The 144,179-nt window shown below is 36.6% G+C and overlaps 9 protein-coding genes, 2 long non-coding RNA genes and 1 other non-coding gene across 21 annotated transcripts; 6 read left to right on the top strand and 6 right to left on the bottom strand.

Annotated features, from left to right (window-relative positions):
• The first annotated feature begins 15,588 nt into the window (after positions 1-15,588).
• Positions 15,589-20,991, top strand: LOC110864587 (serine/threonine-protein kinase D6PK). 2 transcript variants are annotated; one of them, XM_035974384.1, is made up of 3 exons: positions 15,589-15,759; positions 17,437-18,624; positions 19,924-20,991. In XM_035974384.1, exons 2-3 carry the CDS (start codon positions 17,486-17,488, stop codon positions 20,792-20,794), a joined length of 2,010 nt encoding a protein of 669 aa, XP_035830277.1. In that variant the 5' UTR covers positions 15,589-15,759; positions 17,437-17,485; the 3' UTR covers positions 20,795-20,991. The 2 variants fall into 2 exon arrangements, with proteins under 2 accessions (XP_035830277.1, XP_021969380.1); XM_022113688.2 differs by lacking the exon at positions 15,589-15,759 and adding an exon at positions 16,040-16,325.
• Positions 20,992-23,962: 2,971 nt separating this feature from the next.
• On the top strand, positions 23,963-24,035 carry TRNAA-AGC. Its single transcript has one exon. It is a non-coding gene; the product is annotated as a tRNA-Ala (tRNA).
• Positions 24,036-28,409: 4,374 nt separating this feature from the next.
• LOC118479492 lies at positions 28,410-29,456 on the bottom strand. The gene is made up of 4 exons (XM_035974038.1): positions 29,114-29,456; positions 28,950-29,039; positions 28,827-28,860; positions 28,410-28,752 (listed from the first exon to the last, which is right to left on the bottom strand). Exons 1-4 carry the CDS (start codon positions 29,454-29,456, stop codon positions 28,707-28,709), a joined length of 513 nt encoding a protein of 170 aa, XP_035829931.1. The 3' UTR covers positions 28,410-28,706.
• Positions 29,457-30,460: 1,004 nt separating this feature from the next.
• LOC110863727 lies at positions 30,461-33,152 on the bottom strand. Of its 2 annotated transcripts, none has more exons than XR_002549322.1 (3): positions 33,027-33,152; positions 31,960-32,037; positions 30,461-30,681 (listed from the first exon to the last, which is right to left on the bottom strand). It is a non-coding gene; the product is annotated as an uncharacterized LOC110863727 (long non-coding RNA). The 2 variants fall into 2 exon arrangements; XR_002549321.1 differs by having other exon boundaries at positions 31,960-32,032.
• Positions 33,153-36,017: 2,865 nt separating this feature from the next.
• LOC110863728 lies at positions 36,018-38,751 on the bottom strand. Of its 2 annotated transcripts, none has more exons than XR_002549324.2 (3): positions 38,584-38,751; positions 37,516-37,593; positions 36,018-36,238 (listed from the first exon to the last, which is right to left on the bottom strand). It is a non-coding gene; the product is annotated as an uncharacterized LOC110863728 (long non-coding RNA). The 2 variants fall into 2 exon arrangements; XR_002549323.2 differs by having other exon boundaries at positions 37,516-37,588; positions 38,584-38,745.
• A 1,228-nt stretch (positions 38,752-39,979) lies between these two features.
• Positions 39,980-47,549, top strand: LOC110864588 (COP9 signalosome complex subunit 7). 4 transcript variants are annotated; one of them, XM_022113691.2, is made up of 9 exons: positions 39,980-40,397; positions 42,504-42,579; positions 42,926-43,014; positions 44,039-44,125; positions 44,231-44,275; positions 44,347-44,417; positions 44,495-44,633; positions 45,535-45,640; positions 47,230-47,549. In XM_022113691.2, the coding sequence occupies exons 1-8, from the start codon at positions 40,239-40,241 to the stop codon at positions 45,604-45,606; spliced, it is 738 nt and encodes a 245-aa protein (XP_021969383.1). In that variant the 5' UTR covers positions 39,980-40,238; the 3' UTR covers positions 45,607-45,640; positions 47,230-47,549. The 4 variants fall into 4 exon arrangements, with proteins under 4 accessions (XP_021969383.1, XP_021969384.1, XP_021969382.1 ...); XM_022113690.2 differs by having other exon boundaries at positions 39,981-40,397; positions 45,532-45,640; XM_022113689.2 differs by having other exon boundaries at positions 39,983-40,397; positions 45,552-45,640.
• A 3,013-nt stretch (positions 47,550-50,562) lies between these two features.
• On the bottom strand, positions 50,563-52,477 carry LOC110864589 (ethylene-responsive transcription factor 1). The gene is made up of 2 exons (XM_022113693.2): positions 52,026-52,477; positions 50,563-51,659 (listed from the first exon to the last, which is right to left on the bottom strand). Exons 1-2 carry the CDS (start codon positions 52,371-52,373, stop codon positions 50,907-50,909), a joined length of 1,101 nt encoding a protein of 366 aa, XP_021969385.1. The 5' UTR covers positions 52,374-52,477; the 3' UTR covers positions 50,563-50,906.
• Positions 52,478-87,129: 34,652 nt separating this feature from the next.
• LOC110864591 (protein ABC transporter 1, mitochondrial) lies at positions 87,130-92,772 on the top strand. The gene is made up of 8 exons (XM_022113694.2): positions 87,130-87,775; positions 88,036-88,261; positions 89,759-89,911; positions 90,149-90,307; positions 90,603-90,762; positions 90,851-90,960; positions 91,068-91,184; positions 92,215-92,772. The coding sequence occupies exons 1-8, from the start codon at positions 87,222-87,224 to the stop codon at positions 92,572-92,574; spliced, it is 1,839 nt and encodes a 612-aa protein (XP_021969386.1). The 5' UTR covers positions 87,130-87,221; the 3' UTR covers positions 92,575-92,772.
• A 4,581-nt stretch (positions 92,773-97,353) lies between these two features.
• Positions 97,354-102,089, top strand: LOC110864592 (charged multivesicular body protein 7). 2 transcript variants are annotated; one of them, XM_022113695.2, is made up of 8 exons: positions 97,354-97,599; positions 97,700-97,759; positions 99,300-99,461; positions 99,564-99,746; positions 100,029-100,159; positions 101,025-101,193; positions 101,269-101,398; positions 101,642-102,089. In XM_022113695.2, exons 1-8 carry the CDS (start codon positions 97,402-97,404, stop codon positions 101,884-101,886), a joined length of 1,278 nt encoding a protein of 425 aa, XP_021969387.1. In that variant the 5' UTR covers positions 97,354-97,401; the 3' UTR covers positions 101,887-102,089. The 2 variants fall into 2 exon arrangements, with proteins under 2 accessions (XP_021969387.1, XP_035830276.1); XM_035974383.1 differs by lacking the exon at positions 97,700-97,759.
• Positions 102,090-106,900: 4,811 nt separating this feature from the next.
• On the top strand, positions 106,901-110,462 carry LOC110864594 (PSME3-interacting protein). The gene is made up of 7 exons (XM_022113699.2): positions 106,901-107,140; positions 107,256-107,330; positions 108,235-108,292; positions 108,356-108,411; positions 108,970-109,032; positions 109,229-109,300; positions 110,136-110,462. The coding sequence occupies exons 1-7, from the start codon at positions 107,081-107,083 to the stop codon at positions 110,319-110,321; spliced, it is 570 nt and encodes a 189-aa protein (XP_021969391.1). The 5' UTR covers positions 106,901-107,080; the 3' UTR covers positions 110,322-110,462.
• Positions 110,427-114,775, bottom strand: LOC110864593 (peptide chain release factor 1). 2 transcript variants are annotated; one of them, XM_022113696.2, is made up of 11 exons: positions 114,548-114,775; positions 114,187-114,293; positions 114,007-114,105; positions 112,819-113,002; positions 112,684-112,732; positions 112,101-112,179; positions 111,919-111,993; positions 111,720-111,797; positions 111,437-111,595; positions 111,267-111,362; positions 110,427-110,752 (listed from the first exon to the last, which is right to left on the bottom strand). In XM_022113696.2, exons 1-11 carry the CDS (start codon positions 114,663-114,665, stop codon positions 110,552-110,554), a joined length of 1,245 nt encoding a protein of 414 aa, XP_021969388.1. In that variant the 5' UTR covers positions 114,666-114,775; the 3' UTR covers positions 110,427-110,551. The 2 variants fall into 2 exon arrangements, with proteins under 2 accessions (XP_021969388.1, XP_021969390.1); XM_022113698.2 differs by having other exon boundaries at positions 114,007-114,109; positions 114,548-114,762.
• An 18,055-nt stretch (positions 114,776-132,830) lies between these two features.
• Positions 132,831-141,202, bottom strand: LOC110864595 (WD repeat-containing protein 6). Of its 2 annotated transcripts, XM_022113700.2 has the most exons (17): positions 140,941-141,202; positions 140,581-140,858; positions 139,826-139,934; positions 139,626-139,708; positions 139,317-139,516; positions 139,059-139,191; positions 138,859-138,941; positions 138,561-138,764; positions 137,357-138,029; positions 137,076-137,264; positions 136,508-136,600; positions 135,885-136,069; positions 135,318-135,788; positions 134,739-134,819; positions 134,517-134,602; positions 133,448-134,014; positions 132,831-133,324 (listed from the first exon to the last, which is right to left on the bottom strand). In XM_022113700.2, the coding sequence occupies exons 1-17, from the start codon at positions 141,029-141,031 to the stop codon at positions 133,098-133,100; spliced, it is 3,753 nt and encodes a 1,250-aa protein (XP_021969392.1). In that variant the 5' UTR covers positions 141,032-141,202; the 3' UTR covers positions 132,831-133,097. The 2 variants fall into 2 exon arrangements, with proteins under 2 accessions (XP_021969392.1, XP_021969393.1); XM_022113701.2 differs by lacking the exon at positions 140,941-141,202 and having other exon boundaries at positions 139,826-139,937; positions 140,581-140,719.
• Positions 141,203-144,179: the final 2,977 nt, after the last annotated feature.

The following is a 144,179-nucleotide window of genomic DNA, read 5'->3' as shown; positions in this document are numbered from 1 at the left end:
TATTGGCTTGCTTGTTAGGGACGGTGGCAGAGTTAATGGGCAGGTTTCTCTCAGGTGGCAGAAAAAATTGTTCCGAGTATGGGTTGTAGAAGAATACAGCGAATGGTTTCCGGATTCCGTGGGTAGAGTGGACAGCCCGGTGTCGCATCAGGTTAACATTGCTGTTAATCTCCAGTCTGACGGTGATCCAGCTAGTTGCCCACCGGAAGTTCTTCGTCCGGTTGGAGAAGCCGAGAAGGTGGGATTGGAAGGGGTGGAGGGTTCCCAAAGGGCGGCACGTGATGTGCATGGGGAAGGAGAGAATGCTATTATGAAGGATCTTAGGAATGTTCCATATTCCCAAGGAAGTCAGGAGCCGCCGTTTCTCTCTCATAGGGACAATTTATCTAGTGGGTCGGTTCATATTTCTAGGTCCCAGGATATTCTTTTTTTCAAAGTCGGATCGTCTAGTAGGCCAAGTAATAAGAAAATTAGACTGAGGTCCAACCTCAACAAGCCCAATAATAGAGGAGCGAGGAGCCCACAGTCTGGTGAAAGACCAAAAAAAAGGCTTAGAGACAATGGGGATTTTTTATTTGATCTCAACAGGCATGCTAATTCAACCGGTTCTGGGGTGCCTCTAGAGGATCCTTTTATTTGTAGCCAGGAGGATAGAGAGAATAATCGGGAAAGGGAATCGGGGTCTGTGAATCCCGATCTTCTTTTATCGCCAGGAGAAGAGGCGAGAGAGGTAGGGCAGATTGTCTGTCCTGTGGAGGAGGTTTTGGATTCCCCAGTCCAGCAGATCGAGGAAGAAGTTCTGGCAACGATCAACATCGGCAAAGTAGTGGGTGTCGACCTCTAGGAGCACTGTGATCTGATCAAGAAAACCATCAATGGAGAAGGTAATAATGTGGTTCAACCATGAATATTTTATCTTTCAATATTAGAGGAATTAAAGGAGGAAGTAAGGCTAGGTGGCTGCAAGATTTGAAAAAAGTTAACAATATTGGTATCATGGCGTTTGAAGAGACGAAAATGGAATCCGTTCCTAGAGAGGCTATCACAGGTATATGGGGGAAGAGTAAGTTCGAATCGGTTTGTGAAGCTTCGGTGGGCCAATCCGGGGGGTTACTTTGGATTTGGGACCCAAGTATTTTGAATATCAGTGCCGTCTCCAGAAATAGATCTTATTTGTGTATTAGTGGGAACCTGGTTGGATGCGGCACCCCTATCAACCTGCTGAATGTTTACGCGCCGCAGAGCACGGTGGAGAAAAGGAATCTTTGGAATGAGATCTCGAATTTGATAGACCCGTCGGTTGGGTTATGGATCTTGGCTGGAGATTTTAACGCTGTCAGGAACGCGGAAGAAAGAAGACATTCTAAGTTCAAGTCGGTATGTGCGAACAATTTTAATGATTTTATTTTTAACAACGGTCTGGTGGAATACCCTATGCAGGGTAGACGGTTTACCTGTAGTAGGGAAAATGGGAAAAAGCTCAGTAAGTTAGACAGATTTCTTGTCTGCCCCGAATTTTTCAATAAATGGGCAACGGCCTGCGTCAGGGTTTTTCCATGTATCCTGTCCGATCACTTTCCTATCTTGCTCGAATTAGTGGATATGAATTATGGAGCGCGCCCATTCAGGATTTTCAGTTCTTGGATTGGAAAACAAGGTTTTGAGGAGGTCGTTAGGTCGACAGCGGAGGAAGTAGGGTATTTTGATCCTCCCGATTCTTGTTTAACGGCCAAATTCGCCCGCATTAGAGCTAAGGTGAAGGCTTGGAGAGATGAGTTCCTGGCTAAAGAAAAGGAGAGTGTTCGTTTGGCCCTTGCTGAATTAGATCAAATGGAATTGGAGATGGAACAAAGAGATCTCTCGGAGGAAGAGGAATGGATCTTGGCTGAAAATAAAAAAGTTATTAGAGAAGCAGAGTATAGGAAAAATCTGGATCTTATTCAAAGATCGCGTGTTAAGTGGGCCACAGATGGGGATGAGAACTCCAAGTTCTTCCACTCTACGATAAACTTCAGGAAGGCGTCCAATACGATTCACGGTATTAATATTAATGGGAATTGGTGTTCGAAGCCGTCTCTTGTTAAAAAAGAGGTGTTCTCGTTTTTTCGAGATAAATTCAAAGACGATTTAAGCAACGGTCCTCCGTTTAACAGTGTCGACTTTAAGAGGATTTCAGATGTTGATAGTGCCATGTTAGTGGAGCCGTTTACTAGAGAAGAAATAAAAGTGGCGGTTTTTGAATGTGGTGCGGATCGGGCTCCGGGTCCAGACGGTATGAACTTCAGGGTGATTAAACATTTTTGGGATTTATTTGAAGATGACTTTTCGAGAATTTTTGACCATTTTCACTCTTCTGGGGAGTTCTCTATTGATAGTAGCTCGTCTTTCATAGTTCTCATCCCTAAGGTAAAAGACCCCGTTTCTTTAAGCAACTTCCGTCCTATTAATTTGGTGGGTGTTATTAGCAAGGTGATCTCGAAGGTTATAGCTAATCGGATAAGGAGGGTGCTGGATAGTGTCATTTCGGAACATCAATCGGCGTTCATTTCGGGAAGGTTTATTTTGGATGGCCCGCTTATCGTTAACGAAATTATTACTTGGATCAAAAAGAAGAAATCGAAGGCCTTCTTTCTCAAAATTGATTTTGAGAAGGCCTACGATAATGTTAGATGGAGTTTCATTTTGAACGTCCTTGCTCTAATGGGTTTTCCGAGTACTTGGTGCAAGTGGATATCGGGAATTCTCAAGTCGGCTAGGTCTTCTATATTGGTTAACGGTGCCCCTACGTTCCAGTTTCAGTGTGAGAAAGGCATGAGACAAGGCGATCCTCTATCTCCATTCCTCTTCCTTGTCGTGATGGAAGCTCTTTCTTGTATGATGTTTCGGGCGAGGGAGGCGGGAGCCATAAAAGGTATTGTGACCCCTAATAATGGTCCTATTATTTCTCACCTCCTGTTCGCGGATGACGCTATTGTTATGGGAGATTGGTCAAAGAGTGAATTGGAAAATGTTCTTAGAATTTTGCGTTGTTTTTATGTTACTTCGGGCCTCAAAATTAATCTTGATAAGTCCAACCTCTATGGTATTGGTGTGAGCTCGGAGGACACGGGGATTTTGGCTAACTTGATCGGTTGTAGGCCGGGGGTTTTTCCGTTCAAATACCTTGGCCTTAAGGTGGGAGCTAACATGAACCGGGTGGCTAATTGGCAACCTATTTTTGATACTTTTCAAAATCGGTTAGCTTCGTGGAAGTCCCATCTCCTATCGATCGGGGGGAGAGTTGTGATAATCAAGTCCATTTTGGAGAGTCTGCCATCTTTTTACTTCTCCTTATATAAGGCGCCTAAGAAGGTGATTATGAGATTAGAAGCTATGATAAAAAAAATTTTATGGGGTGGTTCTTGTGAAGAAAGGAAATTGCATTGGGTAGCTTGGGAGCGGGTTTCGTGTAACAAAAAAGATGGGGGTTTGAGTCTGTCTAAACTGGCGGATGTTAATGTTTCTTTGTTGTCTAAATGGGTTTGGCGGTACAAGACGGAAAATGATAAATTATGGAAGAAGCTTGTGGATGCTTTTAACCACAGTAGGAACGGTTGGGAGTCCATCCCTTTCAAAAAGTCTTATAGTGGAACCTGGAGTAATATCGCCAAAATCACTAATAATATTAAGGTAGACGGTAGGCCTCTTCGGTATTCGTTCAAAGGTATGGTCAGAGATGGTAAAGAGATTTCGTTTTGGCTCGATCCTTGGGCCTGCAACGAACCGCTTAAGCTTCGTTTTCCGGAGTTATTCAGACTTGATTCGGATAAAACCTGCAAGGTTGCTGATCGCGTGGTCAGAACCGAGTCCGGCATCGGCTTTCATTGGAATTGGAGATCTCACTTTATTTCGGAGGAGACCAACAACAGCTTGCTTCTTCTAATCTCGATGATTGAGGGAGTTCGGTTCAGTGACAGACGAGATAGATGGATATGGCGGGATAGTTCATCGGGAGATTTTAGTGTTAAAGCTGTTAAATATGCGATTAATGAGAACCAGTCGGTCGGGGACAGATTTGTTTTGGATTGGTGTCGTTGGGTTCCTGCGAAATGTAATATTCACGTATGGAGAGCCGAGATGGATAGACTCCCGACCTGCGAGGCTTTAGCTAAAAGGAACATAGCTATAGAGGACGTTTCGTGTCAATTATGTGGTTCGGATGTAGAGACGGCCGAGCACGTGTTTATCTCATGCAACATAGCTACTGTTATATGGCAAGGTGTTTCCTCATGGTGCAAAATTCCACCCATTTATGCGTTTTCCATTCCAGACCTCCTCAATAGCCACAGGTTTTTAAGAGCGTCGGAGAAAAAGAAAGAAGCTTTAAAAGGTATCATTATGATTACGTGTTGGAGCATTTGGCGCGCTAGGAACAACCTTCGTTTCTCAAACATTCCGGTCAAGATTGAAGGCATTTTAAGCGAAATTAAGGTTCTAGGTTTTCTTTGGTTCTCTAAAAGATCTAGATTTAAAGTTATCGAGTGGGGTGAGTGGTGCTCCTTTGTAAATATGTAATTGTTCGGTTGTTTTGTGTCGGCCTGTCTTGGGCCGGCGGTTTCTAATGAAAGTCACGTTTCAAAAAAAAAACTATAATTTTATAACTACACTAGTATCAAGCCTCTGTGTTGCAGCGGTTGTCATAAAACTGTGTTAAGTAGTAGCAATGCTATACCATTGTCAGCGACCACCAACACCGGAAAAGCTCGTAAAAACAAAGTAAACAAAAACGGGAAAAAATAACGCCGAGCGAAAAGCAGATGTAAAATCTTTGAATCACGCACGCTCGTTGCTGAGAAATTAAACCTAAACGTAAAACATAGAAAAAAATAACTAAGTCCATCCAGGACCAGCGTGTTGGACGAAGTTGTCAAACTCAGAAAAATAGATGTGACGCGACGGGCCAGTCAAACGGGAAAAAATATACGAAAAAATGTTGAACCCCACACGCACGTTTCGGTGCGTTAACTCACAAAATTTAGAATGAAATGAAAAACTTGGGAAAGATGAAAAGTATGGTGGACCAAAATTAAAAATAAGACTTTCACCGTTGGTGACTTTCTCCCAACCTAGGTTGTACAAATAAATTTAAGAAAAAGAAAAATTCTATTTTTCTCCACAACCTGGTTGGCCAAGCAACCCAAAGTTGCAAGAGGTTGCACATGCTCTTTTGTCACTTGTCATAATTGGATTGGTTCCATCACCTAATTTTCTTTTTTGTATTTTATTTTCTAACTAACAATTCCCCCAATAATTTTATTACTCAAATAATTTTTAATATTTAAACTGAATAACAAAACTAAATACACCGTATTTCCTAAAATAAATTTCTGAACATTATGATATAAAGTATATTAAAAATGGAGTTCGTTTGAAAAATATATTTTCCAGTATATTATATATATTGATTGTTTAACTTTTTAATTTTTATATTAAAAATAAGTAAGTTTTATTTGTTTTTTAAAAAATAATTGTTTAATTATTATTTACATTTATTTAATAAAAATTGAGGTTTGGTTGAGTTGTGAATATGTGTTAAAAAATTGAGTTAGGTTGGGTTGGGTTGGGTTGTGTATGTGTAAGAGAGAGAAATTAATTTTTTATTAAAGGTTGGGTTGGGTTGTGAATGTGGGTAGTGTAAAAAGAGTTGGGATTAAATTGCAAAAGATGAAAAACTTTCGGTTAAAAGTAAAAACACAAAGGGTCTAAATTATAAAATTGAAGTTAGTTATTAATTTTAGATATAGATAAGGATAAAAATAAGTGATATCTATATATTGGTTATTAATTAGTATTAATATTAAAAGAAATTTATTAAACAAATATAAATTAAATTTATGAGGTTGAAGGAGAAAATGGAATGTGGGATTATTTATAGTCTTTTATTATAAGTTAGATTCATATTTAATTTCTCAAATGTAAGTTTTTAAAATTTTAATATATACAATTCATATCTATATACTTAAAATTTATTTCTAGACTTATAATAATGTTCTTAAGTATCAAAATCTAATGTTTGATTCTAACTTAGTATCATTATACTAGATCTTTATTATTAATTCATTCTGTATTTTTTGGTTTTTAATTTTTTTGTTATTACAGATATTATTTAAATATTATTTACATTATTACATATGCTTTTTGCAGTTTTGCAGTAAAGTAATAAGTAGTCGATAGATTTAATCCGAAATGGAGAAATCTTACTAAAAATAGAATATGGTTACTTGGTTAGGAAAAAATATATATCAAAATAAAAGAAAATTTGATACAAAATTGATCATTAAGGGAAATAAATCCAATTGTCTACACACAGTCCCAACATGGTAACATTGGAAAATAATGCAAAAAAATAAATTGGGCCGTGGAGTTGTAAAATTAAGTGTCATATTGGGCTAAATGTGTAAATGGGTTATTAATGAGCCCATATGATATGATTAGCTCGTTCTGTAGAGCCCGTAAAATTGCAGACTAAATAAATCCAATTGTCGACTTGTGTCTTCATGACTTCATCTGCCTATGGCTGTAAACGAAAGCCGAGTCAAGCCTGGTTGGGTTCTAGAGCGAGCTCAAAATTAAATGAGCAGCTCGGCTCGGCTCGAGCACGAGCTTGAAGTTAAACAAGCTTAAGAGCCAACAACCCGAACCGAGCTTGGCTCGGTTATAAAATGAGCCGGCTCGGCTCAAGTTGTTTCAAATCGAGTTTTTTTAGCTAGTTTTTTTCGAGCTTTTTTCTAGCCAAGCTACGAGTCACGAGCTTTTTGAACAACCCTAAATCTGCCCCATCCAAGTTTTATCAAGAATTATTTTAATTGAAACAACTTTTCTTGGTTTGCAGGTGAAGTCTAATAAATAATAGTTGGTTAAATCTTAAACCAACAATTGAGTTTTTCTTCTTAGATTCTACTACTTATATACAAAAAAAAGTTACTGTGTGTTCCACAAAAGTTCAATTTAGTCTCTTATTTTCATTTACAAAGCAGTGGCGCAGCAGGAATTATTTTCTGATGATGCGAATGAGAGGTTCAACCAAACTTTCAAGGAATGCAATCAGGGTTTTTGTCTATAAAATGCACTATTTTTTTAAGGGGGTGTACTTGGGTCCGCCCCTGATACAAATAACTGTCACGATCATATCCAATCGATGAACGCCTTTTGCACCAGCTTAAAATTTTCCTAAATACTTCGAGACTTGAAGGGGTATGGTCCCAAAAATCCGCGCAGACCAATCAGGTCGCGCGCGAGACCAATCAGGGGGCGACGACACCTGCCCCATGATCTCCACTCACCTGCTCCTGCTGATGTCAGGGAGACAACAAGGACGACAACCCGGACACGTGGCTCCACTCAAGCTGCGCCAGCTCCGGTGACCTTCTAGAAACACTAACGGTTGTCATAGAAGAGACAGAAGGGATATTCTTTGTTGTCGACTCTAAGCCCAAGGCCCATCAGCCCATCTCCTTCCACACTACTCCGGCTATAAATAGGGACCTTCATACACAGGTTAATTCATTCTATTCTCTACTCTCTCACTCTTAAACACACACTTATTTCCTCAAAAAAAATATTTATTCTCACGCCGGAGAGTGGTGGTTAAGAGGGAAACCCCCATATTCCCTTCTTAACGAGCTTAACGGGGTGTTGATTGTTTTGCAGGAAGGATCAAAGCTTTAGCTCAGGAAGGATTAAGAAGATTAACCTCTATGGTTGAAACATAAACCAAACTAATAAACCTAAATTTAGTTACGTGTTTCTTCAAGACTAGTGCTGAACAAAAACACGATTAACCGAATTGAAACCATTGACCTACAAAACCTCACCAAATAATTAACCATAACCGATGCATAGGTTTTGTTTTTGTACTTTTTCTAAAACCGAAATATACGGTTCAATTTCGGCTATATCTTGTTTCAAAACCGAATCGAACCGTACGAACTTGTTTGAATGCTTGTTAATGGAATTGTAGCCCAAATTTATCACTTTCGGCAAAAAAAAGTTCAAGTTCGTATTAGTGGTTAAAAATTAGGCCAAATTTTTAAGCCTAAATCCATTTTTTGTGTTATTTAGGCCCAAACATTTCAAGACCAAATGTAAAACCGATACCAAACCAATATGTAAAACCGAAGGTTACATTTTCGGTTTTGGTTTAGTTTGATCCTGAAGGGGTATGGTCCCAAAAGGCCGCGCAGACCTTCATTCAGGTCGCGCGCAGGACCATACTCCTTATTCATCAAATTGTTTACTGCCAACCTCGCGCAGGTTATGTCATCATGCATCAAATTGTTTACTGCCAACCTCGCGCAGGTTATGTCATCATGCATGAATCTCCCACCTGTACGCGCTCTTACTTTGTTATACTGATTTATGTCAATAGCAACAGATACATGCATTAGGTTGGTTTGATCGTTTATTTTCTTTTGACACAATAATTTGCATAAAAAAGTGTTTGTGTGAAACAGTTAAAGCATATATAGTCAAAGCGATTTACAAGATGAAAAAGAAAAATATATTCTTCTAAAGAACACATGAAACACGTACTTATTTAAATGTTAATTTACTAAACTTTCTCGACGTAATACAAAAGTTGTTTAGTGTACATATAACTAATAATAAATAAGGAATTGTGACATTTTTATTAACAATTAAGCTTATTATTTTATTTGTAATAGATAAACGTATTTTTTGAACTGCCAACAAAAACTTTATTCGAAATCTAGCAAGGCGCTAGCATCAAACTACATCCACCAATTACATTTGCTACATCAAAACAGAAAGAAATACAACCTAAAATAGGAAACAAAGGCTAACAATTAGCTAAACCCAACCCAAAAAAACTTCAACCATCATCTCCAAATATATTGAATCTACACCAATCTTCCCATATCAGTGTTTGGTCCTTGGCCCCTAGATTTTATCCAAAGGAAACTCATGCTTTTAACCTCTTCGCTTACCTTACTAGCCGATGCTTGGTGACCCATGGACATCATTAATAGCCTTCCAAATGCTCCATATAACGACAAGTACTTTGGCATGAAAAGTTTTCTTCTTCTTGGCCGAGCCGTAGAGGAACGAGTGATCATACAAAGTGATTTGAGATGGAAGTCTGCTCCACTGAAAAAATTGCAGCCCAAACCATCTGAGCCAACCCGCAAGATGTGAAAATACGCTCACATGTCTCTGATAGTCGCCACATAATACGCACTCCAATTGTTGTATCGGAACCCCTCTTCTCTATAACACCACTCTTGTCGGCAGCCTTTAACCCACCGCTCTCCAAGTGACCATCCCGACCTTTTTTGGAGTCCAATAATTCCAGCGGATCACATAGTTTGACGGTACCCTACCATGAGTTCTTATGACCTCTTTAATACTCTTGACCGAAAAATTACCTATTTTCCATGTCCACATGTTTGATTGTACCGGTGAGTGTTATATTTTGCAACAGGATCGTCAAGCTCTGCAACTCGACCTGTTCTTCATTTATCTAACTTATATAACTCACTTTGTTATACCTATTACAAGTGGTTGTATTATTATAGAGAACATCCGACTAGTAAAACACTAGTTGAGACAAGAACGACATATTGCATAAACATGTGTAGATTTTGTAATCACTCGACCAATGACATCTTTGTAAGATTAAATATATTAATCATGTGATATTTAATCTTGTAGCCATATAATCATTTATATAATATATAGATCAAAATATATTATACCTATTATATAATTAGTTGGTAATTGTTGATGGACCATACTACCCTTATTAACTACTTAGTTGATGGACCATATTACCCTTATTAACTAATTAGGTTTCCTCTTGGGTGTGTATATATAAGAAGATAATTAGAGAGATTAAAGGTTACACACTTATCATAACATCATAATTTTCGTCCCTTTCTACACCTCTCTCTCTCCAAACGAACTCAAACCCTACAGTTCGGTATTACCATCAAGAACTTACACCCTAAGGAGGAACTAGATCATCCTGACAACTATGTCGAACTCCATGGCTGTGTCTCTGACTGGATTCTCTGCTGGTATGTCTGCTATTACAGTTATTTCTACATGTTTTCCATTATGTTTATACAGAACTGATCAACAATCTTATACTTTTAATTTCTACTAGTAACCACAAAAGGGAAACATTAACAATAACATCAAGAAAAGATTCTTTCTTAAATCCATTAGCCTTGTTGAGAATCTCTTTCTTGGATCTATTAAATGTGATTCATAAAACTGAAATTTATTAAACCTTATAAAATATAAAAGAATTTTGGGAACATGAAATTGGGATCGAATCTAAAAATGATGTTACACATGGAAAGGAAGTTGGACAAACGTTTGTATATAGTCCATGAAAAGCCGTGCAGTGTAAAGCAATTTCATTATTGGCCCCATATCCCGACACTTTGACGACGTATCCCTACAAAATGTACCATATATACTTTTTACGTCTTTATGACATAAATGTTTTATTTTGTAACACATTATAATATAATCTAAAATACAAAATAAGGAGAAAAATATCTTAACATATGTTACTGTCTTTTAATATAAAAAAGAACAATCAAACATGAAAGATATAAGTATATACTACTAGGGGAAGCTTCAAATGAAAACCGATTGTGAAAACTCAAAAACTAATTAAAAAAGCCAAAAAAACATACCAACAATTTTTTTTTTTTTTTTTGCATAATAATTTTCGCAGGTTTTTTTATATAAAAAAATTTTCAAAAAAAAAAAATTGTGTAGTGCACATGTGTAATACTACACATATGTATGTGTACTACACATGTGTATTATTACACATGTGTACTACAAAAAAAAATTGAATTTTTTTTTTCATATATAAAAGCCAGCGATTTTTATAAAAAAAATTGAAAAAAAATTTATGTGTTTTTTAGGCTTTTTTTAGTTAGTTTTCGAGTTTTCACAATAAAAATGGTTTTCATTTAAACCATCCCCTATACCACTATGCACTATGATATAAATTGATATCGTAGATACACTCACTCTTAAGTCTTAACACACAATTATAGAATTCCAAACAAATATCAAAGAGTTAACTGTCATTTTTGTCCCAGTGGTTTGTTCAATTATGTCAGTTTTGGTCAAATTTCAAATTTGTATCATTTTCGTCCCTCTCTGACATTCTTGAAAAATGTAGTTTCGTCCAAAAAAACATAAGTTAACTGTCATTTTTGTCTCTGTGGTTTGTCCAATTATTCGATTAAACCTTAGTTTTTTTGGACGGAATTGACATGTTTAAAAAATGTTAGAGAGACAGAGACGAAAACGATACAAATTTGAAATTTGACCTGGACTGACATAATTGAACAAACACACAAACGAAAATCACATTTAACTCGATATTAAATCATAAAGCCCGATCTATTAAATTTATTTCCACACAAAAAGATGATTATGATGATAGTAATCATTCATAGACTTAATATTATTTTAATTACTACCCGAGGTATTTGGATTATTTATTTATTTCTTGAAAACTTTAGTTTTAAAAATTTGAGATACATCTTAAAAATACAACAGTTTAATAATTTTAGTGAGTTTTCTAATCAGGGTTTAGATGAGATTCAAGAATATATCTTAATCAGAAACCAGACCAATTATTACATGAATTAAAATATTGTTTCAATAAAATCTTAAGTACTCAAATCAAATCTTGTATAAACAAAATTTTCATCCACAACAATTGTTCAGCCCCGGGGGCAGTAGTTTGTCTTTAGAAGGATATAATTTGCAATTTAGAAAAAGGTGGCGGCGCAGCTTGTTGCTCATTTACCTTCTGTTTTGATGTAACATGACAAGTTTTTTAGTGAAATAATTGAAATACAAAATTTATAACAAAAAAAAAATCCTGAATATAATAAACATTATTGTCAGACCAGATTATTGCCAATATGTGCTAAACTATAATCTTTTAAAGAAAGGATGATGAATATACCGAAAAATAAAATATATATGATGATTAATTTGATTTTAACAAATCATTGTACTTCATACAATATTTGTGAAAAAAAGTTAACAAGCGGTAAACATGTTTAAATAATAGTTCGTACTAAAATACAGGTAACTAAATTAACACTGAACTATCAAATTAGAGATCAATATGATTGAATGTTTAACTGATTTGTACTCATAAATCATGATGGGTGTAAGTCAATAAGAGCATTCCCACAACATATTCTTTGGCGTTTTGGGGCTCACAAGGAGAGATGGAGGAGACGTTTAGTGGGGCGGGGGATGACGGACAACGTTGGCTAACCCATACCGTGCAAGCGTTGGTTATGGCGTTGCCCTACTAGCGTGGCTTTGAAGCCGGCGTTGGGTGCGCGCGCGAGGAGGGGGGGGGGGGTTGAGCTGGCTAGCTAAGATTTATTGTTGAAATTAGACCGTTTTGGGTAGCCGTTAGGCATGTCAGTTTCAATGTAAAAAAACAAATTTAAAAAAAAAAACTTACAAATTTTTACCTATAAATACCCCACACACCTTCATTGTTTACCTACAAATTTTTTCAAATCTTCTTCAACCAATCTCACACCAAACAACAAATTTTTTTCAACCAAAACAACATCAAAAAACCGAACATGGTGCATTGGACGGAGGAGGAGGAGATCGCACTTGTCGCATCGATCGCCAATGCACAACGTATGTTACAACGCGGTCAAACCGTGTATTGGGCACAAGCATTCCAGCAATACCAACAACACGTTGGGTATGCTCATCATAATTTAACGTTTGCCATCACAAGTGGCGTGAACTAAACCATAGCTGGATCGGTTTAAAATTTGTTTCGACCGTGTCCCTGGGGGGGACCTGAACACGACGATCGAATGGAGATCGTGAAGATCGAGTGGAGGTACGACGGGAATCCGGAATTTAAGTGGGTTCCCCACTTTAACATTTATCAAACTCTGTAATTTTTTAGGAATTATTAACTATTTTTTTATTTTTTAGGATTTAATAAGTAGCTTTTTAAAATTTTTAGGATGTTATGTAACTTTTTTTTAAATATATATAAGTTTGTGTTTTATTTTATAAATCTCAAGTGTATAAAAAAATATAAAAAAGCCAACAAGGACCACCAACGCCGATAACTCACGCTGCTTCCACATCCCACTTTTTTGGGTGGTTTTGTGAAGCCCACAATTGCCACATGTCGAGCAAAGCCCCCAACCTAAACACCCCTACCCCACATTCTAATACGGATGAGAGGCATTTTTGTGAGAAAAAAAAAACAAAGGAAAAAAATAATCCAGAAATGGATTATTCGCGAGGTGTTTCTTAAAGCTTCCATTATGGGTGAGGATATATTAGGAAATTTATTTAGGTAGAAAGGCTAAAAAGTAATCTTGACTATCTATTAAATAACAATGACTAATATTAAATTGGTGAAACTGAAAAAAAAAAAAGCGCGTGAATTAGTTTGAGGGTATTCTAGTCCATTCAAGTCAATAGTTTCTATCTCCTCCAATTCCCCATCGTTTTTAAAACGTTAATACTTTTTTCGTACGACAATATTTTTTTATAAAAATTGCACCATAAAAACGAGTGTTTTTTTATCTTTAAAACGAGCATATTATTGTTATACTTTTGAAAAAAATCGAAAACCCAGATGCGTAAAACGCAATGGATAGAACAACACACTATAACTCAGGTTCTAAAACGCAATCGGGTTTCATATGGTCGTGATTATGTTTTAACATGGCCATGCCTCTATTCTAACATGACCATGTTTATGTTTTAGCATGATCATGTTTTTTGCACTCAAATTCTGAAGAAAACGTACGTAAAACGCAATGGGTTTCATATGGTCATGTTTCTCTTTTAACATGGCCATGCATTTGTTTTAACATGGTCATGTTTTTGTTTTAACATGGCCATGCATTTGTTTTAACTTGGTCATGCCTCTGTTCCAACATCAAGCAATGGGTTTTAACATGGTCATGTTTATGTTTTAACATGGTCACGTCTTTGTTCCAACATGATCATGCTTCCCTTTTAACATGATCATGTTCTTTTACACTCCAGTTTTAAAACACAATGAAACCCAAAATCAAGATTTTGCACTATAGATTCTAAAAATCAATGAAGTTTTAACATGGCCATGTTTATGTTTTAACATGGTCATGCTTTTGTTCCAACATGACCATGTTTCTATTTTGGCATGATTATGTCCTTTGCACCCCAGGTTGTAAAACGCAATGAAACCCAAAATCAATATTTTGCACTGTATGTTCTGAAAATCAATAGAGTTTTAACATGGCCATGTTTATGTTTTAATATGGTCATGCTTTTGTTCCAACATGACCATGCTTTTATTTTAGCATGATCATGTTCTTTGCTTGCAAAACACAATGAAACCAAATATCAATATTTTGCACTGTAGGTTCTAAAAAGCAATGGAGTTTTAACATTGTCATGCTTTTGTTCCAACATGACCATACTTCTATTTTAGCATGATCATGTTCTTTACACTCCAGGTTGTAAGAAGCAATGAAACCCAAAATCAATATTTTACACTACGGGTTCTAAAAAGCAATGGAGTTTTAACATAGGTTCTAAAAAGCAATTTAGTTTTAACATGGGTATGCCTTAGTTCCAACATGATCATGCCTCTGTCTTAGCATGATCATGTTCTTTGCACTGCAGTTTCTAAAACACAATGAGTTTTAACGTGATCATGTCTTTGTTCCAACATGATCATGCTTCTATTTTAGCATGGTCATGCCTATACTTTAACATCCAGAAGAACAAAAATGAAAAAACTCTAACTAAAAACATAATGAGGTGAAAAACGCAATTGAGGTTTGATAACCTAAAACACAATGGAAATAAAAAATAACACAACTTACAAAATAACTCTGATTAACGACGGTGGACGGAGAAAGAACTCTGATACACCGTGAGGAAACTGGTGGCGGTGGAATGGTGGTGTCAGACCCAACAGGTGGTTGAAGGTGGTGGTGGTTTCAAATCTAGTTTCCGGCAAAATGGTGGTGATTGTAGGTGGTGGTGGTGGTGGAGGTGGTGGTGTTGGTTGTGATGTGGTAGTTTATGGTTTTGAAAATGGTGGATTTGAGTATACGGGGAAGAGAAATGAATTACAGATATTGGGTTTTTTTAAGATGGTGAGTTTTGACCAAAATACACCTCCTTATGTTTTTTCATCTTTGTCATATGTCATCCTCTTATTGCTTGCTATCCTTTTTACCCAAACTAAACTTTCCTATTTGATATTTCCCCCCTGTGATATTAGAATGTGTATATATTTTTCAACCCGTCACTCTAGATTGGTACGAAGAATACCTAATTAAGAAAAGGGTATGTTTCTTCAAACTCATACTCTTACAATAAAAACACTCAAACGCTATCAACACTATCAAATGGAGGTTTGTTACATGTATTTATCTAAGGTATATGGATAGTTCATATTTCAATATTATTACCTAAGCACCGGCGATATTTTATAAGGGAGATCACCGGTTGAAGTCTCATTCGTGACAAAATATCACGTGTAACGGTGTGAGCCCCTTGTTTTATCAAAAGTGGGTCTTCGAGCGATGGATTTCCTCTGGATTTGGTGATGGGCATGTGACCAGCGCTATCTGCGATCGCGAGGCGTGTGTGACCTTTTGCCAATAATTGTAACCGGATGGCTGGGCTTTATTGGACATTTAAAAAAGAAATATAAAACTCGAGGTAAATGCTTTTAGTTTTTTTAACAAAAATTTGAATCACTGACGGATCACTAGAGTATCATCGTGCCACCAGCGTAATCACCCGTTCATATCCATCTCCATTAGGCTATAATGTTTATACACAAATTAATGAAAAAACCTAATAAATTTGAGAAAAACCTCTTATGAAAATCGAAATAAAGAACTAATGCTACAAAAACCTTTTGAATTATTAATGATAAAAAAAGTTTAGTGCTCAAATTTTGATGTTAATTTAGGAATGAAATACAACATTTTTGTTGTATTCAAACGGAAAAAGCAAAAGAGGTGGAAAGAAAAAGATAAAGCAAAGTGTTGAGTCAGTCAGTCAGTCATGCTAATGCTATTGCTACCAGAATTTGCCGTTCTGCATCTCTATACTTACCTTTCATTTACGGCAACAACACAACACTCTATCACCAAACCCTAGATACTACCGATAACGGTCGATTATCTCTTCCTCAACTTCTACATTCATCACTCTTACACAAATCTCTCATCCAGCTGTTAATTTCCTTCTGGTTAACTTACTTTTACTCAAAATCAGAGGTAATTTTGATCTTTATGTGATCGTTATTATTGTAAACCGACTCTGATACCATGTTAAAATGTAAAATGTTTTTAAGAAAAATTTTACTCAAAATCAAAGGTAATTTTGATCTTTATGTGGTTATTAATTGTGAATGTTATTGTAAACCCGCTCTGATACCACGTTAAAATGTTTTTTTTTTTTTTTTAATTACTCAATAATAGCAGAGGTAATTTTCATCTTTATGTGATTATTTTGTGAATTTTATTAAATGTTTTTTCTAAGAAAATTTCAACACCCACTAGCAGTGGGGACTGGGGAATGAATACATATTATAAAGTAACTAATATTACAGAATTGTTACATGAAAATAAAGAAATTAAAAGAAGTGTTACTGAATTAACTCTAATAGTGAAGAGCGAATTGAATGAATTGTAGCTTGTTTATTGTTTTTGGATTACGACGTGACGATGATTTTTACAGTTTTTCCGCTTTCTTATTTTGTAATTTACGTTTGTTTTGCCTTTTCAGCTGTTAATTGCGACTTTGTGGTGTGATAAGTTTGAATATCTTATTATTATAATTTGTCTTACATGATTGTGAATGAAGTTAGGGATCTGATAAAGTTGTTTTTTAATTATTTATTATTTTATAGATTTTATTATAAGCATTTTGCAAACATTCCGGTCATAATTTTAGTAATAATTATCGGAAATTGATTGCTGGTTGTGTGTTGGTTTCTAAAACAAGCTTTTTATAAAGTTTACAGGCGTTATTGACACTCACAGGCTGATCCCAGTTGTACATTCATGTATCACATTTGGTATTTTCACTAAATAAATATGTTTTTTGAACTTTGTTTTCTAATATAAACTGTTTTAGGTTGAACATAAAGATCTTGTTTATATGTCACATGTAGATAGATATGTGCGCGTGTGGAAGAATGATTTCGGGTTTAATTTACGTTATTTTGGAAAAAAAAAAAAAGATATCTTTGATCTGTTTTATTATGCTTGGTGTTTGCTTCATTTATCATTTACATGTGTACAGAAGCATGAAATGATCGGTTTGTTTATTTGCTCAAGTGTTTACGTGTGATGTTATTGTTAACTGTTCGTTTTGGCTTTACAGAGTTTCATCGGTTACAGTATCGGCATTTGATGGTGTACAATAAACAAAAATGAAAAGGATTTATGAATCAAGAAAGCTTCCGGATCACCAACAATCGTTTCGTATGGACAAGTTACCACACACACAATACATTTCGGTAGAAGACGACGGTTATCTTGACTTTTCCGATTTACCCGTGCCCGTGAAGCCATGGAAGGGGAAAGACTCACTCCTTGACAACGAGCTTATTTTAGATATTAGCACGCTAAAAAGAACCGACGATTCTCTAGATGATATCGGTTCCACATCATTCTCGGGAGCTAGTCATCCCCCAGAGCCCATTGACATCGATTTCATGAGCCCGGTGCGTGTACCCATGGGTCAAACCAAATCACCCGATCCACAATGCTTACTGAAAACCTTGTCAGTAAAGGGCCCATTTCTAGAAGATTTGACGCTTCAAGATTCCGAAATCAAACAAAGCCCGTTAGGCCCATTACTTGGCCCGTCACCCGAGAGCTCCCCGTTACAAGATTCGGAAAAAGAGTGCGTTTGGGACGCTTCTTTACCTCCTAGCCCGCATAGTAGCATTGATAGTACCGGTATTATCACGGGTATGAGCGTTGCGAACAGCTGCTGTACGAGCAATGGGGTTACAAGTGACGGAATGCTTAGTGTTGATAAATTTAACGAAAGTACAAAAGGGAGTGTACGAGGGGATTCACTAGAAAGCGGAAAAACAAGTGTTAGTCGAGCGAGTGATAGTAGCGGGCTAAGTGACGATAGCAACTGGAGTAATTTCACCGGGAGTGTTAACAAGCCTCACAAAGGGAATGATCCGAGGTGGAAAGCGATTCTTTCTGTTCGGGCCCGAGACGGGCTTTTGGGCATGAGTCATTTTAAGTTGCTGAGACGGCTCGGTTGTGGTGACATTGGTAGTGTGTATCTTTCTGAACTGAGTGGGACCTACTGCTGCTTTGCAATGAAGGTGATGGATAAAGCATCCCTTGCTAATAGAAAGAAACTGTCACGAGCTCAGACCGAACGAGAGATATTACAACTGCTTGATCACCCGTTTTTACCGACTTTATATACTCATTTTGAAACCGATCGGTTTACTTGTTTGGTTATGGAATATTGTCCCGGTGGTGATCTGCACACGTTACGGCAACGCCAACCTGGAAGACATTTTTCAGAACATGCAGCAAGGTATGGTATTTAAACTATGTATTAATTTCATATATACCCTTACAAACTTTAAAAAGTTGATATATACGCAACCGAAACTAAAAATATCATATATATGCCCTTAGAAAGTAATTAAATATCAAATATACCGAATTTATCAAAAACAATCTAATAAATGATCATTTAATCCTTATTTTTATAACTTCAAGTTTTCATATATACTAATCTTTTAACTTCATATTTTTATATAACACATTTTTAGCTTAAATCTATTTTTACCGATTTTTTATTAATTTATTTTTTTACCCATAAACAACAGTAATATTCGCCATATATAATATTTCAGCTAAATAAATAATGCTAGAAATGAGTAAATATAATGTTTGAAATTAAAGGTCATATATGAGATTTCAAAGTAATAGAAAAATAAGGGTAAAATTGTCATTTATTACATTGTTTTTAATGAATTGGTATATATATATATATGATATTTTAACTACTTTGTAAGTAAGGGTATATATGATTTATAATTTTGCATGGGTATATATGAAATTTTGCAAGTTTGTAGGGGTATATATGAAATATAGGGTAAAGTTCTTGTACAAATAATCTTAACATACTAAACATACAAATTGAAGGAAAACTCAAAAAGACAAGGTGGCATTTTTGTAATTATCAATAACTATCAAAGTTACTCTACAAATATACCTAAAAAAACCTAACCACTCCCCCCACCCCCAAAAAAACCTAAACCCCCACCCCCCAAAAACCTAAAAAAACCTACCCCCCCCACCCCCCAAAAACCTAAAAAAACCTACCCCCCCCCCACCCCCACCCCCAAAAACCTAAAAAAACCTAACCCCCCCCCCCCCACCCCACCCCCAAAAACCTAAAAAAAACCTAACCCCCCCCCCCCCACCCACCCAAGCTAAAATGCTAAAAACTAAACCCCCAAAAACCTAAAAAAATAAAAAAAAAACACACAAATTATTTTATTTTATTTTTTTAACATTTTTTATTAAAAAATCGCTACTTTTAGTAGCAGCCAAAAAAAATAATTTTTTTTTTTTTTTTTTTTTGCTAACGAAATGTAGCGATTTTTTAATAAAAAATGTTAAAAAAAAAATTGTGTTTTTTTAGGTATTTTTGGTTGTAACTTTGATAGTTGGTGGTAATTACAAAAATGCCACCTTGTCTTTTTGGGTTTTCCTTCAATTTGTATGTTTAGTATGTTAAGATTATTTGTATTTGATCTTTTGCCATGAAATATAATCGACATTCATGAAGCCATGATAATCAACTTTTGTTTTCTTTAAACAGGTTTTATGCTGCTGAGGTTCTATTAGCGCTCGAGTATCTCCATATGCTGGGAGTCGTATACCGAGACTTGAAGCCCGAGAACGTGTTGGTACGTGATGACGGTCACATAATGTTATCCGACTTTGATCTTTCTCTAAGGTGTGCGGTTTTGCCTACGCTCGTGAAATCATCTCAAAACTGCGACACGTCCAAACGACAGTCATCGTGCATCGAGCCCACATCCGTTTGCATCCAACCCACGTGTTTCCTCCCGCGCATTTTCACTCCAAAAGCCAAAAAACGAAGCGCTCACAAATCCCGAGCTGACCTCACCCCACTATTCGGAGCACTGCCGGAACTCGTTGCCGAGCCGACCGCTGCTCGGTCGATGTCATTTGTCGGGACTCATGAATACTTGGCACCCGAAATTATCAAAGGGGAAGGGCATGGGAGTGCGGTAGATTGGTGGACTTTCGGGATATTCTTACACGAGTTATTATACGGTAAAACCCCTTTTAAGGGTTCGGGAAACCGAGCCACTTTGTTTAACGTAGTTGGGCAGCAGTTAAAGTTTCCGGAATCACCGGCTACGAGTTACGCGAGCCGGGATCTAATCAAGGCGTTGTTAGCCAAAGAGCCGCAAAACAGGCTTGGAGTCAAAAGAGGAGCCACTGAGATCAAACAACACGCGTTTTTTGAAGGTGTTAACTGGGCTCTGATCCGTTGCAGTACCCCGCCTGAAGTGCCGAGAGCTATGGAGGTGGAACCGCAACCTGTGAATTTCCGGGAAGCCGCCCCAATTGGGGCGGGTGGGGCGGGTAACGATAGCAAGAGAATGGTGGATGTGGAGACGAAGCCTGGGGGTAATTTTGTGGACTTTGAGTTCTTTTAACTACCCTTATATAGATTTTTGTTTATGTTGTTATCGCCGACTATTTATTCTCACCGTGTGATCAAATGTTGTATTTTGGTTCGTTGCATGCAAGTACTGTTGTGGTTTTGTCTACTTAAATGCGTTATACTTGTTCACTTTCTTCGGAAAAATTTTTAACATAGCGATCGTAATGTTCAATGTGATAGTCGACTTTACATGTTTGTGTCCCAAAACCTGAATGATTTGAAGCTGTAATAGTGTTTCAAAATCGTTTGATTTACTCAAAATCTACACATTTGAGGCACTTTTATAATGTGTTTTAACATGTATGTAATGGTACATCAAAAGTTGCATATGTTTGAAGCTGTAATAGTGTTTCAAAATCATTTGATGTACTCAAAATCTACACATTTGAGGCACTTTTATGTGTTTTAACATGTATGTATGTATGTAATGGTGCATCAAAATTTGCATATGTTGACCAACCATTAGTCAACCTTTGATCTTATAACGGTGTGTTTAAGTTAGGGGTAAGGGTGCTCCACTCACCACACCCAATCATGTTCTGCCACGTCATCGAACAGTGGCGGATCTAGGATTCTCGCCAAGCCGTAACGTTTTAGAAATAAGCGGTAACGAAATCGAAAAAACGTCAAATTTTTTCAAATTTTACACTAATTTTACACTACCGTCGGAACGCCAAGCCGTAGCGAACGCCACCCCTAACTGTATGCTACATCCGCCCCTGTCATCGAACCTGGTTCCATCACTAGTGATGGATTTTAGTGGGGGTGCCCATCACTCATCACACCCAACAATTTCCCTCAATGGTAACAGTCTGCAACTTTTCACGCGTTATGGCTACACTGCTTTATGAGTTTAACGAGTGATGGAATTAAGCGGCGGCGGTGTTCCACGTTCTTCCACGCGTGGTTCTTCTACCACCATGTAGCGCCCCGTCTCCTCTTATTATAATCTCTCAACTTTGTAAGTTTGCTTCACTTTTGTAGTGAGTTTTGGTACATATGTATATTAATTATGGTGCGTCAAACCTGTTAGAATGATTCAATGTTGTAATGAGCTTTGATGCATAAGTTTATACCGTTGTGTCATAGTGTGTTGAACTATGCAACTTTGATTCATTGTTGTAATAATGCACAAGTTTGGAATCATGTGTAAAATCATTTTAGCTTCATTTCAACTTTATCACTTGAAAAAGGTTAATAAGCTATATATGTAATATAATGAAAAAATTGCACATAAGATATATACCATTGTCATTATTCTCATATGCAAAACAGCATACAAATTGTGAGTAAAAGCAAATAATATAACAGTTCGTGTCAACTTATTTTCACAAACTATGGCATAAAAACATTATAATTTATAATTTATAAACTATAAATTAGGAACAAAATGTTGCTTTATAGAATTGTACCTCATGCATGGGGAGATTTTTTTAAAAAAAGTTGATTTTTCATTTCTAACCCAATGTTTTTTTTTCTTTTGCAATTTAACCTTAACACTTTTCATTTTCATCTTTGGCCCCTTATAAGTTTCATCTTACACAAATTATTCGCTTTATGTTTCGCTCTAAATTTTGCAAGATAACACGCGCAACATGTGTGTGGGGTTCACCGTTTTTTGGTATATTTTTTTCAATTGACAGGTTCGTCGCAACACATTTATTTTCCCCGTTCGACTTAGTTATTCTTTTCTACGTTTTACGTTTTGATCTAATTTCTTCGCATTAACCCACAACAACGGGCGTGCGTAGTTCAACGATTTTACGTCTACTTTTCGTTCGCTTTTTTTTCCTTTTTTATTTATTTTATTTTTACGAAATTTTCCAATGTTGGGGTCACCGGCAATTGTGTTGCATTGGTGCTAATTGGTACGGTTTTACGAACCTTTTAACCTATTAAGTTTTTTACCTATAATTTGTTTCGAGTTTACCCCTACCTTTACTTAAAAAAACTATTTTTTACGTGCATATTTTTATTTACGTGTTGATATAAATATGATTTGCTCTATGTGTTGACGTAAACTTTTTCTGGAAAACGATTTAGGTCAAATATAATACTTTTTCAATCAAAAAAAAAATTACGTGCATATTTTTATGTACTATAAATTTGAGTTGGTCTACGTTTTGATTTGGGAGATGAGGCAGGACAAATATAATATGTATTCGTGCGTACTTTATGTATGTTTCGTAAATTTTTTTTCGTACGTGTGGAGTCAAATTGTAGTTTCTTTTCTATGTATGAGAGTCGGGTCACATATAAATTTGATTTACTTTACGTTTTGATCCAATCGCAATGCTTATATAGGTTACTTTGGGTTCAATTCGATACGTCAAAATGCACATTTCCATACAGTTAACGCATCACACGACGTTTAGACTAATTCATTCGATGTTTGCGATGTTCTCGCGCTGCAACACACGCCGGTTTTATTGCTAGTTTCAATTAACTACCAAGATTTAGCATAAGTTTCAAATTGCATCATTTACCTATGATGCCACGACGTCGCATAAGTTACTCTCCAACGCAATTCTCATATTTCTCTACATAAACACATTTTCGAAAACCGCTTCCCGTTTCTCATTCATTTCTTTTCCTTTAGTACCCCGAAATCCCAAATCAAACTCAATCTTTTCTTGGCCAAATTGAAAACACCAACATGAAATTTCACACATGATGAAACTTCAGAGTTCATTCCAGTAACGATACATCTGATTACATCGGTTATTCTGCTAAAAATATTTTTCTTGGCCAAATTGACTTATAAAATCCTTCAAATAGTTAGATAACCAAATAAGAAAAGGTATTAAGTTTAACAACTATCCGTTTTGTTGTGAACCAACCTAAGCCCAACTAATTCAGTAAAGAAGCCCATTCAAATGGCCCAACAAGGTGGACAGAACCTCGATGCTTGATATAAGCCGCTGAAAGAAGAGTAAAGTTTATTATGAATAATAATTTGTTGATGTCATGATGTGTATCTTCTTCTTCCCATCTATACTCACGTTTAAATATTATAAAATATAAATCATTTTGGTTTAACGAAATTGTGACTTTATTTGTCAAATAATCAAATATTGTAGAACAAAAAAGGTTTTAATAAAACTAACTAAAATAAAATACTTTCAGTGATGAAAATAAGCTTTCGGTAACCAAACAACATGGGGATGTAGCTCAGATGGTAGAGCGCTCGCTTAGCATGCGAGAGGTACGGGGATCGATACCCCGCATCTCCATCCTTTTTTTTTACTCCAAATATGTTTTCTGTTGATGACGTCGAGCTTCTGACGCAATGGTGTTTTTACCGTTTGGTTTTCAATGGGAAGATGGAATGTATGTTGAAGAAACTCAAAGAATGTTGAATGCGAGATTGCGAGGTATACATCACAACTATTTAATAGACTTAACATGTAAGAATATGCTAGTAATCTATACGTATAGCATGGATTATGCATTGTGAAACTTTGGAAGAACTCGGGATGGTAAACATTGAATGGGAATTTGAATCGTAAGACCTGTAGATGGGGTATTATACGCTCACTGGCGTATTTACGCCAGCCTGCGGGTGAAATATGTTCTTACAGACGCCAACCAAATACGTTAAGAGATGGGCCAACATAAAATACGTCGACCGACACATTTTTCGTCAGATTGGGCTTCGGTTGGTTTTTCTTACGTGTTAACGTGGGTTTGTTTTATTCATATTCAATTATTATGTACACCCACTTAGTTATTGGTAACATGTATGTTCCGTATTTATCAGTTAAGAACGTGGTTACCAGAGGTCGATCGCGATTGAGATCGAGTTTGGCTGATCAAACATTACAATTGTACACATGGAATGTAACTAGACGTAGTGTAACTTAAAAACTATGTTCTTTTCAGGATGTTGAAATGTTAAATGACCAAACATATTCGATACTCTATGAAATTAAACTTGTTAAGTTCAGTCAATAATAATAATAATGATTGAAAAACTTGGGACCAATTTCAACACTTAATTCCCTATATAATCTTCTCTTAAAAAATGTGCTACAGAAAGTTGATGTGGAGAGTCCGTCCGTAAAGGAGAGCTTTATGTGAGAGGAAGGAAAAAAATCCATCATTACGGATGCATTAAAGATAGGCAATCACATGACTAGTTAGATCCTAGTTTGGAAATAAAAAGACAAATTTCATAATTTAGAATCATCGCAAACCACATATCTGACCCGAAACATGAAACCTAAATCAATGTTGCTGATAGAAGATGACGAGTCATCATCGATTCAATATTGATAAGAGTGGAGGGAATGCATCCTCGCTATCATCACACTCTCTTTCCTTCACATCATCTCTACATCAGATTTAGTTAATCACTTAATCATAAGGTTTACATCTCCAAACCATGGAAATGGATCCTCACCATCCCCAAACTTTTTTTTAAATAAATACATTTCGACAAATAAATGTATAACATTTGTAAATAAAATAACATTTCATTAATTACTAAAAATTACAAGTCTAAATAAAAGAACACTGTATTTCTAATTTTTGGAATTGATATGAAAAAAATTGCATGCCCATATAAGGATTCTCATCCATTGGGAATAGCCCAATGGTATTAATGAGTTAGATAAGATGTAAGATAGGTGGACGTCATGAGTTCAATCCTCATGATATGCAACTTTAGACATTAAAAAAAACATAATGATTCTCCATATTTGATACACAATATCTCCACTAGATTTTAAGTATTTTAAGTACCCACTAAATATTAAATACCCACTAAATATTTTAAGTACCCAAAAACATTCAGGATGATTGGGAGCATGATTCGGATTCCGGATGTTTGCCTTGGTACCAAACAACCCGGGGTGGTGTTCCTCTAGATACCGAAATGCCACAGAGGCATCTTCATCTAGGGATGAGCATCCGAAAACAGGAAAATGGGTACCAGTACCAAAAATAATCGGTACGGTACCGGTATTTACCGGGTAATCAACCAAAATACCGGTACCGGTCCCTAAAAACGGAAAAAATAGGTACCATTAACGAAAATGATCGGTACGATACCTGGTACGAAATACTCATCCCTGTCTTCATCCTACATTCTTATGTCTTGTGCATTCCGTGCATAACCTAAGGAAAGTCGGCATCTTCGTTGAGAGAGTGACCAGCATCGAAGTACCGATCAAATAAGAAGAATGAGTGTCTTAATCACCTTAATCGGATACGGTACGAAGAGTTAGTGATTGATGTGTAACATCTTGCAAAACATAATGAAAACTTTAAAATTATATAGATTGTTGTGACTCATACAATTAATATTATAGAAGAAATGGAAATACAAGTATTTAAACAATGAACACAACCAGGTTCAGATTTGATAGCACAATTAGTAAACCGAGTTTTAAACCAAAATGAAAAGTTATATATATATATATATATATATATATATATATATATAGGGAGAAGATCATGCGAGAACCACCTCTTATTGTGAGAACCGCGAGAACCAATGTGAACACACCAAAAATGCCTAAAAATAGCTAAAAATCACATAAAAAAATTTTTTTTGATTTTTTTAATATTTTTTAGGTTAAAATCGCTACTTTTCGAATCAAAAAAAAAAAAAATTTTTTAATTTTTTTTTTTTTTTAAAAAAATTTTTTTTTTTTTTTTGCTTCGAAAAGTAGCGATTTTAACCTAAAAAATATTAAAAAAATCAAAAAAAAAATTTTTAGATTTTTTTTTGATTTTTTTAGATTTTTTTAGATTTTTTTTAGATTTTTTTAGGTTTTTTGGGGGTTTAGTTTTTAGCATTTTAGCTTGGGTGGGGGGGGGGGGGGGGTTAGGTTTTTGGGGGGTGGGGGAGGGGGGTTTAGGTTTTGGGGGGGGGGGGTGGGGGTTAGGTTTTTTTTAGTTTTTTTTAGGTTTTTTTTAGCTTGGGGGGGGGGGGGTTAGGTTTTGGGGGGGGGGGGGGTTTAGGTTTTTGGGGGGGGGGGGTGGGGGTTAGGTTTTTTTTAGGTTTTTTTAGGTTTTTTTTAGGTTTTTTTAGCTTGGGGGGGGGGTTAGGTTTTTTTTGGGTGGGGGGGGGGGTTGGGGGTTAGGTTTTTTTAGGTTTTTTTTAGGTTTTTTAGCTATTTTAGGTTGTGTTCACATTGGTTCTCAAGGTTCTCACAATAAGGGTGGTTCTCGCATGAGCTCCTCCCTATATATATATATATATATATAGGGGAGCGCTAAAATGAAAACCACCTCCAGTTGTAAAAACCGCGTGAACCACTTTCTGGCCATTAGATCAAGTAGATGGATGGATGAGATTAAAAGTATTTAAAAAATAATATTAAGTATTTTTTGTCTTATTATGTCTTTAATATTTTAATCAAAAAGGGTAATTTAGTAAAATTACTTTTTTTGTCTTTTAGTCTTTATTATTTTTTTATTACATTTTTGTTTTATTATATTACTTTTTATTTTTTAATCAGAATCTTTTTATTAAAAATCATTTTTAAATTCAGATTTTTTAACAAAACAATTTACGTTTTTTGCGAGCCGAGCTTTTTCAAACGTCGTTTTTTTTACACGCCGTTATTTACGCCGTCATTTACGTTAAAAAACTTTACGTTTTGCGTTAAAAATTACGTTTTCCGTTTTTTCGCCCGGCTTTTTCACGCCTCGTTTTTTGATGCGCCGTTTTTTCGCCCGGCTTTTTCACGCGTCGTGTTTTCAATGCGCCGTTTTTGCGTTTTACGCCCCGGTTTTTTACGTTAACGTTATTTACGTTTTACGCGCCGGTTTTTGGCGTTTTACGTCCAGGTTTTTTACGTTAACGTTATTTACGTTTTACGCGCCGGTTTTTTGCGTTTTACGTCCCAGTTTTTACGTCAACGTTTTTTTTGCGTTTTACGCACCGGTTTTTTTCGTTAACGTTTTTTTACGTTTTACGCGCCGGTTTTTTACGTTAACGTTATTTACGTTTTACACGCCGTTTTTTAGCGTTTTACGTCCCGGTTTTTTACGTCAACGTTTTTTTTACGTTTTACGCGCCGGTTTATTACGTTTAACATGCCGGTTTTTTACATTAACGTTTTTTACGTTTTACGCGCCGGTTTTTTACGTTAACGTTTTTTACGTTTTTACGTTTAACACGCCGTTTTTTACATGCCTTTTTACGTTAAACTTTTTATGTTTTTAAATGTTAAGTTTTATGTAAAACTTTTTACGTTTTAAGTTTTACGTTTTACTTTTTTAAGTTTTACGGTAAGCTTTTTACGTTTTAAGTTTTACGTTTTACTTTTTTAAGTTTTACGTTTTAAGTTTTATGTTTTACTTTTTACGTTAACGTTTTTTTCGTTTTAGTAAAAAAAATTTACTTTTTTACGTTTTACCTAAAATTATTTACGTTAAAAAGTTTACGGTTTAATTTTCTTACCTTTTACGTTGTACGTTTTACGGTTTACGGTTTACGGTTTTACACTACATTCTACCAACTCAACTTTTTACACTACAAAAAACAATTCATTTTCTTCCGATTCTGACTCAAACTACCATGATCACCAAATTGTGCAGCAAAGATTGTAAGAAAATTATAACCAGTTTAAATAATTAGATGACTATCATTTCAAAACTTAGAAAATAGCCCTGTACAAACCCCAACATACCAACAAACGGACTTTAATTTCAAAAAACCAAAATTGGGTCGGGTCGGCTCTGCCATATCCACGGTTCCTCGCCACAAAAACAGTGGCTATCTACCGTTACAACCACCACCGTATATCACCATTGCCATTGCAGGTTAGATGCCGAAGGGAGGTTGAAGGAGGTGGATTCGGTGTGGTTGCCATCAAGAGTGAGAGAGGCGGTGGTGGAACTGGGTTTTTTTATAGAGAGAGACAACAAAGTCAAAAGACCCAAACCGTTATTCAGAAGCTCCTCCCTCTACAAACTAGAGCTATTCCTTCTACAAATCTACAATTCAAATAGCAATAAAAATAATATCTACAATAATACACTTCATGTCTTTTGTATGTATAGAAACTTACCCAACACATGGACGGTCAATAAATGAATAATCTTCTACAAAACAACAATAACAATTTGTGAGAAATAAGAAATTCAAAAATAAACCTACAATCAATTACCCAAATAAAAGATATGACAAGTACCTGAGAAAAATGGTTGACACCATTGACGCGCCGTAGAACACCACCACCACCGCAACCCCACCTTCAACTTCCGGCAGCGGCGTTTTTGGCCTCCAGTAAACCAAAATCATCAGTGGCAAAATCTAAAAAGAGGGAACAAGTTATTGAGTTTTGTGTTGTCTCACCGGAAAAATCATTAAGTACCATCCGTCGCGCCGTAGAACACCACCACCACCACAACCCCACCTTCCGGCAGCGGCGTTTTTGGCCTCCGGCAGCGGCGTTTTTGGCCTCCAGCACCAGAGAAGGAGGGGGTCGCCGGTGGTGGATGAGACAGAGATTTCTTGAAGATGCATTTGGTTTCTTGAAGATGGTGGTGAACCATTTTAAGAGAGAGAGAAAATCAGTAGATGTATTTGAATTTTTGAGGAGTGTGATTTGATAAAGTGAGAGATGATAAGTGAGAGATGATAAATGAAAAGAGAAGGTCTGGTGGTTTAAATGAAGAGAGAGAGAGAGATTTGACATATAGCGTAAATGACCAAAATAACCTTTAGGTTATAAAATAATATTGTATATGTGGCAAAGTCTGATTGGTTAAAAGTGGTTCTCGCGGTTCTTACAACTGAGAGTGGTTTTTATTTTAGCGGCTGCCTATATATATATATATATATATATATATATATATATATATATATATATATATATATAGACATAAGTTGAAATATAACAAGCATCAGATGTGAATTGAAGGACTTGCAATTTTATGCATGAGCTTCTAATTAATGACACTAATATAATTAGACTATACAAAGTGATCCTAGTCAAATACCAACATCTTAACATAACCTTTTTTCTTATATCTAAACATTTAACGAATAGATCCCGATAAACTAAAGATACATGAAGTGATTTTTGTCAACACATCTTTGAACAAACAAACACTTGAATAAATCACATAAAAACGTCAAATTCGTCGATGGCCTTTAAAAAACACAACCTAATCATGTTTAGCATAGATTGATAAAATCAAAATGAACTAAACGGCACACAAGCCCTAGGATCGTTTGTGATCACGAGGGTTTTAGCCATACATAGTCAAGCTTGAAGAGGACATGTCGCGATTTCTGTATGCAATTGGAACAATTTTGGCGTTGTAATACTCTGCCTTTAAGTCTCCAATAATGAATAATGGTCGAAAACCACCAAGATAAACCTTTAGATATCGTCCAACGCAGAAATAAACTATGCAAAACCATCATTTGGGCGTAATATATGTAGGTTGAAGTCCAAATACACCATATGCAACTTCTCAACATTTTGACTTCTTACCTGCAACATGCATCCATGGTTCATTCCTTGGTGTTCCTAAATGAAAGGAATCTTCACCAACACCATTAGGGGTGTTAAAAAAAATCTGAATCCGAAAATCCGTATTCGAAATTTCGGATATCCGAAAACCTGATACGAATTTTCGGATTTGGATATGTGTAAGACCCTAACACGTTTAACCTTAAAACGACGCAGCGGAATTACGAACCTTAAAATTTATTTCTTTGGTAACGACATTACTTACATGACGGTTCAAGTTACAAATTGTCAAACGTTTCATAAAAAGTAATCGCAACATTCGTACTCAATTTTAAGACTTCAAGGCAATACATAACCTAACTATGTGACCGCACTTTCCGTACAATCCTTGCTCTTGACTTGATCGCTACTCCTCTTGATGATAATCTGTGATGCGTACAACCTGCACCCACCATATACATTCGCAGCATTAGCATACATCATATACAAACAAGGTTCATAATCATGTAGTCTCGTTACGTTCTATCCACGTATACTTTCCATCCGTTATCTTTCTAGATTTAAACGGTTAATAACGTCAATGCTTAAATGTATTGAAACCATGTATACAATACGTACATATCTACGAACATACATACATACACGTATACATACCTGCATACCTACCTACATACCCACTCACATATATACATTCCTAGACGCGATTGCCTATGGATTCCCTTTACTAATCAAGTAAGTAATTCCATACTTATACTTACAAATACCTCTATACTTATTTCGTTCCATTTTAAGCTTGCGTACATGCTCATTGCATCTCATAAACACTCTATAACAAACAAGCAAAACAGGAAAATCGGATAAGGAGGGGCCGCCGGGTGAAGGGGTACCGTCGCCGACGGTCTCTGCATTGTGCATAAGTTAAAAGGTGTTCTGTTGAACTCCTCTTATGTTAAGATGTGTTTCTTTTGCACTCCTCTTAAGTTAAGATGTGTTTCTTTTGCACTCCTCTTAAGTTAAGAGGTGTTTCTTGCTGCAGATTCGTTTCGTCGTCCGAAAACGCTAAAACTTGCGTAGCTTTTAAACCGTTTACCCGTTTAACCTCCCGTTTCTTCCTACATGCTTGTAAATTCACATTCTATGATAAGGACTTGGAATCCCATATCCGATTTAAGGAAATTCCTATCTTACGCGCTTTCGGCTTATTAGTCATTTTCTATTTATTCGACCCGTTCATGTTTTCATCAAACCACTCATTTGTTCTAACCCGAATCATACACAAACATTATAGCCATAATATTTTTACCTTATCCGGAGTTCCGCACTTGGGGTTTACGCACCCGACACCCGGTATTCATTAAACTCATACGTTTCATTCAAATCTACGAATCTAACTTTGTTACTAAAATTTCCACTTACATAGTTGTTTATTTATTAAAACAAACTCACATCCGATTCTTTTGACTATTAAACCGCATCTCCGATTCCCGGATTGCGTACTTATAAGCAATTCTACCCATTAACCGGTTATAGTACCGGTGTAGCCATTTCTTATGCAACATTTCAATATAATCATAAGACCTTATTTTGACCCATTGGTCTACTTAGCGAAATTCACCGATTTCATACAATCTAATCCACATTTAACTTTAAACATCATGTTTTATTAGTTAAAACGCTACATTACTTAAACAACTAAGAAGTGAATACGGAAATCACTTACCTTTTTGCGTCCTTTCCCTTGCCTCCTTTTGACCCGTTTGCCTTTCTTGCTTGAGTCCATTTCCACATGATCCCTATGCTTTCACATCACACAATCACATTCTTGTTAGTATGCATGATTGTACGCTTAAATGATCATGTCAAATGCATGGTTCACGTTTGACTTCCAAAAGTCAACGACCCATCTTATGGACTTTCGACTTAACCCCATATATCCGTGTCATCACATTAAGCTATAACAATGGCATTATATACACTTCATATCCATGATGTAATATGCTTACAACCACATGATCAATCCATTACATACACACCCATACATAATATCAACACTACATATAATAAAGCTTTCGGGATCCCATAAAAGACGGCCATATTTGGGATACACAACCAACATGATTTTACCATCCTTACTTGCTATACATTAACGCCAATTTCATTTCGTAATCTCAACTAAACCACCGACTAAACACATAATGTGTACCATACAATGTGAGTGAACAATGAAAGATACTAGTGCACATTTCTACCCAAACAAGACATCAATAAAACCTCCACATGGATTCAATCTTACACATGTTCCTTATATAAGTTTACTAACAATTTAATCATTTACACATTGTATGTATGTTCATACACTACTTGCATACATTTTCATCTATTAATCTCACCTAGGCATTTCATCAAACACTTGGTGTGCATGCCACAATTTATGCATAATGTACAAGTGTTTCATGCTTTACTTCCTAATTCATGCTTTACTTCATCAATTAACATAAAAACATCAACAAATTCATATCACATCCAATCTACCTAACAAGAACGCATCACATGCAACATAGCACAACAAGATTTGAACAAGGATTGGACATAGGTGACACACCCATGTCGCCATCTTCACCACAAGAAGTGGGTTTCACCTCCAAACATCAAATTAACCCAAACCATGCATAATCCACATTCTATATGATGATTCTAACACATACTCATACTAAATTTCATACGAGTTTGCGATTTACAACATAACCCACTTCATACATAATCACCAACCTAGGTTTTAAGACATACCTTATGATCCCCTTGTGAAGGTGATCATTAATCCATGCTCGGTTATGAATTTAAGCTTCATCTTGCCTTTCAATTTGATGAAATGGATGGAAGTTAGGGTTTTGAGCTCATGGAGCTCCTGCTCTATCTAGAACACACGCGAAGTGTGTGTTTGTGTGTGTTAAAATTTCATAAATAAAACCCATGTTTCCATCTTAACGGTTTTGGTCCCTTAAATTTCGTTTTGATTACATATGGGACTAAAACTCACCATCTTGTTACTTATATACATGACACCACTAGGCTAATTTATTCCTAGTTATTTTTGTTTATGGGTTCACTTTTACTACTAACGGTACTTTACCCATTCCTTTATCTTAACCGGGTTCTAAATTACCAAACCCGTTTTTGGGGTGTTACAAGTCTACCCCCCTTAAATGAGGTTTCGTCCCCGAAACCTTTCTCATTTCCATTAACACTAATTACCTTTCCCTTCCGCCCCATCAACATGACTATGAGCCCATCTAATGACGACCTTCTATCATCAAGGACCCGTCCCAGAGTTCTTATTAGTGTCACCTTCTCTAGCTGACGCTAGTTTCTAACGCACTTCATAGCTAGCGGTTTATTCATCATTCCAATACTCGTATATCACGCACAATATACCATTTTGTTTGCTTGAAACAATTCCAACATCCCATTAATAACATTCCTATTATTTTCATCAACCATACGATCCAAATTCGTAATTTATACATACACATCTATGTTTAATTTCGACAGGTACATCATAATACTAAGTAACTATCCATTCTCGATTCATAAATATTCATATAATTGACTTCTTTCTAACAAGTCCATACTTTTCATACTTTACTTTTACATAACATTCTCATTTCCTTGGCCCATTTGTAGTGGGTCAATATACATACTTCTTCACACTTATTATCGTACCTACATTCGTGTGATCCGTTATAACAGATCTAATGCCTTCATCCCACCTCTTAGATTATATTCTATACATATATCATATAACATTTAGTTCTTGTTTTGTTATCGCAACAAAACTACTATTTCATAGTCACATATACACGCTTAACTCCAAAGTTAACATCATTCTACGTTTCCTATAGTTATTTGTACTATACGTACCCTTACGTTAACTTCAACTCACCTCATTCATTCTACATTACTATTCCTCTCAATTCATGCATTACTTAATTTGCCTAAGCAAGCTATCATGCAGGTTCTTCATACAAGAGTTTAACCAATACTCGAAATTTTCTCTCAAAACTCTTAAGATCTAGTTCTTAGTGACATAGTTCTCTTCTTACGTCAACTATTAAAAGTCAAACATTCCATACCTATTCCATCATTCATCTTGTAAGTCGCTTTCAATTTTACAAATCTATATCTATCCGGTATGAGTTAAAACATTATACTTACCTCGATTTTATTTCATACTTCAGCGGTCCGTAAACCAGAGCGATCCGTTCCTTCACGAGTACTAACCGTACCACGCCAGCTTTCATTCATCATTGTAATGGGCTTCCACTTGTGCATAATATTTCACCAATTCGATTGGTTTGATCACATTCAGAATTCTACCATTAACATCTACAAAATCAGTGGTTAGCACCTTTCATTCAAACATTCATTATACTAGGTGATTACTCACCCATAATCCTTTTACATCTTCCTACATACATGCTATAACACATCTCACATTTCATTCCTTACATGCAATTCTTTTATTCTGGTTACTTATTTTGTCGATCTTTGCAGTTTGACTTTTCAAGGTCAAACCGACATTTCTTACTTATCGTAGATGTATTGAGGTACACATTCGTACTTCTTTCCCTTCATGCCTACTTGCAAAGGCATTCATTACATCAGTTTGGTATTCTTAACAAAACTTACCTTTCTCATTCATACTTAAATTATTGTCCGGGTCGTAGCTCGTTGTTCATTATGACTCCTAAGAGTCGATTACTAACACATCTAACATATAACTTGTTCAAAACTTCTTTGTTTCGTATAAAATTTAGATTTGTGTGCCAATTACGATTATTCTTTTGTTCATTTGCTTTATATATTTACTTATATGACTCGTTTGACGCAACCATGGTCAAACTATCGACGCATCCTGAGGTGGGTTAATTTCATCCTTTTTATGTTTTAAATCCGTCCAGCGAATTCAAGTGTAACATCCATACCCTTCATTCCTTTTATGTTTGAACCCGTCTAGCGGTTTCAAACATATCATTCATACCTTTCATTCCTTACATGTGTTGAATCCGACTTGCGGATTCAAACAGGTCATTCATACTTCATTCCTTTCATGCTTCGAATCCATCTCGCGGATTCTAACACATCATTCATACTTTCCTTCCTAAAAGTCTTACATTTCTATTCACCCTCACGTCCACCTACTACCTAATTCTAACGGACATACCTGTAACAATTATCACGGTCTCACGAACATCATATGTTTCTTGTGTACTGGCCAGGTACACAATCCACATACTAGTTTCGTGTCTTCGTGTAATCGCCACCTTATGTACGAAGAATTAAGTTTCGGCACGTGTAATATTTTCAAAACTTCTTTACCATGTTATTATTATATTTCATTTAAAACTTTCTTTCACTTGCTAGATTATACCATTACGTGCGCCTACACGTTAAATTTACGTACCTGGGTCAATTTGTCTTATTACATGCCTTGATGCCGGTCCTAGACCCCATTCACAGATCATCCTTTCCAAGCAATTATGCTTACCTTACACATAACATACTGTTAGTTTTCTTCGAATACATACTTAAGCACATACTTACCCTTACTTCTACCCTTAGATCTTGATCGAGTCTTGGATTGTACGGTTTCCTTGTCACAAGAGCACACAGGTTTGAGTTCAGGTATTAATCTCCTCATACTTGATTTCACTCAAACCATGGCTCTGATACCAACTTGTAAGACCCTAACACGTTTAACCTTAAAACGACGCAGCGGAATTACGAACCTTAAAATTTATTTCTTTGGTAACGACATTACTTACATGACGATTCAAGTTACAAATTGTCAAACGTTTCATAAAAAGTAATCGCAACATTCGTACTCAATTTTAAGACTTCAAGGCAATACATAACCTAACTATGTGACCGCACTTTCCGTACAATCCTTGCTCTTGACTTGATCGCTACTCCTCTTGATGATAATCTGTGATTCGTACAACCTGCACCCACCATATACATTCGCAACATTAGCATACATCATATACAAACAAGGTTCATAATCATGTAGTCTCGTTACGTTCTATCCACGTATACTTTCCATCCGTTATCTTTCTAGATTTAAACGGTTAATAACGTCAATGCTTAAATGTATTGAAACCATGTATACAATACGTACATATCTACGAACATACATACATACACGTATACATACCTGCATACCTACCTACATACCCACTCACATATATACATTCCTAGACGCGATTGCCTATGGATTCCCTTTACTAATCAAGTAAGTAATTCCATACTTATACTTACAAATACCTCTATACTTATTTCGTTTCGTTTTAAGCTTGCGTACATGCTCATTGCATCTCATAAACACTCTATAACAAACAAGCAAAACAGGAAAATCGGATAAGGAGGGGCCACCGGGTGAAGGGGTACCGTCGCCGACGGTCTCTGCATTGTGCATAAGTTAAAAGGTGTTCTGTTGAACTCCTCTTATGTTAAGATGTGTTTCTTTTGCACTCCTCTTAAGTTAAGATGTGTTTCTTTTGCACTCCTCTTAAGTTAAGAGGTGTTTCTTGCTGCAGATTCGTTTCGTCGTCCGAAAACGCTAAAACTTGCGTAGCTTTTAAATGTTTACCCGTTTAACCTCCCGTTTCTTCCTACATGCTTGTAAATTCACATTCTATGATAAGGACTTGGAATCCCATATCCGATTTAAGGAAATTCCTATCTTACGCGCTTTCGGCTTATTAGTCATTTTCTATTTATTCGACCTGTTCATGTTTTCATCAAACCACTCATTTGTTCTAACCCGAATCATACACAAACATTAAAGCCATAATATTTTTACCTTGTCCGGAGTTCCGCACTTGGGGTTTACGCACCCGACACCCGGTATTCATTAAACTCATACGTTTCATTCAAATCTACGAATCTAACTTTGTTACTAAAATTTCCACTTACATAGTTGTTTATTTATTAAAACAAACTCACATCCGATTCTTTTGACTATTAAACCGCATCTCCGATTCCCGGATTGCGTACTTATAAGCAATTCTACCCATTAACCGGTTATAGTACCGGTGTAGCCATTTCTTATGCAACATTTCAATATAATCATAAGACCTTATTTTGACCCATTGGTCTACTTAGCGAAATTCACCGATTTCATACAATATAATCCACATTTAACTTTAAACATCATGTTTTATTAGTTAAAACGCTACATTACTTAAACAACTAAGAAGTGATTACGGAAATCACTTACCTTTTTGCGTCCTTTCCCTTGCCTCCTTTTGACCCGTTTGCCTTTCTTGCTTGAGTCCATTTCCACATGATCCCTATGCTTTCACATCACACAATCACATTCTTGTTAGTATGCATGATTGTACGCTTAAATGATCATGTCAAATGCATGGTTCACGTTTGACTTCCAAAAGTCAACGACCCATCTTATGGACTTTCGACTTAACCCCATATATCCGTGTCATCACATTAAGCTATAACAATGACATTATATACACTTCATATCCATGATGTAATATGCTTACAACCACATGATCATTCCATTACATACACACCCATACATAATATCAACACTACATATAATAAAGCTTTCGGGATCCCATAAAAGACGGCCATATTTGGGATACACAACCAACATGATTTTACCATCCTTACTTGCTATACATTAACGCCAATTTCATTTCATAATCTCAACTAAACCACCGACTAAACACATAATGTGTACCATACAATGTGAGTGAACAATGAAAGATACTAGTGCACATTTCTACCCAAACAAGACATCAATAAAACCTCCACATGGATTCAATCTTACACATGTTCCTTATATAAGTTTACTAACAATTTAATCATTTACACATTGTATGTATGTTCATACACTACTTGCATACATTTTCATCTATTAATCTCACCTAGGCATTTCATCAAACACTTGGTGTGCATGCCACAATTTATGCATAATGTACAAGTGTTTCATGCTTTACTTCCTAATTCATGCTTTCATTCATCAATTAACACAAAAACATCAACAAATTCATATCACATCCAATCTACCTAACAAGAACGCATCACATGCAACATAGCACAACAAGATTTGAACAAGGATTGGACATGGGTGACACACCCATGTCGCCATCTTCACCACAAGAAGTGGGTTTCACCTCCAAACATCAAATTAACCCAAACCATGCATAATCCACATACTATATGATGATTCTAACACATACTCATACTAAATTTCATACGACTTTTGCGATTTACAACATAACCCACTTCATACATAATCACTAATCTAGGTTTTAAGACATACCTTATGATCCCCTTGTGAAGGTGATCATTAATCCATGCTCGGTTATGAATTTAAGCTTCATCTTGCCTTTCAATTTGATGAAATGGATGGAAGTTAGGGTTTTGAGCTCATGGAGCTCCTGCTCGATCTAGAACACACGCGAAGTGTGTGTTTGTGTGTGTTAAACTTTCATAAATAAAACCCATGTTTCCATCTTAACGGTTTTGGTCCCTTAAATTTCGTTTTGATTACATATGGGACTAAAACTCACCATCTTGTTACTTATATACATGACACCACTAGGCTAATTTATTCCTAGTTATTTTTGTTTATGGGTTCACTTTTACTACTAACGGTACTTTACCCATTCCTTTATCTTAACCGGGTTCTAAATTACCAAACCCGTTTTTGGGGTGTTACAATATGAATTTAAAAAATTTCGAATCATCCGATCATCCGATATCCGAAAACTAATTATTTTTTATAAATATATATAGTATATGAACATTATATTTAGTTTGAATTATTGTAAAAAATAGTAAATAATCGGAATCGAATGTGAATTTATGATTGTTTTTAGTTTTAATTGTCGGAAATTTGGAAAATCGAATATAGGTTTAGTTTTAATCTATGCACGAAACGGATTTTTTGATTTTTTTTTTTGTAAATTCAGATATCCGTTTGGATATCCGAATTCGTATCCGAAATTTCGGATATCTGAAAACTGGATATCCGAAAATTCGGATACGGATTCGGATATCAATATTCGCTATCCTAAATTTTCGGATATCCGATTTTCGGATATCCAAAAATCGGATAATTTGATCTTGAACACCCCTAAGCACCATGTACAGATAAACATGAAAAAAACTCTGCTCGAAAAAAACCTCGGATGGAAATGAGCTGGTTCGGCTTAGGTCGATTTGTAAAAATAATACAAATAGATACAGGTGTAGTTTTTATTATTCTTTGTTTTTCTATGTTATCAATGTTTTAAAAAATTATAAAAATATTAACGAGCTGAGCTCAAGCTCGACTTTTCAACCTGATAAAATAAACGAGCTGAGCCGACTCGTTTATGTTCGAGCTCGAGCTCAACCTGGCTCGGCTAGACTATAACCCTAGTAATATTCGACCCTTCGACCCTCCCTAAGGGCCAACATCCTCATTGGTCACGATCGGTTCCCCACAGACCACCACTTTGAGTTTGGTTGTAACACCATTGTTACATCCCAAACACCATAACTCACTCCAAAATATAACTTTTTTGTGGTTTATTTTTTTTTTTTATCATGAGGAACCAAATACCGTCTGAACAATTTTCGGTTGCAGTAGCGGTAGCGGTAGCGGTATTCGGTTTTTATGTATCCGGCAAATTTTTTGTTGAAATAGAAGTTGTATCTAATATTTTTTTGTATCTTAACTCTTAAGCTATAAGCTATAGCGAGTGACACCGGCACCACTCACAAACACAAATCTTGTGTAATGAACTAGTAGATCTGTAGATGCAGTAGAAGAGTAAAATTCCAATGAACACCGAAACACTTTCTCCAATCCCTCAAAATCCCTGATTCTGATTTCAAACCCTAATTTTAAAACTCCAAGATCTACCCAAAAGTTCCATTAATCTGATCATCAGTCCACTGCAAGTTGTATGATCCTAGAAGTTGATCATCATGGACATCGAGCAAAAGCAAGAAGAACTGATCCAACACTTCGTGAATCAAGCATCCAATTCCAAGGGTTCTTCACTCGCCAACGTCATCGGTGACGCCACTTCACATCCTTCACTCTTTGCTTTCTCCGAGATTCTTTCCGTACCTAACGTTATTCAGGTCCGAATTCTTCGTTTCTTATATAACTTGTGTCAACTTTATATATTAGTTTAGGGTTTTGGTTGATTGATAGTTTTTCTTATAACCTGTATGATAGGGATTTAAACATTGTGTTGGATGATTATGGATCAATATTTGAAACTCTTTGATTGATGATTTTGTAATAGAACTTATAATTTTCTATATCATAATGAATTAGAAGAGGGGTGCAGGGTGCTACCCCTGTTAGGATCAATCGAGTAACGAACACAAACAAACAGAAAAACAGTAAATGAACACGAGAGATTTTATTAGGGCTGGCAATTTCAGACACGGACACGAAAACACGCATTTACATATTTCGTGTTCGTGTCTTAACAAGTCGTGTCTGACACGGTATGCCAGCCCTAGACTTCACACACCACCCCTCCAGGGCGAGTTCGTGTCTTAACCTTGGTTTAGAAAAGCGCGCCTAGGCACGAGGCGACCTAAGGCGCAAACCAAAACGCCTTGTGTGACACAAGGCGCAGCGCAGAGTGTACAAAAGGCACAGGTGAGGCGCGCTTTTTAGGCTAAAATTTAACCTGAGGCTCAGGTGAGGTGCGCGCCTTTTGTACATGGGTTGTTTCTGTGCAGCTGAGTGATGTACAACAGGTTTTTTATGCTGTACATTTATGTTTTTTTTTTTCATTTTAAAACATATATAAAGCTTAATTATAGCTAAATCATAGGCAGGGGATGCTAAAAACCTATGGGATATGTAAAATAATTTATATAATCACTTTGCGCCTTGCGTACGGAAAGCTCACCGCTTTTGCGCTTTGCGCCTCGGTTTTAGACCTCGTCGCTTTTGTGCGCTTCCTGCTTTTTTAAACCAAGGTCTTAACAGGTCGTGTTCGTGTAACCTGTTTATTATCAGGTTCGTGTTTGTGTTTAGAAAAACTGACACGATTTCAAGAGGATTTGCGGCATGTCAAGCCCTGGTAAGGTTCTTCGCTTTGCATCGAATTAAACCACATGCTCCACCGCTTGTGCGGGCCCCCGTCAATTCCTTTGAGTTTCATTCTTGTGAACGTACTCCCCAGGCGGGATACTTAACGCGTTAGCTACAGCATTGCACGGGTCGATACGCACAACGCCTAGTATCCATCGTTTACGGCTAGGACTACTGGGGTATCTAATCCCATTCGCTCCCCTAGCTTTCGTCTCTCAGTGTCAGTGTCGGCCCAGCAGAGTGCTTTCGCCGTTGGTGTTCTTTCCGATCTCTGCGCATTTCACGCTCCACCGAGATTTTGTGTTGTGATCGTGTGTACCTGTTTGTTGTCCGTGTCTTAACAGGTCGTGTCTGACTTGATATGCCAGCCCTAGATTTTATGGCCGCGGTGTGAAACCTACATCCATGGGGGCAACTAGGGTTTTTGTATTATTGAGTGATAAATGATAATACAGTACATGAGATATATTTATGGACTAGAATTAGGGTTAATCCTTTAGTGAACAATTTAACTATGATTTTATTATTAGTGTTAAGATAAGTTTATGGAGAACCTTTCTGCTACTGTACCAGCATATGAATTTACTGTCATAGGTGAAAACAGATGTCATATGTCTCGTACGAAAACTAGAATTCTTTTTGCGTCATATATGGTGCATGAGTGATGGTGAAATACATGTTTCTAGATGTTCTGATTCTCGGACAAATAGTGGATACATTGCTAACAAATGAAAGCCTTATTGTGGTTTGATTATGCGCTTCTGTGATTGTGGCATGATGACATCTGGTTCTGGACTTGTGGCAATGTTTTCAATGATTTTTATATACTTGCAAACTTGTGGTTGGATGAAAGATTTGGTTCTAGCGACACTTCTTGCAGGGTCCAACTAATTATCAGATGTTGATTTTTGTTGCCTTGTTTTATTCTGTCTTTTACTCTAGGGCACAGTCAGTCAAGAGTCAACATTTTATTATATTTATTTAGAAGGAATAATCAGTCTTCACTTTGTTTTTAGATTTACATCTCCCTCATATATTGTAGTTTGATTATAGGCGTCAGTTTACATCATCATTTGATCTCTTTTATGCAAGTGTATCAATTTCTTTTGTTTCTCATGTCTGATTTTATGCAGCTTCAAGGCACAGAACATTCTATTTACCTTGATTTGCTTCGAATGTTTGCTCATGGAACATGGAGTGAATATAAGAGTACGTTTCTCGGTTTTATTTCACTTTTCTTTTTGTAATTTATTTATAATCATTTCACATGGCACTTAAGGATGATCTTCTTCTTTGTATGTCTTTTAATTACAAAACCTCAAGGATTTGAACATATGTTACATGCAAAGAAAGATCGTATATATTTGCTTATAAAATATAGAGCTGCGTGTTGTTGGGGGGGGGGGGGGGGGTCTATCATATGGAGGCTGCATTTTTAGACTATGATGGCTTTATTGACGCATAAAAATGTTTGTTTGTGTATGCTATTCACCTGAATCACTTGTTATGATACATTATCTGATGGGTAAAGTTACTTTATGTCTATGATATGTAGGAAATGCTATTAGTCTTCCACCGTTGGCTCCCGATCAGGTTCTCAAGTTAAAACAACTCACCGTGCTTACGCTAGCTGAGGCAAACAAGGTAACGTATTCTTTCACGTGATTAGTCTTGCTATCAGTAGTGGCAGTGATTTTGTTAACGAGTACAATATAATGAAATCCAATAAATGAATAAGCACAGTTTACAGTTGATTCATCAAAAATTAGTTGGAACCCCAGTTTACAGTTGATCGATGTATTTTTTTGTGTGTCCATTAGGACCAATATGTTAAAGTTTCTCATTGTTGTTGGACTCTCTAAGTTAAAATCCAAATTGGATTAGAAAGGTAGTTTGTGACTCTGTTATAAAGACATGTTTTTCAACTGGTTAACCCATAGTTATCGATAGCGGCCATAGCGACCGCTATCGCGAATAGCGTTGCGAATCGATGGACCTGCGCTATTTGGATCTCGCGGCTGAAAAGAGTGAAAATAGCGACCTCCGGCGATGAATTCCGGCGCCGGCGCTGCTTTTTGGCCGGAAACATGTGAGAAGAAGATGCGACCAGGAGAAGAAGATGCAGAGTAGCAGCGTGTTTAACACTCCTAGGGTTAAATAACTTCCTAGGGTTAAATAACTTTAGGTATTTTAACATTTAACCCCTCTATCTTTCACCAGTTTATATTTAGCCCCTAAAACTTATAACTTTTACATAAAAAGTGTAAAATTAGTTTGTGTATTTAAACGTTTAACCCCCTCTATCTTCACTAGTTTACATTTGGTCCTTAAACTTCTGAATTTATGCATAAAAAGTATAAAATTAACATTATATACATATATAAATTATAAATATCTATATTTTTTATTTTTAAAATTTTCTACTACCTTATCGCTATACATGAAATAGCGAGTGCTATTTCATCGCTATCACTACGTAGCGTATAGGTACCTTGTCGCTATTTGTCGCTATTCGCTATCGATAACTATGGGTTAACCAGTTTTTAGGAAGCTAAAAAAATGATACAATAACAAAGTTTATTTTTCATTTTCTTCTTTTAGAGCTACTTTGCTTTTGTAGTTTTGTTTGTACTTGATTCTTGACTTTCTAGTTTATGGGTCCTTTCAGGTACTCTCATATGACGTGCTGATGCAAGAATTGGATGTTATAAATGTCCGTGAGCTCGAAGATTTCTTGATCGAGTGCATGTATGTGGTAGGTACTTTCCATAACCTCCGCGTGGATTTTATTCAGCTTATTACGCCTTTTAATGGTTTAATTGATCAAATTGGCAATTTATTTATTTTTTCATCTTTATAGGGTATAGTTAGGGGCAAGCTGGATCAGTTGCGAAGATGTTTTCAGGTATAGTTCATTGTCGGTTGCTTATCAGTAAGTTTATGAAGGCTTTATTAATTTTCTTGTCATCATCATAGGTGCAATTTGCAGCCGGGAGGGATCTAAGGCCTGGACAATTGGGGAGTATGATACATACGTTATCAAACTGGTAACGCTTGTCATGTTTTTTTGACTGTTATACGTTACGGTATTAATTTGTCTTGACATATTTTGGGCATTCCATAGGTTAAGTACATCAGATAATTTACTTATTACAATTCAAGATAAGATAAAATGGGCTGACACTATGAGTGAGCTGGACAAGAAGCATAAGAAAGAAGCCGATGAAAGAATGGAAGAAGTGAAAAAGACACTTTCCCTGAAGGTCAGCTGTATTTATATTTTACTATGCAGTTAATATCGCGATGTATCACTGATATATCGATTATCAGTTCCCTAGTGAGATATTGGTGCAAAATATCGGTTAGAATATCGGTACCGATATTATCGGCGATATTAACGGACATATCACCGATTTTCTCGATATCAGTACCTTTCATCTTAGTTATACCATTCGTTTTCCTTCTTATTGCTGCTATTAGTGTTTGAAGTCTTAATTGTTAGTGTTTTGCAAGTTACAAAAGGTTAATTTGTTAAAGGTAGGAAAGTATACTGAACTGTTAGGCTAGGGGCTTTATCACGCCACGTCAGATCCACGTCAATGCCACGTCATGGAATAAAGCCCCTTTAACTTGCATGGTATGGTATAAAGCCCCCTATTAAACAAAATAAAAAAAAAAAAGATTCTATTGGTTGAAAAGATGTGGCCCCCACCTGCACACACCTTTATCCTCCGCTATCACCTTGGCGAACAAACAATGGCGCCCCCTTTTAATTCGCTGGGTATGGACGGTGGCGCCCCTCCGGCGCTATCGGAGGTGAGGTGGCAGGGGTGGCGCCCTCCACACCCTCCGGCCTTGGTGTTAAATTGCTACATATAAAAATTCAGCATGATATTAAATATCCCACCGATTTGGTACCGCAATAACTGATATCTCAAAGACCGATATCCGATCTTTGTGTGTGTTTTTTACACCATTTTCATTTCTATACGTTTGAGAATAATGAGGACCGATTTAACTATACAAAATATATATTCCAACAAAAAAATCATACTCGTGTTGAAGTGTTTCATCAATTCATTGCAAGTCTTGTTTCCATTGGTGGCATGTCCTGTAATTTTGAGCAATATTTGTGTATGCATCTTACTTACGTTGTGGCAGAAGTCACAAACTGTGAGCAGGAAGACATTGACTTCCGAGGGCACGAAGAGATGTTCCCTGAACCTGGTGGAGTGATGGATTATGATGAAGACCGGAGCCGACCTAAGAGGTAGGTCCCACCATCTTATACGCTCATACTTTCATGACTGCCAAGGTCAGCGTTATAAAATTTCTATTGCCCGGGTTCCATTTAAATGTTGTGAGAAGATATGAGTAAGTGATAGCGCAAATATCAACATATCGTATTTACCCTTTCAAAACACTCGAAATGAAAGCTGTTAGCCTGTTACTTATAATCGTCCTTTCATAATAAACGAAGAGAACACTTTGCTGAGATGATTTTTAGTAATAGTGCTATTTGAGTATTTTCTTATTCCTTTATTCAGTGAACTGTTATAACTTATAAGTAGTTGATTTAATGTTATTTAGTTCGAAATGTGTAAATATCTTTTTAGTGTTACGGGAATATAAATATGATACTATGAAAATTTGGGGAATATATGTGTGTGTGTAAATTTTTAAACTTTTAGAAGGATATATATGAAGGGTAAAGTTAACGTACAAAGTGTCTTATCGTACAAAACGTACGAAAGGCATGAAAAAGCCAAAAAAACGCGGTGACATTTTCGTAATTATTTACTCGCAGAGTAATTATCAAAATTACTCTACAAATGATCCTGTAGAGTAATTTTGTAAAGTGACCTGTAGAGTAATTTTGATCTTGTAGAGTAATTTTGTAAAATGTTCTTGTAGGGTAATTTTGATCTTGTAGAGTAATTTTGTAGAGTATCATAATTACTCTACAAATGATCTTGTATGGTAATTTTGATCTTGTAAGGTAATTTTGTAGAGTATCGTAATTACTCTACAAATGATTTTGTAGAGTAATTTTGTATTGTATGTTGTTTGATAAACTTGCGGAGTAATTTTGATACACTTGTAGAGTAATTTTGATGCAGAGTAATTTTGATACACTTGTAGAGTAGTAATTTTGATAATTACCATACAAGATCAAAATTACTCTAAAGTTGTAGAGTAATTTTGATAATTACCCTACAAGATCAAAATTACTCTACAAGATTTTGATAATTAAATTACCCTACAAGATCAAAATTACTCTACAAGATCAAAATTACTCTACAGGACCATTTGTAGAGTAATTTTAAAATTACTCTACAGGACCATTTGTAGAGTAATTTTAAAATTACTAATAATTAGGAAAATGCCACCGCGTTTTTTCAGCAAAACCTTCAATTCGTTCGTTTTGTACGTTAAAGTTATTGTATTTGATCTTTTGTCTATATATGAAATTGCCGCAAATGAAGTTATGAAGTATTAATTTCGCTGTTGAATGGTCATTGTAAGAGGTTACAATTTCATCACATTTACTTATGAATGTGTTGGTTTGGGTCGTTGTTGCTCATACTTGTTGAAAATAGAGTGTGTATGCGTCAACCAAACGCATCCTACCGTCCCATTTTGACCCGGACTAGTAAAATGCCTTGTTTCAATCTGAACCTGCTTTGACCCATGTGACCCAACCTACTTATGTAGCATACTCTAGTCTTTTTGTTCCTTACCCAACCTACTTATATAGCAAACTTAGTCCTTTTGTTGTTCCTTACATTTAATCCCTAACTAACAACTTTTTGGACCATTATATGTGCTTTTTTTTTTTAACATAATATCTTTTTACAGGAGACGACACCCATTGGGCTAGTGAGCGATCAAGCTTATGTGACGGGGATTGTTGCACAGGCTAGCTAGTTTTTTCAATGGGCATTACACGACACGACACACCTGATTTCCTAGAGCGAGAGATGGTTTTATTTTTTGAACTTGCGAGTTAAAAACGACTATGAATTTTAATCTTTGAGGAATCCTTTGCTGGGATGGTTATGGATTGTTTTTGAATATTTTTTGGTGTGGGAATTTAATGTTCCTCAGAAAATGGATCGTCGTATAAACGATCAGGCACTCGTTATATTTATATTATTTAACATTTAAAATTTTAAAAATTGGTTAAATTCAAATTTAAGTCTTGGAATTTAAGAAATATGAGATTTTTTTTAAGTGAGGTTTAATTGTTGGCTTGTTGCTTCTTAAATATGAAGAATAACTTTAAATTTTGAAAATTAAATAAGCGAATAAGATTTTCTAGTAATGTCAAAGTATAAGTGGTTGTTGAAAGGTATTGCCAAAAAAAAGGTAATAATAACAATGACCTACAAATAAGATTTTCTAATAATGTCAAAGTATAAGTAGTTGTTGAAAGGTATTGCCAAAAAAAAAAAGTAATAATAACAATGACCTACAAATCCCTATTTATTCAAATCGATATACACTCATAAACTCATTTTGTTGCTCAATTACATGTCCTAATACAAGAATTCTCAAGAAAGTTAAATTTCTAATATCAACATACACTCATAAACTCATTTTGTTGCTCAATTACATGTCCTGGTACAATGTTTCTCAAAAATGATAAAGTTTCTAATAATTAAATTAACGGATTAAACAGGCTCAGTCTTTAGTTAGGGGTATGACTGTCAGGCCGGTATGGATGGTTGGACCATGGTGGATTGAATGTAAACATGCAACTATCTTTCTACCGGACCTGTTAGGAAGGTTGGTTTTCATCAAATAGGCGAACCAAGACCAAACCGTTTACTTCTTGCCACTTTTGATTCTGGTCTTTGGTTCAACCGGTCTAGAATGGTTTTTAAACACCTCTAGTTGCTACTTGCTAGTGATTTGGATACTATGATGCAATGAAAATATGACGATACACTTCACTCTATATATTTTAATTGAGTAAACTGCTAAAATCGTCCCTGTGGTTTGACTCAAATTGCTAGATCAGTCCAAAATCAACTTTTTTTGCTAAAACAGTCCCCGAGCCTAGTTTCTGTTGCTATTTCAGTCCAATAAATTAACACCGTTAGAACCTCCGCTAATGAATGGGTAAAACTGCTAAATTCGTCCCTGAGGTTTAATTCAAGTTGCTAGATCAGTCCAAAATCAAGATTTTTGAATTTGTTAATTATAAACTTATTTAGGTATATAATTTTTCTAGACTTGCATTAATTTTTTGAATTTGTTAATTATAAACTTATTTAGGTATATAATTTTTCTAGACTTGCATTAATTTTTTGAATTTGTTAATTATAAACTTATTTAGATTATAAACTTATTTAGGTATATAAATCATTAATATCACAAGAGAAAAAATCCTTTTGTTAGTTATTTTGAAAAATTATTTGTTAGTTATTTTGATTATTATTATTATTATTATTATCATTAAATGTTTACTAATTATATACTTAAGTATTTAAATAAGATAATACTTAATTTAATTTAAATAAAATTAGTTTTAAAAATATAAATGTAGTTTTTTTGAAGAGCGTAATTTAACCGGCCCAGCCTTAAATACTGATTTTATTTTGATGTTGTTGTTGTTGTTGTTACCATGTAAATATTTAGTATTTATTTAAGGATTTAAATAAGACAACAGTTAATTTAAACAATATTTAGTTATGAAAAATACAAACATTATATGTAAATTTAAATATTAAGAAATTAACATAATTTTTATTTGTTTTTATTTAATTCGTAATATTTAATGTTTAATATTTATCAATTATTTTAATTTAATATTTGTATTATAAAGTTCTTTTATTCATTTTTTCTACTTAATTAAGTGGTTTCTTATTTAATAATACTTATCATTCAGGTGAGGTCGAACAACATGTCGTGCCAGAACAAGTCTCGTAAAAAGGATTATTTTGGTTTGAGTCAAAACGGGTTCGGGTCAAACCAGTGTTTAAGACAGGTCAAATAAAATTGCGCTCTCCAAAAGAGCTACATTATGTTTATATTTTTATAACTAAACACAAATTTAAATTATATATTTAGGGTAGACTTGTAATTTATCTTAAATTTTAAGACATTTAAGAAAATATATAATGCATTTGGTACAAGTATTGATGCATTAAGAACCTGTCATTTACCATTTTTTTCTCTTGTGATATTAATGATTTATTCAACGAACATAAATATAACTGGACCCGCCTTAAATAAGTTTATAATCTTGTGATATTAATGATTTATATACCTAAATAAGTTTATAATCTACATAAGTTTATAATTAACAAATTCAAAAAATTAATGCAAGTCTAGAAAATTTATATACCTAAATAAGTTTATAATCTACATAAGTTTATAATTAACAAATTCAAAAAAATAATGCAAGTCTAGAAAAATTATATACCTAAATAAGTTTATAATTAACAAATTCAAAAAACTTGATTTTGGACTAATCTAGCAACTTGAATCAAACCTCAGGGACGAATTTAGCAATTTTACTCATTCATTAACGGAGGTTCTAACGGTGTTAATTTATTGGACTGAAATAGCAACAGAAACTAGGCTCAGGGACTATTTTAGCAAAAAAAAGTTGATTTTGGAGTGATCTAGCAATTTGAGTCAAAACTCAGGGATGATTTTAGCAGTTTACTCTATTTTAATTGGTTTTTCTTTTTCCACTTACCTCAAGTATTTGTTGCTTGGTTACCTCAATTTTGTTAGCTTTTAAATGATTAAATATTTATATAGAAAAATTTATATAATCTGACAAGATTGAATTAGGTAGGATTATTATAAAAATTTTTAACTTTTAGTCTTTCTCTTCTATTTAACAAGTCCTAGTTTTAAATAACACCACGTTTTATAACTAACATACGATGCATTATTTATGATATGTTTAATTTATATGTAAACACATGCTAATTGCTAATTGTTATCTGAATGACTGAATCTGTTTCTTGTTCTTTTTTCTATTTTATGTAATTATATTATAACTTTATTTTGAAATATATTAAAATGCTATAACGTTATACGATTAAATTAATTATAACATCATGCCTTATTTTGGTATCCCATCATCCCTTCATTTTACACGTTTCCATACACAAGATTGTTAAAAAACTAAAGCAAAATATTTAAATATTTCTTCTTTCAGTACCCATGTATTCAAAAGACTAAAATTAATTTATCGTTTTTTATAACAATTCTTACATTTTTTAGAATAAATACACCATAAACTACACCTTGCAAGATTTAACCTTCCAACCTTTTGATTGAGAAGTACATCACTTACTACCTGGATGTCTCATTGAGAACCTAAAACTAATTTATCTAATTTAGAAATACGTCACCCAACAACTTCCTCCGTGATAGCAGTAATGTAGCTAGATGACAATGACGTTACAATATTAGTAGGTGCTTCTAAGCTGCTACGCGCATCATCCTGTCACAAACCCACTACTAAAAAATAATCTCTCACGTAGAGGTTACTTCAGTAGAGAGGCGTACGTTTAGCCAGACCCGATATCAATTTGACTATTCCATAGTGAGTGAAGATCACCATCGTTGTGCGCTTCCGAGACATCAGTGGCGATATTTGACTCCTCACCCATATTTTCCCCAAAAATACACTCAAATATCGATGTATCAATATCGATCTCCAAAGGTGAATCACATGTATTAACTACCTCAACCGGTTTATCTGTGGTCATTGGTGGCTCAACCATATTTTCCAACAAATTATCCCACGCCAACTCATCCGCCACCTCAGCACTAGTGGGCTCCACCACATTTTCACCAAAAAATTGCTCATAAATAGATGTATCAATATCTAGCTCCCAATTTAAGTCAAAGTCAACCACCGGAGCAACCGGCGGCTCCACCGTACCGGCCGGTACAAAACTCTCGGAAATAAGTGTATCCAATTGGATATTCCACAATGAGTCACACTCACTACCACCATCATCCTCCGTGGCACTGGTGGAAGTTGATGGTTGGTCCACCTCATTTTTCTTTTGTCTTTTCCGGTGGCTTTTTCCGGCTGACGTGGAGGAGGATGATGCGGATGCCCGTGGTGATGCATTTTGAGATTGTAACAACTTAGAACCCACCAGATCATCGGGGCGGATCAAGAGAGGGAAGTTCAGCTTGGCTCGTGAGCCGCGGAGCTCAAAAGCGGCTTTGTCATATGCCATCGCGGCTTCCTCCGGCGTGTCGAATGTCCCTAGCCACATTCTTGTTCTTTTCTTCATCGGATTCGTTACCTATTAGACACAATGTAATTAGATCATATGTACTGGTAACGGTTATGAGTGAACAAGGGGTTTAACCAATTTATTAAAAAAAGTTTAAATCAAATAAAATTTAACAAAAAGGGTTGATGTGTAATTTTTTTTATTGGGTAAATGAGGAAGAAAAAGTTAACTTTGGGCGTTAGGATGGTCACGCCCTTCAAGTGGATATGTGAAGCGGTTTAACGAGCGTTATGGTATGATGTGGCATGAGAGCGCTTGGGTCTCACGCCCGTGCAACCAGCATCATACTAGAGGGTATATTTTGTAAATTTACAGTGATTTTTACAACATTGTCTAAATTAACACGATTTACTCTCTTGAGAAATATTTTTTTACCTCGGCCGCAAACTTCCCCCACGGCCGCCTCCTAATTCCTCTGTACCGCGTCCAGTCCGCCGGCTTGTTGTCTCCACGTGCCAATTTTTTCTTCTTTGATGTTTTAGCACATTCCGGCTGCACTTTGGCTTCCATGACAACATCGTCGGAATCATTTTCCGGCGACAAAGAACCACCGTCGGCCGTTGAATTGGATCCAACGGTTGTGTTTTCCGGTGGAAAACTTTCTAAAATGTCATGGAGATCTACAAGGAGATTCTCCGGCAAGTGGAGATCATCCTCTTGGTTTTCCCAACCTGGGATGAAGATTGGATCAGTTTGATCGCCGGAAAATGTTTGAAACTCCATGTTAGATAAATGGATGTTGAGATATGTTCTTTGTGTTGTTTATATGAAATTGTTGTGGTTTTGGTGTGTATATATATACACACACATATATATCACATATGCATGGAGTTGAAACTGGCATGTGAATAAATCAAGATATATTAAATTTCCAAAATCTATACTTATACATCTAATACGTGTCAGAATTCTGTTGGATTAAGTGACTAACTAACGATAATGTTAAAAAAATCGTGTTCCGTAGTTTAAAAAAATAAAATAAAGAAAAATAGAAATAGAACTTACATTTATTTCCTTATTTTTAAGAGAGAGAGAGAGAGAGATTGGAATGAAAATGATTTTTAATATATAAGATTTTGACTTTTGTTTTCATTTTTTTAGAACCCGAGAACATTATAATTAATAAAATATTTTCTTTTCACTTATTTGTTTTCTCTGCTTAATTCATTTTCTCTTCTTTTCTTTTGTTTATTAAACTCGGGAACACAAGGTAAGATTAACTTTCAAATGTCTCTTATTTCACTACTTTTTAGTTTTAGTTATTTTTCTTAAAATATCGTTTTATAATTCGTATATCTCTGTTATTGACTGTTTAACATCTCATCAATTTAACATCTTTAATACACGAGTTTGAGTTATTTTTCTTAAAATATCGTTTTATAATTCGTATATCTCCTTTAATAACTATTTAACATCTTTAATACACGAGTTTTCAATCTAATTCTCATGTGGCTTGTGAGTCATAGTAATATTTAAAAAAATATTATATTAACAAAGGGAAGAGGGTGGTTCATTTTTTGAATTAGTGGTTATTGGGAAATTGGTTTATGATCATTTTATTAATTCTTAACCATACTGATGATCGATGAATCTCCGGTTTTGACCATTCGTCAAACATGAGTTGTGACTAGTGAGAATTGATATGCAAACAAACACTTGACGGTTGACGAGCCGGTAGGAAAAAAAGTCTTTAATTAAAAATTTAAATAATTAAAGGCAAAACGTGAATTATATTTAAAAAACATACAAGTGTTTTTTCGCATATCAATTATTAGATAATATTCTCCACTTGATTCATAGTTCATTAGGGTGATCGGGGCACCCTTCGGGGACCCCTTCGGTGACTTCGGTTGCCGCATAGGGGGGGTGCTGCCAACCATTCGGGGAGGGAAATCGGGGACCATTTTTGGTGGTTGTTCACCGCAAGCGGGGAGGGAGAGAAATGGTGGGGCCCATTTTTCCAACCAATCAAACCTTTTTGTTTTTTTTTTTTTGAATAAAAAAACAAGGGTAGTTAAGAGGGGAATGGCGCCATCAAATTGGGGTGTTAGGAGAGTTTAAGAGGGGAGTTGACGTGGCACACGAGGATTGGTTTGACGTAAGAGAGGGGACTCACCTATTATGTGAGCACCCCTTACACCCTTATACATGATCTATTCGCATGTGAAATAGTTGTTAATGACACATCGGTGATCCGTAAGTAATTATCGTAGATGATGCGTCTATCAATGATCCATCGTTGATGTGTCTGTGATCGCTTTACTCATGCCCTTCACACTAACCTTTATCGACGGGTTATTTTGACAGTTTTTGTCTTTAGTGTGATAATCGAATGTCTTTTGATTTTAAGTGATTATTACCCTTGTTTGCTTAAATGCATATTCATAGTAATATAGTATGCTAGTAGGGTCATTTTTTTAACAGCAGATCAATTGGATTTCTAGCTTGCTCCAAAGGGTTAGCAAATGCTGTTTAAACCCCTCAGGCCCTCACCCCAAGTTCGAATTCCTCCTAGAGGTGCTCTCTCGTATTTACATAATTTGCACTTAGTAGTAATCGAACCTAAGACCTCCCTAGGAGAAAACCACTTAGTGAAAGTAGACCTTAGAAAAACTATGATGTGAAATATGTAGAGTTTGAAGAGTGTTGAAGAACTGATAAACATGAAGAACACATGTAAAACACTTGATATGCATATTAATTAAAAAGTAAAAGAAAAGTATAATAAATAGTTAATGTGTAACTTTACTTAATAAATAAAGTAAAAGAATATATTTTTTTTATATAAAATCTTACTAGGTAAAATCTATCAAAGATGGTTAAAACTATTGTGGTCAGAATGCATGGCCGGCGCTGAGGGTGGACGGGGAGGACCACCGGCCATGGCCCGATATTTCGAGGGGCACATTTTTTTCTGAAAAAAACCTGATATGTATATGTAAAATATTTTTTTAATAGGGTACACTCATACAAACACCAACATAGGCCCCCTTACTATTCTTATGGTTTAGATTAGTTATTAACCCCTTTGGTATTAGATTTAGACCTTTAGTGAGCCCAATACCCAATTTCGTTAAGGCCTACGGGCACATTTTTTCGAGCTCGAACAGGGTACACGAGTTCTCACGGCCGGCCCTGTCAGAATGGGTTTCACTCGAGTGCAAGTATGAATTGTATGTATATAAGTATATTAGGTTATTACTCGGGATTGCTTCCCGGGCTCGGGAAACTTAGTTATATCAATTATTATTTGTTATTAATACGACCTCATTACATCAAGCATCTCATTGGATTCAACAACAATGTCTTCACATCACCGGATTAGATCATAAACCCATATTAGAGGTCAAACAAAAGCACAACAAGACCACATGAATAACATCATTTCCAATTTTACTTCAATTCACTTACATGATCAGGTGATTTGGGATTTTGTAAAAATGTTTGTTCTTGTACTTCTTAACAAAATTACATAGAATTCAAGAAAACAAAACAATGACTTAAAGAACTATACTTTAACACCCAATCTGATCGAGCAAAAAGATGTTGACCAAAAGTCAAACAGTTGTTGACCAAAAGTGAAACAAATGTTCAACCAGATCCACTGTCTTCTTATATTTTAGGACTGTTTTCCTCTTCAAAACACTGTTCAACCTAACATGGGTTTCCATGAACTGTTTGTAGGAATTAGGTTCACCTTTTGTAAAATATAATTAGAAAATATATAATAACGAGACTCTCGTTATTCGTAGGAAATATCATAGTACAATATCGGTTGCAATAACTAAATAAAAAGAATATATAATATAATACCAATCTTGATTCAAGCCGCATCTCTGGTGGGTCCTTCACGCGCACTTGATAGCATCCTAGACTCGAGTATTCATCATCTTGAGTCTTGAAAAATACTATTTGACTGCAACAAGGATAACACTAAAACGTTGACGAATTTGGTTGAGGCACGTGTTCAAACACGCTTCCCTTAAAACAGATTTCGCGCCTCTACTAAAGATGACGCGTCTGTCTCCCAGGGTACAACAGCCGAAGCAGTCTGTACTGCCGGAGATGGCTCACGGGCCCAAGGTTACATCCGGTAATTGTGGTGTTAGAACTTGTGGAAAATTATGATACGAATGTGATGAAATCGTATAGAGAAAACATATTTCTCTAAGTACCCATCACATTGATCTCCAAGTATTTCTTCTTTCCATGAACTCTCTATATAATCATGTATATTTCTTGTATCCCATCTCTTGTATTTTTCTAGCATTTTTCTCTATCTCAAAATGAGGCACGTAGCCTACTATTTTTACAAGAGATGTTAGTTATGGAAAGTTTTTCCTTAAATGGTGATTTATTAGAGACATAAAACTCTAGTAAAGTTTCACTTAATTAGGTATTTAATTAGAGAAATAAAAACTCTAATAAAAGCTAATTAAGTGACATAAAAACTCTACTCAAGAGTTTGTCGCCATGCCCGCCTTAAATTAGGTATAGTCCAATAGGTAATAGAAGTTGGCACCTCATGCCTATAATCCGTCTCTTCCAGAGAAATTTTCACAAGCTGAGAAGACTCATCAGTTCCCTTGACTGCAAGGAGGTGTACTGGTCACATTCAACGATCAACGATTGTTATTGTTTGTGTTTCCATTTCGAGTTGTAAATAGACTAGTGGCAGCATTCATAGCAGTCTGCTCCCATCTTCCACATAGGTGTTGCCAGTTTCTTATACTTCGCCTTGACTTTTCCCAAAGTCAAGAGTCATACCCATACATTGTTAGACGGGTTTTCATGCCCAATCATCAGTACAAGATTTACATGTCCAAACATCTTTCTTAAAAATCCAGTTGAATAGAATTTTCGAAGCCGGTGTGTTTTGCTAACCACAACTTCCCTACCGTTGCTGTGAAATGAGATTTATAGTCGTCCTATGAGTTAATGAATATCGTTCGTTTCACCAAGGTTGCTCTTCCATGCCCCGCATGGACTCAACTTGAAAATTCTCTCCCGTTAGTTCCCTAGTTTGTACAGAACGAGTTGGGTCAGGTGGGTTAGAGTCGATGACGAGCTGCAAAGTCCATACACGTTCACGTTCCACCGTCGTAATCCACCCAGAAGTTCCATCCAACGATGCCATTTACTGATTTAGCTCTTTCGAAACCAGAGTACACGGAAGGCCCTTGTGATCGGTCTAAGTAACGCATTTGGTACCGTCCAAGTAATGCCTCCGTGTAACTCCAAAGACCACGGTTTCCACCACCAGTTGTGTGTCATGCAGTTCTTCTTTGTAATTTCATTACGTAAGTCGTTATTCTCTCGTGTTGCGTCGGCGTGTAACTGGGACTCTGATTCGGACCATCGTGGTATACCACTGAATCACCCGCACCCTCGGGTAAAGATGATGCTCAGTGAGTTGTAGGGTTGGAATTCAAAAGCTGAAAAGACGCCTTGCTGTTTTGTCTTTCACAAACGCAACACCCTGCTGCACTAAAGAGATTTAAGCTGTGCAACCTTCGAATGTCCGGTGAGTAAGCTGCGATAGTATCTAGCAAGGCCAAGGAGTTGCTGCATCCCCGAAGGAACCTTTGGTGTCGGTCAGTTTCTAACAGGATGCATCTTGGCGAGATTCACGTGCATTCCCACTTCGTTGGTTATATGACCCAAAAGGGTACATCTCGCATTCAGAAGTTACTTTTATCAAGGCTTCGCGCGGTGTGGCTCCTCCTCAGGAGCTCTCAAATAAGATACAAAGTTGTCCATGATATTCTTTTCTCCTGAAAAGGGTTCAAAATGTCACCCAATCGCATGGGCGGTTCGCATGATCCATGAGGCTGCTGGTGTGATGATCAGTCTAAAGGTCATGGAGTACAAAGTTGTATGGCCGAATTGCGTCTGGTAAGCTTCTTTAAGAACTTTCTTCCCTTGGATTTCCATCTGATAATAATGCGCTCGTAATTTAATCCTCAAATGAAAGTTCGTCTCTTGTAACTAGTCGATCGGTTTTCGATGCATGGCCGCGGCAAACGGTTCTCGACTGTCGTCTCGATGGGTGCTCGATGATTGATACGTACACACAAAAAGGCTTATCTTCACGGATATAACTGGGGCTTCCCAAAGTGAGAATTAGGTCCAACAAACTCTTGTGCAACAATTCTCGTAGTAGATTACACAGTTCTTGCAACCCTCCTGGTGTAAGACGGTAAGAGTATGAGTATTCGGAGCTCCCTCTAATCGTGAGATCACTGAGTTTCTGACTAATAGTTGTGGTAGTAGACCTGAAAGCTCCTCCAATTGCACTTTGAGATGAGTCACAACAATCGGTGGGTCCTCGATCCTATCTTACTTAGTCTGATCATTAGATATAGTTGCTAATACAGTGAGGTCCTCCTTCCATAGGCGCTTTCGAGGCTGTCATTACTGACATGATGCTAATCTTTTCACCACTCTGGTACTTTAGAGCATATAGTGACGCTAAATTTCTTCTCACAGGGTACGTCCGGGCGATATGTCCTAATAACCAGCCAACACTGACTACTGCGTCGTAACTACCAAGGATAGTAGAAGTATGACCGGTGTTAGATGCCTGTCCCCCGCAAGGTCGAGGTTGCATCCCAACTAACATATGCGGTTTCAGTTGACTTGCCATCAGCCGGTCCCATAACAGGTTTGGCTTCAAGATGCATCTGGGTTAAACGGAATCGAGCCGAAGCGATTTGCTATCCATCCAAACTACCATGTTGTTATTGTCCTGTCGTCACCCACGTCAATCCTAAATATCCTTTCGCGAGCATCACTGTCGGTGTTATTGTTACAATCACACGGATTTCTACCTTACTGTCATCGCTCCCTTGGTTGTTGTCGTCTTGAATTATCAACTGCCATTACATGCCGTAGGCACCTTCATTTCCATACTGTAAGCTACTATTACAAGTACCTTGATGTCACGATAGTTGTTGCTTCTAATGTTGTTGCTCGAAACAGGACTCTACGATCCTTCACCAACGATATCCATCTCTTCATATTTCGTGCTAAGTTCCAGGGTGCTACTCGTTGTGTTGGAAGTTACACAGTCCACATCCTGGTCGATTGTCATCGTTTACGTTTCGATCGATTCATAAAAGTCGGCTCCCATAAGTTGCTGACTAGAATTAAGGATTCGTTTGGAGTCAAATCGTTGATGTTCATTATCAATAATTGGAGTCGTTCAAATGCTGAAGTCGGTTGGGTACTAAACTTACCCTTATACCCATCGTTCTTACAAGTTGACTGGGTAAAACACGGTATGTTTCCAGAGTGTTGCAGGTGTGATCGCCCTTCAGGGTCTGAGATGTGAGTATATTGAGTTCCAACAACGAAGAGGAGTGAGGGGGAAAGAAAAGGGGTATAAACCAATCATGGACGCTGCAACATCCACTCAGGGATGTTCGTACAAGCACCTAGCATTCTACTTAGTTCGCTAGGCGTTCAGAGGGACGTTCAAGTAATACTCGATAGCATTGCGATTTCAAAAGGATTCAAAGAGAGGTGAGAAAGTCACATTTGAGTAGGAGACGATCACTGTTATGACTCCTATTAGTTTGTTACGTTTCACACTGATCAATTAACAGAGCGGAACCCCTCCTTCACTTGTTAAGCCTCACTGGGACTCGCATGCACCCCACATTATTATTATGTGTGCACCCACAATAATATTGTGATTTGCATGCTCATCTCAGCTCCTCCTAACTCATGTCGAATGGTTCCCCCAACTCGAATAGTAAACAAAGAGCATCACATAACATAAGTCACGAATGTTTAGGGAGTTACCACCCTATTAGTCATATAACACGTGCAAGGGATACGTAAGTTCATACTATCGTGTTTAACGTGCACCAGCATGCAATATCATATGTAAGTGTCCACTAGTTACGTAGTACAATGAGTATACGAAAGACGAACCTTGCAATATGGAGCTGAGTGTCATGATCGATTTTCGAAGGTGTTCGGTTATAGTCTGGTTTTACAAAAACGTCTTAAAACCTAGTTCACTATAACCAGTGGCTCTGATACCAACTGTAACACCCCCAAAATACCACCTGCGGGAACCCCGCGAGGCGTGTTACGCATCAGAGTTCGAGCCACCAATCACATTGAACCAATAATAAATACTTAAATAAGTCATGACTTTAATTACTAAAATAAGATGTCAGCATGATATCAATTCTCAAAAGTTGTGTAGCGGAAGCATGTAATAAATCGTTTAGCAACTGTTTCATAATAATACTTAAAACCAATGTATCAAATGTAAGTTAATCCAAGAGCCTCGATCCATGACCACTCCAGCACTCCCAGATAGCAAGTCCATGTTCCAAATGTTAACGACCTACAAGCATGCAAACAAGTGTGTCAGACTACGCTGGCGAGTTCAAGGTTTTGTTAACGTGTTGAGTTACCAGATGTATGTTAATGCGATTCAATGTTGCGTTACGATGTTGCTCATGCTAGTTACCCTAGGGAATACGCCCTTACGTAACCGAGGAGTATGCCTCTTAGCAACCCACTATGTTGTTCACGCTAGTTACCCTAGGGACCGCCCTTACGTAACCGAGGAGTGTGCCTCTTAACAACCATAGTGAAACCCAGATAATTAGTTCACCCCCGTCCTTACGGCCCGGTGTGAGGTTTCCCACCTAATAGCGCTATCAACTAATTACCCCCATTGCCCTCCAGGCAATCCGATGATAGATTCCATGTTCAATACCCAAAACCGATTAAGTTGTTTACCCAAGGTTTCCCTTCCAAATGTTTACCAGTTGTCCCAAACCACCGGGACGCATGCTTGAGAAAATGCAATGAACTCACCTGGGGTTGCTCGGTATGATACACGAAAAGGTTCAGTTAAGCTACAATGTGATCAACCACGTCCTAGCATGTTTATCATACAAGTCAGGTTTGGTTCAAGTAAAGCACGTATGATTGCACAGAGTTAACACGTTACAAACACGTATAGATCATGGCAACACTTAACAGTTAGGCAATACAAGTTAACAGCCATAACATATCCAAACTCGTACGATTTAATAAGCCCAAGGTTCCCGGCTCAACATGTTGTGCGATCCACAACATGTTGTGCGATCCAATATGAACCGGCCCAACATATAATTAGCCCAATAGCATAAGTAGTTCAGCAAGCAAACGGCCCATTTAAACAAACCAACGGTTAACTTGTGCGACTCAGAGTTGGGTTGTGCGACTGAATAGGTCTTGTGCGAATGAGATCTTGGGCTGTCCGGCCCAGTAACAACAAACGGTTATTCACCTGTGTGTGGCCCAACATCTTGTGCGATTGGCACCAGCTTGTGCGATCCACAAGATGTTGTGCGATCATGCATAATTACACATCTTGTGCGTCCGGATTAACCTTGTGCGTATGGATCATCTTGTGCGATCAGATCAGGTCTTGTATGACCTGATCTTGTGCGATTGTGAAGAGCCTTGTGCGATCAGTTAATCATCCGGAAATTATGCTGGTTCGGTTACAATCATTCACAGTTTCCAAACATATGATATCAATTAACACAATCTAGGTTATCACCATTCCCTTAGCCGATCAAACAAAAGTTTTTAACATTCAATTCATATGAACCCTAAATAAATTCAACAAGAACATCAAGCATAGTCAATAACATGGTTCAAGATCCTAACAACATCACCATCATCATAACTGTTTATCATAGTCGATCATTCGCAAACAATTTCTAGATCATAGTCAACATTACACGATTAACAATGATTGACCAGAATTCTTTACATGTGAACCGAGAATCAATACTAACCATCAATATTCATAATCAATCGTATATCATTCATACAATCAACCCTAATCGGCTAAAACAAAACGTGGAACCCTATCATCATTCAATCATGAAAAACACAAACACAACACTAACCGATTAAGAGTAGAAGAGGGTGATCCGAACTAGAGGATGATCTTCGGTTGCCTTGTGCCGTCGGGTTTGAGTGAGAGAGAGAGAGAAACTAGGGTTTGGTGTATGTGAGGTGATAGTAACAAATGAGAGCACCAACCCCAACCATAGGTGTTTACACGTTTAAGAGGAGTGGGCCGGACCCCTAAATGGGCCGCCCTTAGTTCGTGTACAAAAGTAAGGCCCGAAGTGGGCTTGTGCGATCGAGAGGGAATTGTGCGGCTCTGGTTGGGCTCGATTAACATACATACATACATAGCACACATCCACATAACAACATATCATGTATTCATCAATCATATTATTCACATAATTAGTCAAGTTCATAAAGTAATCAGTCAAGTTCATAAAGTCGTGTCGTGTTCACGAATGTTACACAAAGGTAGGTTCGGAATTACGAGTTGTCACAAGTTTATTAATCTTTATAATAAACTACCATATTAAATGCGTAGGGTTATTCCCCCACAGTGACCTCGCTTATTCATACAATTAGGTTTTCCTATTAAACTCAATTCTTGGGATCTCCAGTCTACTGAGTTAGGTTTCCATCATATGAACTTCATTTTTCAAGGGCTTCAGTCCCATTCCACAACTTGATCTCTAATAAACCCTCAGGTTGTTGGATCCATAACATTAGCAAATAACTTTGCGTATTTGAGATCAGTTGTCATGATGTGTTCTTAACTAATAAGTTAATTTTGCCTATTGTTAACTTCTAAGACTATAACCTCAGTGGCCATCTGAATCTGGTTATAACATATGTCTTCGTAAGATACGTGTATCATTTAAGGCAAAGACATCTCCATTATGCACTACGACCTTTGTGTCCTCCACTTAGTCGTCTATTTGCAATGTTAGATTGGATTACAAAATCCTTATTGCTAAAAACAACTGCAAGACACCCCCACATTTAAGTGTTACTGGATAACATTTAGATGTGTTAAATGAAAACCATTTCTACATACCCTTATAGGGTTGTTTCTTAAATGGTTCCTCCCCCACATTTCTTGCCATTTGATCAACATTTCCGTAACACCACTTATGGCAACATTTATACACATATGATTGAAAAAGACCAACCTTATTGTATCAGTGAATTCAACTCATATTGCATTAGCTTACACAAGCTTCCGAGCTGACCAAAGCAACACATGCCATTGTCATAAGTTTGTCACCAACTTAGAATAATTCTAATTCAACATCTAGAATAAGCTTAGACAATGAGTTCTCCTCATTAGCTTTTCGAACAAACTTTTAAAAGTTACATGTCATTTCCTTATAATGAATAAAAATTCTCTCTCAACTTTGTCCATACACAAATTCTTTTTGTGTTCATACACATTTGAATGTTTAGAGTTAATTAGTCTCCGTCAAGACCCATAATTAACCAAGTACTAGTCTAGCATGCTTTAGACTACAATACTTTAGCATGTGAACAGAAGATGCATCATTCTGATTCTTCACATCCCTAAGGATATCATAATATCACTTTGCAACATTCATCATTGTTAAGACAAAATAATGAGATTTACTCATAATCCTAAAACATCAATATTTAGGAAGGTCTCACAAATTATTGTATATAGCACAAAGCTAAATTTCATCACTCATTTAAGGAACATAACTTGATTACCTTTGATCTCCAACAATCTACCATTGACTCATAAGTACTTAAACATAAGTCTTAATCCAAGTCACTTGGTGAACACATTCATCACCAACAAGATGAATGTTTCTTGTCTACAATCACTATTATATGTGAGATAGAGTCAACTAAATCGACACTCAACAACATGGCATTCATAATTTTGCCATAAGTGATTTGCACACATCTATTGTTATTCATTAGGAGATATGTATATTTAGGATGCTCTCCCAAATGAATGTAAAATCTCCATATAGATCTAACAATAATCAAGTGGTAGACGCATCTACTTATAAATCTCGCAAGATTTATTAAAGGTATACAATAACATACAGTACTTTTACTTTCATATGTTAGAATTCACACTTGTGAATTTTTTCAATGACTTCTAATGAAGTATGCGACATGAATGTCGTTAGTGTATTTCATCTCAATACACTCACTACGTTCTTTCATTACTCATTCATGATTTGGTTATACATTTGATGTTTCATCTTTGACTTTTAGTCAATGTAACAACTCGCAAGTTGTTTATGTCCAAGTATTTTCATGTACTATCCGTTTAAAACCATATTCTTTTAAACAATGTATAGCCGACGTTATAATTATTTTCCACAAAAATAATTTATACGTCACAACCATTAGTGATTTATTTCTTTGTAAAAATTGCATGTGTTATCCAAAGATATTGAACACAAAACAATAAAATACATTGGAAACTAAATCATAAGTGTCAATCACTTTTGAAATTTAAACGGAAGCATAGACAACATGTAGACATCAAGTAGCAAAGTGCTTTTATCTTCAACACTTTATAATCTGACCGAAATCTTCTCAACAATATTGTCCCATGGTGTGTCTTGAGGTACTCCCTCAATAAGACTCCATGTACTTGTAAGTACAAGTTTCCCATTTCATCTTGAAACTTTAAACTTGGACAATTATGCTTAAAACAACACCAAGTTATTACAAATACTACATTTAAGTAGTAAACTTAAACAATTAAATTTGTTCACAACAACACCAAGTTGTTTTCACCAAATAACATTTTTTTAACACACATGTCGGGAAAAAAATGTTATAACAAGCACATTATAGAATCGAACGTTTACATAAAACGTTTTCCAAATATACAGTTTATAAAATAAACTGTTTCTCATCAGTTTTAATGCACACATAGGCAATTAAATGTTTACATAAAACATTTCTGTCCATTAGAACAATCTCTAACCTCGTATTCGTGATACACATTTTCTAACACACATGTTAGAAAACTTTAAGTCATTATATATATATATATATTTGGTCATGTTATATATATATATATATATATATATATAACATGACCAAATTAAAGCATCAAATGTCATCACTAAAACTCTACTCAAGAGTTTCACCATATGAAGAGTTAAGAGTCTCAATAATTATAGACTTAAACTCTAATAAACTCATCAAATGTTATCATTAAAACTCTACTCAAGAGTTTCACCATATGAAGAGTTAAAAGTCTCAATAAATATAGACTTAAACTCTAATAAAACTCATCAAATGTCATCATTAAAACTCTACTCAAGAGTTTCACATATGAAGAGTTAGGAGTCTCAATAAATATATATTTAAACTCTAATAAAACTCATCAAATATCACCATTAAAACTCTATTCAAGAGTTTCACCATATTAGAGATTTTATTAGACATAAACTCTAATAAAAACTAATAAATTGACATAAAAACTCTACTAAAAGTCTCATTTTATTAAAGATTTTATTAGAGAAATAAACTCTAATAAAAACTAATCAATTGACATGAAACTCTCCTTAAGAATTTATCTTCCATAGTAAATGATTTTAATTTCATTAAATTCATATAAATACCACACCATCACTTTATGGTGATTTAATTCCTTGAAGCCAATCAAACATCAACTTCAATGTATGACATTTTATTTCTAAATCATACAAAGCATTAAAAACAATGCTACAACAAATTGCTTATATAAAATGTCAACATAAAACATTTCAAAGCATTTGTATTTTAACCATTTTTATCAATCATGTTAAAATGAAAGAAATTCTAACGCGCACGTTAGAAATATTAACATTTCCACAAAATATTAATTCGACTTGCTAAAAACACATATATAGTTCAAATAAATAAGTCATTTCTAATACACACGTTAGAAACTGAACAATTAAAAAATTGCTTCCAAACTAACGCGTTTCATGAACGTTTCTAACACACATGTTAGAAGACAACTGATTACAAAAATCATTATAAGACTTATTTGTCCATATCAATCCATAGGTGGATGGAGAGTCTACTTTAAATAGAGACTTAATTAGAGACATATAACTCTAATCAAGTAACATAAAACTCTTATTTAAAGACATAAAAGACTCTACTTAAGAGAATTTAACGTTTACAAAAAACGTATGGTTTACACCAATAATTCCGGTCTAACACATATGTTAGAAAATTTAACGTTTACAAAAAACGTATGGTTTACACTAATAAACCCGATCTAACACAAAAGTTAGAAAAATTAACGATTCCCAAAATCGTTTCAAAAACCAAACGGTTGAACAAAACTATTCGTTTTGTACCACGGTATAGGATTTAAGATTGTATCTCAATCTCAAGAAATCCAAACACAACAAGTTGTACCACATACATATTTCCCAAAAGAAAATATTTATAAGATCATAGCCTCTAAAAATATTTTTTTTATTCTATTATAAATCCTTTTGTAAACCCAAAATCCTTATAAATAAGGTTTTTAAGATTGTACCAACAATCTCACGAAATCTGTTTTAAGTTTGTAGGAATTAGGTTCACCTTTTGTAAAATATAATTAGAAAATATATAATAACGAGACTCTCGTTATTCGTAGGAAATATCATAGTACAATATCGGTTGCAATAACTAAATAAAAAGAATATATAATATAATACCAATCTTGATTCAAGCCGCATCTCTGGTGGGTCCTTCACGCACACTTGATAGCATCCTAGACTCGAGTATTCATCATCTTGAGTCTTGAAAAATACTCCTTGACTGCAACAAGGATAACACTAAAACGTTGACGAATTTGGTTGAGGCACGTGTTCAAACACGCTTCCCTTAAAACAGATTTCGCGCCTCTACTAAAGATGACGCGTCTGTCTCCCAGGGTACAACAGCCGAAGCAGTCTGTACTGCCGGAGATGGCTCACGGGCCCAAGGTTACATCCGGTAATTGTGGTGTTAGAACTTGTGGAAAATTATGATACGAAGGTGATGAAATCGTATAGAGAAAACATATTTCTCTAAGTACCCATCACATGGATCTCCAAGTATTTCTTCTTTCCATGAACTCTCTATATAATCATGTATATTTCTTGTATCCCATCTCTTGTATTTTTCTAGCATTTTTCTCTATATCAAAATGAGGCACGTAGCCTACTATTTTTACAAGAGATGTTAGTTATGAAAAGTTTTTCCTTAAATGGTGATTTATTAGAGACATAAAACTCTAGTAAAGTTTCACTTAATTAGGTATTTAATTAGAGAAATAAAAACTCTAATAAAAGCTAATTAAGTGACATAAAAACTCTACTCAAGAGTTTGTCACCATGAAGAGTCCCATTAATTATCACTAAATTAATTTCCATTCACATTATTCTAATTTTCCAACACTGTTGACCTAAAGTCAAACAGATGTTAAAACCAGTGTTTGAGTTATTCAAACGTCTGTTGAATACTAAATGAGATATTGTCCAAAAGTCAATCAGATGTTGACCAAAAGTCAAACCGAGTATACTGTCTTTAGCTTACATCTCCGCATTGTTTCCGTTAGACATGGACCTAATAATTTACATGTACATATATAGTTTTAGAATCACAACTTCAAAACTAAACAAACAAGTCTACTATCAGTTTTGAAAAGCAAAGAACTACAACCCAAAAACTTGGTTCAATGTATCCTTCTGCATTTGCCTTCTTCAACCCATGAACATTCATCCGAACATAAAAAGCTTTTTACCTTTCACAAAGTTAAGTGTAAATGTTTGACCTGGAGCCATGTCTTTATCTCTCACAAACTTTCTCATTCCTTGCAGATAATATCTTGGTTGACCTCGAGATGAACCTATAGCAGCTTGAATATTCCAAACATCACCTGCCACGTCCACAATCTTCAAACCCATCTTATGATTCAGTCCAAGATCTTCAGCCTGTTTTTTAGAAAGGCGCTGTAACAAACAACGAACAATTCAATAAACAAAGAATTAACACATCTTTAAAATCTGACTAAAGTACGATCTGATTATCTTCATTCACAACAACCATACCACCTTCATTGACATTAACGATGTCCTGTACAGCTTCAGTATCTGAACTCAAGACAATCTCTTCTATCACCTTTTCTTTAACAACAGCACAAACCTCCGGTGGAAGCACTAAATCACATGTAGCACAATTGAAAACCGTGATATGAAAAGTCTGAAGATCTATCATCTCAAAGACAATGAGATGATCAGCAGTTAATGACAACTCATTCTTTATCTCCTTCCATCCGGTAATTATGTAAAGTTCATTGTTGATATCTTCCATCCCTACAGACCAGTTCTGGTTTTCAGATCCTTTAATAAGAACCGGATATGAAGGAATAGTGTTTAACATCTTGTGATGAACAAAAGAACGATTAATACTCTACAATCAGAATAAAACACATTATATAGTACATTAGTAAAAATATATCAAAAAATTAAGCAAACAAATAAAAAACAACAATTAAACAACTGTATCTCCAAAAAAATTACATGATGAATAATATTCGAAGTTACATACCACATAATCTTCGTTACCAGATGGTTTGTAGTAAAGCTCTTCACAAGGAGCAAGAGCAATGTCTTGATAAAAATACAATATTCTGAAACTTTCTAATGCTTCTTCATAATGAAATATCAACCATGAATCTATAGGTATTTTCAAACTGTCTACCAACGGACACCAACCATTATAGAAATAATATCTGCCATTGCTTAGAGGATAGATCTTGACTTTAAAAACATTTCCAGTTGTGGTCCGGATGTTTGTATTTCCAGTTGGATAATTAAACTGTTGAATCCAATTTTGATACTGTTTTGGCAAAATCTAAGCATAAATAAAAGAAACACTTTTATTGCTAAATATCATACCAAAAAAATTAAAATTAAGTGTTAAACTAAGATCGGATAAAATTACTAACCAAACATTTCCTTTTACTGTCTTCAAGGTAACACGGAAATCCATAAATCATTCTCACGTAAAACTGTAACAGTATCAATCATATAGAATCAAAATCAATAACATTAAGAAACAAATGAATACAATCCTATGCAATACATCTAAATAAAAGATGATACAACTAATATATATCAAAATAACAATAGACAACATCAAAAAGGTGAGAATACATGTAATTTCTTATCATATCGAAATATATATATTTTTTACAGCAAATCATATAATTAAAACTTAAAACCTACTTTTCCGATTAAGAATCACAAATAGACATGGAGGATCATCAGCTAAATAAATTATATAGAAAAACAGGATAGTGACTTGTGTCTATTCCAAACAAAAACTTAAAAACAGTATACCAACTACTAATCAAAACAAGTTCAACTTTTTAAATACACATGAGAATACATCAGTTAAAATCAGAAATTTATATTATACTTCAGAATAACATCGTTACATGAACAACTTTATAAACAACTTTACAAATAAACGTGACAATACATTAGTAAAGATTGAAATTTTATATCATATATCGGAATCACATAAACAACTTTATAAATAACTTTACAAATACAAATGAGAATACAACAGTAAAGATCGAAATTTTATATCATAAATCAGAATAAGATAAATACATGAGCAAAGTGAAATCCAATAAAATCAACAATGGATAAGACAAATGGTAGATACACGAAATGCAGATCACTTTTTTTTAGAATCATATATGTATATCATAACATGCATAATAACTACATAGTAATCGGATATACAAAAAAATTAGGACTATCAGAAATTGTTCCAGTATAAGCCGCAACAATAAACGCAATCATAACCAATAATGGATTAAAAAAACAGGGAGATACATGAATACACCACCGTCGATTACAACTTCTTCATTAAAATAGCAAGAACCATAATCGGCTATGGAATTCAAAACTAAAAGAATAAACATGAAAAAAATACAAAACAAATCAAATTATTTAACAATACCTTTATTATTATACAAGATGATATTGATGAAGATCGGAAGAAATCGAAGAAGATGACAGAGTTTCTCGGAGAAAGTGTAGAAAGAAACGTGGAGAGAGAAACGAACCGAGATTTTGTGAGGATCTTTAAAAAGTTAGAAGATTAAAAATATCCCATGTAACCGGGTCGGATCATCCCATTTAGTTTTTCGTCAACATCTGTTTGACTTTTGGTCAACACCTATTTGAGTTTTGGTCAACATCTCATTTAGTATTCAACAGAAATTTGAATAAGTCAATCAGTGGTTTGAAAATCTGTTTGACTTTTAGTCAACAGTTGGATGGAAACCCATGTTATATTGAACAGTGTTTTGAACAGATGTTGGGGCTTAAACAAATGTTTGGCGTTCTATATCAGTTGTTTGGACTTAAACAGATGTTTGACCTTAAACAGATGTTTGGCCATAAACAGATGTTTGGCAATAAACAGATGTTTAGCCTTAAACAAATGTTTGACCTTAAACAGATGTTTGCCCATAAACAGATATTTGGCCTTAAACCAAACATCTGCTTAAGGTCAGCATCTATTTCACTATTTGTCAACATCTGTATCACTTTTGGTCAACATCTGTTAACATATAAACACTGTTAACATAAAATACAAATAATTAGCTAATAGACGGCACACATTTAGCATCTTAAATCATCAAGACTCTTAACAATTTGACCATATGATTTAATCGTGTGTTTTATCTTAGATGCGAAAACTCGAAAAGAAAATTCACTAAAAGGATAACATATTAAACGGGTCAAAAACACTCAAAGTGTATTTTACTGCATAAATACTGTTACATACAAACACTGTTAACATAAACACTAATGCAATATCTGCTGTTGATGTTGAACTACTATTGTTGTTGGGCAGTGGTTCACCTTTGGTTGTTCAGATCTTTGGCTAATTCTTGTACCTTTGCTGAGTCAGGATTTTCTACCAACATCTGCTTGATGGCCAATTTAAAATATTGGGATTCTTGTTGCACCTGTTCTTCTTCATCCATCTGTTTTTGCCTCTTTGTTTGATAGACAATAGCAGCAGATGGAACAGTGGGTTTAGCAGATCTTTTAGTTGGTACGGTCTGTTTGATTGAAACCTCTGATGCAAGATAATCTGGCTTTTTAGGAACAGAGGGATCTTTCTTTCTTCTTTCTTCCAATTTTTTGTATGTATCTATCACTTTAATCTCTTTCCACCTTGCGATTTGATTACTTGAGCCATAATTTGCAGTTATAAGCTCTTCCTTCATTCTCTTCAACTTCAAAGTACTTTCAGGTACATTCTTTTTATACTGGGACCAGATTGGTGGGGTTGGTTTTATTGTTGAGTCTTTAAGCATGTTTTGTATTCTTACAATTTCTTGCTTGAGCTCACTTATGGTCCAATCTTTGAATTGATACTTTTCTGCCTTGTATTTCTTGTGTTGTATGATGAGCTCAATGTAATCATTCCTTAGGCTTTTATCATCTCTTTCTGATAACTGCTGACAAAGATCTTTTGAAAGCTGCTCTAATGTTCTGACTTGGCTGAGCAGATATTACAGATATCTTTGTATTTCTTTATCAGATTTTCCTTTTGTGTCTCTTTTTGAGATATCCTCTGCTTGTTTAACTTTCGATTGAAGGTATTCATGAATGTTCTTTGGCAAAGGATACTTTTGAAGAGATGGAAAACTCCTCTTTTCAGGATCATCTTCAGAATAGAAGGATTTGATCTCCTCTCTAACTGCTGGAAGATCCAGAGGAAATTTTACACTCAAAGGACCAAAGTCAGTAGTTTGGTCAGGGGTTAGAATTGAAGCAGTTGAAGCAGGTTTTTGTACAGTTGAGATGATCAAAGGTTGTGAAGATATTGGAAGTGGAGAAGCTATAGTGTCATCTTTAAGTTTGACATTTGTTATCCTCCTTCTTTTGAAGTTTGGTGTGGTTGTAGGTGTTGAAATTGGAGTTGGATTTGTGGATTGAGTGGTGGTTGGTAAAGTGACAACAACATTTGTTGTGACAACAACTGTTGAAACCACTGATGTATCAACAGCTGTTGATATAACAGGTGTCTCAACATCTGTTGGCTTTGTAGTTAGAGGTGAGGAACTTTTGGGAATTTTAGAAGGTGATGTATCAACCACTGATGTATCAACAGCTGTTGATATAACAGGTGTCTCAACATTTGTTGGGTCGCTAGTTTGAGGAGAGGAACTTTTGAGGATTTCAGAAGTTGATGTATCAACGACTGATGTATCAACAGCTGTTGATATAACAGGTGTCTCAACATCTATTGGCTTTGTGGTTTGAGGTGAGGAACTATTGGGGATTTCAGAAGGTGATGTATCAACCACTGATGTATCAACAGCTGTTGATATAACAGGTGTGGAAGTGGGTTGAGTGGTTGTGGGTAAAGTGACAACAACTGTTGAAACCACTGATGTATCAACAACTGTTGATATAACAGGTGTCTCAACATCTGTTGGCTTTGTAGTTTGAGGTGAGGAACTTTTTGGGATTTCAGAAGGTGATGTATCAACCACTGATGTATCAACAGCTGTTGATATAACAGGTGTCTCAACAGTTGTTGAAGTACCCTGCTCTTCCTTTGCCATCAGAACTTCCTTTTCTTTTTCAAATCTTTTAGAACCCTTTCGTTCCATTTTCTCTTTTCTATTTGCTTTTTGTTCAGCAAAGGCAGTGAGAGTCACATCATCCTTCTTTGTACCGTCTGGCCTTGGAATTTCTACAACAGGTTTAGCCTTTGGATCAAGTTTTAGATACAAACCATCCTTTCCTTTTCTTTCCTTTCTCCGCCTTTTTGACATCATCAGGGTTTTCTACATAGACAATAGTAGGAGGAGAAGTACCAGTGGTTTGAAGTAAATGAGCTTTGATGGCTTTAATGTCAGCTTGAGTATCCTTATACCTTGATTCCATCACATTTTTGAACATTTGTAGCTGAATTTGATGTTGTTGATCAGCATATTTTCTTTGTTGATGAAACAAAGGTTGTAGAAGTTGCCATAGCTCACTTGTTGTGGTAGCAGATGATGAAGCAGTGGATCGAGACTTTGAGGATTGTAACAACTGTTGCAGCATATTTTTGATATCTGCCACAGATGTTTCAAGATTGGTAACTCTCTCCGTCAAATTCTGATATTTTAAACCATCACCCAATTTAATGGGATCATCTGATTTCCCACCAGCAGTGGTTGTATCAGCAGTTGGACCAGGAGAAGTCTCCAATGGTTCATCCACTGATGCCCCTTTTTCTTGGTACTGGGGACTTCTTTCTTCAGCAGTAGTTACCTTAGTAAGCACACCAGTTGTTAGCTTGAACACACTAGTGGATACCTTGGTTCCCAAGGAAGAAATTGCCTTCAAGGGAGTCTGACTTATGAAACTACTTTCCAGGTGTAAATCAGTGGATTCAACACATGTAGCAGCTGCTCCACTTGAACTACCACCAAAAGATACATGTAACTCTAGGGGTGTAACCTCCTCAACTGTTGATGGGTTAGCAAAGGTAAAGGCATCAGACTCAGTCACTTGTTGGAGTATATTCTCAGTGATGGGTTGTTGAGAAGAACTGATTACTGTCTGATCCATATCCAATGCTTTAAACAGAGGTAAAATGGTGGTTGGTAATGTGGTTGTAGGGATAGGAGTTGAAAGAGAAATTGCCCCGGGAGCAGGGCTATAGAACATACTCTCAAGTGAGGGTAATGTACCATAGACAGGTGTCCCTATGCTTACAACCTGTTCCTTTTGTGAGGAAGCAGGAGGAGTTGAGGCCTGTGGTGGAGATCTTTCCAACTGTTGTGAGGAAGTAGCAACAGTGGATGATGGTGACTTTTGTGTTGTCACAAGAGTTACTTCTGGGATCTCATCTTCCAGAAGGTCCTTTTTGAGGGTTTGGGGGGCTTTTTGTTTTTTTTTTCTTGACGGTCTTTTTGGTGATTTTTGGTGGAGGTTGCACAGCAGTGGTTGTGATGCTGTGGTCACCAAGAGCAGTGGGCTTAACAGCAGAAACCTGAGGAGCAGATGTGGATGCATCTAAAGTTTGCTCAGGCTCCTCTATTTGTGTTTTTAAAGATTTTGACTCTAACAACCATGTAAAAGTTTCAGCAGACAAACTATTTATTTCACAAGGAGCACCTTGAGGAAGCACTTGTGCACTGTCATTTGGTACTTTCTGCTGTAAATAGTAGCTTAAAAACCTTGGAAACAACAGGAATGGTTTTTTCTTATCTTTTATATTATTGACATTGTTAACCAAATAATTGAAAATCTCTTGGGAGTAATTGAAATCTTGTTTAGCCATAATAGCATATCCCAAGTATTGAATTTTCAATGGAATTTCATTGAAAACTGTTGTTTTGTTTGAAAAAAAAAATTATGAAATAAAAATTTCATCAGAGGTGGGAATGCTCCTTTTGCTTAGTAGCTTTGGGGCATTGCTCTTCATACCCCCTTTCAATCAAATCTCGTTGATACTCTTCTTTAGGGAAAGAGTTTTTACCTGTATGATCGTTCATCTCAAAAACCTCAGATATGGTTTGTGGAGTAATAGCAACCTAAATCCCACCTACTGTTGATGTAATAGCCCACGGCTTGTTGTCATGAACTTCTGATTTTGCATTTTTCCAAAAATCTCATAGGGTTTCTTGGTAAATAGGTGTGTTGTAGGTCAACAAAGTTTTGTACTTTGAGGATGAAAGAGCATCGATGATTGAGTGAAATTCTGTGTTTTTACTTGTTTTCTCAAGTGTACACAGATATTATGAGGGTTTTTAAGAGAAAGAGCCATGGTGATTAGAAGGAATTTGTAAGAGGAAGATGAAGATGGAGAGTTTGAAGAAATTTGATGGAAACCCTGTTTGGAATTCGAAATGGCAGTTAAAACACTGTTTGGGGTTTTGATCAGGGTTTTATGAAAGTGAAAAGTGGATGCTGACGTGTCAGCGGTTACATAGCGTGGACAGCTAAGAACTGTCCACGTAACAACCTCTAATGAAAATGGATGACAGTTGTTTAGGGAAACCACTGATGGTTAATATCAGTGGATGTCAACTATAAAAATGTGAGTAGTGGCTGTTTTTAACTATCGGTGGATAGCCAACAATGATTGAAACACTGATGTTTGGAGTTAAAAAGATGTTTAACCTTAAACAGATGTTTGGCCATAAATAGATGTTTGGCCTTAAAAAAATGTTTGACCTTAAACAGATGGTTGCCCATAAATAGATGTTTGGTCTTAAACCAAACATCTGTTTAAGGTCAAGATCTGTTTGACTAATGGTGAACCTCGGTTTGACTTTTGATGAACATCTGTTTGACTTTTTGTCAACAGTTGGATGGATACCCACGTTAGATTAAACAGTATGAATGAATAAACACTGAAGTGTCATAAAACTTTGAATGAAAATCGTGAAAAGTTAAATGTGATACAACAGTTGAGAAGAGACCTTTGCATTTTAGGCTTGTTTCTTATTTTGATTAACTGTTGATGATGTTGAGAGTTTTTATTCACAGTGACATCTTAAAATATGTTACGATGGATATTGAGATTATTAAAATAAACTATTACATAGAAAAATAGAAATTTAATAAAATATTTATAAACTATTACACGCTAGAGTTAACACTTGTTAGGATTTTGTAAACTCTGGCCTTTCTCCATGTGATTTCATGCTCTCTTTTGTTTTTCAGATCAGTTAGCATGTTGCAAAATCTGATCCTGTTTTAGAAGTTGTGTGAGAAAATCTTCTGCATTTTTCTAGAAATCTGATGGAGGAGAGTGGAGGACTTCATCAAGCAATGCTATGTTGTTCCAGGTTTTCTTGTAATTAGTGTCATTGATTATGTCGACTTTACTGTTTAGTTCTTCGTCTGTTCTTTTTTCTTTGAGTGACCACATCGAGAATTGGGTTTTAACATTGCTGGTGTCTGACCAGTGGTAGAAGCTGAAGTTTGCCATGTAGATTTTTGCTGGATTTTCTGATGTGGAACAATCTTTCACAGACAGTGATTTGTAGGACAGTTTGTTGATGTTTTGAATCAAAAGTAATTATCGATCTTTTATAGAGTTTAAAAACGCGTCTACATGGTAAATGAAGAGGTTAATTGTAATTATGATAATCTGCTTTTGTTCTTTGAACTTCGAAAATTTGTCTCTTGGGTTTCTTGGTATTTAATTTTAAAGTTTTCCCATAAAAGTTGGGGTTTCAAAAGGTTTTTGCATTAAAAGACTGCTGCTTTGAAATATACATTAATATGTTTATATTAAATCTACACGTTTTGATTGATTAAGTATATAAACTCATGACCACTTCACCTGTTTTTCATCACGATTTCCTACGAAGATATCATACTTTCAGGAAAGTCGAGTAATATAGTTTATTGATATGGCATCATTCACTACTGTAAAATCAGATGATTTAAAGCAGCGTTTTGTCAAGAATATAGAGGAACATGTGTATGAAGATAGGGCTACTCTTCAAGAGCTGAAGAGATGTTTTGCTGGATTGTAAGTTGGCCTGTTCACGAGAGAGCAGGTTTCCAGAAATCTTATGTGGATGCCTTCAACTTCAGTTCGTGAGCTTTTTGTTGTCAGCAATATAGAGTGCGGTGATAGAGACGTGGAGTTCATGGCAATGCTGAAGGACATATATCGAGAGGTTCAGCAATCGATGGAGTTGAAGCTGACATTTCTTAATTCTTACGGTTATTGTTAGATTTAAAAGTTTAGTTGTTCAGTATATTATGTAATAATTGGACTTTTAAGGTCATGAATAAATGAATAAATTTTAATCTTATGAATCTATGATGCGTTTGTAGGAAAAAAAAAGCGAATGTCAATTTTAAATTACCATTTTGCATATTTTGAATTTCAAAAGTTATGGATATTATCAGTAATTACTGATTTGATTTGAAAGCAATTGTCATCATGACATTTCTAATTTTTATTTTAACTTTAATTAAGAGAAAATAACCGTCAATTTGAAATTCCCATTTTGCATATTTTCAATGTCCAAAGCTCAAGAAATTAACATTAATTACCGGTTTGATATGCAACAAAATGTCATCAACAGTTATTTTTATTTTTATTTTAACTTTAATTTTTATCACCAAAACAATATTGGAGGAACTCTTATCTCATTGGAATGTAACGATTAGGTTAAATGGTAATTTCATTGTAATTCTAGTTTTCATTTGATAATTTCATTCTATAATTAATTAACCACATCAACAATAAAAATGTGAGCAGAGGATGTTTTTTAGGAAAACCAATGATGGTCAATATCAGTGGATGTCAATAATAAAAATGTGAGTAGTGACTATTTTTTAACTATCAGTGGATAGCCAACAGTGATTGAAACACTGATGTTTGGTCAGTCAGTGGTCAACATAAAGAATGAAGAAACAGAGGTTGTCTTTCAGTAGTGGATTGACGTGATGTCGTGGTCACGCAAATTTAATCCCAATAACAACTATGTAGATAGTGGCAAGTGGGTATCGAACACAGGGAGTTTGTGGAAAATGTGTTATTTAGAAGTGTATCTAAGTTAACTAAAATTAAACTAATTGCAAGAAAAAGTAAAATTCAAGAGTTGGTTTGATTTGATTGGTTTTAAAAACTAAGATTAATTAACTAATTTGCGAAATGAAAATTTGGGATGTAAACAATTGAGAGACAAATGACTATCTTGAGTATCCGGTTTGTTTCAACTTTTGTGTCAACATTCAACTAGAAAGAACTACATAGACATAGTTCATGCATAACCAATTGCAGTGATGAAAGGGGACTAAGTACTCAGATTCCGAGAACGTGAGGTTGTCACCCGATGATCAATCAACCCTTACCCAAACCTAACTATACCCATGATATCTCGATTGCCAACGGCACCAAGAACGTATGGTTTCTAATTAGTTTAATATAAAGATCAACAAGTTACTAACAATCAATCATGCATCATAACAATCAATTCAAATGGAAAGGAATTGTTATTCTAGAAATATAAATAAAAACACAAAAGTTTACCACAACCTTCAACACAAGATAATCATCCAAGAAACTAGCCACTCATGGCTTTAACAAACATAATGCAAGAAATTGAAAAGGAAATAGTGTTCACAAGTGTCACCAACAAAAGCTAGATAAAGATTAGTGAAAGATAGTTCCAAGATGTCTTTCTTTACTCCCAAATGCTCCTTATATCCTCTCCAACTCGTTTTTCCCAAGTAATAACCGAAAACACATGATTAAGCATCATAATGTTCAATAAAAAACCTTTTAAATGCGGAGGTTACATTTTCGGATCAATCGTCGCCGTAAGCTACGCCGTGTGCCGTAGCTTACGGTAGTCAATGTTCCCCGGAAATCAGCATAGCGCCGTATGCTACGGCTCATCGCCGTAGCTTACGGCGATCATCAAACTTTACGGCAGTGCTCTCCTGTCTTACGGTGAACAGTTTTGGCAAAGATCAAGGTGTCGTAGCCTACGGCAGTGGCCGTAGGTTACGGTGCTGAGTGGTCTTTTTGCTCTTTTTTACTTCATTTCACTTGATTCCCTCTCATCTTGATTATGCCAACTTCTAATATCCATCCGTGCCTCCTAAAACCCGCATTTTGCACACTTTATCACCTGCATCATCAACATCTTGTGATTACCTAATTCAAGCAAATATCCGGATAAAATGTAGAATGTGCGTTATATTAAGCCTTTTAAGGGTTGTCCTATGGACCACCCGTCATGGATAACATTTAACAATCAGATGTTTGAACCAATACAGTGGTTGTAACAGACTTTTAAGGATTAATTAAAAACTATCATTTTTAACTATTTTGAAGATGTTTGACCTTAAACAGATATTTGACCTTCTATATCAGTTGTTTGGAGTTAAACATATATTTGACCTTAAACAGATGTTTGCTCTTAAACAAATGTTTGACCTTAAAAAGAAGTTTGCCCATAAACATCTGTTTGCAAAAAAGACCAATTTCAAGAATACTATACGTAAACAATCAAAATGAGGAGCTTAATAATCATCCAAGTGTACTTCATTTTTATTTAGTAGTATAAAGATCAAACCACTGTTCTATTTATAGTACAGATCAAACCAATGAGGTGATGTGATAAATATTGTGACATATAAACACCTCAGAGTATAAAACACTGATGTGATAAATATTGTTACATATAAACACTGTTAACATAAACAAAGGTAGAATATCTGCTGTTGTTGCTGAACCACTGTTGTTGTTGGGCAGTGGTTCGTCTTTGGGTTTGTATAGTGTTTGTCTCGAGAGATAAACTCTAGCGAACCGCTGCTATACTAAACGCTGTTACATAAGAAACACTGATACATAAATATTAAAGTTGAATCCGCTGTAGATGCTGAACCACTGCTGCTACTGAGCAGTGGTTTTCCTTTGGTTAATCAAGCTCTATGTACATAAGTGCTTGTCTTTAACAGGGCTTTGTCTTCAATAGTGGATAGGCCTCATCAGTCTTTATGTCCATCAGTCTTTATAAGGAGCAGTGGTTAGTTATAACAGTCCTTAGCATGATCAGCTGTTATAACCACTCCATAACCCTTTGAGAGGAAGCAAGTGTCGGTCTATTTAACTGAGAGGAATGATTGCAGTACATCCCTGTTGAAAAACAGAGTCGATAAATTTAGGGAAGATGCAGTTCAATCATGATTGAAGATGCAGTTCAATCATGAACTATTTAAAGAAATGGATGAAATCATCCAAAAATACCCAAAATAAAACTAATTCAACCATCCAACCATAAGATCATTGCCGTATTAGAATGACCATTTTTACCTTATTTCAACAGGGATGAAATCATGAACTATTAGAATAGCCATTTTTACCTTATTTCACAAATTTCATAATATGAAAATAAGTAGAACATAAAAAAAATGAAACCAAACACCTGATATTTGTCGTCCAAATCTTTTAGTTGGTCCTCATAGTCCTACAACCTTTCGAAGTCGTTGGAGTTGGTCGGTGATGTCAGCAGCCTAATTAACAAACAACAGCAAACAACAATAGCAAGTCACCAAACAATCGACCTCAAAATCATATAGAAGCCCAAAAATAAAACAAACCCTAACCTAAACTCAAGATGGAAAAATGAAAAAATATACTTATAACTAACCCTAAACCTCAAATCCATTACAGCATAACCATTCAATCGACCTCAAAATGATATAAAAGTCTAAAAATAAAATGAAAATTAGATAATTGAACATCAAAATTGAACAGCAAACCTGACTAAAAATTAACCAAGAGAACTGCAGGTCGCAGAGCCGACAACCTCCGATCATCTCCGTCATTAAGTTACCAGCGGAACCCTAGCCAAAGCACAACAATAAGTAAAGACGCATGAAAATCGAATGAGTGAACAATGAAAACAAAGATTGACACTTATACAACGGAAGTTATTGATAATCTAACCTTGACTCGGAGCATTGATCTGATCATTGATCGGAATAGAGCAGAGCAGAGAGAGAGAGAAAGTGGGGAAGCCCTGAATGAGTAAATAAGGGAGGAGATAGATAAAAGAGGGCAGTGGTACTGTTGGGCGAGAAAAGGAAAAAAACAATGCCCTAATTAAGTAACACGTGGCCCAAATCACTTTCATTTATTATATATAATACATAACTAATTCAATATAGGGCAAGCCTAGAGGATATGTAGATAGTGCGATTGCATATGGCCTAGAAAACATTTTGGGTGCAAAAAAAATTCTGGTTTTATATACACACAATATTTTCTACAAGATTATTTTTTTATAAAAAGTTAGCGTCTATAGTTTCCATAGTTTTTTTAAGGGATTGGAATTTAATGGAATTGTAATGGTTAAAAACTAAAAAGACAATTTTACCCTCATCTCTTTTATTTCTTTTATTTGAAGTAGTGAAGAATAGAAATATAAGGGTATCTTGGTAATAAAAGCATTCCAACGGAAAGTTTAGAGTTTCTTCTCAAATAGAAAGGTTTACTAAATTCTTTTGATTGATATTTGGTCGATTGTTTTCTAATTCCATTTTTATTAAAAACCAATCAAACATGATTTTTGATGAAATATTTTCCAATTGAAATTGTAATTACAATTCCTTTGAAATCCATGAACCAAACGACCGTTAGCAGTTTATTTAAAAGCGCATTAACTTTTATGACATAGCTATTTTTTACGTATTCTTTCTAAACTTGGAGTACAGAGCTAGTTTTTTTTATTGTCAAAAACAACAATACAAAATCACTTACAGTCTTACACTATATGCGTACGTAGTGTTTGTTAAAAATAGTAGGTTGATAAGTCTAGTTATACTTCAAACACATTAAAAGACATTTTATATATTCTTTATCATAATAATGTGATTTGTCGGCTCTTAGAAGATATGCTAAAATATAAAGGAGGTAGAAACGACCACCATTTTGTCTCCTTGCACATTGGGTTGTTTGGTTCTTTTTCATTATCAATTTGTTATTTGTGTCAATAATTTCAGAATGTGACTTTTTTTTGGTAGAATGTATATATAATTAAAATTGAAAACCCACTATATAATTTAGTGTGCATGTGTGTTAAAAATAAGACTGTAACATATTTGTTGCTTCCTTTTAATGTTTGTTTGGGTTAAAGATAAAACCCCTTCTTTTGTGAATTAAGAGTCCGTATTCATTCACAAAGGGATTGTATTGTATTATATTGTACTAGGTTAGAACCCCGTGTATTACACGGGTTGAATAAATGTAATTTTATATATTAAATAATAAAAACTTATATCTTTATGAACCATGTATATTGTACGGGTTAAATAAATGTAATTTTATATATCAAATAATAAAAGAGTTATATCTTTAAAAATCATGTGTATTACACAGATTAAATAAATGTAATTTTGTATACTAAATACTAAAAATGTCGTATCTTTAAAAAAAACCCGTGTATAATCGGGTTGAATAAATCTACCAAATAATAAAAAATTACATCCTTAAAAACCCTGTATATTACACGTGTTGAATAGATATAAAAAAGAGTTATATCTTTAAAAACCATGTGTATTACACAGATTAAAGAAATGTGTTTTTGTATATTAAATACTAAAAATGCCGTATCTTTAAAACAGCCATGTGTAGTCGGGTTGAAAAATCTACCAAATAAAAAAAAATTATATCCTAAATAAATGTAATTTTGTATATTAAATACTAAAAACGTCGTATCTTAAAAAAAAACCCGTGTATAGGCGGGTTGAAAAATCTACCAAATAATAAAAAAAATTATATCCTTAAAAACCTCGCGTTTTACTCGAGTTGAATAAACATAATTTTGTATACCAAATAATAAAAAAAAAGTTATGTTTTTAAATAATTAGGATAACATCTAATATTAATTTATTATTTATATATTTAATATAAGATAAGTAGATAACAGAGGTATTTGTTTTAAAAATATATTAAATTAACAATTTAGATTTGAGGATAATATTTTATTAAAATATTATAAGATTTAATATTAATTTATTATTTATTTATTTAGATAAATATATAAATTTGAGGATACCTTCAATGAATGACACGTGTCCAAAAGTTAGTTTCTTTTATTATAGTAGTTAGATTTGGGGTGTAAATGAGTCAAAATCGATTTGAGTCTAGACTTGACTAGCCCCGAGTTCAGCTCATTTATATTACGAGAGTTTAAGCTCAAGTTAGGCTCGATGGTAGTTTTCCAAGTTCGAACTTGGCTCGAGCTTGATTTGTACATCATTAATTGATTAGTAAACTCGGGCTTAACTTGTTTATTATTTACAATTTTATTTACGTATTTTATATAAGTCATGTATCCTTTTGAAGGGGTATGGTCCTAGATCTTGCGTCAGGCTTAGGCGCAAGTGACCATCACCAAGTTTACTTTGCCACTTAAGGATAAAAACATGCTTCAGTCCCGCGCGGGTGTGCGCGCGGATAACATCAGACGATAGAACCTTCTCTTGACTTCTAGTGGAGTAGTTAATGGGGATGTGTTGTTTTGTACTGTGGAACTCATCCAACACATACTACGGTCTTGCGCAAGTCTACAGGGCGCACGCGTAAGGGCAGCATCTTATTATAATGCAAGTGGAATCTTTGATTTCTACATCTAATCGAGAAGTTGCAAATTTTGACAAACCAGTAGATAAGCTGCAAGTTGTCAGTTAGGCCTAAGGCCCATCAGAAGGCCCATTGGCCTCTCTCCTTCACTCTTCGACTATAAATACCAAACTTCGAACCGGGTTTGAGATAATGATAATCTGCTCTCTCACACTTACTACTTAATTATTTATCTTGCTTTCTAAGCAAATACTGATTCTCACGCCGGATGGTGGTAACAAAGAGCAACCCCCACCTCATTCTCCTTGTGGCGAGTCACGATGTTTTCATTGCGCAGGTGACAGATTACAGGATCATCCAGCCATCGATCGAGGAAAGAAGTGATTAATCTTATCTTGACGAGACCTGACCCATGGGCTAACCACTCGGTTAACCGTTGTTTCTTCATTGGCGCCTACCGCCGCTATCATCTTTTCTTTTCTAGAATCATGACTGATTGTCAACCCAGACAGGGAGCCCTATGTTCTGGTCCCGATCGACCACATGGAGAATGCTCCCCGTAACCAAACGACTGGTCACATCGGAACATCCGCTCCGGCAGGGAATGTAACGACGAATCCGCCAAATATTCCCCAGTTAGCATCAATTATACTAGAGGAGGAGGATCCTCTCTCCTGGTTCTTAAAACAACAAGCTACTTTGAATGCAATGTACGCCCAGCTCTGCGCCGGAACACAACAGACTGTACAGCGTGCACCTGCACCAATTGCACCAACATCTCGTGTTTTTCAATACGAGACACTACCCCCATAGCAGCATGCGCCTAGAGACAGGCATGAAGAATATGGTGACTCGTATATGTGTCAACGTACGTTACAAGAAGGGATTCACCTTATGGATCCCGGGCGAGAGCATCAGCGCACCATAGGCTGGGGCCACCAAGGCAATATCGGTGGGAGTCCAACAACCGCCGAGGGTCTGACGTACATAGCTGTCTTGGGCCACCCCCAATGACAATGTAGACCGACAGGAAGAGTAAAACGTGTACTATGAATAAAGTAGAAGATGAACATAAATTTAGGTACAAGATAGATAAATTAAATGATAAAAACAAGTCTCACACGTTAAACATGTGTAGACAGACATATTGTGATTACTACATCAATGCTAGACATCAAGTTCAGAGTTAAAATTTTAAGATTATGACGAAAATGACAATTGATAAACTAAGACCATTTTGTAATTTACTCTATAATTCATTAAGCTTGAGTGGGTTGTTGTGTGACACAACGAAAATTGGTACCACTTTTGATTAAATATATTTTATCGTTGATAATTACCCTTTAATTACTGTAATTAGCAGGTAAGTTCGCTATTAGTTTTCTTCAAAATGCCCTACTAATTATTCTGTTTTTATTAGTTTTGATATCAAATTAATGTTTTTAATTTGTGTCGGTGATGGTCGAGCGCTAATTATAGTCTTCGTATGATCAGTTTTGATATCGAAGCATGATTGTTTACTGTGGACGGAGTTAGTGAGTGGAGACTAGCGTTGTTTAACGAGCGAGCATGGTTAGGATTATTTTAAATAAACTTAGATTTTAGCTCGAGATAGACTCACAAAACGCTCTAGTAGTCTAATCAGCTCATAGCTCTCCAAACTAGATCGTTTATTATTTCAATAAAACTACTTTTTTGAACCAAGTGGCTAATATCTTTTTTGTTTTACACAAATGCAAAATTATCGTTGCTAGCTTGTGGAGTGGGATCACTCCAGCGGCAGGGAGGCCCGTGCAATAAACCCCCCCCCCCCAAATGCAAAATTACAAACAAGCTCAATAAAATTCAAACAAGGGAGCCAAGTAGCCAACAAGCTTAGGTTGATGTAAAAGTTGAGCTTACAAAGATTTAAGATTTGGCTACTATTTGGGTTAAAACACAAATCAGCAAATGGCATCTTATCACATAAATATAATCACACATAAAATCATTGATCATTGAACACAAAAGACAAAATCAACAATATATCGACTGTGGAACGAGAAGTGAGATAAGATGTTGCATGAAATGACAACGTGATTTAAGAAGTTGGTCAACCAATATGGGTTGTGAACTGTGAGACTAGAGGTGCACAAATAGGGTATTTTAATAACCGGTTCCGGTTATGAAACTGGTTTCGATTTCTCGTTTTATGGGTAGAAACTGGATATTGCTATAACCGGTTTGGTTATAGTTCTTAAGAGATCGGGTATTAAAATACCCTATTTTTGGGTTTTTCTATACCCTATTTTTCAGTTTTTTAGTACCCTATTTTCAGGTTTTTTAATACTCTATTGCGTTTTTATTACCCTATTTTCTCGTCTTTTTGTTTATTATTATTAAATATGCATTGTATAGTGTAAAAAAAGCAATGTTGGAGAACTCGCTAGTCGCTAGTCGGACGATGAGGCAGGGACTAGCGACTACTCGGGATTACTCGAGATTAATCGGATCGGGTTTTTTATATGTAATTTTCAGTTTTATGTATACATATACATTTTCATAGGTAAATATCTTAAGTACCTAAGTTTTAACTGTTACTCAACTCATTTTTTTAAGTATACAAGATTAATTGTTGGAATTCACATGGTTTGATTGGAAATTGGCCGGAATTTAGAGGTTTTCGTCGGAATATACAGTTGTTTTTGCCGGAATCTGACTAGAATCGCTGATTTTTGGCCGGCTGACTAGGTCCGACTAGCGATTAGTGGACTGATTAACGAAAAATTACTCAGTTATTGGCCGGCTAGTGATTAATCGCCGACTAGTCACGATTTTTACAACACTGATAAAAAGCACTAACATAAATTTAAAAGATAGATATTAGAATCATGTATCAGGTATAATCAGTTCCGATTCTGATTCTATTCCAATTTCGGGTGTTAATCGGGTATGACTGGTTCTGGTTTCAGTTTCAGGTATTGAGATCAAAATACATACCTTATTTATACCCTATGAGTAGGGTCGTTTTCGATTCTAGGTATAGAATACCCTGATATTAAAAAAACTGGTTTCGGGTTTTTATACCGGGTCTGGTTCCGGTACGGTTTTTTTTACACCTTTATGTGAGGCACAATAACCGAGAATTAAGAAAGCCTAAGACCCTAGTTGTTTCGGGCCAAAGCCCAAGTTACTTTTATTATTGGGCTGACCTTAGGTAGAGTTGGGTAATTTCAGTTTTAATTTTTTTTCAAATAAATGTTGCAACTATCAGTTCTAAATATTAACGAACCAAAGGGGGCATTTAAAGGTATGAAGGTGAAGGTGCGTATAGTCATGTTTCTTCTCATGTGTGAGCAGGATTAGTGAGCGTATTAGCTATAGTTGCTCTAAAAACCTACATATTTAACGAAAAAAATAAATGTTGATCAGATCAACTTTGGCGACTACAAAATTTACAAAATTGTTGTATCTGCAAATAGACCTAACTGGAGTCTCCCCCCTTGTCGGGCTCAAGGACAAGGGCTTTGTCGTAGGGCAAGCGGTGCTCAAGGCGGAGGCGAGCAAAGTGGCAAAACATGAGAAAGCCTGCCTGGAGAATCAACATGTGTTTGTCCTGTTTGCGTTTGATACCTTTGGTGGTCTCGCTCCTGACGCTGTGCGACTTTTGAATCGGGTTCAAAAAGTCGTTAATAGTAATTTTTCGTCGCTAAAGGTTTCAAACTTTGTATTTAGTAGAATTTGTTTTTCGATTCAAAAGGGGGTGGCGGCGCAACTTGTTGCCCGACTACCTGCCATTGCTTTGTAATTGCCCTTTTTCGTGTGGAATGATATTTTTTCCACAAATGAATACTACATAGCCGATCTCGCACCATTAAACTTAAAGAATTACTCATAACTTAAACTTTAGATATAAAGCTTACGCACAAGTAGGGGTGCAAACAAGCTGAGTGGTTCACGGGCACTCGAGATCGGCTCAAGAAAAAGTTCGAAACGAGTCGAGCCTTATCGAACCCGAGCCGAGCTTGAGACTAAAATAAAGCTCGTTTGTTTATCGAGCCCGAGCTCGAGCCTCACATGTGAACCTCGTCAGGCCTTAGTGTAAACAGGCCAAGTTGAGCCGAACTTATTTAAACTTGTTTACAAGCCGACCCCAAACCTAAAAATAAGCTTATTTAGTAAATGAGTCCGAACCAGAGTTTTACTTTTCGAGCTTGCAAGCCTAAAAAGTCTATTATATATTATTTTTATTTAATATGTTAACTAATAGATAATAAACGAGCCGAGCCGAGCTCAAGCTTGAGAAAATACCAACAAGCCGAGCTCCAGCTCTTATAAGTTAATCGTACTTGAGCTCGGGTCTGGTCAAGCTTAGACTCAGCTCGATTCGTTTAAACACCTACTACACAAGTCTTTTAAATTAAAGTAACCGAACTCGAGTCACTTTGTTTTAATTAATTTATTTATTATTTTATTCAGTAAACAAAATAATAAAACACAAAACGAAACACTACCGATCCTTGGCCAATACCCCTACACGAGGGTCTTCCCCTATCCATAAACACTCCATTTATATTCTAACCGGCGCCTCCACACCGTCGGGAAATGGCATCATTAAAAGACCTCAGCAAGCTGGCGACCGGACTCTCTCTAGTCGCCAAAGAGGCCGTTAAACGGACCAATCTCGACAAACCAGACCTACAAGCCCTAGCCCGGCGAGCCATCTTATCACTCACCGACATATCCGGTCTCACAGAAGGCCAAATCCGTAAATTCACCGGTCCTACACCCAATGCACATTCCAAAAACGACACCGTTGTATATTTTACAGATACACCGTCACCGGATAATATTAATATTAATATACCGGCGCCTACACCTTCCGATCAGAATAATATTCCAACAGCGGTTGTTTCTGATCGTGTAACTGGTTCTGGTGACGGAGAGTCTGAAGCGGTTACGAGCGTTAGTCATGCGGTTAGTTTGGACGGTGGTGATGCGACTGCGGCTGCGGCGGTTGAAGAAGTTGATCGGACGGTGACTGATTCGCCGGAGAATGCACCGCCGGTGACTGAATTGCCGGAGAAAGTAACGCCGGTGATGCAGAGGAGACGGAGGGAGAGGAAGGTTCCGTCTACTCCGTTCTCCAGAGCGATTGGGTGAGTTGTTTGATTTTAAGTTTATAAACCCTAGTTTTCTGTTTTATTTTTCATAATCTATACAATAGGAATACTATGCATAATGTCACTTACAAGAGGAATTGAATTGTATTCACCATTAGAGTTGTGTGTTTTATTGTAACTTGTGCTATTGATGTTGTAGTTTAATTGTGATGTGTAAATAAGTTGTGTGCAGAGTGCAGACATTTTATTACAGTTTTAGTGGACTGTTGGTTTGATTGCTAACTTTAGTTGTTAAGGTTTGCTGGCCTAGGGGCTGGGCTTGCTTGGGGAACAGTGCAGGAGTCTGCTAGGAGAATTGTGTTTGGTAAAAGGGAATCACAAGGGAATCAGTCTGCGCTTTCACCGTTTTTATCGGAAAAGAATGCGGAGCGTTTGGCTCTTGCTCTATGTAGGATGCGTGGAGCAGCGCTGAAACTAGGACAAATGTTGAGTATCCAGGATGAATCTCTTGTTCCTGCTCCGGTATGTTTCTTGTCTATCCTTTTAAGGTTTTTGAGATTAAAGGTTGATGTATGAGTTTGCAACATGCTTATGGTATTATTCGTGCATTGTAAAGCGACTCTCTTATGATGGAAATTAGTCCATTTTACCTGTTAGTTCTAAATATAGTTGTATCAGGCTTTAGTAATATTATGTGTAGATCAGTGAGATAAGGAATAGACTAACTCATGTGTAGTATCTATTTGCAATAATTGGCGAGCGCATTTATTTTAAGTTTTAACTCATGTGAAGTCACTCATAATTTGAATAACATTACTTGTTTCTATTGTTCAAATTTGAGCTGTGTAATTCTAACTAGTAAACTTTCTATCACTAGTTCTACTCCACTATCGTTTATTACAATTCAAATAGGCTAATTTTGTAAATCCAAAGTTTACATCCATACTTCTGATGTTCTAGTTTGTAGTGTTTGATTATGTATTTTATATGAGTTGTAAATATAATACATGTATGTTTGCTAGTGTGTATGACTTACATACATAGATATATATGTATACTTGCACACATTGACACATATATACATGTTAGTTTACTATATATATGTATGTATGTACAGTTACATATGTATACACAAACAAACAGACGTACCCAATAATACCCCATGAGATAGAGAGGCTGCATCCAATGAGACCCGGGCTCCACTAACCTTCTTTATATGCATAAAATTACAAATATCATAAGAGTGTATGCAAGATAAACAAAAACAAAAATACTACTAACAGTGGTGAACTACTGATAGAAGAAGAGGAAAGAAAGAAGATGACAGACAAATGGATCATGAAACACCTAGAAAATAGCTGGTGGCAAATTTCTAGGCGCCGAGGGATCACTTACATATATATACATAATAACGTAAAAAAGTGCATTTGTATGTATATATATATATTATATACGTAAATATGTGTACATATTGTGTGCTACTACCACTCATAATTATGTAGTAATTGTTAATATGTATATGTGTGTCAATTATAGACTTTATAGTTGATATATCATATTTCTGCAATAACTATAATTTGTACATAGCTATTTTCTTTTGCGGATTTTAAAAGTAAGGTAGCGTTCGTTTCATGGAATGGAATGGAATGGAATTAGGAAGTTTTTCTTTGTAAAATTGATCTTGGTTGGGGGAGGGAGGAATTTGAAATCCCATGAATTTCTTTAATCAATGAAATTTGTGACTATTTCAACATTCCTTAGAAATCCTTCACTCTAATGAAGGAATGGAATGGAATGTTGAAATAGTCACAAATTTCATTGATTAAAGAAATTCATGGGATTTCAAATTCCTCCCTCCCCCAACCAAGATCAATTTTACAAAGAAAAACTTCCTAATTCAATTCCATTCCATTCCATGAAACGAACGCTACCTAAGTGTTAAACTTTTATTAAAAAACATGAAAAACTTATTCTTGGGTGGTTTTTGATTATGAAACTTTTACTCCTTATTCTTTGTAGATATTGGCAGCTTTAGATATTGTTCGTCAGGGTGCCGATGTAATGCCAAGAAGCCAGCTTAATCAAGTTTTGGACTCTGAATTAGGCCCCAACTGGTCTTCTAAGTTGAAAAGCTTTGATTACAATCCACTCGCTGCTGCAAGTATAGGCCAGGTGAGTCAAGGTCAAATTTATTAACTTATTTAACATTCATTTTTACTTGTTGGCTCCAACTGTTCTGTTAGGGAACCTCTAAAAGTTACGAAGTTCGCATATTGTTGGTTATAAGATTCTTTATTTATGTATCTTGAGGATCTTATCGATTGTCGTTCATGTCGATTCAGTTAGATATGCACGAAAATGTATACCTTTCTTAAGTTTTAGTGCCTAAGGATTGGAATGAATTCCTAGGTACACCTAGCTGTCACCAAGGATGGTACTCAAGTTGCAATGAAAATTCAATATCCCGGTGTTGCAGATAGCATTGAAAGCGACATTGAGAATGTAAAATTGCTCTTGGATTATACAAATCTGATTCCAGAGGGTTTGTATCTTGATAGAGCTATGAAGGTAACTTTCGTTGGCACAATCTTTTGACCTTTTTTGTCATCTAATATTATCATTCTCGATGCCATCACTTTCTGCATTTTTTTCTTCATTACTGCCTCACTTCACACATGAAAAAACAAAGAAAAATACATGTTTTCGTTGTACTCCCAAGATATTCTAAATATCTATAGAATAAAGAATTAGCCTTTAAATAGGCTCAACATAAGAATGAAATATGAAAATTATAAAATATTGGTAAGATTTGTGATAAGGTGTCCTGAAAAACAATTTATGATTGAATCTAAAACCGTTTCAGGTGGCAAAAGAAGAATTATCACGTGAATGCGACTACGAGTTGGAGTCATCAAATCAGAAAACATTCCGCGAATTGCTATCAAATGTAGACGGGTTTTATGTTCCCTTCGTTGTAGATGAAATATCAAGTAAAAAGGTTCTTACCACAGAACTTGTTCATGGTAAAAAAAATTGTTATTATTAACTTCTTTTTGAAGATATACATGATTTGGGTGTGCTAAATATTTTTTTTTTTTTTTTTTGATACAGGAATTCCTATTGATAAGGTTGCACTTCTGGATCAAGAGACCCGTAGTTATGTTGGGAAAAAGTTGCTTGAGCTTACATTAAAGGAGCTATTTGTATTCAGATTCATGCAGGCATGTCTTTTCTGCATCTTTCTATTTATTTCTTTCAAATGTATTTTTATATTGTGAACCATTCCTTTAATTGTTTCTGATATTGTCTTCTAATTTACTCAACGCAGACTGATCCAAATTGGAGTAATTTTTTGTACAATGAGGATACACGAACAATAAATCTCATTGACTTTGGTGCCGCTCGAAGTTACCCTAAGCCTTTTGTTGATGATTACTTGAGAATGGTGAGTTTTGGTTTTCACTATTAAACCTAGCTTTTGTTATTGTGGCTTTCTGTTCAAAATTAGGATTCTTTTCAAACACAAATTTATAAATAAGGGTAGATTGCATAAAAAAGTTATAGATTTTCCCACTTTGGATTGGTTTTTATTTTGGTAACCAACTTATTTTTGGCCATAAAAATCCATCAAAATTCGATTGTTTTCTATTTAAGGTAATGCATGCTGGTTACTAGTAAAAAAGGTCCAGTCAGCAAGTAACTCGCCTACATGGCGCTTGGTATCATGTGGACTTTTTTCGCTGACATGGCTTTTTTCAAAAAAGTAAAAATCAGGTTGCTTTTGCATTTTTTTGAATTAGTTTACCTTTTAATATTTAATCTTCTATACGTAACAGAAATTGTGGAATTATTTAAAACATCGAGTAAACTGCCATTTTGGTCCCTGAGGTTTGGTCACTTTTGCCACTTTAGTCCAAAACTCAAAACTTTTGCATTTGGGTCTCTGTGGTTTCAGTTTTATTGCCATTTTGGTCCAAAAGTGAAATCAGGTCATATTTGTCTTATAAAATCCTGCTATTTTGTCATTTTTTTCAGGGGCAAAATGGTCATTATATAAAAATTTTATATAATATATTTTTCTTTCTCTCCTATCTCAAACTCTGCCCCTGAGGAAAATGACAAAATAACATGATTTTATAATACAAATATGACCTAATTTCACTTTTGGACCAAAATGGCAATAAAACTGAAACCACAGGACCAGATGCAAAAGGTTTGAGTTTTGGATTAAAGTGGCAAAAGTGACCAAACCTCAGGGACCAAAATGGCTGTTTACTCTAAAACATCTATACAACTATAACAGATTTAGTTTTTAGTTGGGGTTTTCCTTTACCATTTTATTTCTTTATTTATTTTAATTTGGCTGTTTTAAAAAAAGTATATATATTTTGTTACCTTTTTATGCACTTAACCCTAAAAATAACTAGAAAAGTTGAAAGTATTCTATGTAATGAGGGTTTCAAAATATGAACCAGGTTGTTGCATGTGCAAATTGTGACCGGGAAAGTGTAATCGAGATGTCACAGAGGCTTGGTTTCTTGTCGGGCAAGGAATCAGAGATAATGCTGGACGCACATGTTCAGGCGGCTTTTGTTGTAGGTTTGCCATTTGCAAAACCCGGGGATTATGATTTCCGTGCTAATAATATAACTCAAAGCCTTTCAAACATCGGTGGAACGATGTTGAGACACAGATTAACACCACCACCTGATGAGGTGTATAGCCTGCATCGCAAGCTTGCTGGTGCTTTTTTGGCTTGCATCAAAATCGGGGCGGTGGTACCTTGCCGGGACCTTTTACTTCAAGTATATGAAAGTTATAAGTTTGATGATTAGAGATATTGATGAGTTTTTATTGGTTACTATGATGGTGGTGTGTGGGTTAATAAATTGCCCTTTGTTGCATGTATACTGAAGTCAAACCACAGGTAGTAAAGTTGATACAAATGATTCATTGTTTTCTATTGTTTGTTAAATGACCCAGTTGAATTGGTCGACCATTTCTTCTCAATAAATCAGTGACAAATTCTATGATATTCAATTCTAGTTCAGACTTGTAATGTTCCTTAACTTGTAATATTCTTCCGCTTGTTGCGCTGGAATTCAGTCGGTATCCGATCGGCTCATAACATTATTGATATGGTAGCTACACTCTGTACAAAAAAAAACCCCAAAAACAGCATCCTAGTTGCCGAAAAAGGTGTCGAAATTTAATCCCAAAATAAGCCATAACATGCATTAACACAACTTGTACTATCTGCTTCATGACTTGTAAAAAACGTTCTCGATGAACACTAAAGACACTCACAAGTTACATGCCCAAGTTGACTAAATGTAATATTATGTAGTGTGTAATAATACAAAATTTTAAAATCATAATCTAAGGACTCACATAAGTATTACGACACATTATCATGTACTAAATGACTTATGATCAAGTTTTATTAATTTAAAGCCTACATAATTAAAAATATATTGCTAATAGTAAAAAAAAAAAAAAAAACAAACAAATGATAGCTTTGACTAGTCTGTTCTCATTCAAATGTTAATCTATATCACGTTGCCAAATTCCATAATCACGTTCAACCAAACCTCTAAAGAATCGGTGTATAGTTAGTTGTGATCGTTGTTTTATACCTCCTCAACCTCATTCAAAACTCACAGTTCATTCCTTTTCTCCACTACCCCATAATAATCAAAACTCTTGCCGACATATCGCCGTAAAGAACCACCGGAGAATCTGCATCTTGGCGATCGAACGTCCTCTTTCGGCCAAGTAACGGTAAGCCTCCCATGTTCCGTTCGATACCCTTCTGTTTTGTTTCTTAAATCGTTTTCAACGAATCCCATTCCTGATTGGCAGCCATTGTACACCTCCCGGTCGATTAGTCGCGGCAGCTACGGTAGTTCTTTCTTGTCTCTGTGTGTGACCAAGGTACAAATCATTTTTTTTCTCACTGATCAAACTCCTACGAAGTTGAATTAATCGTGACTGAGTCATTTTACCGATATACGCAGCCACCATCGTCGCCATTTTCACATTTAAAACGGCTCCGACACACCGAAGTTTCTGCATAGTATTTGATTCAGTTCCATCTACTCCCATTTCTCTCTCGAGGTATCTATACCAACTGGTTGTTTTAGATTATATACGGTACGTAAGAATATCTTATTGTTTCGAAATGGATTATATAACCAAAAAATAAAGGTCGTGTTATGGTAAAGAAAGGATGAAAGCGAACAAGACTGGTGCATTGATGACTAGGAAATTAATATTGTTGGTTTACAGTACCACACACATGCACACAAAGGTTATTCGTATTATTTTTGAATATGAACCAATATTGAATAAATTTATTTCCAAGACATATGATCTTATAGTATTAAACAGAAGAGTAATACTAAAATATCTTTTCGATCAGTAGCTAATGAATTGATATCTAAAATGCAAACACGCTAGAATATTAAATACCAAGACATGACAACGAAAACTAATAAAATTTTGGTAACTTGATTTCGTCCACCGGTAAAAAAATAAAATAAAAATAAGCAACTGATGTATAAACGTTTGGCTAGTAAGGAATATCTAGTTTAGATATATAAATATTTTTGTATGAGTTAATTAAAGTTATGTATAGGTTGATTAAAGTAATTAAAGATATAAGAATTTGACTACACGGGTTGAATAAATGTAATTTTATATATTTAATTAAAACAGTTATTCTTTAAAAATCTTGTTTATTACACGAGTTGAACAAATGTAATTCTATATATTAAATAATAAAAAAATTATATCTCTAAGAACTCCATGTATTGTACTGAATAAATGTAATTTTATATACCAAATAATAAAAATCCGTGTATTGTACGGGTTGAATAAATCTAATTATATATACTAAATAATAAAAAAAATTATATCTTTAAAAACACTGTGTATTACACGGGTTAAATAAATGTAATTTTGTAACCTTGTATACCGCAAGCGGGGCGAATATATACTAAATAATAAAAAAATTATATCTTTAAAAACACCATGTATTACACGGGTTAAATAAATGTAATTTTGGTAAATAATATGCTATTGGATTCGTTTAAAAAATCATAAATTTGGTTCGGTTTAATTCGAATCAAATCACAAACTTGGTTAAGTTTAATTCGAATTGATTAGAACCCCAATTTGAAAAATCAAAAACAGAATTATATTATTAGCTTATCTTCCTAATTAGTGTTTTTTTTTTAAGTTTGATCTAATGTATAATAAGCTATTTTGTATATTTTGTTTTTACTTTAAATTTTTTATATGAGCCTATTATTGTTTTTTTAAGTTTAAGATTATTGTTTTGTGTTATTATTTAAAAAATATCTTTAATTTAAAACTTAAATTTGAAGATAATATATTATTAGAAAAAATAGAATGATTCTATCCAACATTCAAAGTAAGATAAGATTTAATATTAATTGATTATTTATTATTTAATTAATTGAGATAAGATAAGTATGAAAATATAGGAAATTACAAATATAGACGTCTCCAATGAATGACATGTGTCACTTATTGATTTCTTTCATTATAGTAGATAGATTAACATATAAAGGTCTCTAAACTAACGACCCATAGTGTATAATTGTACTACACAAAAACTTGTTTTTAAATATAACTATTATTATGTAGGCATTGGTGGTAATTAGCGACGTCGTTGAGTTTTGTGTTATTATCGTGTAAGCTAAGGTACGGATTCTGTGGTCTTTTCTCTTAGCGTCTTATATTGTTATTTTAGTGTCTAGTCATCGGACCGTTATCGTTTTCCTCAAGTATTGAATTGAATTGTTTCCATTGATTCACATGCGATAGATTAATTCCTTAAGCTCATTATCGTATGTTCCTATTAATCATTGATCATTGCCATAGAAGTCATTATTGTACTAGTTGACTTAAGTGTACCGTTTTATTGACCTCAATACCCGAGCACATCCACCTACGGGGACATAGGGCGTCATCATCGGCACCGATGACGTGCACCATCCGTGACGGTGCGATTAGTTCACGGCGTCTCTATATTAGAATTTATGGTTTATTGATTTTTGAGAGGCGTATGGATCGATCCTAGGATATTATTGTTATTGTATTGGTATTGGGATAGGTGTGTATGCCCACATCCCCTTTACATATTGGTGCATTAGTCTGCAGCTAATGTACGTATTATTGTTTATTGTTTATTGACATTGGCTCACATGGGTATTTCCACATAGATTGTATCATATGGTTTTGACCAAATCGCTACATTGTTATTGACGTAGTATTGTCACCATTGATCATATACCGTATTGATCGTTCGCATTGAAATTACCGTTATTGCTGTTGTTTTTCCGTTACTGGGCAATTTTTGGCTCAGCCGTGTTTCTTTCGTTGTTTTCTCTTATTTCTTAAGCAGGTACTCAGGGGATCATGGGGAAAAGTGCGAAGAGAGAAAACTAAATGGCTAGAGTTGGAAATAAGGAGTTTAAATAAATTGCTATTTAAATTTTAGACAATTTTACTTTCGTTAATGACCGTTGTGTGGTTTTGGATCTTTTTTTTAAAACCTATGGAGTTAATGTTTTATTTGAGTTAAGTTTTAAAATGACTCTGATTACTGTATTGGTTGACACGTCAGCCCTATTCGGGCCGGGGTGTTACATAGTGAGTCGTATAAAATATGTTATCACATAATTTACATTTATTTCATAATGACCAATTAGACATTTGCCTCTGAATGGTTAAACATTATACTGGCTCTTAATAGTTTAAAAATCTTACTAGTTCTGCACTTAAACATTCAAAAATTGTCGAACAACCCTAAATGTTTATGTAGTTCTCACATACAGTAAGTTCCATACTTCTAGGTATAGATTCCTATCAAAAACTTATAATTATAAAATATCCTATTTTTAAAACTAACTAGTATTTTGTCCGTCGCGTGTTACCGCGGTGGGTGGAAACTATAGTGAGACAACACACAATTCGTAAAACGCGATGTGTAAAAGACAATTACAAAAAACATGTAAAACACAATGCGTAAAAGACAAATACGAAAAAAGTGTAAAACACAAAGGTAAACCTGAAGTGTAAAACCCAATGCCTAAGACAGTTCGTAAAACACAACGCATTAGCATTTGCAAAAGTAGGAGTCGTAGTCTAGGGGTTATAATTGCAACTTTCAAAAATTGAGTGAGTGTTCAAATGGAGTAATAATGCAAGGGGTAAAAGCACAAAGTCTAAAACTTGAGGTAAAGTAGAAGTAGTAGGGTAAAAACGAAAAGTATGAAAGTAGAGGGATGGTGGCGGAAATGTGTAAAAGTTGAGGGGGTGGTGGTGGAAATGCATAAAAGATGAGGGGGTGGTGATGGAAATGTAAAAGTAGAGGGATGGTAGTGTAAGTGTGTAAAAGCCGAGGGAGTAATGGTAGAAAAGCAAAATAGAGAGGTGGTTATGGCAAAATTTGAAAGATGAAGATATAGTTGTGAACATTCAAAGTAGAGGGTGTGTTTATGATAAAGTTAGAAAGTTGAAGTGTCGCTAGTGTAAATACCACCGAATTTCTCCTTCAAGAAGTATAACAATATACTTGGGTTAATTTATCTTCAAATGAATGAAAGAAAAACGAAGGGGAAGTTGCAGTGCTAATGGAAGACGCAAGTAACAGCGTAAGAGAAGTGATACTGAAGGAAGTCCCCGATTGGGATTCGGAGGTGACAGTGAGCGCTAGATTCAAAGCATTCAGCGGTCAGAGGTCTGATTGGGAACCAAGGTACCAATTCTGGAAGAATTTAATCATCAAAATCGTTCGTCATCTTGGCATCTTCATCATCCGTCCTTCAGTGGTCAGTGGTGCGATTCTCGTCCTCAATTTTAACCTTCTATAAAAACCCTCTTTTCTAATTAATTAATTAATTAATTATGCTTATTATTGCTGTTTTGAAGGTTACAAATGTCTGGTTTAATCAGGGAGGCTTGGTTCCTTTATGCATCGATCATGTTCTGGTTAGTTATTATTATTATTTTTTTAATGCTCGTTTTGGTATTTACTATGCTATGTTTCTGGTGCACTGTGGTATTTACTATTCCTAGTAAGCCTGCCAAACTGGGTGGGTTCGAGCGGGTTCGAGAAAAATGAGTTCGGGCCAAAGCGGCCCGCTTTAAATCATCATTTAATAAAGTATCACTTCGGTTCGGGTCAAGATGGGATTTGGTCAAGATGGAGTTGGGTTGAAATGAAAAAAGCATCACTTTGTTTCGGGTCAAGATGGGATTTGATCAAAAGGGGACGGGTTGAAATGAGTTGTTTTAGAAAAAAAGTACGAAAATACGTTTACCTACTACATTTTGTTATGGTGGTGATGGAGGTGGATGCGTTGTGTGTTTGGGGTGGGGTGGGGAATTAAGGTGGTGCCGGCACTGGTAGAGGCAGCGGAGACGAAGGCCCAGGTGGTGTTGGCGGCGGGTGGTCCAGCTACAACCTGAACCGGTTTAGGGTTTGAACATAGTTGTCAATAGCGAGCGTAGCGATCACTATAGCGCGCTGCCTAGCGTATAGGTCTAGGCTCTGTAGGATCGTTTTCGGACCCGAACGAGTCGATCAGAAGAGTTTATACTCAAAATGAAAGGCGGAAACAGTCATAATGAGTTCAATTCAGCACAATATACACTTTAACTGTCGATTTTATTGATCAGATAACAATTTACAGCGAGTCGACACTTCGGCAGCACTTCGTTGCACAAACCGGAAAGTTCTAACTAATTTCGCTTGAACAGGGGTATTTATAGGGGATTAATTCCGTTTGAAGGGGTCCAAGCGGAATTAGGATTCCATGCGGAATCTAATTCCGCGCGGAATTACAAGCTTGATCATTTCAAGCGGAATTACCCACTCAAGCGAAATTACATAAAATCTCGAAATACGTGCCCTGATCTAACACTCTAAGTACAAAACTCGATACAAGACGAAGTCGACAGACGCATGCACCAACAGGCTCGCTACTAGGGTTGTAGTGATAATAGCGACAATTTTTTTTTTGTTTTTTAATATAAATAACAAATAAATATAGCTATAAAATAGCTGGATTTTTTTGTTTTTGTTATATATACCAGGGTATTTTGATATAATATACATATAATTTTTTTAACTTTTTTTTCTAGGGTATCACTATTTATAAAATAGCCGCCCGCTATTTATCGCTATTCGGTACGTAGCATATAGGTATCTTATCGCTATTCACCATTAACGACTATGGGTTTGAACCTGATTTGTGCACCGTGGAGTCAAACAATGGTCATTTGGTCATCGTTGTGCTAACCCATTTGGATATTTTTAAGTTAAACAAGTTGTATAATAGTTGTCTGTTTTGACCCGTTATCTAATTTGAGTAGACTCAAACTAGCCTGTTGTCTAATGTGAGGTGACACAAATAAACTCATATCTCAGATACATTTTATTTTCGTCCAAATCAAACCTATTCTTTGAAAAATAGGCCATGATTGCCATCTATGAATTAACTCATAGGGTTTTACTTCTTTCTTGCAGGTTGAAATGTATAATTCCGGGGACCTTTTATGTAGCAGCGATCTTATCGACCCCAAAAGTGGCCAACTCACCCAATTATTCCACAAAGTTAGACATTTGCTTCCTTTATCTAAACCTGCATTTCCCTCAGAAGATGAGTTCATCGTTTCGTCGGTCCTACAGGTAAGCTACGCCCACACGTAGAACATGCCTTGATTTAATAGACTCTATTGTTTCATCTTAGTTACGATGTCGTGATATCAAAGAACGTTTTTTGAAGTATAGGAGAAATCTGATGAAGTTGTCAAGCTAATATCTGAAGATCACTGGACGTCTTCATGCATAATTACAATGAGCAAATTTCAAGTGATCTGTGGAGGGCCAAAACAAGCGTCGGTGATCTTGAGCCATCTGTCCAAATGTGGGAGGGCGAAGTATGCTGCGATTAGGCGGAATGATCTTATAGAGGTACTGTTTTTCGCTGTAGGTTAAATTCAGTTTCTTTTATATTAGAGTAAACTGCCATTTTGGTCCCTGAGGTTTGGCCAATTTTGCCACTTTTGTCCAAATTTCAAACCTTTTGCCATTTTGGTCCCTGTGGTTTCGTTTTTGTTGCCATTTTGGTCCAAATTTCAAATTTGGCCAGATTCCCCAATTTAAACCCCCTTGTTTTGTCCTTTTGGTCAGGGGTATTTTCGTCATTTTAGGCTTTATTTTAACCCACTTGTAGTGTGTCATTTTCTGCAACAGGGTGTGAAAGTGTCTCTTTCTTCCAAAACTATCTCTGGTGCTACAAGTTCAGATTATGATATTTTGCACTTGACTTGGACCGCAGAGAAGCTCCAGCTACAAATTGATATGATCGATCAACTTTGTAACAAGTAAGCATATTCTATTCACATATTCTCAATGTGGCTAAAATTATTGCGTGATACAGATTCCGACAATTAACTTATATGACGTTTCATGTTTGTTCTCGTCTGGTCATTTACGCTCCATGCGAAGAAGTAATAAAAACATTGTTCGCTATCAAACGCTTTCTCTAATAAGCTTTAAACACCACAATGGCATGTGGTTTATTATGTTGATTAATTTATTTGACAATCTTGTAACTTTAATCATCATAATTGAGGGGAAGGTTCATTGGGGAACACTAAAAAAGTGGGGAACAGCGGGGAACCGACTCAAACGAACTCCGATTGGACTCATTCCAGTGGCGTTGGAACCGGCTCATCGAACCCTAACTAAGATCTCTTAACCCTAAACCCTAAATCCTAACTCCTAAACTCTGAACCCTAAAGCTAAAAAATAAGGCTAAAACCTAAGCTAAACCGTAAAATCTAAACTATAAACCCTAAAGGCTAAACCCTAAAGCTAAACCCTAAACCCTAAATCTAAACCCTAAAGCTAAACCCTAAAGTTAAACCCTAAAAGCCAAACCCTAATATATTTAGGGTTTAGGGGTTATGATTTAGGTTTTAGGGTTAAGAGATCCCAGTTAGGGTTCGATGAGCCGGTTCCAACGCCACTGGAATGAGTCCAATCGGAGTTCGTTTGAGTCGGTTCCCCACTGTTCCCCACTTTTTTAGTGTTCCTCAATGAACCTCACACTCATAATTGATTACAAGTAATTTAAATTCTGATGGCCACCTTTCATACTGTTTTACAATGGTGTCAGTCTAGATATTGTCCTTGCCCTATCTCACTGTTTTGACTCTTCAAGATGACACGTGCTATCGTGTGTAGGTCGAAAACCTCGGCTTTGGCTTCTTTAAAATCGGGGAACAAAGTCAGTGCGCGGAGGCAGGCAAGAGAACTAAAGTTGCAATCTGAACGTAGAGAAAAATGTGATGTGCTTTTAAGGCGAGTAGAGGAAGTCCTCAGAGCCATAGCAGACGCTGAAGATTCAAAAGAGGTTTGTCTAATCTAGAAAAAAAAACGTCACACACATTGTTGCTACCTCCACGCATTCGTTACTTTTTATTGGCAGGTTTTCGAAGCTATTAAAAGCGGTACAAAGGCAATGAAGGATAAGATGATTACCATAGAAGAAGTGCAGCAGTGTTTAGATGATCTTGATGAAACAATCACTTCACAAAAGCAAGTAGAAAAAGTCTTAGGTAATCCCATATTTGTTTCTATATTAAGAATAACAAAATCATCATGGTCTTAGTTAGGGGTGCAAACGAGCCGAGCTGAGCCCGAGCTCGTCAGGCTCGAGCTCGAGCTCGTTTAACATATGAAAGCTCGAGCTCGAGCTCGTTTAAGCTCGGCTCGTTCGAGCTTATTTTCGAGTCGAGCTCGAGTAGCTCGGCTCGTTTGCACCCCTAGTCTTAGTATGTTCTAACCAACATGGGTTTCAGGTTCGGTTCCACCATATTACGAAGACTTTGATGAAGATATTGAAGACGAGTTGGATAAACTCATGGAAGAAAGTAGAAACACGTCAGCAGACGGTGCCGCAAGGGAACATGAAACCACCTTGGGAACAGCTGAATCGCTGAGTAACACCCTCTCGGCTCTTAAGCTTGCAGATAATGACGTGGCCGTAAAGGAACCAACAGAAGCGTCAAATGTATCAAAGGTTCTTGAGCTTGCACATTCCTGATGATTGATGATTATCCTCCATTTGTACAACTTACACGTACTGCGATTATAGTTGCAAAAAAAAAAAAGCCCTCGATGTAAAACGCGTGTAGTGTTTAGGTTTGTTAAAGAGTGTTTGGGATTGTCTATTAAAACTGTAGTGTGATAATAAGGCAAAACTCTTGTGATCTAAACTCAAGTCTGGGGACGCTTTTGCAGCGAAAAGGAACATGTTCTATCGTCTTGCCTAGGCTCGGTCAATCAAATGTATGAGCGCTACGTGGCCACCACTCGAGCAAAGTTCTAATACACCAACTGCTAAACAAGCTTCTACCTCCGGAGTCATGGAAGTGATTGGAGACCCTAATGTTTAATACAACGGTTAACTTAACCATACAGATAATCGCATTATTACAGAATACCTTAAGGCTAGACGGTATGGCCCCGTCTTCAGCCCGTCCTCACGCGGCGACGGACCGGCACACCATGCCGCCCCCTGCCGTCCCGTCCTACACGTCCTTTCTTCGCCGTTTGCGACGGAACTTTTTGTGGGGCCCAAGTTTAAAAACTAGCCGTTATTTAAAAAAAATTTAATTTCTCATTTAATTTAATATTTCAAACGGTTATATTTCAAAAAATCACTAAATTCACTCCCACTTTTATAAGTACTCACCCCTTTTACAATTTACACATTTTTTCTCAACTTTTCATCCACTACAATCTCATATCTCTCTCATATTTTATAACCCCTCTTCTCTTTTTATAAATTTTTATACCATTTTTTACCCACTACCACCCCATCTCCCTCTAAAAATTTATCATGGCTTCACCTTCTTCCATTTCTTCAATTTCTTCCATTTCTTCATCATCTTCGTCTACGTGGTATTCTTCATCTTCGGAAGAGGATGCTATTATGCATAACATGATTATGAACGCGGCTCAGGTCATCATGGCGGGTGATGAAGCGTCGTCCCAACGGCTAACTAGACGAGCAAAATTAAACCGAGACCAAGAAGGTATTTTAGTATTTTTTTCCTTATGTTTTATATAGATTTGAAAATATATTTTATAATTAATTTTATTTATATTTCGTTTTAAATTTATAGCCGCCCACGTTAAACTAGTAGCCGATTATTTTGCCGACGAACCCGTGTACCCAGCCGAGATTTTTCGACGTCGGTTCCGCATGAGTCGTCCACTGTTTTTACGTATTGCAGGCGACATGGCCCAGTCTGATCCGTTTTTTACACTGCGAAACGACGCTAGGGGGCAAAGGGGTTTCAGTAATTTACAAAAATGTACGTCGGCCATTCGCCAACTGGCATACGGTTTCGCACCCTATGCATTAGACGAGTATATAAGGATGTCTGAAAGAACCGCACGTCTATGTTTGCACAAGTTTTGTGAATGGGTTGTCAAATTGTATAGCAAGCGATACCTGCGGAAGCCGAACGCAAACGACGTTCAAAAATTATATCAAGCACACGAACAGAGACATGGTTTCCCAGGAATGCTCGGGAGCATTGATTGCATGCACTGGCCGTGACAGAACTGCCCAGTTGCCTGGCAAGGTCAGTATGGACATCCGACTATTATTCTAGAGGCTGTTGCGTCACAAGATCTCTGGATCTGGCATGCTTTTTTTGGTCTACCTGGTTCGCTCAATGACCTTAACATCATATACCAGTCACAGATATTTGAGGATGTAGTGGCGGGTACAGGTCCAGACACAAGCTTTACGGTTTCGGGGGTGGAATACAGGCGAGGTTACTACCTAGCCGGTGGGGTATACCCAACGTACTCGACAATTGTTAAAACTATTCCGTACCCGACGGACAATAAAAGAAAAAAGTTTGCGAAGTTTCAAGAGGGTGCGAGGAAAGATATTGAACGGGCTTTTGGTGTTCTACAAAAAAATGGCAAATCATTGAACATCCAGCACGTTCGGCTACACCAAAGCGGTTACGAAACATTATGTACGCTTGTATCATCCTTCATAACATGGTCATTGAAGACGAAGGTAGAGCGATATGTGAGTACGATGAAAACGCGTCTACTGGAAATTCTGTTCCAGTTAGTGGGGAACAACAAGATTTGAACATGTTCGCTCTACGTAACGAGTACACACATCATAACCTACAAGCGGACTTGGTGGAGTAGATTTGGAACAACGCTCAAAACGAACCCGACAACGACATGGAAGACGAAGACTAGTAGCTTATTTTAATATATTAGGATTTAAGTTTATGTTTTTTTTAAGTTTATTTTTTTAAGCTTATGTTTTTTTTAATTTTTTTTTAAGTTTATGTAATGTTTTTTAATATTAATGAAAATATTTTGTTAGTTTATTTGTTAAATGTTAAAAAAAGTAGAAGATTAAAAAAAATAAAAAAAAACATAAAAGTGGTGGGACGGACTATGACTAAGACCATCCTCCCATACCCTCTACTTTTGGGGGATGGAGCATCCTTGGGAGGACTATGACGTGGCGCCTACGTGGCGGATGGTCCTCCAAGGATGGGATGTCACCATACCCTCTAGCCTAACAAGATAAGAAAAAGGATCGCAAATTAAAGTATAAAGTAATAATAATAATAATAAAGAAAAAACACATACGGCAACCTCAATAATTTAAATCAATGTTTTAAAAACCGGTTTTTAAATCAAACTGAATTAGACTAAAAAATGGTTTAACCGGTTGAACCAGGTTGTACCGAGCGGTTCAACCGCATTGACTAGCTAACTCTATAATTTCATAAATTACAACATCAACTCAAAAGTTAATCCAAAAATGCATGATTACATATTAAAAGATGATCCAAAAGTAAATCCATAATAAAAAATAATCCAAAAGATAATAAAAAATCACTCAATTTTCCAACAAGCTCTTTTAAATGAAAGTGTAAGATATGTTTAAGCCATTTGAGTATTGAATACATCAAGTTCACGGTTGCATAAAAGATGAAATTCACTATTATCGTCATCCTCGTCAACTAGAGGATAACTATTTACGTTTCATACAATATTAAATAAGAACTTTTAGTTACGAATAACCATAATATATAAAAATTACGCAAGATAAGTAACATATATAATAAAAATAAGTAACAACCCAACCTAAAATAACCCTGGGCCGGTAGCAGTATTACGTTTTAAACCGGTATACCGGATTTTACCACCGGTACAAAACTTATGCCGTTTCACTTATTTACCAGGGTGTTTCGTACCGGATTTACATCTGGAAACGGTAATACTTGTATAGCCGGCCGGTATTTACCGGTTTTTAAAACATTGATTTAAATCGTAACCTTTTAAATTGACTTCACATGAGAACTTATGTAAATATGTACTTAGGTAACAACTTATGCTCATAGGTCACCAAGAAGGCTAGAATTATACTAGTTAGTTGACATTAGATGCTACGTCACTGATCAAGTGTCACGTTAGATGGCATGTCAGCAAAAAAGCTATATCAGATGCCATGTCAGTAAGAATTGTCACGTCAGATGCCACGTCAGCAAAAAATGCCAAGTCTGATGCCACATAAGCAAAAACTAAGTGGGTGAGGGTTTACTTAGTTTGGGAATGCAAGTGGAAATTTGGTAGTGTTATGATATAAATTGAAAGTTAAGAGTGTTATCGACCAATTGATGAAAGTTGGGGTTATTTAAATCTAATATCCCTTTAGTTTAGGGGTGTGATTGTTTTTTTTTTTTTTTTTTTTGAACGGCAAATTTGGATCATTGACAGACCACTGGAGTATTATCATGCCACCAGTGAAACCACCCGATCATATCCATCTCCACTAGGCATAATGCCTATACACCAATTCTGGAGGAAACCCAATAATATAGGAAAAACCCCCTTGTGAGAATCGAACTCAGAACCTATTGATCCAAAGTCTTATCTCACCCCTAAGATAACACTAAGTCGATTTAAGACGCGCACGTTATGTTGAACCTGTCAAACGGGAAAAAATAGACGATGTAAAAACATTCACCCACACACGCACGTTGCGTCGTGTTAACTCGTAAAATTTAGAACGAAACGTAAAAACGTTAAACTAAAGATGCACGTTCCGATGTGTTAAGTCACAAAATTTAGAACGAAGCATAATGCGAAAAACAAAAACTATAAAGGACCAAAGCTGAAAGTAAAAAAAATTGTGAGGATAGATTGCAAAAGATAAAAAGTTTTGTGTTAAAAGTAAAAAAACAAATAGTTTTGGGTTAAAAGTAATTCATGAAATACTTTCGGGTGAAAAGTAAAAAAATCATTTTTTTTAAAAACCCCCAAAAGCCAAGGTTTTAACAACAATATGCATAACCATTTTTTGTTTGAAAAAACCCACCAAAGCCAAGATTACCACACATAAGTAAAAAAAAATCAAAGTGGTTAAATTGCAAAAGATGGAAACTTTTGAATTAGAAGTGAAAAATCAAATTAATCAAACGAGTTAAATTGTATAAGATAGAAACTTTTGAATTAGAAGTGAAAAATCAAATTAATCAAAAGGGTTAAATTACCAAAGATTAAAACTTTAAACTTAAATTGTCAAAGATTAAAACTTTAGGGTTAAAAAGGAAACAAAGATTAAACTTTAAACTTAAATTGTTAAAGATTAAAACTTTAGGGTTAAAAAGGAAAGTTGTAGTTTTTTTTTTTTTTTTTTGAAAAACTCACTAAGCACATGTTACAACACATGTATGCATATTCAACTTGCTTACTTATAAAGTTTAAAACTTTAAACTTAAATTATCAAAGATTAAAACTTTAGGGGTAAAAAGGAAACAAAGATTAAACTTTAAACTTAAATTGTTAAAGATTAAAACTTTAGAGTTAAAAGGAAAGTTCTAGTTTTTTTTTTTTTTTTTTTTTTTTTTTTTTTTTTTTTTTTTTTTTTTTTTTTTCTGAAAACACTCCAAACACAAGTTACAATCAAGGTAAACCTAAATTTGTTGCTTCTTTATATGGTTTTAATTAACACAAAAAAAGAAACGAATGGTGTTAAAAAGATGAAACCAAAATAAAAATAATAAATTGAAATAAGGAAAAGGGTTATTTTGGTGAATTAGGTTTGGGTGTGTTGTAAATTGAGACCATAGAGCCTTAATTTTGAATGATCCATCCATGGTAAATTGGATTTGTGAGACAAAGCAAGCAAGCAAGCAAGAAGAAGGTTGATAGTATTAGTAATACTCTTGGAAGGAGGAGTGATGGCGGACGAGGGTTACCCTCCGGTAACCAGGCTGATGAATTTTGTATCGCAGGAACAGGTCACAACACAATCCTCCGTTTGTTTGTTTCTTTCTTTCTTTGTTTATTCATCCAACGATTGTAATTGGAAAGCTGAGCTCTTGTGATTGATTTAACCAACAAACAAACAAACAGTTGGATGAAGCCAAGAAGACTCGAGGACCTAGAGTTGAAGACGGAACTGCCCAACGAGATCGCCCCCTTTTTGAGGTACCATAATTCTTCTTCTTCTTTGTCTTCCTTTTACTATTACTTTCATTCATTCACCAGCCAAAAATATTATCTTTCTTTTAATTGCAAGGCATTAGATAATAGGCAAAAGATCAAATACAAATAATCTTAACATACTAAACATACAAATTGAAGGAAAACCCAAAAAGACAAGGTGGCATTTTTGTAATTACCACCAACTATCAAAGTTACAACCAAAAATACCTAAAAAAACACAAATTTTTTTTTTAACATTTTTTATTAAAAAACGTTACATTTCGTTAGCAAAAAAAAAAAAAAAAAAAATTTTTTTTTTGGCTGCTACTAAAAGTAGCGATTTTTTAATAAAAAATGTTAAAAAAATAAAATAAAATAATTTGTGTGTTTTTTTTTATTTTTTTAGGTTTTTTGGGGGGTTTAGTTTTTAGCATTTTAGCTTGAGTGGGAGGGGGGGGGGGGGGGGGGTTAGGTTTTCTTTAGGTTTTTGGGGGTTGGGGGGGGGGGGGGGGTTTAGGGTTTTTTTTTAGGTTTTTGGGGGTGGGGGGGGGGTGGGGGGTTTAAGTTTTTTTTGGGAGTGGGGGGAGTGGTTAGGTTTTTTTAGGTATATTTGTAGAGTAACTTTGATAGTTATTGATAATTACAAAAATGCCACCTTGTCTTTTTGAGTTTTCCTTCAATTTGTATGTTTAGTATGTTAAGATTATTTGTACAAGAACTTTACCCTTAGATAATAACAAACACTGACTGAAACAGGAATGTTGTTTAGGCATTTGGTTCTTCATGTCATGTTATACATCACATCATTCAGTTACTTACTTTGGGACACATATAGCTTGTTAACTTTTTCAAGCTTGCTTGCTTTTTCAATACACACACATATAGTTGTTTATATAATTTTGTGCAGATTTTAAAGGAGAATAAGGACAAGAAAGATGCAGAGTTCAACGAACGCTTCAAGCATAGTCAGTGCCACTAATTCTCAATTTCTCATTACATCTTTCTTCAGCCACTAATTTGTTATGCAGGACCTCCAAAAGCATTGGATGAAGATGAGACTGAGTTTCTTGATAACTTGGAGTTGGTAATTAATTTTCTTTTTCAATATTGCTTCCTTGCTTCATTTCAATAGCACACATGCTTTTAAAACGTCTGTTTGTATTATCATCATCATCATACTCATTAAATCCCACCAATAGTAAAGCTAAGGTAGGGTCTGAGGAGGGTAAGATGTAGACAACCTTACCTCTACCCCTTAGGAATAGAGAGGCTGCTTCCAGTGAGACCCCCAGCTCGATGGTAGTTTTGTATTAAGCCTTGGACATAAGGTACACAACACTCAGCAATTAAGACAAAGGCCAATTAGTGCATGATGTACTCCCTTGTCTTTCGGCTATCAAAGTCACTACATGATGCATGATCAACCATCCCCCTTTTTTAACATTATTTTCACGAAATAGTAAAATAACGTTAAAATTAGTGCACTTTCACTTTTGCCCCCTAAGCGCCCACACATATATACATTATATGCGCATACCGCAAGCGGGGCGTTATCTATTTGTATTATCATTATCAATTTATTTTGTTGTATAGCTAATAAATCTGTGGATTTAAATCATTGAAAATTCATTTGTTTGTCTAGTCAAGGAGAGAATATGAGCAGCACATAGCAGATGAGGAAGCCAAACAGCTACGAAGTTTTCAGGTTCGTTATATATATTTCATACGAGCATGTGTTAGATCTTAAAATACGAGACCCTTGATATTGAACATTTGAACCGTCTTTAAGAATTAACAAGCGAATTATGCCTGTCGTTATCTTGCTACCAACATTCTTTTTTTTTTGGACAAACATAAATGCAGTATGATTATATAAATTTATTTTCTTACGTATTATGCAGGAACAAGTGGCTGCACAATCCGCCGTTCTACACGAGCTAAAGGAAACACCTGTGGCCCCTCCTAAACTTCAGGTTAGGGGTTGTTTGTTTACCTCTTAACGAGGGTCTTAATGGTTCAGCACTTAGTGGTTTAGACTGTTTGTTTCGCGAGCAGATGTCTGAATGGTTAAGACATTTGCCTCTGAATGGTTAAGAATTATACCGAGAGTCTGAATGGTTAAGACCTCTCTCTAATTTGAATTGGTCAGACCATAGTTGTTAAAAGCCATCGCCTCTTGCGCCTAGGCCCAATTTCCTAGCTAGGCGAGGCAATTGCGCCTTAAGTCAAGGCAATTGCGGTTTAATTCTCCAGGCGATGGTTCATGCGCAAATTCTAGAGAAATTCCTAGATTCTTGAGAGTTTTCGGCCAAATTCTCTAAATTCTGGCAAGATTCTAGCTAGATTTCTACTTTTATCTAACGAAACTACTTTTCTACACTAATAAATTAGCATTTTATAACTTTTGGTACTAAATAGACGATTTTAAATGTTATATAATAGCTTTAGTTTATTTTATTTGAATAATAGTATTAATTTTCTATTATATAAAAATATTTTATGTTTTTTTGTGGTACGCTTTTTTTTTCTCAGGCGCGCGCTTTTTTTGCGCCTTGCGCCTAGGCCCCAGGCGAGGCCTATGCGCCTTGAGTGCGCCTAACGCCTTTAATAACTATGGGTCAGACATTTGCCTCTGAACAATTAAGTATTAGACTAGCTCTTAGTGGTTCAGACCTCTTACTGGTTACTGGTTCAGCACTTAATGGTTCAGACCTATCTTCAACACTTAACTATAGTGTTGTATGTTGTTAATGATCATTTTTTCTCAAAGTGTTTCATTGGATAATCTTATACATATTTGGCTTGTAGGAGCAACAACCATCCGGAGAGAAAAAAACACGCGCTCGCCCACCAAGAGTAGTTATAAAAGTTAAACCTCAACCGAAAAAGGCAAAGATCAGCACACCTGAAAAATCTAAACCTTCAGTTCCTGTCACCAATGTTGTTACCGGTGGACTTGTTTCATATAGCGACGAAAGTGATGATGATGATTAGATGTTTGTTTCTAGCATTTTGACTTCACCCCAAATGACTTTGGTTTTTGCTTAGATAAATTTTGTACACTATTTCATGGAATGGTAATATTCAACACAAATATCATCATTCACTAATTTATGATTATTAATTTATTTTAAATGTTTGCAAAAGCTTAGATAATATTCAACACAAATATCAGTTACATGTCTGAAAAAAAAAAACATTTTGTTGGTATAAAAAAAACATATTCAATGAGCTGAGGTGGCAGTGAAGTCAGCAATTGCATCCATTTCCTGCTGCAGAAGAAGGGCATCAATGAAGTAATCCAAACTCTCTCCCTGCATCACATCACTGATGGAATGATGAGTGAAACCTATCCTGTGATCCGTAACGCGCCCTTGTGGAAAGTTGTAGGTGCGTATACGTTCAGATCTATCCCCGCTGCCGATCTGGTTTCATGTCAAATGCTGTTAATAAACACACAAATCGAATTTCTATTCGAATATCTGTACAAAAAGCTACAACGTTTGTCTAAGGGTGTACCTATTTGCACACCCATTTTTTTGTCTTATATGCACACCCTGCAGTGTCGAGCTGTGGCCAAAGCGCGGCGTTTTGGTTCGGTCAACCAGACAAAGACTGACGGGTCTGTTGACCGGACCAAAACGCCGAGCTTTGGCCGCGTTTTGGTCCTGTCAACCAGACAAAAGACTGACAAAAGACTGACACCTGGTCTGGTTGACAGGACCAAAACGCGGCCAAAGCTTGGCGTTTTGGCCCGGTCGACAGACCCGTCAGACACCCGTCAGTCTTTGTCTGGTTGACCGGACCAAAACGCCACGCGTTGGCCACAGCTCGACATTGCAGGGTATGCACATAGGACAAAAAACACCTTTTTGGGTTGGCTATCTACACACTTGGTGTATAGATAGTTTGAGCCTTGTCTAAATACACTAATAATACCTGGTCTGATCTTAGCTTTGATCTGCTGTTTTGTAATCTGCATCTCTCCATCTCATACAGTCGCGCGCACAATACTTTTAGTGCTTTAGCTTTGTTCTAACAAACAAAAGGGAAACAAAAATCAGTATGCATGTTGCATGTTGCCGTACGTTTTTATTAAAATGATTTACCATATGTTGTGAGCGTTCATCTTGTATAGAAACTGTGAGGCCTGATGGAATATGTGTAATCCTAACGGCACTATTAGTAGTATTTGCATGCTGACCACCAGATCCTCCAGACCTGTATGTGTCGATTCTTAAGTCCTCATTTCTTAGTTGAACATCTACCTGCAAAATGCCACTTTGTTACGACTTATGTGAGCGATCACACATTTAAAAAGTGTGTGCCTCGTATATTTAACAAATTAAAAGAATATAAAACGGCAACTATTTTAGTAAAGTCACCAATCACCTCATCTGCTTGGGGAAGGATAGCAACAGACACAGCACTTGTATGAACACGTCCTGATTTCTCCGTGATGGGAACTCGCTGCAAATTGCAAATTGCAAAAAAAAAAAAAAAAAAAAAAAAAAAAAAAAAAAAAAAAGAAGCTAAGAAAAATGTCTTTTGCGTTAGCAGCCAAATTCACCAAGTGAAATGGTGAAAAAACCTGCACTCTGTGAACTCCGCTCTCGAATTTTAGTTTTCCGTAGACATCTGCCCCGGATATTGCAGCACTCGCTTCCTGCCAAATAAAATACACTCGTAATGCATGACTCTTTGTTAAATGATCAAATAAAATCCTCCCATTAGCCAAAATAAAATAAAAATAATAAGAAAAAGAAAATTGACCTTGAATCCTTTCATATTTGAATCTGTGACTTCCACCACCTCAAATCTCCAACCTTTTTTCTGTGAGTATCTCTCATACCTGGTGTGAATCACGTATCACAGGTCAGGAATCAGAGAGAGAGAGAGAGAGAGAGAGAGATGGCATTTTCGTCTCCGATTGTGACTTTAGTCCAAAAGTTTGTTTTTCCGCATCTGAATCCAAAAGGTTTGAAATACTGCTATTTTTATCCAGCTCGTTAACTCCATCCATTTTTCTTTGTTAAGTTAGGGGTATTTTAGTTTATTTAGTAAGGGTATTTTGAATACTTTTACATTATACTAAATGCTTGTACATAAAGTGAAAAAGACCGCATTGCCCTTTAAGTTAACAAAAAAAGGCAAAAATACCCCTGACTTAACGGAGAAAAATGGATGGAGTTAACGAGCCGGATGAAAATGGCAAGATTTCAAACTTTTTGGATCTAGATGCGAAAAAACAAACCTTTGGACGAAAGTCGCAAAACTGGCCAAACCTCAGGGACGAAAATGGCAGTTTACTCTAATAATAATAATAATAATATTTCAGTGAAAAATCTAAATTCACATTTTAAAGATGTCCATTGCAAACAGTGAAGCCTCTTCGCCTCCAGTCCCTGATGCAAAATCAAAACTATTAAATTTAATAAGCAAGATTTGGTGTTACGTTCAAGAACGCTGTAATCTTCAATGATTGTGTTACCTGCTCGAACTTCTAAAATGCAATCTCTTACATCTGCATCATCTTTAGGCAGTAAAGACTTAAGCAGCAGATTATGCATTTTTTGTTCTTCTTTTAGGGCTTGCTCCAGTTCTTCGTATGCCATGGCTTGCATGTCTTTATCTTCTTCACAATCGCCCATTAGTGATTTCAAACTTTCAATTTCCTACGACACAGTACACACAGCATCAGCGTCAGACGCTACACATGACGGAAGAACTAATACTACCGAACTAAAACTATAATATCATACAGGATTCGTCATGACTTGATTTTTAGAGAACTAAGCAGTTAATGCGGTAAAAAATCGGATATTGGTCAAGGACTGATATTTGAGACATAGGTTATCGCGGTGGGATATCGGTAAATTTAATTTCATGCAGGTTGTACGTGTTTATTTTTCATGAATTAAGATACGAATTAAGTCTAAGGGGCTGTTTGTTTACCTCTTAATGAGGCTCTTAATGGTTTAGACCTCTTACTAGTTCAGCACTTAATGGTTCAGACTGTTTGTTTCACGAGCAGATGTCTGAATGGTTCAGACATTTGCCTCTGAATGGTCAAGACCTCTAATATGAATTGGTCAGACATTTGCCTCTAAACGGTTAAGCATTATACAGGCTCTTAATGGTTCAGACCTCTTACTGGTTCAGCACTTAACCATTCAGATGTTGCCAAAAAGCCCCTAAGTCTCTCTCTAAAGTTTTTCTTGCTTGTTGCTAATTTCTTAGGAGCTTGACCCACTCAACGGGTTATTACTTATCTAAATCCGATTGGTACATATCATAAAACACTAGCAATTAACAACTAAGACTTAAAACACTAATAGCAGCAATAGCCAATAAGAAGAAAGACAAATGATAGAACTAAGAAGAAAGGTATTGATATCGGAAAAATCGGTGATATCAATCAATACCGCCAATAATATCAGTACCGATATTTGACACCCATATTTTACATGGGGACCGATAACCGTCGCGATATCAAGATCAACTGCATAGTTAGAGAAAATAACAGTATATAGGATACTTATGTGGGGCGGGCCCATAAACTATATGTACATACATAACAATAACAACCTATACTAAACCATATTATTGAATCTATCAATCTAACAGGTTGTTGAACATCAACTTAAAGAAATAATTATTCAAAGGAATAAAAACTCACCTTTTCTATTGCCCTCAACTTACATATGAGATCCATTTTATCACTCAGACTTTGAAGCTCCTTGTTTGCTCTTGAATACTCAGTTGGTGAGGTTTCTGGCTGTCTTTATTAAATATAAAAAATTAGAAACAGATATATATATAATATCAGTATATAAGCTCAAACATACATGAGTCTTACCTGATTAATAATGCCTTGAAGATAAGCATTCCTGTGCTCAATAGCAGACAGTCTGTGCTCCATCATCTTGATCAGTTCAGCTGATGATTGAGGCTGCACCTCAGCAACTTTAAAAACAAAAAAAAAATAAATAAAAAATTAAGAGATATATTAGTGGATTAACATAACAATAATCATATCAGCCAACAGATTTGACCCAATTACTGAAATCCCATAAAGATGACTACTTTTTCTGTTTTAATTTCATCTAACTAATAACTGATTTGTTAGCAAACATACCCTCAAAAAAAATTAAAAAAAAAAAATCAATGCATAATAAAAGAAAGGAAGATAAATATGAAAAGAGAGATGAAGAAGAGACCAGTTGAGTAAAAGGGTAGAGAGAAAGGATGGGTCTTTGTGCGAAGATGATGGTTTCCATTTGCTGAGAGTGTTCGAACCAAATTCTTGCATAAAACCCTAAACCCACCAACTCTCATATTCTTGTAAAAAATTAGGGTTTAAGGAAGTGGAATTCAGTTACTTTGATTTGGGAATAGGAAACAAATAATGGATTCTGGTTTCCTAGCGTCATTTCTCAACGAAATCCGGGCATAAAATACAGATTGACAGGGTCATGTGCGTTGCACGTGCTACCAAAATTGAAACCCAAAAAGATTTGAGTTGTATATTATTGTCACGCTCTACACATATACTTGTCGGAGCAAAAGTAAAACTACACTAATTTTAATTTTAATGTTATTTTACGAATTTTATGAAAATAACGTTAAAAACAACGGACGGTTAATCATACGTCATGTGGTGGCGTTGATAGCCGAGACAAAATGGTAGATGCAATAATCGACATTTGTCCCGATTGTTGAGTGTTATGTGTCTTATGTCCAAGGCTTGATACAAAACTGCTATCGAGTCGGGGGTCTCACCGGAAACAGTCTTTCTATTCAACATCTGCTATTGATGAGATTTACTGAGTATGATGATGATGTCTTAATTGAAACCCTAAAAGAAAAGATTTGAGTTATATTATCTGGGGATTTCGTATGTGATATAGCTATGTAAACTTGCAAAATTATTTTCTTAAAACGTAATTTTTTAATGCATTATGTATAATGTTATTTATGTATAACTAGAAGATTGACCCGCGCGCGTTGCGCCGCGATCAACGAAATTGACGTATTGTTGATCAGATTCACATTTACAATGTGTTAAAGATGTTTTTATCGGTTAACTCTGTATTTGTTAAAATGTAACACGTTTACATTTATTTTCTCTTGTTAATTCATACAGTTTATGTTTAAGTTATTGGGCTCATTGATGTATTGTTGGGCTTGTGTTGTGGGCCTGTTGTACAACTGGCTATGTCGGTTGTTGGTTACTGGGCTCAAAAGTTGTTGCAACTAATCATGTTCCAAGTTTGTATTTTGTACATTGTTCAGGGGTGAATGTGGAAGATTTCAGGGGCTTATGTGTAACATTGCTAGATATTTTATATAAAAGGCTGGTTGTTGTTGATCTAGGGTTTCCAGATCATTCTGTTCACTCTCTCACATCTCACTTTCCTGTTCGCTCATTTCTCTGGATTCGTGTTGAAGATCTGGAGCTTGTTGAAGATCTGCTGTTGATCTTGTTTTAGTTGTTTGTTGTATAGTTAGATCCTGTGGATCTTCATCTGTTTTGGTTGTATCGTTTCATATGATCAACTGATTTATCATCAGTTGATCTATTGTTCTTGTATTGTTCTTCGATCTTACATTTTGTAAGATCAAGGGTGGTTGGGTGTTTTCTGGGTTGGTAAATAATAAAAGTTTTATGTCACCGTTTTATCACTATTTCTGGTGTTATTGTTGTTGATTGTTCTTGCATAAACCTGTTTATACCATTTTTACATGGTATCAGAGCTTCATCGCTCCTGATCTGTTATTTCCGCTGTTCGATTCTGATTCTTTTGTTGTTTGTGTTTAGGTTATTCCCTGGTGTTCTAGGGTTTGGATCGGCTTGATCTTGGGCATATTAGTTCAGATCTGTTTACTGAAACCCTATCTTAGGGTTTCTTGGGTTGTGTGAGGGTTCGTTTGCTGCTGGTGTTCATACTGCGTTGGTCTCTAAAACCCTTGAAGGTTTTAGGGCAAACTAACCTGTGTGACACTTGGTCTTCTGGACATCAGGTTTAGTAGTTCTTGAAAACTACGAATCTGATATATATTCAAGGAATTGCACCCTCTGTAAGATCGTTCTATCCTATCTTTTTTCTGTTGTTGGATAGTTGAAGTCGGGGTAGTGAGGACCGGCACATATTTGTATTGTTTGTTTTGTCTTTTTTGGTTGGTTATTGTTAGCTTTTGTTTTACTATTTGTCACACCCCCAAAATCCACCCGCGGAATACCACCGCTTGGGAGCGTGACTGACCAGGATCAAGCCATCAATCATATCAAACATAGCATTTAATAACAATAAAAGTAATTAACGTAAGTCACCATGACATGATTGATGTTTCAAAACCAAATACTGTTTTAAGTAGCGGAAGCATAGTAAAGCAAATTCAAAACGAGTTATGAGTTCGACATCATTAACGATCCATCTGCCCACAACGACCTGCTCCTTCCCTGTGCAAGCTCCCAAGTATACCTAAGGTCCTGCAAGGCATGCAGCAAATAATCAACAAACTAGTTGAGCGAGTTCACAGAAAGTAAGTTCATAAAGTAATGCATAAGTATAGCTAGTGGGGGCTTCCCATACTAGTGTGTAATAAAGGTGGGGGCTTCCCATGTTCATCCTGGTTAATGAGGGCTTCTCATTAACGGTACTTACTAGACTAACTTCCGACCATGTGTTCTTCTTTACCGAGAACAGGAAAACGTACAGGGTCACGTAGGCTTTACGTGACGTGCCCTTCCCCGAGGACAGTGGTACGCGTGGGGGCTACGTAGGCTTTACGCAGCGTGGCCTTCCGACCTGGAAGCCAGTAGATGGTATTGGGTTACGTAGGCTTTACGTAACGTGTCCTCCCGACCCGGGAGACATATGGCAAATATACTGGGTTACGTAGGCTTTACGTAACGTGTCCTGACTAACCTGAGGACGATGGTCTACAGTCTGGTATATGCGTAAGTACGAGTAATCGTTCCAAATTCAACATATCCAACCCAATTCCCAACCCGGGAATCCCATGCCTTGGCTGTGTGAACTCACCTTGGTTTGCTCGGCAGATACACAGAAAGTACAAGTAGCAAGTAAATGATCACTCACGTCCTATCATGGTTATTATACGAGTCAGGTTCGTATGTAGCACGTATATAGTAATCACGTATAGTCATGGCAAGCATGTACGCACGTAAGCAGATAAGACATAGCATGTGAGGATCCAATTGTTCTAAGTCCATTCATACCCGGCCCAATGACATAAGCAGCCCAATAACAAAACAGTCCAGATTCTCAATCGGCCCAAATAGCAAGCACAAACAAGTCCAATAATAAACAGTCCACAGTTCAAATCGTTGGGCTCAATAGATTGGGCCCGTGACAGTGAAGGCCCAACTGTGTGCGTGCAAACGATGGTGATCTCGACTCGCAACGGGGATCTCGAGTCGCAACCGGAGATTACGAGTCGCAACAGCTGGTTGCGAGTCGCAATGGAGGTCTCGGTTCATCATGGTCTGGTTACGACTGATCATGTGCTGGTTACGAGTCGCAACGGGACTCGCAACCGTAGTCTCGACTTGTGCTGGCTTGGTTACGAGTGGGATTCTGACTCGCAACTATGGTCCCGACTCGCAACCAGGTGTCGAAATCGCGTATGTAACTGGTTTCCATATTTCCTGCATTGACTTATCCGTGATTCTAGCAAACAACTTAGGCAGTTTCACAATTTCGATCAATCACAGTTAATTCCGATTTCATTCAACTTCAAATCATGAGTATCAAGCATGTTCATATTAACATCAAGAACAGGAAATCAGATTATTATAAAAACATACCGAATCATAAATCAGCTATCATGCATCCTACCCGGTTTGCATACATTCAGACTATTAACCCATCCGAATTATTCCTCATCACACAAACATACATATAACCGATTTCATGTCAAGTAACCATATATCTTAATCATTCATGAGAACCGATTAACAATCCAATTATCATCAACATTCAACCAATATTACTAGCATACACCCTAGTTACATCGTCTAACGAATGATAGCAATCACATGATATCACAAATAATCCAAAAACATAACATCATCACTAACCGGATGAAGGTAGAGGATCGATTCGTTTCACAAGCTTCAAAGTGTGTGTGTGTGCCGTCGGGTTCCAAGCAAGCCGAGAGAGAGAGGAAAACTTCTAGGGTTTGTGTGTGTTTTTGTGTTTGTGACAACTAACCAAAACCTATCCCCAACTATGGGATTTACACGGTTAAAGGGGAGTGGGCCGAACCCACATGGGCTGCCCTAATAACCCGTGTGCAAAGTATAAGGCCCGAATGGGCTTGTGCGAGTGTGGGTGTGTTGTGCGGTCCGATTCATACATGTACAAATAGTAAACATCAAGCACATAACACAACATTTGTTCAATTAATATGATCACGTAATCACACTAGTTCGATGGTTACACGTAATGTACGAGACGGTAAAGTACGAGTTGTCACATTATCCCCAACTAATTGGAAATTTCGTCCCGAAATTTGGTATGCACTCACTGAGGAAGCTAGGTAAACTGTACTGTTCACTGATTTTCCTGGGGTGTCACATCCTCCCCCCGTTGATCTGGAATTTCGTCCCGAAATTCCGAAGTAGTAGCTTCAGCCTCAGTAGTGGTTGCCTTGTTCCCGAATAACTGGGGGTACTTTTCTGTCATCCTGTCTTCGCGTTCCCAGGTGTACTCTGGGCCACGTGTGGAGTTCCAACGAACTCGGACAAGAGGGATTCTCTTGTGTTTGAGGACCTTCACATCCCGGTCCGTGATTTCAACTGGTTCCTCGACGAACTGTAACCGCTCGTCGATAGTGAGTTCCTTGAAAGGAATGATGAGGTTTTCATCTGATAGGCACTTCTTTAAGTTCGATACGTGAAAGACATTGTGAACTGCCCCGAGTTCAGCTGGTAAGTTCAACTTGTAGGCTACCTTGCCAATCTTTTCTATAATTTCGAATGGTCCGACGTACCGCGGATTCAGTTTGCCCCGTTTGCCAAAACGAACCACACCCTTCCAGGGTGAGACTTTCAATAAAACCCGGTCCCCGACCTCAAATTCCAATGGCTTTCTACGCTTATCCGCGTAGGCTTTCTGACGGTCGCGTGCTGCCGCCATGCGTTGTCGTATTTGTGCAATCTTTTCTGTGGCGTCCACAACAATCTCTGGACCCGTGATCTGACTATCTCCCACCTCTGCCCAACAGAGAGGTGACCGGCATTTACGCCCGTACAATGCCTCGAATGGAGCGGCTTGAATGCTGGTATGGTAACTGTTATTGTAAGCAAACTCCACCAAAGGGAGGTGCTTTTCCCAGCCGTTGCCGAAGTCGATAACGCATGCCCGAAGCATGTCTTCAAGTGTTTGAATCGTACGCTCAGACTGTCCATCCGTCTGAGGGTGGTATGCTGTGCTCATGTCTAGTCGTGAGCCGAAAGATTTATGCATTGCTTGCCAAAGTTCTGACGTGAATCGTGCATCGCGATCCGAAATGATAGACGTGGGCACCCCGTGCCTCGAGACAACTTCTTTAAGATAAACGTCTGCGAGAGTGGAGAACTTGTCCGTTTCCTTAATCGGCAGGAAGTGTGCAGACTTGGTGAGTCGATCAACTATGACCCATATCGTATCGTTCCCACGCTGGGATCTAGGTAGGCCTGTAACGAAATCCATGGAAATTTCTTCCCATTTCCACTGAGGTATCTTAGGCTGCTGAAGTAGGCCAGCTGGTTTCTGATATTCGACCTTGACTCTTGCACAGGTCAAGCATTTTCCAACATACGTAGCAATGTGGGCCTTCATACTAGGCCACCAATAGGTAGTGCTGATATCGTGGTACATTTTATCCGACCCTGGATGTACCGAATAGCGAGACTTGTGTGCTTCATCCATCACAAGTTCGCGTAAACCGCCATAAAGAGGGACCCAAATACGGCCCGTTACATAGTAGGCACCGTCTGCCTTCTGTTCCATTTGCTGTCGTGAGCCGCGTAAGGCTTCAGCCATGACGTTTTCGGGCTTCAGTGCTTCTGTCTGAGCATTTCGTATCTGTGCAGGAAGGCTAGACTGGATCGTAAGCTGTAGCGCTCGCACGCGCTTCGGTAAGGTGTCCTTTCGACTAAGGGCGTCAGCCACAACATTGGCTTTGCCTGGATGGTACTTGATAGCGCATTCGTAATCGTTCAGTAATTCAACCCATCGCCGTTGACGCATGTTCAAATCCTTCTGCTTAAGGATATGCTCGAGACTCCTGTGATCGGTGTATATCGTGCACCTGGTACCGTACAGGTAGTGTCGCCATATCTTAAGCGCAAAAACAACAGCTCCCAGCTCTAAATCGTGCGTCGTGTAGTTCCGTTCGTGAACCTTGAGTTGACGAGAGGCGTAAGCAATAACCTTGTCGCGCTGCATTAACACACATCCCAATCCCCGAATGGATGCATCACAATATACTACGAAGTCTTCTGTGCCCTCTGGCAATGAGAGAATAGGTGCGCTGCAAAGCCTATCTTTTAAGTGCTGAAAAGCAGTCTCCTGGGGCTCTCCCCAGCGATAGGTAACACCCTTCTGTGTCAGTAGCGTAAGCGGCTGAGCAATCTTCGAGAAATCCTTGATAAACCGTCTGTAGTAACCTGCCAGACCCAAGAATTGGCGTATCTCTGTCGGTGTACGCGGTGCAGGCCAGTTTCTGACCGAATCTACCTTGGATGGATCGACATGTATCCCATCCTTGTTCACTACGTGGCCTAAGAAGTGGACTTCACGAAGCCAGAAGTCGCATTTAGAAAGCTTGGCGTACAACTGTTCCTTCCGAAGGAGTTCCAAAATAAGACGAAGATGCTGCTCGTGTTCCTCCCGACTCTTGGAGTAAATCAGAATGTCGTCGATAAATACTATGACGAACTTGTCGAGATAGGGTTTGCACACCCTGTTCATAAGATCCATAAATACAGCAGGCGCGTTCGTTAACCCAAATGGCATGACGAGAAACTCGTAGTGACCGTAACGAGTTCTGAAAGCTGTCTTGGAGACGTCCTCATCCCGGACTCTCAGCTGATGGTACCCCGACCTTAAGTCTATCTTCGAATAGTAGCACGACCCTTGCAACTGGTCGAATAAGTCGTCTATGCGTGGAAGAGGATAACGGTTCTTCACCGTCACCTTGTTGAGTTCACGGTAGTCGATGCACATCCTGAACGTACCGTCTTTCTTCTTCACGAAAAGCACTGGAGCTCCCCAAGGCGAAGAGCTTGGTCGTATGAAACCCTTTTCCAAGAGTTCTTGCAGTTGCTTTGACAATTCCTCCAATTCCGATGGAGCTAGACGATATGGTGCGCGGGCTATGGGTGCTGCTCCTGGAGTGAGCTCGATCTGAAATTCGACCTGACGATGAGGCGGTAAGCCTGGTAAGTCTTCAGGAAACACCTGAGGGTAATCACGTACAATTGGAATATCCTCCAATTTCTTTTCCTTTACTGATGCGTCTGTAGCGAGTGCCAGAATGGCAGTGTGACCCTTACGTAAGCATTTCTGAGCCTTCAAGAAAGAGATGATGCCAACCACAGCACCACTCTTGTCGCCTTGAACTTCTAGAGGTTCCTGACCAGAACGAGGAATGCGAATAACCTTTTCGCTGCATAAGATTTCTGCCTGGTGTTGGGAAAGCCAATCCATCCCAATCACGACGTCGAAGCTACCCAAGACTATGGGAATGAGATCAATAGAGAAGGCTTGACCAGCTAAGATAAGATTACAACCTTGAACTACGTGCGTGGCTTCTAGACTTTTACCGTTAGCTAACTCTACTACGTGTTTGGTGGGTAAAAGTGTTGGTGCACGTTTTAGCAGTTGACACATTTTCACAGACATATAGCTTGTATCCGCACCCGAATCAAACAAAACAGTAACGTAAATATTGTCAAGGAGAAACTTACCCATGACAACGTTGGGATCGTTCACTGCGTCGCCTCGACCTAGCACAAAAGCACGACCACGAGCTTCATTGCCGTTGTTGTTGTTTCCACCGTTGTTGTTCCCGTTGCCCTGGTTATTGTTGTTGCGATTCTGGTTCAACTGAGGGCAATCGCGTTTGAAGTGACCTTCAGCCCCACACTGGAAACATCCCCGGTTTCCACGCTGTGGCTGCTGCTGCTGCTGCTGGTTCTGTGGAGCTGGTTGCTGAGGCTGCTGATTCTGATTCGCAGGACGAGGGCTCCTGCAGTCTTTGGCCTCGTGACCCATCTTAAGACACCTTTGACAACGACCCTTGTTACATGGGCCGTGGTGATGCCTGTTGCAGTTGTGGCACCTGGGTTGACTACCCTGATATCTCCTCTGTCTGTGACCACCAGAGGATTGCTGACTGGGACTCTGATAGTGATCAATCTTCTGCTGCTGAGACTGTGGCTGAACAGATGCTGAACCTTTACTGGAATCCCCATCCCATTTTCTTTTACTGTCACCAGATGTAGCAGGAGTAACTGAGGTGGTGACGTTAGCAATAGCATTAACACGCTTGGGCAGTCTATTCTGGTCCACTGCCTGATCAGTGATACGGTGAGCGAGGCGTTGGATTTCCTGGATGTTTTCGAGGTTAGCCGACGTCACATGGCTCTGAATTTCTGGCGCCAATCCCTTGAGATACAACTCAATGCGCTTGTATGGAGGGTCCACCATAGTTGGACACAGAACGGCCAGCTCATTAGACCGTTTAGTATACGCCTCGATTTCCGATCCAACCATTTTCAAGTTATAAAGCTCATCTTCCAGCTTGTGTATGTCTTCCCGCGTGCAATACTCACGCTTGATGAGTTCCTTAAAGTCGTTCCATGGGGTGGCGTTAGCAGCTGCCAACCCTAAGATCTGCACTTGTGCGTTCCACCAAGTGAGCGCAATCCCTTCAAGTGTGCCAGTGGCGAACTTCACCCTGCGAGCCTCAGGGCATTCGCACATTTCGAAAACCGACTCGAGCTTTTCAAACCAGTGGAGGAGTCCAACTGCTCCCTCTGTGCCACTAAACGAGCTAGGACGACATTCCATGAAGTTCTTGAAGGTGCACCCAGGCTGCTGCTGAGCGGGTTGACCTATTGTGTACGGATAGGGCAAAGTTAAGTACGAGGATTAATGTAGGATCTAAAGATCCCAGTGTCTATACTGCAGGGTATACTACCTGCTTGGGCGGCTGCAACTGCCGCAGCAATGAGAGCCTCTAGCTGGGCTTGAGTCATGTTAATTCGTGCGGCCATTGATCTTCATAGTAACAAGTAGCATACGTAAGAATGGTTCGCGAGTAGGGCGATGACAGAAAAGTGTAGGCATATAGGTGTTCTCATGTAATCAAGCATGTGTATCTAAGCGTAATGCGAGCAAAGTTCTAAACAGTTCTAGCAAACAGGCAATAAACATAAACCTTATTACCTAGGATGTCGAGTCTTGCACGTGGAGCGAAGCGTCGTTGTGGATCGTTGAGAGCACTGTACTGGTTATAGTCCGGTTTTAATAAAAACGTTTTCCCATATTAAAACCAAGTTCTCTATAACCAATGGCTCTGATACCAATCTGTCACACCCCCAAAATCCACCCGCGGAATACCACCGCTTGGGAGCGTGACTGACCAGGATCAAGCCATCAATCATATCAAACATAGCATTTAATAACAATAAAAGTAATTAACGTAAGTCACCATGACATGATTGATGTTTCAAAACCAAATACTGTTTTAAGTAGCGGAAGCATAGTAAAGCAAATTCAAAACGAGTTATGAGTTCGACATCATTAACGATCCATCTGCCCACAACGACCTGCTCCTTCCCTGTGCAAGCTCCCAAGTATACCTAAGGTCCTGCAAGGCATGCAGCAAATAATCAACAAACTAGTTGAGCGAGTTCACAGAAAGTAAGTTCATAAAGTAATGCATAAGTATAGCTAGTGGGGGCTTCCCATACTAGTGTGTAATAAAGGTGGGGGCTTCCCATGTTCATCCTGGTTAATGAGGGCTTCTCATTAACGGTACTTACTAGACTAACTTCCGACCATGTGTTCTTCTTTACCGAGAACAGGAAAACGTACAGGGTCACGTAGGCTTTACGTGACGTGCCCTTCCCCGAGGACAGTGGTACGCGTGGGGGCTACGTAGGCTTTACGCAGCGTGGCCTTCCGACCTGGAAGCCAGTAGATGGTATTGGGTTACGTAGGCTTTACGTAACGTGTCCTCCCGACCCGGGAGACATATGGCAAATATACTGGGTTACGTAGGCTTTACGTAACGTGTCCTGACTAACCTGAGGACGATGGTCTACAGTCTGGTATATGCGTAAGTACGAGTAATCGTTCCAAATTCAACATATCCAACCCAATTCCCAACCCGGGAATCCCATGCCTTGGCTGTGTGAACTCACCTTGGTTTGCTCGGCAGATACACAGAAAGTACAAGTAGCAAGTAAATGATCACTCACGTCCTATCATGGTTATTATACGAGTCAGGTTCGTATGTAGCACGTATATAGTAATCACGTATAGTCATGGCAAGCATGTACGCACGTAAGCAGATAAGACATAGCATGTGAGGATCCAATTGTTCTAAGTCCATTCATACCCGGCCCAATGACATAAGCAGCCCAATAACAAAACAGTCCAGATTCTCAATCGGCCCAAATAGCAAGCACAAACAAGTCCAATAATAAACAGTCCACAGTTCAAATCGTTGGGCTCAATAGATTGGGCCCGTGACAGTGAAGGCCCAACTGTGTGCGTGCAAACGATGGTGATCTCGACTCGCAACGGGGATCTCGAGTCGCAACCGGAGATTACGAGTCGCAACAGCTGGTTGCGAGTCGCAATGGAGGTCTCGGTTCATCATGGTCTGGTTACGACTGATCATGTGCTGGTTACGAGTCGCAACGGGACTCGCAACCGTAGTCTCGACTTGTGCTGGCTTGGTTACGAGTGGGATTCTGACTCGCAACTATGGTCCCGACTCGCAACCAGGTGTCGAAATCGCGTATGTAACTGGTTTCCATATTTCCTGCATTGACTTATCCGTGATTCTAGCAAACAACTTAGGCAGTTTCACAATTTCGATCAATCACAGTTAATTCCGATTTCATTCAACTTCAAATCATGAGTATCAAGCATGTTCATATTAACATCAAGAACAGGAAATCAGATTATTATAAAAACATACCGAATCATAAATCAGCTATCATGCATCCTACCCGGTTTGCATACATTCAGACTATTAACCCATCCGAATTATTCCTCATCACACAAACATACATATAACCGATTTCATGTCAAGTAACCATATATCTTAATCATTCATGAGAACCGATTAACAATCCAATTATCATCAACATTCAACCAATATTACTAGCATACACCCTAGTTACATCGTCTAACGAATGATAGCAATCACATGATATCACAAATAATCCAAAAACATAACATCATCACTAACCGGATGAAGGTAGAGGATCGATTCGTTTCACAAGCTTCAAAGTGTGTGTGTGTGCCGTCGGGTTCCAAGCAAGCCGAGAGAGAGAGGAAAACTTCTAGGGTTTGTGTGTGTTTTTGTGTTTGTGACAACTAACCAAAACCTATCCCCAACTATGGGATTTACACGGTTAAAGGGGAGTGGGCCGAACCCACATGGGCTGCCCTAATAACCCGTGTGCAAAGTATAAGGCCCGAATGGGCTTGTGCGAGTGTGGGTGTGTTGTGCGGTCCGATTCATACATGTACAAATAGTAAACATCAAGCACATAACACAACATTTGTTCAATTAATATGATCACGTAATCACACTAGTTCGATGGTTACACGTAATGTACGAGACGGTAAAGTACGAGTTGTCACACTATTAGAGTTCGGCTCCTGAGTAAAGGCTTGTCCAGGCACCTTGAGTGATGAACCTGGAATCTGGTCCCTGACTCAGTTTCGCCTTTGTCTTTGGTTGTTTGGTTCTTTGTGTGTTTTCTGTTGATAACCTGTTGTTGTCTGTTTGTATTTTTGGTGTCTAATTGTTGCTTGTCATTATGCCTGCTGAAACTGCTCCTAGTACTTCTCAGACGTTGATTAGTAAATTGGATATAGGAGATCCGTTGTACTTACATCCTAGTGACTCCAGTAGTTTAACTATTGTTAGTATTAAACTCAAAGGAACTGAGAATTATGCTGTGTGGTCTAGTGCCATGAAATTGGCTTTAGAAGCTAAAAACAAGTATGGATTTATAGATGGTAAGGTTGAAAAATCTAAAGATGATGAAATGTTGGCAGCCCAATGGGATAGATGCAATTCTGTAGTGCTTACTTGGTTATTAAATTCTATTTCAGAAGAATTGTTTCTTGGTCAAGTTTTTTCTAAACTAGCTTCTGAAGTTTGGACTGATTTAAAAGAATCCTTTGATAAGATTGATGGTTCAGTTGTCTATGATTTGTATAAAAAAATAAACTGTATTTCACAAAATGGTAGTACTGTTGCAGAATATTATAACAGGTTGACAACAATGTGGAAGCAGTTTGATGCAATGCTTCAACTGCCTTCATGTTCTTGTCAAGCTGCTAAGGATTACAATGATTTTTCAGCTCTTATAAAGTTAATGCAGTTTCTCATGGGGCTTGATGATGTGTATCAGCCTGTGAGAACTAATATTTTGACAAGAGAATCATTTCCCTCAGTAAAAGTGGCCTTCTCTATTGTATCTAGAGAAGAGTCACACAGGCTTTCTAGTAATGGATCTAAAAGCCAGAATGTGTCATTTGTCTCTAAGGCTAGCCAAAGTTTTGAGAATAAGAAAAGATCAACAAGAGGACCTAACAATCTTAAATGTTCTCACTGCAGTATGTTAGGTCATACCATAGACAGATGTTTTGAGATTATTGGTTATCCATCAGGGTTTAGAAGAAGAAATAACAATAATACTAATAATAACTCTTCTAATAGAGTTAATTCCACTAGTGTTAATAATAATAATAATAATAATAATAATAATAATAATAATAATAATAATAATAATAATAATAATAATAATAATAATAAGTCTAATTCTTCTGTTGGTAAATCTGCTGCTTCTTCTGTGTCTGGATTGCCGTTTACTTCTGAGCAGATTACCAAGTTGTTAAATCTTGTTGGTGAAAGTTCTCAGTCAGAGTCACAGAATCCTAATATAGGAGGTGAGTGCTTTAATGTGTCTAATTTTGTGAGTTGTTCAAGTTCCAATGTGTTTAACAATAGTCATGAATGGATTGTTGACTCAGGGGCGAGTCAACATATGGTTAATTCTGATAAACATTTGATAAATAGTGTTGATGTTTCTGAATTTAACATTACTGTTAGTCATCCTAATGGTACAAAGGTTAAAGTGTTGAAAATTGGTAACCTTAAACTAACTGAAGGTGTTATTTTACAAGATGTGTTCTATGTTCCAGACTATTGTGTGAATTTGTTGTCTGTCTACAAGTTAGCTAAGGATAATTGTGTATCTGTTGTGTTTAATGAGGAGTGTTGTTTACTTCAGGATTCCAAGTCAAAGAAAGTCCTGATGAGTGGTAGACAAGATAGTGGTCTGTATGTTGTAGGAAATAATGGTAATTTTTCTCATGCTTGTTTCAATAGTTCTGTGAAGTCTGTCACATGGCATTCTAGGTTAGGGCACCCCTCTGATCAAGTCTTGGCTGTGTTAAAACAACATCTTAAATTGAATTCAAGTGATCATAGTCCTTGTGATATTTGTCATAGGGCAAAACAAGTTAGGGTCCCATTTCCTTTAAGTGAGCATAAAACCAAATGTGTAGGTGACTTAGTACATCTGGACTTGTGGGGTCCATACAAAGTCACAAGTTATGAAGGTTTTAAGTATTTTTTGACAATTGTTGATGATTTTTCCAGGTCAGTATGGTGCTATTTTATGGCAAGTAAAACTGAAGTTTTTGAGAATTTAAAAGGGTTTTATGAATTGATTTTAACTCAGTTTAAAAAAAGAATTAAAGTGTTCCGAAGTGATAATGGGACTGAGTTTGTAAATAATAACATAAATATGTTTTGTAAAAATAATGGTATTTTACATCAAACCACATGTTCCTATACACCACAGCAAAATGGTGTGGTGGAAAGGAAACATAGGCATCTCTTAAACACAGCTAGGGCGTTGATGTTTCAGAGTGGTGTACCTTTAAAGTTTTGGCCAGATTGTGTTCTAACTGCTGTATACCTGATTAACAGGTTACCCTCTTCTGTGTTGAATAGTAGGAGTCCTTTTGAGGTTATGTTTGGTTTTAAACCCTCTTTGTCTCATCTAAGGAACTTTGGATGTTTGTGTTTCAGTACTGTTTTAAATGAACCTGATAAGTTTGCATTTCATGCAGACAAGTGTGTTTTTCTTGGTTATTCTAACATAAAAAAAGGGTATAAAGTGTGGAGTTTAGATAATAAGAAAGTTTATTTTTCTAGAGATGTGAAATTTTATGAGAATATATACCCTTTTAAACTTAAAACAATTGATAATCAAGAAAGAGTATTTGAATTGAATTTGAATCATTTAAATTTTTTTGATATTATAACATCTGAAGTTCCTAACATGCCCAATGATGAAGAGGGTACAAGTGGTGCACATGATCCTGTTAGTGATGATCAGCAACCACTGTCACCCTCTACATCAGCCCCTGTTTCTGGAGTTGAGCCTGGACAACACACAGAACAGGCTGGCAGTAGTGGTGTTGGTAACAGTGGTAGGGTAGAGGACACTTCAGGATCGCATGGTGACACTGTCCAATCTGAGGGCACACCATATGTTAGACGTTCTTCTAGAAGTGTTAATTTGCCTAAAAGATTTGATGAGTATGTTGTAGAGGGCAAAGTGAAGTATGGTATAGAAAAGTCTGTGAATTATTCTAGTTTGTCGTGTGATAATTTTTGTTTTGTGTCAAACTTGAATAAAACTTGTGAACCTGCATGTTTTACTGATGCAATAAAAGATCCTAGGTGGGTAGATGCAATGAATAAGGAAATGGAGGCGTTATATAGAAATGGTACTTGGGTTTTGGTAGATTTGCCAAAGGACAGAAAAGCCATAGGTTGCAAGTGGATTTACAAAATTAAATACAAATCTAATGGTGAGGTTGAGAGGTTTAAGGCCAGATTAGTGGCCAAAGGTTATAGTCAACGTGAAGGGATTGATTTCGGAGAAACTTTCTCTCCTGTGGTAAAAATGGTCACTATTAGATGTGTATTAAGTATGGCTGTTAAGAATAATTGGCAAATGTATCAATTGGACATTAATAACGCATTTCTCTATGGTTCGATTACAGAAGATGTGTATATGAAGTTACCTCCTGGATATTTTCCTGAAAATGAAACTAGGGTTTGCAAGTTGGTTAAATCTTTGTATGGGCTGAAACAAGCCCCTCGGAAGTGGAATGAAAAATTGAATGAAACCTTGTTTAAAATGGGTTTTGTGCAGAGTTTGTGTGATCATTCTATGTACATTCTGTCTGCTAAGTCTGTGTTTGTTGTGCTGTTAGTATATGTTGATGACATAATTGTCACTGGAAATTCTGATGTTGAGATTGTTAAAATTAAAAAGCAATTAAGTGACAGTTTTCAAATTAAAGATTTAGGTGTGTTAAAGTATTTCCTAGGTATTGAGGTGATGTATGTTGATGATGGTGTATGTTTGAATCAGCGTAAATATTGCCTTGAGTTACTTAGTGAATTTGGATATCTTGGTGTTAAACCAGTTAACACACCCATAGAACAAAGTCATATTATTGCTAATAAATTGAGTCTAAATCAAAGTGTTGTTAAAGATGTCACGAATTTTCAGAAATTGATTGGTAAGCTTATATATCTGTCCATAACCAGACCGGATATAAGTTATGCCGTTCAATTTCTTAGTCAGTTTATGCATTCCCCTCAAGAGTGTCATTTGCAAATTGCACTTAGACTATTAAAATACTTGAAGATGTCTCCAGGTAAAGGAATTTTGTTTAGAAGGGAAAATGATTTGGTTTTAAAGGGGTTTGTGGACTCTGACTGGGCCAAATGTTTGGCCACTCGAAAGTCTGTTACTGGTTATGGGATTTTCTTAGGTAGTTCACTTATATCTTGGAAATCGAAAAAGCAAAGTGTTGTTGCTAGATCAACTGCAGAAGCAGAATATAGGGCTATGTGTTCTGCATCTTGTGAAGTGATATGGGTTTTAAATGTGTTAAAAGAGTTAGGTATTGATTGTAAATTGCCTGTTCAGTTATTTTGTGATAGTCAATCTGCCATCTCTATTGCTTTTAACCCTGTGTTTCATGAACGGACAAAACATTTTGAGATTGATTTGCATTTTTTGAGAGAAAAAATTGCAAATGGTGTTGTTGTTCCTGAAAAGGTTATGTCTGAAGATCAGTTGGCTGATCTGTTTACCAAAGGGTTAAACAGTTTGCAGCATGATAGTTTGTGTAGTAAGTTGGGAATGTTGGACTTGTTTGCTGGTTAAACTGTATGAATGAAGGGGGGATGTTAAAATGTAACACGTTTACATTTATTTTCTCTTGTTAATTCATACAGTTTATGTTTAAGTTATTGGGCTCATTGATGTATTGTTGGGCTTGTGTTGTGGGCCTGTTGTACAACTGGCTATGTCGGTTGTTGGTTACTGGGCTCAAAAGTTGTTGCAACTAATCATGTTCCAAGTTTGTATTTTGTACATTGTTCAGGGGTGAATGTGGAAGATTTCAGGGGCTTATGTGTAACATTGCTAGATATTTTATATAAAAGGCTGGTTGTTGTTGATCTAGGGTTTCCAGATCATTCTGTTCACTCTCTCACATCTCACTTTCCTGTTCGCTCATTTCTCTGGATTCGTGTTGAAGATCTGGAGCTTGTTGAAGATCTGCTGTTGATCTTGTTTTAGTTGTTTGTTGTATAGTTAGATCCTGTGGATCTTCATCTGTTTTGGTTGTATCGTTTCATATGATCAACTGATTTATCATCAGTTGATCTATTGTTCTTGTATTGTTCTTCGATCTTACATTTTGTAAGATCAAGGGTGGTTGGGTGTTTTCTGGGTTGGTAAATAATAAAAGTTTTATGTCACCGTTTTATCACTATTTCTGGTGTTATTGTTGTTGATTGTTCTTGCATAAACCTGTTTATACCATTTTTACAGTATTACTATCTTATACAAATAAGCAATTCACCAAATAAGCTCAATACAATTAATAGTATCATAATTACTACGTTACATGACTTGTATACATATAAATAACCTATCGTATTAAGCTCCCCGCGTTGCGGCGGAGGCGTAAAAACGTGACAAATAGCACCAATGCCACACTATAGCCAACGACCACCAACATTGAAGTTGCGGCATCTTAATGTGGGAAAATTAGACCGATATATAAAAATAGAAAATGACTAACTTGATTTAGGATTCGCGCGTTGTGACGAACTTATTAAACGGGAAAAAAATAGACGACGTAAACACACTGAACCACACGTACGTTGCCCCATGTTAACTCGCAAAATTTAGAACAAAGCATATAACAAAACGTAAAATCATTGAACCACACACACACATTGTGCTGTGTTAAGTCGCAAAATTTAGATCTAAACGTAAAACGAAAAATTTTGCAAAATATGAAAAACATAGGGGATCAAAGTTGAAAGTAAAAAGGTTGTGAGGTTAAATTGGAAAAAACTAAAAACTTTTGGGTTAAAACTACAAAATCAAGTAGTTTTGGGTTTAGAGTGAAACATTAATTTTTTTTAAACCACCAAAAGATGGGGTACAATATCTCAATGACTCAACTTGTAAATGTATATTATGTAAATTTATAATATAATCACCACACATGGCAAACTCTAAAAAACTTACAAAGTACAACAATTAGATGCATAAAACATATATAAAGCCAAAGGTACAACTCAGTTAAGCTCTACAATGTTATAAATTAATAGTATATTATAGAATATAATGTAAATTTATAATATAATCACCACACATGACAAACTTTAAATAACTTACAAAGTACAACAATTAGATGTATAAAACATACATAAAGCCAAATGTACAACTAAGTTAAGTTTTACAATTTTATAAATTAATAGTATATAAATGGTACATACTTAGACATTAATATAGAATGGTAGGGGAAATGAACACTTGGAGAATTGACCATGAGTCAAGTGCACCTTGTACAACCTAAATGTGCCAAGCAAAAGAAATAAAATACATGAAAAAAAAAACTATTTTAACAAATATTTAGGCCCAATATTGAAAAAAAGAAACTATTTAAGCAAATATTTAGGCCCAACATGACTGACCAGATAAGTCGACATTAATGGTAGCTGTAGTGTCGTGTCGTGACAATAGGTTTTAGTTTCCCTTCAAACACTTGAAACATGCATTATATATCATAACAAGAATGAATGTGAGGTAAATGACGGCATGGAGCCTGACTTCCAATGGAATGCTAATCTCAAGAAATTATTTCATAATTTAGTCAACAGAATAAACATTTAGACCAATGATCTCTAGATCAAGTGGTGGAAGACTTGCATTTCTCTTAGGAGATGCAGGTTCAACTCTCACTTGGTGCAGAGTGAGGCACTGGTGGGCAATGATAGGAGACCTAGGAAAACCTGGATTCGATCCTTGAGCCAAATAGGTTTTACCAGTTAATTCAAATATCAAAAAATACCAATCGAACTACTCTTAATTTTTAACTAAACAAACTAAGCTTCCGCAGGAGCTATAAACTCCATCATCTGCATCCCTCTTCCAGCAACTGCTATTTGATAACGGTTTATTCCGTATTTTCTAACATCAAGTGCTTCTGGTTCTGGTACACTAACAATCAAATGGCCATACTCACTTAATTTACCATCCGTTGACACGCCCCAACAACGCAAACGTTGATCAAGCCCAGTAGAAAAAACCCAACGCCCATCTGTCCATACACCTATCCACATAACATATCACACTTAGTTTTAGTCAAAATAATTGGATTTAGATGGTCAACACCCACAATTAAAGAAACTTTTTTTTATAATTAGAGTAGATTTACAGAAAGTGAGAGTTTCACCTTTTACCGCAGAGCTATGAGCCGAGGCTATTTTGTCGGGTTGTGAAAACATAATCTGGTAGTTTCCAGAAGTTTCGACTCGATGAGGAAAGTGCATTTCTGAAGTGCGTCTATCAGAACCCGTAACATTGAAACAAAAAGAGTGGAGTGCTTGATCATCACCACCGCTTACAACATTACAAGAAAAACAAGATTCGGAATCTTTAACATCTGAAACGTGAATACAATTCACCCCAGATTGGTGAACGTTTTTCAAAACATGCAACGGCTGTATCATGTTTAATGATGTTTGGTCTTGCATATCATCCTCAGTGTTCTTGTTCTCTGAGGGTTTTGGTGATGTGGTAGATGGTTTTTTGTCTGAGTTGTCGAGTGACCGCCATTGTCGTCCACCTTGACTTCCTCTTCCAGTGCGTGGTCTTCTTTGAAAGTTTCTGCAATCTTCCTTCTTTAGGTTTGATACTTTTTGCATAAAAGTTTGAACTGTTTCAGTTACATCCCAAAGGGCGATACTTCCATCTGTTGACCCGCTAATAACCGTAAACACACTTTTTGTTTGACTTTTATCTGAAAAGAAACAAGGGTTTTCGGTATCAGTAATATATCAATAGAGATAGTAGGGAGGCAAGATATATACAAAACAATTATTACAAAATAGAGTTAACTTCCGTTTTGCTCCCTGTGGTTTGGTCACTTTAACGGTTTTGCCCCAATCATTTAAAAACGGCCATTTTCCTCGATGTTTCAATATTGTCGCCACTTTGCTCCCCGGCTCTAACTCCATCCATATTGTATGTCAACTGAAAGGGTATTTTTGAAATTTCAAGTTAACATACAAGATCCAAGTACCCTTGCGTTATACTAGAAATTACCAAAATACCCTTCCAGTTAACATACAATATGGATGAAGTTAGAGCCGGGAAGCAAACTGGCGACAAGATCGAAACATCAAGGAGGAAAATGGCCGTTTTTAAATGATTGGGGCAAAACCGTTAAAAGTGACCAAACCACAGGGAGCAAAACGGAAGTTAACTCTATTTTATAATATCATATAAAAGGAATTAAAAACCTTTACAACTTGGAAGTTCAGGAATAATGACATGTTGCAGTGATAGAACCGGTGAAGCTGAAGGAACCAATAGTGCAACGTCAAACCTGCAATGGTTAAAAGAGAATGAGAATAACGTCTTGTTTTAAGAGCAAATTACCTTATGTTATTTAATATATTTTAAACAGAAATAGAAGTACAGCTGGCGGCACATATGATATTGTTAAGTGGCTAAATGTTTACCAAAGGCGATGTGGTAATACTAGAGCCCTTAATGTAACTGTAGCATCTGAGCAAGAAACAACAATGAAACACACAGATGTCCTGCAATTAGACATAACAAGAATCGTCATTAACTTATATCAATTAGGGATGGGAGCGGTACAGTACCCGTATTTGTACCAAAAATACCGGTACCGAATTTGAATAAAACTAGGTACCGAATGCCGTACCAAATATTATGGTACAGTACGGGTACCTGCACCGGTATTTCGGTACAGTACCCGATTTGGTACAATTTTCTTTTTTTCTATCTTTTAAGCACTACGGGAAGTATATAGGTAAAATCGATACGAGTACCATAATACCATAATACGAAAATAAAACATAATATCAAATTCATCATAATCAAATTCGGTACCACTACCAATTTTTACCCGTACCCGTACCGAAATTAATAAAATTGGGTACCGTTAATGTACCGAACACCCAACATCAGTACGGGTACGGGTATTGGGGAAAAAATCTCATCCTTAATATCAATTGGAGAATGTGGCAAGGAATATTAAAATAAAGAAAGTCACTTCTTGGATCTTAGACCACCTTGAACCCGAAATCTTCACAAGAAATGCAGTCACCGCCAGGTACCGCCAATCATTTTCATTACCATCGTTGCAGCAAACTTCCGTATTTTCTGGAAGGGGTTTATCAATTGAAACATTATTGACGTTTCCATTCGTTTCCACCTTTTTTGACCCGTTCAAATTTGTACCACCTTTTCTGTTTGGCAAATCACTGGAAAGCCATTGGAACAACATTTCACTTTTAGGTGTTGATGTACTCTTGCGTTTCCAAGCCGTTACGACCCTTTTTGCACCAACTGAAATTAACAGAAACTGATCTTCCTGATCGTCTAAATCTGTTCCTTGCTTAATAACTGCGCCAGCTGTACTCATCGTATGATCTGTAAAAGCATGCACCTTCTGCACGTAGCAAAGTGATCTTACAGCTGAACCACCAACATGCTCTCCAAGCAATTTTGAAGCAGACCAGTTGTCAACACCTGAAGAGTACCTGAGTGTATATTTACATCATTAGTTATAAACATAATTTAATTAAGGATAGTAAGATACTAAGATTAGTTTGTTTTAATTAGTTGTACAGTTGTACCTTGTTAACCTCACAGTTCCATCTTCACAGCCTGTTGCTATGAAACTTGGTTGAAAATTATTTGTATGATCGACAATGAAACATAATGAGTGCATCTCTCTGCCATGAAACTGCAGATTGAGATTCTGGGGATATATTTTGTCACTTGCAACTACCCAGTGCTTGTGCATATAAATCACTTCATCCTATGAGAAAATAATAAATAAAAAAAACCCAAACTTTAGATTGAGTAAAATGCCATTTTTGTCCCTAAGGTTTGGCCAGTTTTGCGACTTTCGTCCAAAGGTTCATTTTTCCGCATAGATCCAAAAGGTTTGAAATCTTGTCATTTTCATCCAACTCATTTACTCCATCCATTTTTCTCCGTTAATGAGGGCATTTCCGTCTTTTTAGACATATCTAAAAAGACAAAAATACCCATGACTTAACGTTAAGAATGGATGGACTTAACGAGTGAGATGAAAATGGCAAGATTTCAAACCTTTTGGATCCATATGTGGAAAAACAAACCTTTGGTCTAAAGTCGCAAAAGTGGCCAAACCATAGGGTCGAAAATGGCATTTTACTCTTTTAGATTAGATAAACTATGTTGTGGACAAATTGCTTAAAATTTAGCCACAAACCTTCACAAAGGCAAAGCAATTCTTCATTTCGGGTATATCGCCAAGAAGAAAAGTATGAGGACGCCGCCATCCACCGCATGAAATTTCAGCTACCTATAGCAATAAAAAAATGGCCAAGCATTGTAAAAACCGTATAGTAGACTAAAATAGTCAACAGACAAAGGAAGAAGCAATGTTTTGGAAAACAGTAGGACCGGGAACCAGGGGTCTGACCGGTCCGGTTCACCCTATCAGACCGGGTTTAAGTTGAAGCGGCCGTTCGGACCAGAAAACCGAGTGGTGGAACCGGATTTTGATTAATTTTTTCCAGTTTCACACTGTTTATTTTTATACCGGTTTAAGTCGAACCAGCCGCTCGGACCAGAAAACCGAGTGGTCGAACCGGATTTTGATTATATTTTTTTCAGTTTCACCCTGTTTATTTTTATAATATTTATGGCATAACGCGGTTCTTACATCCGATCCAACCGGTTCGTCCGGCCCGACAAGTGAACAGGTAAGGAGACCGGTTCGACATCCGGTCCATTCTGAAAAGATTGGGAAGAAGACTAGAAGAGGAAGAGAGAACCTTAGTCTCAGTTGACAAATTCCAGATTATAAAATCAGCTGACGCAAAGCCAATAGCATAGTCAGGATTGTCATTCGGAAAGAGAGATTTGACTAAACTCAGCTCTTTGACTTGTTTCATTCCAATGAAGTCCATTTTTTGTTCAAATTTATCATATTCCAGATAACATATGCACCCATCACCTCCGGTCTGAAGAAATAACCAATGGGTTAAATTAATTTCAAATCAAAGTTTTTCATTGATTTATGCAAAAACAAAAACATATGAACGTAGTAACGTACCGAGCGTAATTCAATGTTACTTGAACTTGAACCATGAATAGATACACTGGTCACACTTGATATGCCATGAGCTCCTTTAAAGTAATTTAAAGGCGAAATTTGTGCAACCGAAGAAGCAGGTGTACTGAGCGACAAGTCTCGTAATAAAGGAAATAAAACAAGATTACCACGAAGATCTCCACACACTAACACTTCCTCATGAAACGATGCATCCAAACATAATATCCTTATAGGAAAACATGATGTGAACTCTGCTACTAAACACTCAGAAAATGACTCAATACGCCATAGCTTCAGCTTTCCTCTAGGATCAGCTGTGAAGATAAAAGTGGGCCCCAGAGACTCACACCAAAATGTTTCCAAAAGTTGTCGTTCGGCTTCAACAGACCAAGTTAAGGAAACGTTGACTTCTGGTGTTGGGAGACCTACAACTCTCACAACGGTTAATCTCCCCTTACCGTCTCCCAGAGCAATCCAGTTGTCTGCACTAGAAGCGACACCTGGGAATACACTTATACAAACTATTGCGATATCCTCGCTTGCACGGAAAAGCTGAGTCCATGCCACGTCACCAGTTTCGGATATATTAGCGAGGTACAAGACTCCATTGTTTGTGGCAACATAAAGTGCATTTTCACTTGCAAAATGCATGCAACGTACGTATTCACTTTTGCTGCACGTGCAAGAAAACAGTCCAATTGTGAAGATGATAGGTATAATAGAGTATAATGCCATTTTTGTCCCTGAGGTTTGACCAGTTTTGCGACTTTCGTCCAAAGGTTTGTTTTTCCGCATCCGGATCCAAAAGGTTTGAAATCTTGCCATTAACTCCATCCATTTTTCTCCGTTAAGTCAGTGGTATTTTCGTCTTTTTAGGTATCTTACTTTTGTTTTTTTATTAAGGGTACTTTGAATACCTGTACATTATGCTAAATGCTTGTACATAAAGTGAAAAAAAAACCGAATTGCCCTTGGAGTTGACAAAAAAGACGGAAATACCCCTGACTTAACGCAGAAAAATGGATGGAGTTAACGAGCCAGATGAAAATAGCAAGATTTCAAACCTTTTGGATCCAGATGCAGAAAAACAAACCTATGGACGAAAGCCTCGAAACTGGCCAAACTTCAGGGACGAAAAAGGCATTTTACTCGGTATAATAAAAAGAATAAGAAAAATTATAATATTTTTTGGCACTGGACGTACCTGTCCATTCGTCCAGTACGATTTGTGTTTGGAATTTGTATGGTAAATATTTGCTTTCTTTCATGATCTTCCACACCGTTGCATCTTGTTAAACCCATGGGTAAAGAAGAATGCAGCTGATGAACTTTTATGGCAGAATCAAATCCAGCAGTAACAAGAAGAGACGAACTTGGGTCGTACACGCATCGCCATACTCCCCTCCCTCTGTACAACAAACATGCACAATTTTCATTTTTCAAAATTCTTTTTTTAAAATTTAGTTTCTGGATTAATTTTTCATTTTGGGCAAATTACTTACATGTGCTCCTTGATTATTCTAAGTTGAGTTCCATCTAGTCCCCATACACGACATGTACAATCCTCGCCCACAGTGACGATTAACTGAGATCACCATCATTCCCCATACAATAAAAACAGTTAGCAGGCTTACAAAGTTGGTTACTCTGATCATAATTTATGACGAAACGTAAGAGATGAGCGCGTTTATGGCAGGCTTACAGAGTCAGACATACAGCAATCCCAAACCCTAGCACTGTGACCAAATAGCACAGGTCCACTGGAAGAAGAGACGGTCACCTCTGCAGAATCGTTGGAGTCTTTTTTAGCATCAAGAACTTCCCATATACGAGCACTGCACTAAAAATAAATCAAATTAACAGTTAAATAAATCAAATTAACAGTTAAACACATTATATATACATTTATTTTTGCTGCTTCAAGAATAAAATAGTCAACAAAATCCATATCAGAATTGACCTGCGATCATCAGAGACCGACACTAGTTTTGATCCATCTAAAGACCATGTAATACGGAATATGGAACCTTTATGCCCAGCCAGTCTACAGACCGGAACAGCTTTGTACTTGCGATTGCAAACATGGTTATCACTTTCCTTTGAAGGACTGTTGTCTAAACAAGGAGTATAACACCCACAAACGACTTTCCAAACTATAATCTGCGAGAACACATTTAGAACATAAATCAGCTTCAAACGTTAAGCAATACTGACTTCAAAAACACGTGAGCAATCACAAAAGCGCATTCAGAATGAGAAACTTAAGTACCTCGTTAAAAATCGTACCAGACGCTACACGGATAGAATCAATTTTGTCACCCCACATTCGCATCGTATATAGAAGACATCTGTCTGTGAACGAACGATAACAATATTAGAGCAGTAATTTGAGTAGTACTGATGTAGTTACTTGTATAGCTATAGCTAGTTTCTGTTATACACTTCAGTTAGGTAAACCGTAAACCATACCTGGAGAGCTAACCTGATAGCTGACTGTAGATGTCAACATGTCCCAAAAATAAACAGAGTTATCAGTGCATCCAATAGAAATAAACTGCCTCCCTTCATCTACAGAATCCTACTGCCGATCAACAAAGTAAGTAACACAACTAAATAGGGCTATAAACGAACCGAACATTCACCAAACCATTCGTGACCAATCGGCGTTCGCTCGTTTAATAAATAAACGAACATGAACAGGGAATTTGGGTCAACTAATAAATGAACGAACACGAACAAAGGTAGCGTTCGTTTAATTGCGTTTGTGAACGTGCAGTAACATGTTCGTTTATGTGCATTCATGGTCGTTTGTTTTGTAACTTTTGTTTAGTTTATGTTCAGGACTTCAGTCATTAGAAACTTGGATCCTTAAAACGCTTATTGGGATAACTATGTTTATGCATACTTGTGCCTTTGCTTTGGGATAGTTATGTTTATGATTATGATATATCAAGCGCTTAAGTCTAACTTTTGGGATTAAGAATGTTGTTTTTCTTTAAATTGTTATATGTTCGTTTGTGTTTGTGAACAAGTTCAATTCCTTAATGAACGAACACGAACAGGCATTTCCATTCCATATGTGTTCGTGAACTGCTCGTAAACAAGTTCAACGCGAAACGAACGAACATGAACAACCGAACAACACTCCTTTCGGTTCGGTTTGTTTACATTCTCACAACTAAGCATGAAACAAACAATAGAGAAACTGACGAAAATAATTACACCTGTATGAAGCAGACATCCAAAATCCAGTGACCTAAATTAGGCAAACACTGAACAGAAACCAGATTAACAAGCGTTTTATCATCATGATCCGACAACTGAATGTTGAATACAAACAATTTGAGTCTGCGTTCACCAAACACAGCCACTCTGAAAGTACTTTCAGTATCCAGTGACGTCATACAACATATTCCGTGAACCCTAATTCCATCAAACACTTGATATGAAGCAATCATAGTGGAAGTAGCTAGGTCATAGAACAGAAGCTGCGAACCAGTTCCTGATTGACAATAAAAAGCAAGTGTTACTATTAATTTTCTGAAGATAATCATAATTTGAAGATGAAGTAAAGTGAAGATAACCTGCAAGGAGATATGGAAGTGAAGGAGATGGTGGAGAGAGGTGGAGAAAACAGAGAGCTGAGATTTCACCGAGGTACTGTCCGGTTTCCATTTTTATTTGAACGGTGAGAGGTTGCTGAAAGCAGCGGCAGCGGCAGCGGCGTCTGAGATGACGACGGACGACGGCGGCGACCGGCGGTGAGATGGTTGTTCACTTGTTTGAACGCTAGGGACGTTAAGCAAAATTTGGGGCGGACTGTGGGCCGTTGTGGTAGTATATGTTGGCCCAATAAGAATGGGTTTGAGATTTAAGTAAAAACTAGTAATAAGGCCGCGCGCGTTGCGGCGCGGGTACATCGCAAATATCAAATAGATTAGCGCAAACGTTATGTAATGTGTCAATCATATAAAAACGTGTATTTTGACGTATCCGATAAATCAATTATATAAGCATTTTAATCAAATAACAAAATCCAAACCGGGTTAGCTCATTTAGTGGGGTTCCACCTAATTACTACACAACCCTTACATTTTCATTAAGACTTAGTGGCATCAATACGCATAGTGACTCGTATGTCAAATCATAAACCAACTAAAAACGTACATATAAATAAGCACGAAAACGTATTATATTTGATCATGTTCATTAACATGAATTTATATTGACATGTACATATAAAAATGAGCATGTGAGAAAATAAAGTGTTTACATCAAAACGTATAATAACCTTAAACATACATAAAAATAGGCATGAAAACGTATTATATTATACCCGACTCATTTTTAGAAAAACTTTAGGTCGAAACGTAAATGTGTACTACATGAATATGTACCGAAATGTCCATAAAAATAAGCACGTGAGGAAATAATCCTTTTTAAATTATAGAATGAAAATGAGGTGCTCGCGTGTTGTTGCGTGACATGCAAGGGCACGTTATCGTTCGTTAAGCGCGTTGGCACGGTGACATTAACGTGTTTAAGCACACGAAAGAAACGTATAAAGACACAGTACGTTTAAACGAAATGTATTAAGTTGTGACGAACCAACTACCCGTTTCGATATTATTGCAACATGTAAACGTAATATAAACTAAAAACACAAAGGGAAAAAAAATAAACCGAGGAAGTAAAAGTGAAAGGTTAGAAATTTAGATAATAAATTTGTTATTGTATAAGTTTTAGGAGAAAAATAAATTACCTAAGAAAATAGAGATCCAAAAAGAAAAATATTGAGGAGCCAAAATGAAAATGACATTAAAGGTTAAAATTCTAATTTAGTTGGGTTGGGTTGTCGGTGGCTTTTGCCACCGGCTCTGTACTTTAAGTAAGAGCTAGTCATATGATCTGCGCGCGTTGCGGCGCGGGTACATCACAACATCGAATTGATTAGCCCAAACGTTGTGTGATACATTAATCATATGAAAACTCGCGTTTCGACGTATCTACTTGACTTCAATGTAACTAATATAAGCATTGTGATTGAATCAAAACATAAAGTAAATCAAATTTATGTCGTACAATCATAACATATCATATATGACTTGACTCATATATATAAAACGTAACATGTATAAAAAACTAACACAGTAATCAAATGGATTAATGAGAGTTTTTTAAGGAAAAAAAATCACAATTTGACTTCACTTGGTTCGTAACAAAATTTACAAAACATACATAAAAATAAGCACAAAAACGTATGATATTTAATCTAACTCGTTTCCTAAAAAAAGTTTACGTTTGTTGTTCGCTCATAAGGAATTGGTTTCATCGTGGTACAATAACGGTAACGTAATTGCTATAGCTTGTGATAAAAAAATTATTTTGAATAAAACTTTTTTTTCAAACACAATAGTCTTTTGCGGCTCACTAAATCATTTTTTTCGTTAAGTAGACTACAAACGTTTTATCGTATTTTCATAACAGAATGCTATCTCTTAAGCTAATATTGTCTTTTCATAAAAAATGCTATTTCTTAACCTAATATGGATAACCAAAATTAAAATATAACATGATATATATTTATTATATGTCCAGCCTTAGTAATAATATCAAAAAGTTTAAAGAAAATCTTTCAAATGCCTCAATTTAAACATACTGAGCTTCTTTTTAACCCAAAACTACTTTTTTATTTGAAACCATGTGCCAAGATAGAGAGAGACTAATGTGTGTGAGAGAGAAACTCCTTCCCACAATCCGACCTCCTCTTTCCCGTGACCGATTTCGATGAAGGCCCGGTCCTCCAGCAGCCTCTCTTCCCCCTCTCACTTCAGGTTGTGCAACTGCGTTTCAGGCATCGTGTGACGACAAAGGCCGTGTCCGGGAACCAAGGCGAGCAACAACTGTAAATCCTCTTGTGGCTTCATCGGAAAACGCGTCGTCAGTTGAGCCGTGTTTTTAAGTTTTTTTCCAACCTCTAACCTAGATGTTAGAGAGAGAAAAAAACCAACTGGAGGGTTTCTCCGGCGAGAGTCCGGCTACCGGTGAGAGTAGTGGCGTGTGGTGTTGGTGGCTATGAACTAAGGTAGGAAGCAACATTGTTCATGCTGTCCAGTTCCAGCAACAAAAGGAACCGCTCAAAAGTTATGCAATTTGTAATGGCATTTTTGTACTTTTGTGGGTGCATCAGGGTCAATACTGGAATTTGGGTGATCTAGTGCTATAAAATTGTGTAAGATGGAGGGTGTCGGTGGTATGTGTATGTAAGACAAAATCGAAGAGATTGTCGGTGGCAAAAGCCACCGACTTTGTAATTTAAGATATAGTATAATAATAGTCTGTATCTTCAATCTAGATTTAAGTATTCGTATACCTAACTAAATATAAGTTTGTGCTAAGAGTAAAAACAATAATACCAGAATTACCATACGCCGCGATGCGGTGGGTATTAGTTTAATAGATATCATTTTAGGCGAAAGTTAAGTGTTTGTTTCAGTCATATTGCGTAATCTACCATCCTAAGTTGTACAAAATGTTATTGAATTGATTTGTTTGCAACTTATCTTACTAACATCAAGCGTGTGCTACTCCTATAGCGCTATACATGTTAAGGTATTACTTAACATAGACCCATCAACGGGCGGTATGCTACTACTATAGCGCTATACAGGGGCGAAGTATAGAAGGGGCAGGGAGGGGCCCCCGACCCCCCAAACTTTTCGCTCAGTAGTGTTATATATGTAGTTTTCGTATAGAAATTTTTGGGTATATACGTTTTCGACCCCTCGGTTCTATAGAAATTTTTTGGTATATACGTTTTCGA

This window comes from Helianthus annuus, chromosome 6 (assembly GCF_002127325.2).
Source record: "Helianthus annuus cultivar XRQ/B chromosome 6, HanXRQr2.0-SUNRISE, whole genome shotgun sequence".
Lineage (NCBI taxonomy): Eukaryota > Viridiplantae > Streptophyta > Magnoliopsida > Asterales > Asteraceae > Helianthus > Helianthus annuus.
This window is presented reverse-complemented; position numbering and strand designations above follow the sequence as displayed.

Excerpts from the sequence above, each read along its gene's own strand:
- LOC110864588 (XM_022113689.2), top strand. The coding sequence starts at position 40,239 with ATGGACATCGAGCAAAAGCAAGAAGAACTGATCCAACACTTCGTGAAT. Across the intron at positions 42,580-42,925 it reads AACATGGAGTGAATATAAGA|GAAATGCTATTAGTCTTCCA; the intron begins GTACGTTTCTCG and ends TATGATATGTAG. Across the intron at positions 44,634-45,551 it reads AAAAGACACTTTCCCTGAAG|GAAGACATTGACTTCCGAGG; the intron begins GTCAGCTGTATT and ends AACTGTGAGCAG.
- LOC110864594 (XM_022113699.2), top strand. The coding sequence starts at position 107,081 with ATGGCGGACGAGGGTTACCCTCCGGTAACCAGGCTGATGAATTTTGTA. Across the intron at positions 108,412-108,969 it reads TTCTTGATAACTTGGAGTTG|TCAAGGAGAGAATATGAGCA; the intron begins GTAATTAATTTT and ends TTGTTTGTCTAG. Across the intron at positions 109,033-109,228 it reads AACAGCTACGAAGTTTTCAG|GAACAAGTGGCTGCACAATC; the intron begins GTTCGTTATATA and ends CGTATTATGCAG.
- LOC110864591 (XM_022113694.2), top strand. The coding sequence starts at position 87,222 with ATGGCATCATTAAAAGACCTCAGCAAGCTGGCGACCGGACTCTCTCTA. Across the intron at positions 90,763-90,850 it reads TACCACAGAACTTGTTCATG|GAATTCCTATTGATAAGGTT; the intron begins GTAAAAAAAATT and ends TTTTTGATACAG. Across the intron at positions 91,185-92,214 it reads TTGATGATTACTTGAGAATG|GTTGTTGCATGTGCAAATTG; the intron begins GTGAGTTTTGGT and ends AATATGAACCAG.
- LOC110864587 (XM_035974384.1), top strand. The coding sequence starts at position 17,486 with ATGAAAAGGATTTATGAATCAAGAAAGCTTCCGGATCACCAACAATCG. Across the intron at positions 18,625-19,923 it reads TTTTCAGAACATGCAGCAAG|GTTTTATGCTGCTGAGGTTC; the intron begins GTATGGTATTTA and ends TTCTTTAAACAG.
- LOC110864595 (XM_022113700.2), bottom strand. The coding sequence starts at position 141,031 with ATGGAAACCGGACAGTACCTCGGTGAAATCTCAGCTCTCTGTTTTCTC. Across the intron at positions 137,265-137,356 it reads GTAACATTGAATTACGCTCG|ACCGGAGGTGATGGGTGCAT; the intron begins GTACGTTACTAC and ends TTATTTCTTCAG. Across the intron at positions 134,603-134,738 it reads GTATTACCACATCGCCTTTG|GTTTGACGTTGCACTATTGG; the intron begins GTAAACATTTAG and ends TAACCATTGCAG.
- LOC110864592 (XM_022113695.2), top strand. The coding sequence starts at position 97,402 with ATGGAAGACGCAAGTAACAGCGTAAGAGAAGTGATACTGAAGGAAGTC. Across the intron at positions 97,760-99,299 it reads TATGCATCGATCATGTTCTG|GTTGAAATGTATAATTCCGG; the intron begins GTTAGTTATTAT and ends TCTTTCTTGCAG. Across the intron at positions 99,747-100,028 it reads GGCGGAATGATCTTATAGAG|GGTGTGAAAGTGTCTCTTTC; the intron begins GTACTGTTTTTC and ends TTTCTGCAACAG.
- LOC118479492 (XM_035974038.1), bottom strand. The coding sequence starts at position 29,456 with ATGTCAAATCTCTCTCTCTCTCTTCATTTAAACCACCAGACCTTCTCT. Across the intron at positions 29,040-29,113 it reads GGTACTTAATGATTTTTCCG|GCCAAAAACGCCGCTGCCGG; the intron begins GTGAGACAACAC and ends GGTTTACTGGAG. Across the intron at positions 28,753-28,826 it reads ATTGACCGTCCATGTGTTGG|ATTTGTAGAAGGAATAGCTC; the intron begins GTAAGTTTCTAT and ends TTTGAATTGTAG.
- LOC110864589 (XM_022113693.2), bottom strand. The coding sequence starts at position 52,373 with ATGGAGTTTCAAACATTTTCCGGCGATCAAACTGATCCAATCTTCATC. Across the intron at positions 51,660-52,025 it reads GGGGGAAGTTTGCGGCCGAG|GTAACGAATCCGATGAAGAA; the intron begins GTAAAAAAATAT and ends TGTGTCTAATAG.
- LOC110864593 (XM_022113696.2), bottom strand. The coding sequence starts at position 114,665 with ATGAGAGTTGGTGGGTTTAGGGTTTTATGCAAGAATTTGGTTCGAACA. Across the intron at positions 112,180-112,683 it reads GCAATGGACATCTTTAAAAT|GTATGAGAGATACTCACAGA; the intron begins GTGAATTTAGAT and ends GATTCACACCAG. Across the intron at positions 110,753-111,266 it reads CAAAGCTAAGATCAGACCAG|ATCGGCAGCGGGGATAGATC; the intron begins GTATTATTAGTG and ends ACATGAAACCAG.